Below are 142,289 nucleotides of genomic sequence, written 5' to 3'. Positions count from 1 at the left end.
TGGAAGGGCAGCTGGAGAAGGCTTCTGAAGCTTTAGGATTGACTGTCTCTGGAGCATGCTTTTTTGGTTGGGCAACTTAACTTCCCTGTGCCTCAGTTACCTCATCTGTAAAAGACTGAGCCCCATGTGGGACAACCTGATTACCTTGTATCTACCCCAGTGCTTAGAACAGTGCTTGGCGCATAGTAAGCACTTAACAAATACCATCATTATTATTATTAAGAGGAGGAGGCCACAGTGCCCCTGCCCCCATTGGCCCCTGTGAAATTGGTAATGGAGAATTAGGCACAGTTAGGTTTTCAGATGAGAGAAGCTTTCACTGGAGATGAGGCCAGTGTGCTTAATAAATAAAATTAAGCTTTATAAATAAAATTCCAAAATAATGCAGGCCCCAAGAACTCTTTTAAAGACTCTTTATTGAGGAGGCCACACTGCCCCTGCCCCCATTGGCCCTGTGAAATTGGTAATGGAGAATTAGGTGCAGTTAGGTTTTCAGATGAGAGAAGCTTTCACTGGAGATGAAGCCAGAGTGCTTAATAAATAAAATTAAGCTTTATAAATAAAATTCCAAAATAAAGCAGGCCCCAAGAAACTCTTTTAAAGACTATTTATTGAGGAGGCCACACTGCCCCTACCCCCATTGACCCCTGTGAAATTGGTAATGGAGAATTAGCTGCAGTTAGGTTTTCAGATGAGAGAAGCTTCCACTGGAGATGAGGCCAGTGTGCTTAATAAATAAAATTAAGCTTTATAAATAAAATTCCAAAATAAAGCAGGCCCCAAGAACTCTTTTAAAGACTATTTATTGAGGAGGCCACACTGCCCCTGCCCCCATTGGCCCCTGTGAAATTGGTAATGGAGAATTAGGCGCAGTTAGGTTTTCAGATGAGAGAAGCTTCCACTGGAGATGAAGCCAGTGTGCTTAATAAATAAAATTAAGCTTTATAAATAAAATTCCAAAATAATGCAGGCCCCAAGAACTCTTTTAAAGACTATTTATTGAGGAGGCCACACTGCCCCTACCCCCATTGGCCCCTGTGAAATTGGTAATGGAGAATTAGCTGCAGTTAGGTTTTCAGATGAGTGAAGCTTTCACTGGAGATGAAGCCAGAGTGCTTAATAAATAAAATTAAGCTTTATAAATAAAATTCCAAAATAAAGCAGGCCCCAAGAACTCTTTTAAAGACTATTTATTGAGGAGGCCACACTGCCCCTGCCCCCATTGGCCCCTGTGAAATTGGTAATGGAGAATTAGGTGCAGTTAGGTTTTCAGATGAGAGAAGCTTTCACTGGAGATGAGGCCAGTGTGCTTAATAAATGAAATTAAGCTTTATAAATAAAATTCCAAAATAATGCAGGCCCCAAGAACTCTTTTAAAGACTATTTATTGAGGAGGCCACACTGCCCCTACCCCCATTGGCCCCTGTGAAATTGGTAATGGAGAATTAGCTGCAGTTAGGTTTTCAGATGAGTGAAGCTTTCACTGGAGATGAAGCCAGAGTGCTTAATAAATAAAATTAAGCTTTATAAATAAAATTCCAAAATAAAGCAGGCCCCAAGAAACTCTTTTAAAGACTATTTATTGAGGAGGCCACACTGCCCCTACCCCCATTGACCCCTGTGAAATTGGTAATGGAGAATTAGCTGCAGTTAGGTTTTCAGATGAGAGAAGCTTCCACTGGAGATGAAGCCAGTGTGCTTAATAAATAAAATTAAGCTTTATAAATAAAATTCCAAAATAATGCAGGCCCCAAGAACTCTTTTAAAGACTATTTTTTGAGGAGGCCACGCTGCCCCTACCCCCATTGGCCCCTGTGAAATTGGTAATGGAGAATTAGCTGCAGTTAGGTTTTCAGATGAGAGAAGCTTCCACTGGAGATGAAGCCAGTGTGCTTAATAAATAAAATTAAGCTTTATAAATAAAATTCCAAAATAAAGCAGGCCCCAAGAAACTCTTTTAAAGACTATTTATTGAGGAGGCCACACTGCCCCTACTCCCATTGGCCCCTGTGAAATTGGTAATGGAGAATTGCTGCAGTTAGGTTTTCAGATGAGAGAAGCTTCCACTGGAGATGAAGCCAGTGTGCTTAAATAAATAAAATTAAGCTTTATAAATAAAATTCCAAAATAATGCAGGCCCCAAGAACTCTTTTGAAGACTATTTATTGAGGAGTAACCAATAGGACGGGTGTCCTCAAACTTGGTCGTGCATTTTAGTGCACTAATATAGGGTTTTCTTTTTGCTTTCTTTCTTTTGTCTCTTGACTTTGGGCCCTCAGCTGGTGCCACATTGGCAACTGCTGGGCTCCCAGTCACTTGTATTTTTTTTGAACACTGACTATGAGCATGGTGCCAAGTGCTTGACAACAGAATTAGCGGGTATGTTCTCTGCTCATAATGAGCTTACAGTCTAGAAGGGGAGGTAGACATTAATATGAATAAATAAGTAATTTATAGTATATATGTACATAAGTTCTGTGGGGTTGGGGGCGGGCCAGAGGTCACAGTCTCACTCATGTTTCAATTTCTGTGCTTGGAGCAGACCCCCTTCTGCACCTGAGAATTGCAGGTTTTCTGTACCTTTCCTTTTTCATAGTTTTAACTGGAAGGACATTACCCGAAAGCGGCCCTGTCTGCCTCTGATGACCATATAGCCCAGGCACGCTCTGACCTGCCTTTTCCATAAAATACGCACACCCAGCTGGTCCCTGGGGACAACTTGGGGGAGAGTCAGGGGGAGAGGGTTTGAAGGAATGGGTGAAACAGGTGGAGGTGGGGAAGGAGGGAAGGAGTAGTGACAACTTTTCTTAACTTCTGCAGTGCCAGAACAACTTTGGCCAGAAACTTGTGAGTGGATTATCACCTTTGCGAATTAGTCATCCAGGAATTTTAAGGTATAGGCAGCCATTGGTGCCACTAGCTGTTGTAGCTGTTGCAGAGACCACCGAACCATTGGAATAGCTGGGGGGAGACCAGCAATCATCCTCTGTCTGTGACCCTGGTGCTGGAGGGAAACGACATTTGCTCTCCGCTTACCATTTCCACGTTGGAAATGTAATCTGAGAGCCTTCTTTGTCCTTAGTGTAAAGTTGCTTGATGCTTAGTTTAATGATGGCAGTGACATACTCCCAATTAAAAACCTCTGTTGGAATGGCTTGGGGAGAAGTTACATGGACTTTTGGAGGTGGGAGTGATAATTTAAATGAGTTTTAAGAGGAGAATGTGAAAGACATTGCAAAGCTCATTAAACGCAATTAAGACCTTACAGAGATGGCTCTGTGGATGAGCTTTTGAGCTTGAACTTGTATGTACCCCAGCACTTAGAACAGTGCTCGACCCATAGTGAGCGTTAGACTATTTTAGAGGGAAGTTCTTGTGCTCTTCCTAAATTCATCGCCTGCAGTAGGAACTAACATCATTACTACTGTTACTAATATAGTTGGTTTAGATTGATTCTTTAAGAACTTCTTAATGACCATTTTAAGATTAAAGATGGTAACCACAGTGCTTTAAAGCCCTCTTCGGTGGTAGCAAGGGTGATTTTATTTTCCTCGAGAGCAGGAGTTAGTTCTTTTACTTTGGTTGTATGTTCCCCAGGTCTCCTCCTGGACCTTCCTCTGCACTTCTTCCCTCCCAGCCTCTGAAAATCTGCAAAGATGCCAAAAGGGAAGCAAACTGGCTTTGTTTGGTAGCCCATAGAGGGTGAAGAAGTGATTGAAGGGAAAGAGGCAGGGGGATGGGAAAAGCCAGTGAGGGTTAATTATGGATTACTCCAGATTGGTTTCCTTATCCGGAATAGATCAGATTTTCACACTTACCATTTAAGTGTGATTTCAGAATAGTTGTCCGCTCTGTCTTTTGACCTACTGTTTCTCAAAGCAGTATCCATAATGATCTTTGAGATGGCAACTGAAAGCTAATTCTGGATTACTCCAAATTGGTTTCCTCATCCGGAAAAGATCAGAAGAGACTTTACCATTCAAATGTGATTTCAGAGTAGTTGTCCACTCCTCTTTTGACCTACTGTTTCTCAAAGCAGTATCTGCAGAGATCCTTGAGATGGCAACCAGCCCCAAGCAGTAGCACCTCTGATCTTGGACTCTAGGTCAATCTGGCTCTTAGATCGCACCCTCAGTTGGCTTGGGGAAATCTCTGAAATTGTTTTAAATAAGAAAGAGTAACTCAAGTTACTCCGCTCTTTTCTGTGTCCGGAACAAAACTGAAAAGATTTACCATCCCTACTAGTGTGGGTATAGTGAGGAAACTTATTAAATAATCTCACTGTGATGATACCAGCTTTCTCTGTTAGCTCTAGTATAATAATAATAATAATGATAATGGCATTTGTTAAGTGCTTACTATGTGCAAAGCACTGTTCTAAGCACTGGGGGGGATACAAGGTGATCAGGTTATCCCCCACATGGGACAGGAACTGTGTCCAACCTGATTATCTTATATAATAATAATAATAATGATGGCATTTGTTAAGCGCTTAATATGTGCAAAGCACTGTTCTGAGCACTGGGGGGATACAAGGTGATCAGGTTATCCCCCACATGGGACAGGAACTGTGTCCAACCTGATTATCTTATATAATAATAATAATAATGATGGCATTTGTTAAGCGCTTACTATGTGCAAAGCACTGTTCTAAGCCCTGGGGGGGATACAAGGTGATCAGGTTGTCCCATGGGGGGCTCACAGTCTTAATCCCCATTTTACAGATGAGAGAACTGAGGCTCAGAGAAGTGAAGTGACTTGCCCAGAGTCACCCAGCTGACAAGTGGCGGAGCAGGGATTAGAACCCATGACCTCTGGCTCCCAAGCCTGGGCTCTTTCCACTGAGCCATGCTGCTTCTCTGTATCTGGAGGCAAAAACAGGTTAGAGGTGTGAAGAATTACACGGAATCGTTATTCAGTCTTGAAATGAAGGCACATTCTGGCTTTAAACAAACTGACTAATTTCAGGAAACCGTGCAGGTATGAAATGGAGGTTCAGTTGTGACTTCTGGCTCCTGTGTCATTTCTAATTTTGACTATCATATCGTTATTTGACCTTGAGCCACAGAACCCTCCATCTCGGAGTCCTTTGGGTATATGAGATTGTTGTGGTTTAGATGGGGAGGGTGGAAAAGGTGAAGTCCCTGGCCTCAGAGAGATTCTCACCTAGAGGAAAAGCGTTGTGTTTGTGATTAACAGAAAGTCTACGATGGTGGTAGTGATGATGACAAAGGCATCACCTCATAAACAGTAGCCAAGCCCCAGCCCAGTTGTAAAGTCTTTAGGCCCCAAAGCCCGCAGGAAAGAATTGGTTCTTGTACCATTGCATAGTGCAACTTACCTTGCCTGTCAGTGGGTGTAGTAAATGGGCACAATCCACTTATATGGCCAGTTGTGGCTCATGACCAGAAGGCGGTTGTCAGTATAGCCAGTGCGGCCTTATTTAAACATCCACTGTCCAGAGATCAATTTAGAAAATCGAAAGAAAAGTGCATATAATGAAAAACAAGACAAAATGGGCAAGTGACTACCAAAGAGAAGTAAAACCCATTTCGTTTGATTGTTACCTCAACTAGCCTCAGGCTCAGTTAGATTGGATAATTGGGTGAATGGTAAATGGGAAAGGCATCAACATAAGTAGAGCACAGATAGGTAGGTGTGGAGGTGAAGAGATTAAAAAGAGTAGATTGAAGTTTATTCTAGAACCCAATAAATGTCCTTGGGCCCTGAAAATAGAGCATGGGAATAACCAAAGGACTGCAAGAGTCAAGGGCCCTAGTGTGTCTTCTGGAAAGAAAGCACAGTTAAATACTTAGTGATTCAGGAGAGAGATGCTAAAGGTTCCAGGGTCATTTTGGCCCTCAGTGTGGGGTCAGGAGACTTTTTCTCTTCCCCCACCTTTGAACAACAAAAGCTCCCCCATCTTCAAGTTTGAAGAGGCTGCAGTACATAAGTACGTATATGTAATTTAATGTCTGTGCCCCCCTCTAGACTGTAAGCTTGTTGTGGGCAGGGCATGTGCCAGTTTATTGTTACATTATACTCTCCTAAGCTCTTAGTGCAGTGTTCTGCACACAGTAAATGCTCAGTAAATATGGTTGAATATTTGTTGAATGCTTACTATGTGCAGAGAACTGTACTAAGCGCTTGGAAGAGTACAATACAACAGAATTAGTGGACCCAATCAAGAAGCTAAATGTGATATCCGTGGCAGGCCAAAGTCTTGCCGCCTAGGAGAATTTTGGACGTTACCCTAATGTTATGGTTTGGTTAAGAATATGATGCCATGTTCCCCACTAAATGCCAGGATGGCCAGGGAGCTCTTACGAGTCACTTAACTTCAATGTGAGAAACACACCTTTAGGTGTTTCTAGTGACAGAATAAAATTGCCCCTCATAACAGAGCTACTAGGCCTGGCTGTTCCAGGATCTCAGAAAGGAAATTGGTTTGGCAGGCACGGTTGTGAGGATCTGAGGCAGAGAGGGCCCTTTGAGGGAAAGCAGCATAAGGGGAAAGACTAAGTCTCTGCTCTGTAAACTCATTGGCTTGGCTCTCACACATGCTGTTGGTATTTCCTTCTAAAATGGGCTCATTTGTTATGGAGAAATAGAGACTCCCCAGAGGGCTGCTTAGCCAGGATTAATCAGACATGGCTGAGAGCTACCTGCCCTTTTTAGTGCCCCGTAAATGCTCAGAAAAATCTAGCCTTCATTGCATTTTACTTCCATTTCAATGCCCCTAGGCAGTTCTCTGCCCCAAAACACATAGCTTGGACCACCAGATTGGGAGTTGGGGGTTCCCCACTTAGTCTTACTGTGTCACACATTTGGCTAGGTCGTGACTCTTGGCTCAATTCCCTTTCTATAAAATGGAGATGTTCAGTTCTGTCACTGCCTTTCTCCCAGGAATCCTGTGAGGAAAAGATGCGATAGTTCTTCTATTTCGTTACAGGGTTTTGCCATCTTTTAAGAAACAGAGGTCTCTGGGTTTCCACTTAAGTTGCTCCCTTCTTGGGGCCCGCTCCCTTCTCTCCCACCCTCCAGATGCTCCTCAATCAACACAGCCAGGTTCTGGAGCAGAAACTGAGGGGCAGAGCATCAATAGCCAAACACGTAGGAAGAGAAACTGCTGCTGCAGCCACCATGTCCCCGGATTCGTGCTTCTAAGGTCAATTTTAGCACTTGTGCCCATGGATTCTGTTTAATGCAGTGAGGACTGTGCATGTGCACCAGGAGTTTTTAGCCAGTCTGCATCCGCTAGTAGTAGTATTATTTATTAAGCACTTACTGTGTGCACAGCACTGTACTAAGCTCTGGAAGAGCATAAACAGGTAGATGTAGTCCTTATCCCTCGGTGGTGGTGGTGGTGGGGGTACTCACAATCTAAAAGTTTAAGTGGGGAGAGGGGATTGGAGACAGATACATCAGGAGTGATGAAACATTAAAACACAACCCAAACAAACACACAAAAGAGGCTCAAAGTCTCAGTGGGTACGTAGGGTCCCAGGACCTGAGGGCCCCAGGACCGAAAGGGTTGGAAGAGAGTGAGTTTGGGGTAGGGGGTTATCTGTGAATTCATCTTAGAGTTCATGGTAGAGGTCATCGAAGCATTTATTGAGCATTAACTTCATTCATTCACTCATTCAATTGTATTTATTGAGCACTGACTGTGTGCAGAGCACTGTACTAAGCGCTTGGGAAGTCCAAGTTGACAGCATATAGAGACGGTCCCTACCCAACAACGGGCTCACAGTCTAGAAGGGGGAGACAGACAACAAAACATGTGGACAGGTGTCAGGTCATCAGAATAAATAAAAATAAAGCTAGGTGCACATTATTAACAAAATAAATAGAATAGTATTAACTATGAGCAGAACATTGTGCACTATGCACTGGGATGTATAGTAGGAGGCAAATGGGTGCAAATTGCCGTACTAGGCAAAATAGTTAAAGCTTCGTACAAATGATAAAAATTTAGACATGCTTGCTGCAAGGGTTTGAGGGTTGAGGGGCTTATGAGATAGAAAGCCCAGGAAGTGGGCAATTAATTGGGGAAGGCCTCTTGCTTAAGGGGGCTTTTGGAGGGAGGGAGGGAGGGAGGGAAATGGTTTGGCGGAGTAGAGTGAGAAGGGAGTAGAGTGAGAAGGGAATTCTGCATGGTGGGGGGGAAACAGTAGTAGGGTCAGAACAGGGAGAGTCACAAGCAAGGTAAAGTGAGGCAATAAACGAGGAAGGAGCAAAGAGGGTGAGCTGGGGGTAGTGAGAGAAGAGAGTGTGTGTGTGTGTGTTTATAGATAGATATATTTAGAGAGAGAGAGTGAGGACGCTGAAGCAACAAGGTGTAATGGATAGAGTCAGGAGCTGAGAGTCAGAAGGTCATAGGTTCTAAATCTGGCTCCCCCGCTTGTCTGCGCTTTGTGACCTTGGACTAGTCACTTCACTCCTCTCTGCGTCAGGCACCTCATCTGTAAAATAGGGATTAATCAATCAATAATATTTATTTAGCAGCGTGAGAAGCAACGTGGCTCAGTGGAAAGAGCACGGGCTTTGGAGTCAGAGGTCATGGGTTCAAATCCCGGCTCTGCCAGTTGTCACCTGTGTGACTTTGGGCAAGTCATTTAACTTCTCTGTGCCTCGGTTACCTCGTCTGTAAAATGGGGATTAAGACTGTGAGCCCCACGTGGGACAACCTGATCACCTTGTAACCTCTCTAGCACTTAGAACAGTGCTTTGCACAAAGTAAATAAATGTCATTATTATTATTATTATTATTATTATTATTATTATTAGCACTTACTATTTGCAGAGCACTGTGCTGAGTGCTCGGGAGAGTACAGTACAAGAGGATTAACAGGCACGTTCCCCACCCATAATGAAATCACAGTCTAGAGGATTAAGAACATATGTTGCCAATTTGTACTTCCCAAGCGCTTAGTACAGTGCTGTGCACTTAGTAAGCGCTCAATAAATACAATTGATTGATTGATTGATGAGTCCCAAGTGGGACATGGACCCTCTCCAACCTGATTGTCTTGAATCTACCCCAGCGCGTAAAACAGTGCCTGGCACATAATAAACGCTTAACAAATACCATTGTAAAAAAAGGTAGCTACGGTCATTCAAGAGCATGACCCACGAGTCACTCGTTTGTGGGTTGTTGTGTAGTCCTTGTTGCTGGAAGGTGGCTTTTGGGAGTGTAATAATAATAATGATAGCATTTATTAAGCGCTTACTATGTGCAAAGCACTGTTCTACGCGCTGGAGTGTAGGCCAAAGCCCTTCCTCTATGTGGCTACCACCTAGGTATTTGGGTCTTACTGTCCATCCATGGCCACCTTAAGCTGTGAACCTTAAGGCCGTAAAGAGATAGTCTTGGGAAAGGTGAGTTAAATCCCCTATCTGGCCTCTGTGGGCACGGTTGACTCCTGGCATTGCCACCGTTTTGTCTCCCCGATGTCCAAATGTGTCATTTGCTGGCTGGCCCCTTTCCAAAGCTAGGTTCAGAACAGTTGGCAAACAGTGAAAAGATCGATTTTCAAGGGAGAACTCCCTTTTCCTCAATTCTCATTGCTTAACCAAAGCTGATTCCGAAAGTCCGAAGGCTTGGACCGCCTATTCTGCCCCTTCCCTCTTCAGCGTTATCCCTGTGGTTATCTAATTTCGGTATCCAAGTTTCTGGGAAAATTTAAGCCAGTCGATCAGGAGTGTGTCTGTGGTTAGAGTGTACTGGGTTCAGCAACTCTTTATTGGACTCTGGGGGAGTCAGGAAGATCGGAACCGTGCTCCCAAAGGGGAGGTAGAACAAATATGTGATTAGCTATAAAATGCAGTGACGGAGGCACTCGCGTGGGCGTGAGTTGGTGCGAAGTAGTTTAGAGCCGTTGGATTTGGACTTGAGTTGGTCGGTTGGTGAGTGTTCATGGGGCAATTTCCTTTTCACATTAAGCAAGCCTGATGGCGTGCGGACGGAGTCTCAACTTCCCTACCCTCTCCAGGCTTCCCTCCGGGTAATGGGCTTAGCCAGCTACAGCCAGGCTGCAGGGTCGAATTGGCCAAAGAGAAGCAGGCAGATCCTGTAGGGTGGGGGGACTTGAGGAGAAAAGTGTTGGTTACTGAAGAGAGCAGTCAATCAGTGGTATGTAATCAATCAATCAATCAATCGTATTTATTGAGCGCTTACTGTGTGCAGAGCACTGTACTAAGCGCTTGGGAAGTACAAGTTGGCAACATATAGAGACGGTCCCTACCCAACAGTGGGCTCACAGTCTAGAAGGGGGAGACAGAGAACGAAACCAAACATATTAACAAAGTTCTGGGTGCTTACTGTGTACAGGCAGTACCCTAATCTTCTGAGAGAATACAGTACTATAGGTAGGCAGGATCCCTGCTCTCGAGGAGTTTACAGTCTCGTGGGGGAGTAAATGACAGATAGGAGAAGCAAAAGACTATAAGGATATTAATTCAGCTGTATTTAGTGAGTGCTTACTGTGTGCAGAGCCCTGTACTAAGTGCTTGGGAGAGTACAATACTACAGTAAAGACACATTCCCTACCCACAGTGAGCTTTCAGTCTTTTTTCAGTCTTTATTTATTTATTTATTTATTTATTTTATTTGTACATATCTATTCTATTTATTTTATTTTGTTAGTATGGTTGGTTTTGTTCTTTGTCTCCCCCTTTTAGACTGTGAGCCCACTGTTGGGTAGGGACTGTCTCTATATGTTGCCAATTTGTACTTCCCAAGCACTTAGTACAGTGCTCTGCACATAGTAAGCGCTCAATAAATACGATTGATGATGATGGAGGGTGGGGAGACAGACATCAGTATAAATAAATTACAGATGTGTACGTGAGTTTTATGGGGCTGGGAGAGGGGAAGAACAAAGGGAGCAAATCAGGGTGATGCAGAAGGGAGTGGGAGAAGAGGAAAGGGGGGCTTGGGGAAGGCCTCTTGGAGGAGATGTGTCTTCAGTAAGGCTTTGAAGAGGGGGAGAGTAATTGTCTGTTGGATTTGAGGAGGGAGGGCGTTCCAGGCCAGAGGCAGGATGTAGGCGAGGGGTCAGCGGCAAGAGAGACGACGAGACCGAGACACAGTGAGAAGGTTGGCATTAGAGGAGCAAAGCGTGGGCTGGGTTGTAGTAGAAGAATAGTGAAGTGAGGTAGGCGGGGGCAAGGTGGTGGCTTTAAAGCCAATGGTGAGGAGTTTTTGTTTGATGCAGAGGTGGATGGGCAACCACTGGAGTTTTTGAGAAGCAGGGTGACGTGTCCTGAACATTTTCAAAGAAAAATGATCTGGGCAGCAGAGCCAAGTATGAACTGGAGTGGAGAGGGACAGGAGTCTGGGAGGTCAGCAAGGCTGATGCAGTACTCCAGGTGGGATAGGATGAGTGATTGTATTAAGGACATATATATATAAGAAGGGTATATATATATATATATATATATATAGATGATTCAATGACCTCTACTCCATCCTAATCCTCCTTGACCTCTCAGCTGCCTTTGACACTGTGGACCATCTCCTCCTCCTGGAAGCATTATCCAACCTTGGCTTCACTGACACTGTTTTCTGCTGGTTCTCCTATCCCTCTGACCACACAGTCTCCTCCTCTGCCTCCCACTCCCAAACTGTGGGTGTCCCTCAAGGTTCAGTTCTGGACCACCCTTCTATTTCTATGTACACCCACTCCTTTCACTCACATAGCTTCAACTGCCTCCTCTTTGCGGGCGATACCCAAATCTACATCTCCGGCCCTCATCTCTCTCTCCCTCTCTGCAGTCTGGCATTTCCTCCTGGCTTTCAAGACATCTCTACTTGGACGTCCTGCCGTCACTTCAAATTTAACATGTCTAAAACAGAACTCCTTATCTTCCCACCCAAACCCTGTCCTCCCACTGCCGTTCCCATCACTGTAGACAGCACCACCATCCTTCCTGACTCACAAGCCTGTAATCTTGGCGTTACCCTTGACTCTTCTGTCTCATTCAACCCACGTATTCAGAATCCTGTCAGTTCCACCTGTGCAACACTGCTAAAATCCACCCTTTCCTCGCCATCCAAACTGCTACCATGTTAATCCAGTCACTTATCCTATTCCATCTTGATGACTGTATCATCCTCCCTGCTGACCTCCCAGTTTCCTGTCTCTAGTCTGTACTTCACTCTGCTGCCCGGATCATTTTTCTACAGAAAAGTTCAGGCCACATTTCTCCACTCCTCAGGAACGTCCAGTGGTTGCCCATACACCTCTGCATCAAACAGAAACTTCTGACCATTGGCTTTAAAGCACTCAATCACCTTGCCCCCTCCTACTTCAGCTTGCTGTCACTGTACCTCGATCTCATCTATCTCAGTGCTGACTTCTCACCCATGTCCCGCTTCTAGACCGTAACAACCTCCCTCCTCATATCTGTCAATTATTAATAATAATAATATTATAATGGCATTTATTAAGTGCTTACTATGTGCAAAGCTCTGGGGAGGTTACAAGGTGATCAGGGGGGCTCACAGCCTTAATCCCCATTTTACAGATGAGGGAACTGAGGCACAGAGAAGTGAAGTGACTTGCCCAAAGTCACACAGCTGACAATTGGCAGAGTTGGGATTTGAACCATGACCTCCGACTCCAAAGTCTGGGCTCTTTCCACGGAGCCACGCTGCTTCTCTAATTACTCTCCCCGCTTCAGAGCCTTATTGAAGGCACATCATCATCATCAATCGTATTTATTGAGCGCTTACTGTGTGCAGAGCACTGTACCAAGCGCTTGGGAAGTACAAGTTGGCAACATATAGAGACAGTCCCTACCCAACAGTGGGCTCACAGTCTAAGAAGGCTTCCCGGATGAAGCCTTCTTTTTGTTTTCTTAACCTCCTTTGTGCACTGCCCCGACTTGCTCCCTTTAGTCATCCCCCCTTCCCGCCCCCACAGCACTTATGTTCAGATCTGGAATTTATTTATATTAATGTCCGTCTCCCCCTCTAGACTGTAAGCTCATTGTGGGCAGGGAATGTGTACTCTCCCAAGCACCTAGTACCCAGTAAGTGCTCAATAAATACGATTGACTGGCTGATGAAGGGGGGAGGGAGTTGCAAACAGGAGGGAGGGTGTGAACAAGAAGAGGCTGAGGGCGAGGGCGAGAGAGATGAGATTGAGGCACAGTCAGTAGGTTGGTGTTAGAGAAGCAAAGTGTCAGGGTGGGTTGTGGTGGGAGAGAGCACTGGGCTGAGCGCCAGGGCTTTCTGTCATTGCTTCTATAAATGACTAGGGACAGGCAGTTTCCCCTCTGCCTCAGTTACCTCATGGTGATAACGCTCCCCAACCCCCTCGCCCAAACAGTCAGCAAACCGAGTAATGAAACAGCGTGGCCTGCTGTTTGACCTTGGGCAAGCCGATCACTTCTCTGTTACCGCATCTGTAAAATGGGGAAGAAGACTGTGAGTCTCGTGTGTCTCACCTGATTAGCTTGTATGTACAGCAGTGCCTCGCACATAGTCATCATCATCATCATCAATCGTATTTATTGAGCGCTTGGGAAGTACAAATTGGCAACATATAGAGACAGTCCCTACCCAACAGTGGGCTCACAGTCTAAAAGGGGGAGACAGAGAACAAAACCAAACATACGAACAAAACCAAACATACTAACAAAATAAAATAAATAGAATAGATATGTACAAATAAAATAAATAAATAAATAGAGTAAAAAATATGTACAAACATATATACATATATACAGGTGCTGTGGGGAAGGGAAGGAGGTAAGATGGGGGGGATGGAGAGGGGGACGAGGGGGAGAGGAAGGAAGGGGCTCAGTCTGGGAAGGCCTCCTGGAGGAGGTGAGCTCTCAGTCCGCACTTGACAAATACCATTTAAAAAAAAAAAAGCACCTCGTGTCCAGAGTACTGTACTAGTGCTTGGGAGAGTACAGTAGAATTAGTAGACTTGATTCCTGCCCTCAGGGAGCTTACGGTGTAGCAGAGAAAGCAAACCTGAAAATGCTCAGGGCTAGCAGTAACGTGAAATCTTTTTTGGAACAAAACGGAAGTGATAAAGAGGGTTAGTGAAAATATAAAATGTAAAAGAAAAGAGCGTGACCGTTTTGGAAATTAAGACTGTGTTATTTACAAAGGAGAGAAGGGAAATGGGCAAAACAAGGACAATAAAGTGAAAGTACGTTTTAAGACGAGTGTAAATTTGTAAAAAAAAAAATCTAAATGTGATCCATCTTGCATTGAAAGAAGGGTTGCTTTTTATTTAGAAAATGATCTTGCCCTATCCTGCCTATGATAGGTTGACCAGGTGAGATATGCAGTGTAAAAAAAGTGTGGAAGAATGAAATAATTTTAATGTGCAAGGAAAATGAAAGCACTTCAGAAATTCAAAGAATTAATTATTGAATTAGCTGGGAAAGTTGCACATTCTGGTTTCTCAGTCTCTCCCAATGATCTTTGCTCCTGTAGGCACTGCAGTTCTTTTCTCCTTTATATACTATCAAATATGGTGAGTATTGTTGACTGTACAAACAGTAGGCTGGAGGATGGGGACATAGAAAACAACCTTGAGTACTCTCTTCACTCACCATTTTCCAACTCACACTCTTTGCTCCTTTGTTCCTTGCTGCCCCTTCTTGTCAACTTGCCCTTTGCTGACATCTTTCCCCCCACACTGCGTGGAACTTCCACCCCATCACATCCACCAGACCATAACTTTCCTCATCTTTAGAGCTTCAGACTGTCAGCCACATCGCCCCAGCCTCCTTTGAAGGCTGACCTTCATCTCCTTCAGGAGTCGTCTGCCTCCCAATCTGGGAGGAGACTACATGTTTCATTTAAAACTCGGTTGTGTGCCGTGCCCTGAGTAGGGTGGTTGTAGATTTATAGCTGTAGAGTTGGAAGGGACTTCGAGGGAACTCATCACCTGGCTAACTCTCCAACCTCCTGGCGAAGGAGGAACTAAACCATCAGGGCAGAGGGTTGATTGAAAGACTTAATCTTATATACTTGGAGATGGGCTCTCTTTGCTTTGACACGTTCCTTTGGGCAAAAAAGCTTGCAAAGGTGGGACGTTGTAGTAAGGCAGAGGACTAAAACTTTGTATGTCTGCTTTGGTGTTTTGCATTTGAACAGCCGAGTTGGGGGCTTGGGGGAAATAAGAGGGCAAGAAGGGTGTCCCCTTGACGCCTCTCGCTGTGTCACTTGGTGTCTCTTTGCTGTTGTGGGTTTCGGCCTGACCTTTAGCGTTGTTCTGACATCATCGCTTGTGGTTGGATGCATTTCCTATTTAAGAAAAATGACCATTGCTGTTCCTGTTCTGAGACTTCTAAAAAAAAAAAATTCAGCCGTGGCTTCCTCTGCCGTACATATTCTCTGTCAGTCGGGATTGTTGTGGGCAGGGACCGTCTCTACCCACACTTGTTATATTGCGCTCTCCCAAGCGCTTCGTACAGCGCTCTTCATACAGTAAGTGCTCAATAAGTACGATTGATCGTTTCAGTCCATCTCCTCCAGTGCCCATTCTCTAGTCTGTCTGCACAATCCTGGAGCCCTGCTGTTGTATAATCATTCTCGTATTTATTATATCTACATATGTGGACTATCTTCTGTGGTTGTCCTGTCTTGCAACAGAAATCTCCTTTAATGTGGACCCCTTTTCCAAGAATGGGGGTGTACCCCCTCGGGGTGCTTGTAAAGACTTGTTTGGCAATGGGAGGCACACCCAGGAGAGATCTTGGCTGACGCTTCAGCAGGCACCTCTGACAGTGCTGGAGGAAGGCACATGTAGGAGCACGCCCTGCCTGAACTCTAGCAGAAATCCTGCGGGCAATTCCCAATCTGCCTCCAAGCAGAACTTGTGCCAGTGGTTGGCCATTGGCTCTGGTAGTTTTCCCCCTTGGGCTTCTATCTCCCCCCTTTAGACTGTAAGCTTGTTGTGGGCAGGGAGCTTGTCTACCAACTCGGTTGTTCTGTACTCTCCCAAGTGCTCAGTACAGTGTTCTGCACACAACAGACGTTCAGTAAATACCAGTGATTGATTCCCTGACTCTTCCTGAGGAGCTGAGATGGGACGGGGAATCGTGCCAGATGGAGAAGATACCCACTGTGGCTTGCCCGTTGGCACCTGAGTATTTGATTTCCATGGCAGTCCAGTGCTGGGCTTGTGGATTGTGGGTTGCATTTGTGTTCAGTCCACCACCGGTTCTATAAGCCACTTTGGCTCACAGATTTCATGGATGGCTAGGACCTGAGCCCACTGTTGGGTAGAGACTGTCTCTATATGTTGCCAACTTGTACTTCCCAAGCGCTTAGTACAGTGCTCTGCACACAGTAAGTGCTCATTAAATACGATTGATTGATTGACCTGGGAAGGTCATCTAGTGTACCAGGCTCAGATCAACCCCCCCCACCCTCCCGATCAGTCAATCAGTGGTATTTATTGAGCACCTACAGCCTGAAGAGCACTCTGCTAAGCATTTGGGAGAGTAGAATGCAACAGTGTTGGTAGACACACTGTCTGCCCATGAGGAGCTTCCAGTCTAGAAGGGGATGCAGACAGTAATGTAAATGAAGAAATTACGTACCGAAATTAAGCAAAAAGTTAATGGCTTACAGAGAGAGTGCCTAACTTTTCTGGGTAAAGTGTCTTAAAACAGCTTTAAGGAGAGAGTTAGGAACCTTTATCACAGCAATTCATGACCATTGAAAGTGAGTCATTTAACCTGACACTTATTGGAAAAGGAGACCGGCCCCTTGTCACCACACAGCATCCAGTCACGCACCCGAAGGATGACCTTGAGGAGGCCTGATTTTAAGTCCATTCTCTTCTCTTCTGCCTCTGTCCTTCTCCTCCTCCTCCTCCTCTCTCTCTCTCTCTCCCCCTCACCATCTCTTTTTCTCTTTCCCTTTCATCCTCCCTGTCATTACTCCCACTCCCTTCTTTTCAAACTGAGAGTTGATGGATTTACGGGAGACCTAGAGGGAAGGGGATCCTGTTGGTTGTCTGGCCCTGTGTTTGGAGAGAGGGTGAGGCCCTGCGGGTGGTGGGGGAGCGGGGGGTTCCCTGTGGATCAGGAGGTGATCTGCTGCTGATGTCCCATCCAATTATGTGAGGGGGCTTTGCGGGGGCTTGATTCCCTTATCTAGGTTTCCCTTCCCTTTGTGGGACACGTAAACTGCACGGGGAGGCTGGGAGGCCTTGCCTTTCCCAGGATCTCTGAGCTTCCCTGACCTCATCATTTCCCTCTTCCCTGCTTTGAGATGGGGGAGGAGATGGGGACAGGTGAGCAATCCTTGCCAGAGGGAACTCCTGGGCGTTGGGTGGTGCTTGGGGTTTAAGTCACTAAATGATCATGACATCTCCCCTGCTCCTGTTGGGTTGCACTCAGCCCTTGAAATTCCTTCAAAAGAGAAACAAGTTGGTGCTTGAATTCCTGTTTTGCTGCTCTGCTGTTGGGGTTTTGCCTAACGACCACCTTGAGGCCTATTGGAGAGGAAGAGCTCCCTTTATGAATCAGCGTTGGATTGAAGGCTTGGAGTTGGGTGACTTTGGCACCCATCTGGAAACTGGTTTCCTATGGCAAGAAGGCTTTTGAATATCTTTGCCGTCTGCCTGTCCGTCTTTCCCTGTCTGTGGGTGTCTTTTATTTTTTTTTTCCTCGCCTGCCTTCCAGCTTTTTGAGTGCCACTGACTGATTCTAGCCCCCTTTTTGATTTGGAGGTTCAGGTCTGGAAGCATTTGCTTTCAATCGATGGCTGTAAAATGAAATTCCTTTGGATCGAAAATAATTTTTCTGTGTCGTTCAAAATCCCAGCTGAGCCCCTATTCGCGTTGGCACTCTATCATTTATTAAGCATTTACTTCATGCAACAGCACTGGGCAGAGTCTGGGAAAAGGCGGGGTCTACAGGGAACTGACTACAAAGGAACCCAAAATTGGTCTCTTCATCAATCGTATTTATTGAGCGCTTACTGTGTGCAGAGCACTGTACTAAGCGCTTGGGAAGTACAAGTTGGCAACATTCTGAGTCTCTTGAGTTTATTATAAATGTATAAGCTCAAGGGTTTTCCGTTTTTTTTTTAAAGTCACGCAAAACTGAACATGACTATCCCCCCGGTAGAATGTAAGTTCCTGAGGGCGGGGATCATGTCAACTTACTCTTGTACTCTCCCAAGTGTTTGTAGAGTGTTCTGAGCACAGTAAACAACTTCTTAAATACTTTTGAGTGAAAAATGAAATCATCAAGTATTTAGCTTGGCTGCAGGAAAAGGGAAAACTGCAACTTAGAGGATTGATGAGCAAGAGGGGAATCCCGAGGAGCTGGATGCTGAGGGGAAAGGAATGCCCTGAGTGCGGAATGCGGCCTGAAAGAGGACAGGACACGGGCCAGACTGGATAAGCAGCGTGGCTTAGCGGAGAAGAGCCCGGGCTTTGGAGTCAGAGGTCATGGGTTCAAATCCCGGCTCCGCCACCTGTCAGCTGTGTGACTTTGGGCGAGTCACTTCACTTCTCTGGGCCTCAGTTCCGTCATCTGTAAAATGAGGATGAAGACTGTGAGCCCCCTGTGGGACGACCTGATCACCTTGTAACCTCCCCAGCGCTTAGAACAGTGCTTTGCACATAGTAAGCTCTTAATAAATGCCATTATTATTATTATATAAGCTGGAAGAACAGAAGGAGAGCCTGGCTTAAGGGGAAGTTAGCACAGTTTGCTTGTAAGGAATGGAAGTGGTGGGAGGAACAGAGAAGGGGAGCAAGGTGTAGCCCAGAGTGATCAAGTGAAAGACTTTTGAATTTGAGCAGCTAAAACTTTGGTCCCTTGCGACTGCGTGATGTGGGAGAACGCCAACCACGTCAACGTCCTCGCTTCCAGTAAGCTCACTGCCAAAGCCTCAGCCAGCCAAAGATTACGAGAAAGTGACAGAGGAAAAACCTTACACACAGTGGCCAACGAGTCAGCCATCGGTTTCACACTGAGGAAACCAGGTGTTACTGATAGCTTGCCTTTTGGAATTGTTTAACTTTCCCTCCATTCATTGTTCTCTTTATTCCTTCCAGTTTTTAAGTAGAGTCTCTGCGATTCATAGACCCTATTAATCCTTATGGAAGACAGTTGGCTTCTGGAATCAACTGCTTCATATGTGTTGGGCAGAATGGACCAACAGAGCAGAAACCATCCATCCCTTCCTTCAAAACCAGACTAAAACCCACCTCCTCCAACCAATCATATTTATTGAGGGCTTACGGTGCACTGTACTAAGCGTTCGGGAGAGTACAGTACCACAGAGTTGGCAGACATGTACCCTGCCCACAGTGAGACTACAGTCTAGAGGGGGAGGCAGACATTAATATAAATCATTTCTAGATCATTCTTCCTTTTATTCATTCATTCAGTTGTATTTATTGAGCACTTAATGTGTGCAGAGCGCTGTACTAAGTGCTTGAGAAGTAACTCCCTGCTACCGCTGCTGCTGTTGCTGAAATGGTTTTTTGTAGGAAAAAGCCAAATGATAATTGTATCTAAGCGCTTGCTATGTATGCCAGTCACTGTACTAAGCACTTACAAGAAAATCAGGTTGGACACAGTCCCTATCCCACATGGGGCTTACAGTCTCCATCCCCATTTTCCAGATGAGGAAACAGAGGCGCAGAGAAGTTAAGTGATTTGCCCAAGACACACAGCAGAAAAGTGGAAGAGTTGGGATTGGAAACCAGATCCTTCCGACTCCCAGCCCTGTGCTCTATCCACTAGGCCACGCTCCTTCTCGTGGCAATTTACTGCCACGAGAAGGAGAAGCAGCGTGGCTCAGTGGAAAGAGCGTGGGCTTTCGAGTCAGAGGTCATGGGTTCGAATTCTGCCTCCGCCACTTTTCAGCTGGGTAACTTTGGGCAAGTCGCTTAACTTCTCTGGGCCTCAGTTCCCTCATCTGTAAAATGGGGATTAAGACTGTAAGCCCCGTGTGGGACAACCTGATCACCTTGTAAACTCCCCAGCGCTTAGAACAGTGCTTTGCACATAGTAAGCGCTTAATAAATGCCATCATCATTATTAAGTTACTGGCATGTACCCCTGAAGCACTTTGATACCCAGCCCAGCCCCACAGCACTTATATAAAAGGCCTCATTCTCTCTGCTTTCCCCTGCTGTAATTTATTTTAATGTCTGTCTCTCCTAGAAGGCTATAAGATCCCAGAGGGCAGGGTTCGGGTCTCCCAAGTCGGTTGCGTTGTCCTCTCCCAATCCCTTAGTGCAGTGCTCTGTATACAGTAAGCACTCAATAAATACCGACATTGGTTGATTGATTGGCATCCCTTTGCTACCTGCGCCCATCTTGCTGCCTATGGAGCAGCAGGTTTCTGGAAACCCATTTTCTTGGAAGAGCAGGAAAGGTGGGGCCCTTGGGCTTCAGGGCTGATCAAGTCCTGCCGGGCAGGGCAGGGAGGGATGGGGTGGGGACCTAAAGGGCGTAGCAGGCATGGCTCACCTCCCGGTCCTGCACCATGTCGGTCAGGGGTGGAGAGAGATTTAAGGGAGGAATTTGGACTCGTTAAGCCTCTCTTCCCTCATCCCCGGCCCAACAGGGTCCCTCACTGGGCTAGGAAAGCCATGCCTGTGGACTCTTGCAGCATCATAATAATAATAATAATGATGATGATGGCATTTGTTAAGCACTTATTACGTGCCAAGCAGTGTTCGAAGCACTGGGGAGATACAAGGTAATCGGGTTGTCCCACATGGGGCTCACAGTCTCAATCCCCATTTTGCAGATGAACTGAGGCATAGAGAAGTTGTGACTTTTCATTCATTCATTCAGTTGTATTTATTGAGCGCTTACTGTGTGCAGAGCACTGTACTAAGCACTTGGGAAGTACAAGTTGGCAAGAGAGACGGTCCCTACCCAACAGCGGGCTCACAGTCTCGAAGGGGGAGACAGAGAACAAAACAAAACATATTAACAAAATAAATTAAATAGCATATGTACAAATAAGAGTAATAAATATTAAGGGCTTACTATGAGCCAAGCACTACGGTGGATACAAGCAAATCAGGTTGGACACAGGCTGTCATTCATTCAGTCGTATTTATTGAGCACTTACTGGGTGCAGAGCACCGGACTAAGCGCTTGGGAAGTACAAGTCGGCAACATATAGGGATGGTCCCTACCCTACAAGTCACACAGCTGACAATTAGCAGAGCCGGGATGCAAACCCATGACTAGTTCTGACTCTCAAGCCCAGGATCTTTCCACTGAACCACACTGCTTCTCTTAGCACAGTGAGGGACTGAGAAAACTTGCTTCGGGGCTAATGTCTTCCACCCCAATCCGTTGCCCAGTCGTTCAGAACCCAGGAGCGGAACTCAAAGCCCATCTCCCCAATCCCCATCAATCTCACGATTGATGATGATGATGATGATCTCCCCCTCTCTGCCAGTTGCCTTCTCGTTTTCTCACTATCCTTCTGCGAAGTCAGTGTGTCCGATTCCATAATCTGGCCTTGCTGTCATTCATCATCATCATCATCATCAATCGTATTTATTGAGCGCTTACTATGTGCAGAGCACTGTACCAAGCGCTTGGGAAGTACAAATTGGCAACATATAGAGACAGTCCCTACCCAACAGTGGGCTCACAGTCTAAAAGGGGGAGACAGAGAACAAAACCAAACATACTAACAAAATAAAATAAATAGGATAGATATGTACAAGTAAAATAAATAAATAAATAAATAGAGTAATAAATATGTACAAACATATATAGATATACAGGTGCTGTGGGGAAGGGAAGGAGGTAAGATGGGGGGGATGGAGAGGGAGATGAGGGGGAGAGGAAGGAAGGGGCTCAGTCTGGGAAGGCCTCCTGGAGGAGGTGAGCTCTCAGCAGGGCCTTGAAGGGAGGAAGAGAGCTAGCTTGGCGGATGGGCAGAGGGAGGGCATTCCAAGCCCGGGGGATGACGTGGGCCGGGGGTCGATGGCGGGACAGGTGAGAACGAGGTACGGTGAGGAGATTAGCGGCGGAGGAGCGGAGGGTGCGGGCTGGGCTGGAGAAGGACAGAAGGGAGGTGAGGTAGGAGGGGGTGAGGTGATGGACAGCCTTGAAGCCCAGGGTGAGGAGTTTCTGCCTGATGCACAGATTGATTGGTAGCCACTGGAGATTTTTGAGGAGGGGAGTAATATGCCCAGAGCATTTCTGGACAAAGATAATCCGGGCAGCAGCATGAAGTATGGATTGAAGTGGAGATTCCAAAAGAATTGTCAGCTAGTGCCGTTCATTTTCTTTTTTTTTTGTTCGTTCATTTGACTTTTTGTGTATCTAAGTGGGGGCCGTTTCCCTGCCAGAAGGGAATTTTCATAAAATAATGTAGATCATCATCAGTCGTATTTATTGAGCGCTTACTATGTGCAGAGCACTGTACTAAGATCGAGAGAAGGGCAGTGAGACCAGTGAATAGAGCTGAGCTGGAAGTCTGGAAACTTGGAAACTTGGAAACTTGGCTCTGCTGCAGCCTTGCACTGAGTCCTGGGGCAAGTGAAAGAGCAGAAAATCCTGTGGGATGCAGGTCTGTTGGGTAGGGACTGCCTCTATATGATGCCAACTTGTACTTCCCAAGCGCTTAGTACAGTGCTCTGCACACAGTAAGCGCTCAATAAATACGATTGAAGGAAGGAAGGAGAGTTGGATGGACTGGGGGTTCAAAGACTTGAGCCCTAATCATAGCTCTGTCACTGACCTGCTTTGTGGCCTTGATCCAATTGCTTCATCATCATGGGCCTCACTTGCTTCATATGTAAAATAGGGATTAATTATCTCAGTCCTGTCTGATCTCCCTGAAATATGAAAGTCAATGAGATAATGATTTAAAAGCGCTGTAGAAATTCAATGTATTTTATCACTGTTATGACATTTTGTTGGGCTGGCGTTTGAATACTTTTTCTCAGGGCATTGAACAAATCCGAGTAATTATAGTCCAATTTAATTCTCTCTTCAGTCCATTCTTCTTCAGTAAATATCTACTGTTCGGTGTCTTTGAGTGCGACTTGCTGTAGAGTAGTTGTATTCACCCATTTGGGGTATGTGTGTGTACGACGGAGAGGGGACAGAATAATTTGGAGGGGAGGAGGGGGTGTTGTGTTATTTTTGTTTCATTTTGCAGCATAGATTACTAAAATGATGTGTAAAAGATAGCAGTTGACATTTATATAGGAGCCCCCCATACACACACACGCGTGTGCACACACACACACATACACACACACACAAAAGCAGTATTTTGTTTTCATTCTTATCCCTGTATGGTTAATTAACAGCATGTCGGTGATAACAGATGATGGTGGTACTCAGGGGAAGCAAACCGAAAACCCTTGAAATCGCCAGCAGTGAGATCAATATGGGAACAAATTCATATGGGAAAAAGTCTCTCTTTTTTTTTTTTTGAATCCCTGCAATAGGGTACCAAAGCTTGAAATGAATACGAGCAAAATGTTTGACGTTTTCCTTCTCATTACGCCATCCTGTCACTTTTCATCACTGTCAGTCTGTTTCCTTTGTAGAATTTGTTCTGTGAGGTGCAATCAGCCCAACATGCGAAGAGCAAGGGCATTTGCTGAATTTCAAGTGATTGTAGGTGATGGGTTTGTAGGTAAATACCAGAGCAGAGATGGTGTCAAGCCAGTGGTCTCTCTGAACAGGTGTATGTTGTGATCTCATTCATTCATTCATATTCATTGAGTGCTTACTGTGTGCAGAGCACTGTACTAAGCGCTTGGAGAGTACCAACTTGTAATTCCCAAGCGCTTAATACAGTGCTCTGCACACAGTAAGTGCTCAATAAATACGATTGAATGAATGAATGAATGAGAGTACAACTCGGCAACAGAGACAGTCCCTACCAACAACGGGCTCACAGCCTAGAAGGGGGGAGGCAGACAACAAAACAAAAGAAGTAGACGGCGGGCATCAATAGCATCAATATAAATAAATGGAATTGTAGATGTATAAACATCATTAATAAAATCAATAGATACATAAGTGCTGTGGGGTGGGGAGCGGGTAGAGCAAGGGGAGGGAGTCGGGGCGATGGGGAGGGGAGGAGGAGCAGAGGAAAAGGGGGGCTCAGTCTGGGAAGGCCTCCTGGAGAAGGTGAGCTTTCAGTAGGGCTTTGTGCCAACACACACTCGCCTGAGTGAACCTCAAGGAAAATTAACCCCTCCCTCCCTAAAACTCACCACAAAGGGCATCCATTTTTGTGTTTCAAATGTGGCCAGAACTGAGGGTCCCACATTGGCCTTTTCAGCCACGCTCGCCCTCAGACGAATTTTGCCGTCAGTGATATTGCCTTCGAATACGAAGGGCAACTGGATATGTGAGTAACACAGTGAGTGGTCAGGTGAGTTTCCTTCATTTATCCCTGGTACCTCTTGAGAGGAAGTCAGCAGGAGGAAAAAATGATGACGATTGGTAAACTTTGGGGAATTATTATTAACAGTAATGATCCTGGTATTTATTAAGTGCTTGCTGTGTGTTAAGCACTGGTCTAAGTGCTGGGGTAGATCCAAGTTAATCAGGTTGGACACGGTTCCTGTCCCACATCGAACTTGCAGTCTAAATAGGAGGGAGAACAGGTATTAAACCCCCGTTATTATTATTCTCCGAGTCTCAGTTACCTCATCTGGAAAATGGGGATGAAGACTGGGAGTTCATAGACTTGAGCCCTAATCATAGCTCTGTCACTGATCTGCTTTGTGGCCTTGATCCAATTGCTTCATCCTCATGGGCCTCACTTGCTTCATATGTAAAATAGGGATTAATGATCTCAGTCCTGTCTGATCTCCCTGAAGTATGAAAATCAATGAGATAATGATTTAAAAGCGCTGTAGAAATTCAATGTATTTTATCATTGTTATGACATTTTGTTGGGCTGGGGTTTGAATACTTTTTCTCAAGGCATTGAACAAATCCAAGTAATTATAGTCCCCCCGTGGGACAACGTGATCACCTGGTATCCCCCCATCCCCAGCGCTTAGAACAGTGCTTCGCACATAGTAAGCGCTCAACAAATGCCATCATCATTATGTAGTTGAGGAAACTGAGGCACAGAGAAGTTAAGTGACTGGCTCAAGGCCATACAGGAGGGAAGTGGTGGAGCTGGGAGTAGAACCCAGTTCCTTTGATCCCCAGGCTCGTGCTCATTCTCTCCCCACTCCAGTCCATCCTCCACTCTGCTGCCTGGTCATTTTTCTCAAAAAAAAGTTTAGTCCACAGCTCCCCATGCCTCAAGGACGTCCAGTGGTTGCCCATTCCCTTCCACGTCGGACAGAAAGCCCTCACCTCAGTCAGTCAGTCGTATTTATTGAGCATTTATTTTATGCAGAGCACTGTACTCAGCACTTGGGAGAGTACACTAGCGTGGCTCAGAGGAAGGAGCACGGGCTTTGGAGTCAGAAGTCATGGGTTCAAATTCCGGCTCCGCCAATCGTCAGCTGTGTGACTTGGGGAAATCACTTGACTTCTCTGTGCCTCAGTTCCCTCATCTGTAAAATGGGGGTTAAAAGTGTGAACCCCGCGGGGGACAATCTGATCACCTTGTAACCTCCCCAGTGCTTAGAACAGTGCTTTGCACATAGTAAGCACTTAATAAGTGCCATCATCATTATTATTATTATAACAGTATAACAATAAACAGACACATTCCCTGGTCACAGCAAGCTCACAGTGTCGACTTCAAAGCGTTAATCAGCTCGCTCCCCTTATATCTTGCTGATTTCATACAACAAAACTCCAGCCTATTCACCGTACCTCAATCTCATCTATCATCATCATCATCATCAATCGTATTTATTGAGCGCTTACTATGTGCAGAGCACTGTACTAAGCGCTTGGGAAGTACAAATTGGCAACACATAGAGACAGTCCCTACCCAACAGTGGGCTCACAGTGTAAAAGGGGGAGACAGAGAACAAAACCAAACATACTAACAAAATAAAATAAATAGAATAGATATGTACTATCCCACCACTGCCCACATCTTCCCTTTGGCCTGGAACTCTCCCATCCCCTCCCTAAATGACAGACCCTCTCCACTCTTCCCACCTCTAGCAAGAAATTTATAAAGCAAGTACGTAGAGTCAACCAGAAAGCTTACAGCTTTAAATGAAAAATGTGCGTCTCTGCTTTTAAAGGCTTTAGCGTGTTTGTGAATGTGAGCGCGTACGTGTGTGTCCTCACTGATCCAAAAGCATGTACTCAAGTAGTTGGGAAAGGCCGCTGAAACCATCTCCAAATAAAGAGGCTTTCTCTCGATTTTTGCGAGTTTGCTACAGAGGAATTTTTATTGCTTTTTGCTTATCAGTGAGAAGTATGTCTAAACGCTTTGCCCGCTGGGGCGATTACAGTTCCATTGGAATTATAGAATTCCTAGACGGGACAAAAAAAAAGAAGACACTCCATAATGTTGGTACAGTGCGGATGGATTTTTGTTGAGAGTTGCTTCTGCCCATATTTGGCACCCGGTTGGCACATTGAGGGGTGCTAGGCTTGTTGATGCTGTACTAGCTGAGCATTCATCATCATCAATCGTATTTATTGAGCGCTTACTATGTGCAGAGCACTGTACTAAGCGCTTGGGAAGTACAAGTTGGCAACATATAGAGACAGTCCCTACCCAACAGCGGGCTCACAGTCTAAAAGGGGGAGACAGAGAACAAAACCAACCATACTAACAAAATAAAATAAATAGAATAGATATGTCCAAGTAAAATAAATAGAGTTATAAATATGTACATTCATTCATTCGTTCATTCAATCGTATTTATTGAGCGCTTACTGTGTGCAGAGCACTGTACTAAGCGATTGGGAAGTACAGTTTGGCAACATATAGAGACGGTCCCTACCCAACAGTGGGCTCACAGTCAGTCTAGAAGGCAGTCAGAACTGCCTAAACAAAGCCAGTGACCCCATTTAAAGCTCAATTGCGCGGATGGATTATTAGGAGAAGCAGCATGGCTCAGTGGAAAGAGCGCGGGCTTTGGAGTCAGAGGTCATGGGTTCAAATCACGGCTCCGCCAGTTGTCAGCTGTGTGACTTTGGGCAAGTCACTTCACTTCTCTGGGCCTCAGTTCCCTCATCTGTAAAATGGGGCTTAAGACCGTGAGCCCCCAGTGGGACAACTGGATCACTTTGTAACCTCCCCAGCGCTTAGAACAGTGCTTCGCACATAGTAAGCGCTTAAAAACCCACTATGATTATTATTCTTTTAGACTGTGAGCCCACTCTTTTAGACTGTGAGCCCACTGTTGGGTAGGGACTGTCTCTATATGTTGCCAATTTGTACTTCCCAAGCGCTTAGTCCAGTGCTCTGCACATCGTAAGTGCTCAATAAATACGATTGATTGATTGATTGATGGGAGCAGACTGCAGAGGAGCCATTCCAGGGGAATTTTCAAGTGGGAGTAGAAATTCTGCAAATTTCAGCCAAAGATTTCCAGATTGCTTTCCCTTTTCACCTCTCCATAGTTTGAGCCTGGCGGTTCAGTATTCTCTTTCCACTCCCTCCCCCCGGCAACGGTTCCCTGAGCAAACTGTGTTTTCTCTCCACTGTGATACCTCCGTGTCGACCTTGAACTGTAGACAGCCAAGCTTATCAGCCTCTAGTGTCCCCTTTGCTATGCATGACTTATATAAACAGTATGTATGGACTTATGCTTCTGAGCATTGTTTGTTCTTTCAGGGCGAGGGGCTGGTGGAAGGTGGAGCCACAAAAGACATTCTATGATTCTTAAATCTCCCTACCGTATTATCATCATCATCAATCATATTTATTGAGTGCTTACTATGTGCAGAGCACTGTACTAAGCGCTTAAAATCCCACCTCCTCCAAGTGGCCTTCCCTGCCCAAGCTTTCATCTCCCCTACTCCCTCTCCCTTCTGCATCGCCCTTGTACTTGGGTTTGTGTGCCCGTTATCCACCCCACCAACAGCATTTTATGTATGTCTCATGATTTATTTTAATGTCTGTCTCCCTCCCCGTTGTGGGCAGGGATTGTGTCTACCAACTCTTTATAGTACTCTCCCAAACACTTAGTACGGTGCTCTGCATGTGCAAATACTGTTGATTGATTCTGTCACACCACTACCTACCCCCTGCGTTTCCTCTCCATTTCCATATCCAGATCACTGAGCCAGGACCCGATGGATTCAGTCCTTGGTTATTGCAGCCTCTGGCCTCCAGCGCCGATGCTTTATAAACTAGTCTGTACGCTCTTGGAAGGGTTCCCGTTCCCAGCCACTGCTCTGACCTCATCACCGTGCTTCTGGGCCTCTCACTGGCTTCCAGGGCTCCTCCATTTGAAAACCAGGCTCTTCCGTATCCTCATCCAAAAGACGGTTCCAATCTACCTAGCGCCCGTGATCTCCTCCTCCTCCCCTATCTGAACCGTCTACTCTCCCCGACAACCAACTGACCAAATGCACCGACCATTCGGCCCTTCCCAGTTGTTGCCACAGCTTCACGTAGATACGGCTTCCTGGACTCAGTCTCCCTTCCCCGGCTTCCCCCCAAGCCATCCCTCTTTCCCTCTTTCCAACCTGCCAACCAGAAACCTTCCCGACTGGGACATGACAACTCTTCCCCCTCACTCCTTTTCCCAACTCAGCCGAGGACCTGCTCGCTCAGCTCTCAGCCCAGAAACCAGGAATGTTAAACTGTAGGCGTAATGTAAATAGCCAATTGTTTATCCTCGACCTTGGCTTTTCACCGTTATATAATAATGATGCTATTCGTTAAGCGCTTACTATATGCCAAGCACTGTTCTACTCCCAGTTTGGGATACAATTCTATGGGGTAGATTCTTTTTTCTGCATACCTCTATTGTTGTGGTCCAGGGCTAGACAGTTCAAAGGCAGGGCCTGTGGCTTAGTGGAAAGAGCCCGGGCTTGGGAGTCAGAGGTCGTGGGTTCTAATCCCCGCTCTGCCACTTATCAGCTGTGTGACTTGGGGCGAGTTACTTAACATCTCTGTGCCTCAGTTACCTCATCTGTAAAATGAGGATTAAGACTGTGAGCCCCACGTGGGACAACCTGATTACCTTGTATCTCTCCCGGTGCTTAGAACAGTGCTTGGCACGTAGTAAGTGCTTTACAAAGACTATTATTATTATTATTATTATTATTATTATCATCATTATTATTATTATTATTCTTTGGGACCTGGCACTTGAAGATGATTTTGGCCCAAGAATAGAGGTTCCAGCAAGTGCTGTATTGCTGGGGCCATGAACTGCAACTCCTCTATCTTACGTTATTTTGCTTTATATTGTGTGAAGAGGCCACTCGGGATAATTGGATATTTTTTTTTATGGCATTTGTTAAGCACTTACTGTGTGCCGGGCACTGTAATAGTAATAATAATAATAATTGTGGTATTTATTAAGCACTTACTTTGTGCCAGGCACTGTACTAAGTGCTGGGGCAGGTACAAGCAAATCAGGTTTGGACACAGTCCCTGCCCCACCTGGAGCGCTCGGGTTTCAATCCCCATTTTACAGAGGAGGTAACTGAGGCCCAGAGAAGTGAAGTGACTTGTCCAACGTCACACAGCAGACAAGTGGCAGAGGCGGAATTAGAACCCGTGACTTTCTGAACCCCAGGCCCATGTGCTGTGCAGTACGCTGTGCTTCTTCGTACTAACTCCTGGGGTAGGTACAAGATAATTGGGTTGGACACATTCCCTATCCTGCACAGAGCTCACATTCTTAATCCCGAATGACACCATTTCCTTGTGAGTTCATAGAGGAATATTTGAAACAACACTTTCAGCCCAGTTTGGACCCCCGAACCTGCGCACCCCAGATTATATAACAACTCCTATTAGAGCGGCTCACTGCCTGCCACCTGAAGCTGGAAGATTGGCTCGTGCTCGTCATTTGAAGAGAAATGATATGAGAGACACTTCCCTCCTCTGCTTCCTGCTTTCTTTTTTGTTCTTTGTAATATGAATAATGTGAATACCCTAGCCTCTTATTCAAAGTTATTTTTGCCGTACCGAATCTCGGCTTCAAATCTGACTCAGACCTAATGCTGTCTCTTCGAGGCTTCTTCAAGACACGCATTTAATTCAAATTCAGCTGCAAAGTGCCCAGCGGCTTTGGAAGGTAGACATATTATTGGCCAGGAACAGTGTCTCTGTGGGCTGGGTGATATATTTCCAAATACGTTTCACAGGGATTGTCATATTTTAAAATTCCAAAAGAGGGGAGTAAGAAAGCGGGGAGATGTTTTAATATATATAAATTATGCTGTGGCTATAATTAAATTCAAGGATAGAAGTGCAGTGCAGCCGTACGTATTTATTACTCTATTTTACTTGTACATATCCTATTTATTTTATTTTGTTAATATGATTTGTTTTGTTCTCTGTCTCCCCCTTCTAGACTGTGAGCCCGCTGTTGGGTAGGGACCGTCTCTATATGTTGCCAACTTGGACTTCCCAAGCGCTTAGTACAGTGCTCTGCACACAGTAAGCACTCAATAAATGTGATTGATTGATTGATGTACAACAGAAAATCTGGTCTTCACCTGGTCAGTTGGTTGGTATATCTTCTGCTAGTCCCAAGGGAGGTGTGTGCTCACTGTAACTGCAGCGTGTGACACATGTGAAACAACTTATGAAATCGGCCCCTTTTCTCGAATCATGCAGCCCAGACTTTTGCCTCAGGTGAGAGGACAGATGAGAATCCAGCTGGTTTTTGTGCGGACCTATTCGTATTTATTTAGCATCCACTGGATGCAGTGCATTGTATGTTGGCTGCTCACAATGAGTTTACAGGCTAATGGGAACTACAGACAAGGAAATAATCAGTGGTCTTTAATCAGTCTATCTCATTTATTGAGGGCTTACTGGGAGCACCTTACTAAGTGCTTGGGAGAGTGCTATACAATGATTTTGGTAGACCTGTTCCTTGGTAACAAAAAGCTTAAAGTCTAGAGGGGGAGACGGTCATTGAAATAAATTACAGATAGGGGAAGTGGCCGGGTAGAAAGATTTGTACATAACTGCTGTGGGGCTGAGGCTGGGTTGAATATCAAGTGCTAAAAGGGTACATTGCCAACTGCGTAGGCTTAGTTGGGGGGGCATTATAGTTTTATTTAATTGCTTGCTTTTATTTTTTAATCATTTGTGCCCATTCTCTTATCTCTTTTGGCTATTTAGAGTAACAGTTATAATTATTCAGCATTTACTATGTGCCAAGCACTGAACATAGCATTAGAGTAGATGCAAATGGGTTGGAAGCAGCCCCTTGTCCCACACAAGGCTCACGGTTGAAATAGAAATGAGAACAGATATTGAATCCCCATTTTATAAATGAGGAACCTGAAGCTCAGAGAAGTTGTCGTACACACAGCAGGCAAAGTAGTGGGGCCGAGATTGGAACCCATCGCCTCTGACTCTAAGGCCTGAGCTTTCCACTAAGCTGCATCAGAGTTGTGTTTGCTCATGCCTGCAGTCGAGCTGTATGATCTTTGAAGGCGGGGACTCTGTCTTCAAGCCCCGGTAGAAGACTGGGCACAGCAGGTGCTCAATAAATATCATCGGGGATGATGTTGATGGCGGTGGCCTTTCACGTACATGAGCGCTCTTGTTCAAGTTGTCCTCAGCTTTCCTTTATACGTTAGGATGAGGAAATGATCCCATTCTTCAGGCTTTTCATTTCATGTGCCCTTTATGCCACCTCTGCAGTCATCATTTTCTGAGGTAGAAGAGCCTCTATTTCCCCACGAAGTGTCTCTTGCACTGAGTGAGGAGAGGTGTGAAGGTGGAAGTTGTGGCCTTCCTCCAGTTAAGATTATTCCCCCTTATGAGTGGGGGTTCTAGCTGTCCAAGAGCCCCCGGACCCCACTCCAACCTAGACCATATGCAAGACTGATCATTCACAGCTGCCACGATCCCTCCGAGACCACTAAGGGCCCTAACCGGTGAAAAGAGATGGGCTAGTTTCTGGAATGCCGAGATTTTAGAGAGGGTTATTCATCCTAATTGCATAAGAGTGACCTGCCTGCCCACTATTCCTTTAGTGTGATTTTAGCATCTGCAGACTTTAGGACCAGTGCTAATTGCAGTGTCTTACAGCAATCCTCACCAACTTTTTGAAGTCATGTAGAAACTGTAAGGAATCATGTCTTCCCCCTCTTTGGAAATGACTCTGCATGACCTCTGCCTTTTCTTTTGGTTATTAACTCCTTTCAGGTCACCTTTTTAGCACATATCGGAAGGTTTCTTATAAATTTGATGCCACTCTTTACTGCCTCTTAGCTGGACTTCTCAGGTCAGTTTCCTTTGTTTGGTAATAATAATTTGTTTAGGTGCCCGTTCCCATTTATTACTTTTCGCGGGTGGGAGCTTTCAGGGATTAATTATCACGGGTGGGAGCTTTCGGGGATTAATTACATTTTATTCTGTTCCCTTGTACAGTAGTTGGAAAATTTAACTTTCAACCCATCCCTGCCCGCGACTTTCCCCTCTCTTCCCTCTGCTCCTGGGGAAAAAACTTCTCTCACCGTCCCACCACCCAGTCAGCATGCCTGCAGCTAGCTTCACAGAGCTGACTGAGATTTTACTTTGCTTCTCAGAGAATGGTAGCTTGGCCTAGTAAATAGAGCAAGAACCAGGGAGGACCTGGGTTCTAATTCCGCTCCACCACTTGTCTGTTGTGCGACCTGGGGCGAGTCATTTCAAGTGCCCCAGTTGCCTTGTTTGTAAAATGGGCATTCACGCTGTGGGACATGGACTGTGTCTAACCTGATTAGCATGTATCTACCCCAGTGCTCAATACAGTTCCTGGCACGTAGTGAGCCCTTAACAAATACCACAAAAAACAAAATTGGCACGGAGTGCATGAAATTGGATGGATTGCCCAGCCAAGAGAGACTCCTTGGGCTGGGACCTTGAGAAGCATGAAACAAAATCTCCCTGGGCTGGGGGCTGAAGCTTCAGTGACATGTTTATGGGGAAAGTCAGACTCCAGCCACCCAGTTCATGTCTTAATTAGGAAGAAGCAGCAAGTTTCTGATTTAAAACAGGGCTGGGATGTGGGCTTCCTCCCCCCCCCATGCTTCTCTGAGGAAAGCACCAGTTGGTTTTGATGGAGGACTGAATTTGAACACTTGAAATCAGAACACTTTCCGCATGGAGGACTTATTTTGGATTCTAGATTGGAGTTGATTGACTCTCATCTGCCAACATCAGGCTAGGCACTTTCAAGACAGGCTAGAAACTGAGGCTGGAGCCACGTGACCCAGGGTCCAGCAGTCAGCATGTCCCTACCAGGCCTACAAGGGTGGGATGGGCAGAAGCACAATACAGCTACCCTGCTGGTTCAGTCTCTCATCCTATCCCGACTGGATTACTGCGTCAGCCTCCTCTCTGATCTCCCATCCTCCTGTCTCTCCCCACTTCAGTCTATACTTCACGCTGCTGCCCGGATCATCTTTGTGCAGAAACGCTCTGGGCATGTTACTCCCCTCCTCAAAAATCTCCAGTGGCTACCAGTCAACTTACGCATCAGGCAAAAACTCCTCACTCTCGGCTTCAAGGCTGTCCATCACCTCGCCCCCTCCTACCTCACCTCCTTTCTTTCCTTCTCCAGCCCAGCCCGCACCCTCCGCTCCTCTGCCGCTAACCTCCTCACCGTGCCTCGTTCTCACCTGTCCCGCCGTCGACCCCCAGCCCACATCTTCCCCCTGGCCTGGAATGCCCTCCCTCCCAACATCCGCCAAGTTAGCTCTCTTCCTCCCTTCAAAGCCCGACTGAGAGCTCACCTCCTCCAGGAGGCCTTCCCAGACTGAGCCCCGTAGTGAGGCATAACAAGTGTGATAATAGTCTGATCTTGGAACAGCAGTTGATGTTGTGTGGCTTAGTGACGTTCTTCAAGGTTCAGGGAGTCCCAGGTGGGAGCTCAGGTTGGGGCTGGAAGGGGAGAGTTGGGGGTGAAAGCAGGCATTTTGAAATTTTCACAAGTAGCATGCATACTATATACAAATTAGAATTAGGGTTTTTGTCATGATCAACATCTGTAGAAATAATAATAATAATAATAATAATAATGGCATTTATTAAGCACTTACTACGTGCAAAGCACTGTTCTAAGCGCTGGGGAGGTTACAAGGTGATCAGGTTGTCCCACGGGGGGCTCAGAGTCTTAATCCCCATTTTACAGATGAGGGAACTGAGGCCCAGAGAAGCGAAGTGACTTGCCCAAAGTCACACAGCTGACAATTGGCGGAGCCGGGATTTGAACCCATGACCTCTGACTCCAAAGCCCAGGCTCTTTCCATTGAGCCATGCTGCTTCATGCTGCTTCACCACAAGTAGAAAGCTCATGGCGTGCTCAAAACCATCTTTCAGACTTAATTATTACTTTGTAACCTAAAAATCTGCAAAGGATGTCAGGCTTTTCCCTAGCGTTCTGCCTTGGATAGCGTTTGAAATTCAGATAACCAATTACTCTATTGATTTATTTGTACATAAGCAGAGTTACTCCTCATAACCTTTTCTACTTGCAGAGATCATGGTACACAATCTGGTTAGTATTTCGGGCATTGCTTCAGAAGGATTACTTCATTTTAGGAATGTTTATGATGTTCTTATCTCAACATTCCTTGAGCAACAAACTTCCAAATTGCAGATGATTTGGAGTTTGGGGTGGGTTTTTTTTTTTTTGTATGTGTGTGTGTGTGTGCACATTCATGTGTATTTGTCATCCTGCAACCAAAGGCAGTTATGAATATCTGCATTACCTGAAACACTAAGCTTTTTGAAGATGTTTCCATCCTTTAGGTTTTTCAAAGCTCAAGAGCAGTTGTAAAGGGGGGACATTTAGGTGGAATTATGTATCAGTCAAACTTTCGATTGAGCAAAAGTTCCTTGACTTTCCTTCCTCGGGTATTAAAACAAGAGGCATGTTCTTGATTGGGGTAACTGCTTGCTCCGGCCTCTGATAATTCCTGAGTTCTTCAAGCATTTTTTTTTTTTTTGACCAGTCTTATGCCTTAGAGCATGTTGTATGATTCACCTGTCGTCTGTGAGAACCATCAGAAAAAGGTCTCTGAATTTTTCACCGTGCTGTTTGGTAAAAGTGGGGAAACTTGTTTTGACCGATGTTGAATGGGCAGGACCTCTTTGTCTCTGAAGCTCTTAGTCGGTGCTCGAGCGCTTAGTACAGTGTTCAAGCTCTTAGTACAGTGCCCTGCGCACAGTAAGCGCTCCACAAATTTCATTAAAAAGTGACGGCAGCGGAGTGCCAGCCTTGGTAGCTGCTATGGTTGGTCTTTGCACGCACCAGCCAGCTATTTTTCAGGATTCCTGCTGGCCCAGTCCACATTCAGGTGATTTCCTGCGTGGTTCTTCCATCAGAAACCATCCCCACTCCCGGCTTCTGAAAAGGCCTCACCTTGACTTGTCACCCGCTCCCTCGGCACCTTTGGAAGGATCTTAATTTACAGTAATGCCTAGAAGGGACCTCAAGATGTCATAGGGTCTGACCCCCTGACTCCAGGAGCATGCCACATAAGCGTTAATCCCAATTTCAGTGATTTCCACACATGAGGACCCTGTGGCCTTCCTTGGCTACCTGTTGTAGTGTTTATTTGCTCCGACACACAGGAAGTTCCCCCTTTGCATTCACAACGATCGCACTGTGATTTAGGCCCATTTCCTCTCGCTTAGTCATTTGTGGACATAGAGAACAACTGTTCAGCATCCTCTTCTCATATAAACCCTTATAAATATTTGAAGAGATATTCAGTGTCCTCCCCACCTTCAATCATTAGCTTTCTCTTATCCTGGAAAAAACTCCCGAATTTCTTTATCTTTTCTTTATTAAGGACCTGTTTTGGGGAGCCATTTTTTTTTTCCCTTTAGAGACACATCTACTACTAGTAACTAGTTGTACATATTTATTACTCTATTTATTTATTTATTTATTTATGTTACTTGTACATTTCTATCCTATTTATTTTATTTTGTTGGTATGTTTGGTTCTGTTCTCTGTCTCCCCCTTTTAGACTGTGAGCCCACTGTTGGGTAGGGACTGTCTCTATGTGTTGCCAATTTGTACTTCCCAAGCGCTTAGTACAGTGCTCTGCACATAGTAAGAGCTCAATAAATACGATTGATTGATTGATTGATAGTAACATTTGGTGTACTGTTTGGGGTCGAATTTGGGGCTGGAGACCTTGTATGGTGTATGGTCTCAGAGAAGCAGCGGGGCTCAGTGGAAAGAGCCCGGGCTTTGGAGTTCAGAGGTCATGGGTTCAAATCCCGGCTCCGCCAATTGTCAGCTGTGTGACTTTGGGCAAGTCACTTAGCTTCTCTGTGCCTCAGTTACCTCATCTGTAAAAGGGGGATTAAGACTGTGAGCCCCACGTAGGACAACCTGATCACCCTGTATCCCCCCAGTGCTTAGAACAGTGCTTTGCACATAGTAAGCGCTTAACAAATGCCATCATTATTATTAACGTTCAGACTCCCCAGACAAAGATCAGTACAGCTGGTACACTGGACCTCTCTTAGTGGGCAGAGCCAGACTATGAAATAATAACAATAATAATAACGATTGTATTTTATTAAACGCTTTCTTTGTGTGAGGCACTGTGCTAAGCGCTGGGTTGGATACAAGCTAATTGGGTTGGGCACAGTCCCTGTCCCGTTTGGGGTTCACACTGTCAATTTCCATTTGACAAATGAGGTAACTGAGGCACAGAGAAGTGAAGTGACTTGCCCAAAGTCACACAGCAGACAAGTGGCAGAGCTGGGATTAGAACCCATGGCTCAGTGGAAAGAGCCCGGGCTTTGGAGTCAGAGGTCGTGGGTTCAAATCCCAGCCAGAAGGCCATTCATTCATTCATTCAAGCGCTCAATAAATACGATTGAATGAATGAATGGCCTTCTGACTCCCAGGGCCGTATTCTATCTGCTATGCCAGGGTGGAGACGCTGTCTTGGGTTCAAATCCGCATCCTTTGTCTGACTCAGGAGCAGGAATATGGAAGGCCTACTTATAGGAAAAGTGAAACTAGAGATGAGATTCTGTGGTCTCAGTCCTATGGCAGAGATAGGTAGTGACAGGGCTTGGCCACGGAAATCAATCTGCAAAAACAAGTTTCGTACCCACCATTTATTTTTGGACTCAGGATAGACATTCACAGGAGGCAAAAGTAACACATTTCAATCAGTGGCACTTTACTAAGTGCTTGGGAGAGTACAGTGTAGTTGGTAAGATTAGATCCCTGCTCCGAAGGAGCCTGCGGTCTAAGAGGAGCTTGCAGAAAGGAAGTAGACTGTAGTCACTACCCAAGATGAAAAGGGAGAACCCTCAAAACAGTCAAAACTTGATAATCATTCATTCATTGTCGTATTTATTGAGCGCTTACTGTGTGCACGGCACTGTACTAAGCACTTGGAAAGTACAGTTCAGCAACAAATAGAGCCAATCTCTACCCAACAACGGGCTCACAGTCTAGAAGGGGGAAGGCAGACATCGAAACGAGGCGTGACATGTCTCCAGACAATCTCTCCAAAGTAGTAATTAATTTAATTTAGTACATGCTTACATAATTGATTTCTGTTTGAAGAAGAGTCCACTGAGAGAAAGCCATTGTGTGTGTGCGTGTGTGAGAGAGAGAGAGAGAAAGAGAGACCAAAATGGCCAACGTGGGACCCACAGTCCCAGCCACACTGTTTGCACCAAAAGTCGGTCCCTTGTTATGTTGTCACGTTTGACGGTGCTATTTTCGCCTTGTTTCGCTTGTGGGCTGGGAAAGTTTTTGAACTTGTTCGCCACCTGCATTTTTGTTTAGTCAACTCAATTATCCGAGTGTGGATCGTCCAAGTCCCGTTGCTTCTCTGTCTCATAATCCAGAGCCTGATTATGCAGTCTGCAGATAAACCAGGCCCTTTGCTCTGATTTAAAAAAAAAAAATGGGATGGGGGAATCTTAGCTAAATTTTTGCTATTAAAAAAGCAGCATAGCCTAGTGGAAAGAACGTAAGCCTGGGAGTCAGGAGATCTGGGTTCTAGTCCTAGCTGTGTCACTTTTCTGCTGGGTGACTTTGGGCAAGTCACTTAACTTCTGGATGCTTCAGTTTCCTCATTTATATAAATAGGGATAAGATACATCTTCCCACTCCTTTTCCCTTAGGCTCTGAGCCGCAAACTACTTATCATATCTGTCTCAGTGCTTAGTTAGGTTCTTTGCAACAGTAAGCACTTAAATATTATTACTATTATTGTTATTATCTCTGTCCTAAGTTAGCAGGAGTAGTAGAAAGCTTACCTTTATGGTCAGGAGCTCTTTTACGGCTATTTTGTCTCCGTGCATGTGCCCAGAACTGCTTTAATCACCGGACAGATGCCCAGGCGGAGGGGACCTCTCATCCCCCACTCCACTTCTCATTGCGACTACTAATAACAGTTGTGGCATTTAAGTGCTTACGATGTGCCATACACTGTACTAAGCACTAAAGTAGATATAGGGCAATCAGATGGGATGCAAATCCTGTATAATAAAGTCCTCAAGGAAGGCCAATCCAAAGCATAGCCACCTCTCTTATGGTCACTGCTCCAAATGAAAACTAGGCCCCATTGGTAAAGAGCTGTGGGCATCTCTATCCTGAGGGAAGGTGAGGAGGGGCGGACTTTGGTCCAAAAGCTTTCCTGGGCTTCCCCTGTCCCAGCCCCCCAGGAATCTAAACCCGGCCCCGCGGAGCCTGTGCATGTGAAAACACTGGAGGCGTTGACTTTTCTTTGCTTTTTCCTTTAGCTGGCAACAGACTTGACTCCCTTTCAAAGAACAACCAGTATGAAGAGAGCCGGAGAAATAAGCAGAACCAGTCGGCCTCGTCACCCGCTTCCCGTATCCCTTAAGGTAAGGCCGATGCAGCCCAGTCTTCAAATTTCACAACAGATCGGGCAGTTTTGCTAAAAACCAAAAACCCGAAATCAAAACACTCGCAAACCATCCCTCGACGCTAGCTGGAAGAACAAGCATGTTTTCGGAAGCTGACAGGAGTCCTTGTCAGTTGAACATCCCTAGACAAAGGGGATTCATTGTGGTTATCATCACCATCATCAATCGTATTTATTGAGCGCTTACTATGTGCAGAGCACTGTACTAAGCGCTTGGGAAGTACAAATTGGCAACATATAGAGACAGTCCCTACCCAACAGTGGGCTCACAGTCTAAAAGGGGGAGACAGAGAACAAAACCAAACATACTAACAAAATAAAATAAATAGAATAGATATGTACAAGTAAAATAAATAAATAAATAGAGTAATACATAATAAATATATGCAAATATATATACATATATACAGGTGCTGTGGGGAAGGGAAGGAGGTAAGATGGGGGGATGGAGAGGGGGACAGGAAAGAAGGGGCTCAGTCTGGGAAGGCCTCCTGGAGGAGGTGAGCTCTCAGTAAGGCCTTGAAGGAAGAGAAAATATAAAAGAAAGTGGTTGCCTTTACTAACCAGAATGGAACTTGTCCCACGTTCTCTAGCCTAGGGCAACAAATTTTGGAAGGATAGCAAGTTTCTGAGAAACAAATGACCAAAAAGACCTAAAACCTTCTATATTATAATACAAAGTATCTGGACGCTCTTTGTTTGCTGTTGGGTTCTTATAAAATCTGTGAACAATGTGATGAAAAATATCCCTGAATGTCCACGGGACCCTGGGAGCGAGTGTGCCTCAGGAGTGGTGTTTTTGCGTCGGGAGACCAAAGAGAAAGATGGATGGGATCTCTGTTTAAAAAAAAAAAATTAAAGGGGAAAGGATTAGCGCGAAAGACGTATTGAGACAGAAACATTTCCATCAACCTCAAGTGACATTATGTGACATTACCCATTCCTTTACTGAAAGGCGTTGTGCTGCGTAAATTTTAAAGTCAGTAATGTAATAAACCAGAATATACAGCTGTTTAAATATGGATTTCTATAATAATTCTGTAATTATTCTAGAGGTTCCTCCCCTTCTGTTCAGAGATTACCCTGCTGACATTAAGATTCTGTCCTGGAGTGTGAGTGTGTCAGATTGAGAATCACTTACTTAGTTTTTCTGGCTCCTTGACTTTTGGGATTAGCATTGCTCGGACACCAATGATTAATCAGTCAGTCAGTTAGTGGTATTAAGCGCTTACTGTTTGGAACACTGTACTAGGCCCTTGGGCGAGCACAGTACAACTTCTTACTGCCAGCAGAACTTGTGCTGGAGTTGATTCTGCAGTAGTAGTGATGGTTTTCACTGAGCGATCAGTCAGAATTTATCACGCATTTATTGTGGGCAGAACGCTGACCGAAGAAATTGTCTTGCCCACAGCCGTATAGCGGACAGGTAGCATCCTAGGGTTAGAACCCAGCTGAGTACCAAGCTCGTGCTCTTTCTCTTATGGTTGCCCATTCCACTCCTCATAAAGAAAAAACTCCCTGCCATTGGCTTTAAGGTGCTTATTTAACTCTCTCTTACTTATCCTCGCCCCCCTCCTAGTCCACCCCAGCGGGCCTGCTTTCTTCCACTCAAGTCAACCTACTCACTGTGCCTCCTTCTGTTCTCTCTCTCTCTCACTGCTGACCACATCCCCTCCTTTCTACCTGCAACTGCCCGTATATATCTGGCAGGCTACTGCCCTCGCCGTCTTCAAGGCCCTTCTGAAATTACATCTCTTCCAGGAGGCCTCCCCTGAATAATCGCTCATCTCCCCATTCCATTCCACAGCCCCAGAGCATTTGGGTATTCACCCTCCTTCATTGCCCTTACATACATATCTTTTTGTTGTATCGCTTCCCTCTATCTGTAATTTACTTTAGTGTGTGTCTCTCCCTTCCAAGAGAGTGCAAACTTCTGGAGGGCAGGGATCATATCTACTACTATCTGCTTAGTCTTTTATCCACCATCTCTCCCGTCAGGGAGCTTCCTATCTAGCAGAGAAGAGAGACCCTGAAATTGCAGATAGGAGGAAGTAATAGAACGTGTAAGAGTGGTACGTAAGCGCTTCAGTTAGAGGGATCGTGAGCACTTGAGGTGCTTATGTGAGCGGGAGTGTTGAAGTGGCGGTTGGAGGAGGTAAAGTAGGGAGATTCAAGCTTAATCAGGGAGGACTTCCTGGAGAACATGTGAATTCAGGAGGGTTTTTGAAGATGGAAAGAGCTGTGATCTGTCGGCCATTCAGGGGGACGGGGCGGTGGAGGAGTGAGGGGGCGTTCCAGGTCTGGGGGTGGGGGGGATTGATGCCCGTCCAGATCATTTTTCTAAAACAACAATCAATCCGTGTCTCCCCACACCTCAAGAACCTTACTTAAGTGGTTGCCCCTCCGCCTCTGCCTCAAACAGAAGCTCCTTATCGTGGACTTTAGAACACTCAATCACCTTGCCCCCGCCGACCTTACCCCACTGATTTCCAACTACAATCTAGAATATTCACTTCACTCCTTTAGCATCAGTGAGATCTCATGTTGGCTGCCACTTGGTTCAAGCAGCTGTTTGAATGCCATCCTGTATATATGTATATACCTGTATATATGTATATATGTTTGTGCATATTTATTACTCTATTTATTTATTTATTTTACTTGTACATATCTATTCTATTTTATTTTGTTAATACGTTTTGTTTTGTTCTCTGTCTCCCCCTTCTAGACTGTGAGCCCACTGTTGGGTAGGGACTGTCTCTATATGTTGCCAACTTGGGCTTCCCAAGCGCTTAGTACAGTGCTCTGCACACAGTAAGCGCTCAATAAATACTATTGATTGATTGATTGATTGATCTCATCTATCTCACCTCCGGCCCTTTGCCCATGTCCTGCCTCTTACTTGGAACTTCCTTCCCTTTCATAGCCAAAAGATGATCATTTTCCCACCTTCAAAGCCTTACGAAGATCACATTTCCTCCAAGAGGCCTTCCCCCACTCAGCCCTCATTTCCCCTACTACCTTTCCCTTCTGCACCACCCTTGCACTTGGATTTGCACAGCACAGCATGGACCAATGGTTAGAGCTCCGCCCTGGGAGTCAGAAGGACCTGAGTTCTAATCCCAGCTCTGCCACTTGTTCGCTTGACCCTGGGCAAATCACTTCACTTCTCTGTGCTTCAGCCACCTCATCTGTCAAATGGGGATTAAGTCCGTCCAACCTGATTTGCTTGTATCCACCCCAGCACTTAGTACAGGGCCTGGCACATGATAAGCGCTTAACAGATGCCACCCCACCCTCAACCCCGCTGCACTTATGCAATTTATTTTAATGTCTTTCTCCCCCTCTAGACCGTAAGCTCCTTGTGGCCAGGGAACGTGTCTACCAACTCTATTATATCGTAGTCTTCCAAATGCTTAATACAGTGCTCTGCACACGGTAAGTGCTTAGTAAATAAGATTGACTGAAGTAAGAGGTGGCAATGGGAGAGATGAGACAGGCTTGGGGTAGGTTAGCTTTTAAAGGACATATAAACAGTTGGAGTACATGGCCACCCGGTTTATAATCTAAAAATTAGACCAAAATGTGAGGAGCTTAAAAAACACACCCCAAGCTGTCAAATGGCTTGGCTTGAGCAAATAAAAACTGACGTTCTGGCTATAGGTTTTTGTGGTAAACATATCCCACTCCCTCTTCAGTCTTGTGTTTTTAAAAAGCAGCATCTACAGGAGTTTGAGGCCCAGGACACATTGGGAGACAGACAGACAGACACACAATCAATCTCTCTCTTTCTCTTTCGGGTTCAACTACCCTCAGTGGCAGTCTACTCTTGTGCCTCACAGGAATCCTTCATGCCATAGCTCATACCTGTTTTGTCTTATGTTACTCTCTGTAGAGGTAGGTCCAGTGTCACAGACGGGAAGGAGCAAAAACAGTTAAGTTTGGCAGATTGGTCTAGGCTGTGGCAGGGTCCGGGATCAATCATTGTGAAACCTGCCCGCTTCCTTTGTTCACTTCTCCCCCCCCTGAAGTCACTTCCGTACAGCGTCGTGGGACGGAGGTGGGAGGTACTGAAAATGGGAGTAGTGTAATGGATAGGAGTGTTTTTTCTCTTCCAGTTCTTTTTCTGCAGTAATACTATGACAGAGAGACTTCCACATGGTTAATTCCACGAATAACCTGAAACCTCACTGCAGCAGTAGCAGGAAGAGCCAGTACTATCATCATCATCATCATCATCAATCGTATTTATTGAGCGCTTACTATGTGCAGAGCACTGTACTAAGCGCTTGGGAAGTACAAATTGGCAACATATAGAGACAGTCCCTACCCAACAGTGGGCTCACAGTCTAAAAGCCGAGGAGGTTTTTCACTAGCGGCCTTGTCATTATCCAAAGTCCACGGCTACCTTTGGAATCTCTGCCTCTTCCTCTCTGATGAGATAACTCCCCTGTTTTGCACCGAATCCATTTCTCTGCAGGTGGCTTGATTCTCCTCAGAATTTATGTTCTTTGCAAGAAGTTTTACATAGCTGGTTGGCTTTGATTTGTGTGTGAGGATACTGTTTATCTCCCCCAGAGAGGAAATTGTTTCCACATATTTGTATACTGCAGCTTTCGCCAGCAGCTTTTCAATTTTATCTCTATTACTTAAAAGACATTTTTGGGATCAACTCCGTTATCCAAATCCAAGGCGTGCCCTGCTTCTCCTATTTTTCTCCGCCTCCTCCTTCCTTCTCTCTCCCCCTATGGCCATTTTTATTTTTAATCGACTTTTTATTCATATGGTGCTAAACAAAGTGTCCACTTTAACCAAGAGATGTGAAAGCAATTCCCCTCATCCCCCCCTAAGTAAAGCACATTCCTTCAGGGGTTATTCCCAAGGGTCCTGAAGCCCGATAAGTGTGTGGTCATCTGAACCCAGCTCTTGATGCTAGTAGCCTCCAGTGACATAGCCCGGATTGATTTCCTCCTTTGATATTCTTATTACTTTGCTCCGCTCTCACCCCACACTCCTAACCTGGGCCAACTTCTAAACCCGCCAGGGTCATCAGGTAGAGAAGCATCACGGCTCAGTGAAAAGAGCCCGGGCTTTGGAGTCAGAGGTCATGGGTTCAAATCCCGGCTCCGCCACTTGTCAGCTGTGTGACTTTGGGCAAGTCACTTAACTTCTCTGGGCCTCCGTTCCCTCGTCTGTAAAATGGGGATGAAGACTGTGAGCCCCACGTGGGACAACCTGTAACCTCCCCTGCGCATAGAACAGTGCTTTGCATATAGTAAGCGCTTAATAAATGCCATCATTATTATTATTATTATTATCAGGCCTTTCTCACTCACACGTGGACCATTTCTTAAGAACAGTGCTTCGCACGTAGTAAGTGCTTAACAAATGCAATCATTATTATTATTATAATTAAGATCTACCTGTTTTAGTATAGTAGTCATTTCATAAAGTCCCACTTTGCAAACAGATGTGCATGCATTCTCCCTCTCTCTCTCACACACACACACAATACACACAAACACACACACCCAACCTTAAACTCAGTTGCTGGAGATCCCCCTTCCTCCTCCATGTCAAGTAGAGAGGCAATCAATCAATCAGTCGTATTTATTGAGCGCTTACTGTGTGCAGAGCACTGTACTAAGCACTTGGGAAATAAGCAACATATAGAGACAGTCCCCACCCAACAGCGGGCTCACAGTCTAGAAGGGGGAGACAGAGAACAAAACCAAACATACTAACAAAATAAAATAAATAGAATAGATATGTACAAGTAATATAAATAAATAAACAAATAAATAAATAAATAAATAGAGTAATAAATAAATAGAGGCAATGTGACCTAATGGATAGAGCATGGGCCTGGGAATCAGAAGGACCTGTGTTCTAATTCCGGTTCTTCCACTTGTCTGCTGGGTGACCTTGGGCAAGTCACTTCACATCTCTGGGTCTCAATTAGCTCATCTAGAAAATGGGGATTGAGATTGTGGAACCCCATGTGGAACTTGGATTGTGTCCACCCTGATTAGCTTGTGTCTACCCCAGCGCTTAGCACAGCGCTTATTAGGTACGTAGTAAGCACTTAACAAATACCATTAAAAAATAGGATCTGGCTCCTTATTTGCATGCAGTTAGCTTGATATTTAAATGTGGTGGAGTAGATGCCGTTGGCTTTGACAAGAAAGTCATTGGCGACCTTCGAGAGGGCAGTTTCGGTGGAGTGACTTCGTAGTCGGTTTTAAGTTCTGCCTAGCCGAGGCAAGGGGATACTCGTCTGACTTTATTCATTCAGTTGTATTTATTTAGCACTTACCTTTGTGCTGAGCACTGTACAAGTGCTTGGAAAGAACAATTCAACAACAAAGAGATACAGTCCCTTCCCACAGCGGGCTCACAGTCTAGAAGGGGGTACTTGAGTTGTAGGTGCTGCCTTTGGGGAGGGACTGTGCCTTTATAATGATGGTATTTATTAATCGCTTACTATGTGCAAAGCACTGTTCTAAGCGCTGGGGAGGTTACAAGGTGATCAGGTTGTCCCACAGGGGGCTCACAGTTTTAATCCCCATTTTACAGATGAGGGAACTGAGGCACAGGGAAGTGAAGTGACTTACCCAGAGTCACACAGCTGACAATTGGCAGAGCCGGGGTTTGAACTCATGACCTCTGACTCCAAAGCCCAGGCTCTTTCCATTGAGCCATGCCGCTTTGGGATTGACCCTGCAGTTGGCTACCAATATGCTGCTCTCGGCTGTGATGTCAAGGACTCATTTAGCCATTTGGCCCATTTGCAAATCCCGACAGGAATAAAATGAACAAAGAAACCCCGGCCCCGCAGGCGCTGATAGCAGTGTCCCTTAAAAATAAACACTGAGACAAGACCTGAACATTTTGAGTATTTTAAAATTTAAACCAGATTTTTACTCGAAAGTGTCTGTTAAATACTAAATCTACTAATTACCGCAAGGATATCTAGTCTTCAAACCTGAAAAATCCTGTACTCCTGCTAGATTTTGCGCACACGCCCACGGTCTGCGGTCAAGCAAACACAAATAATGGACCATTAATCGAGAGGAGGAGGAGGATTTATCTTCCAGGGCCCGGTCCCACTTGTGAAAGTAGATTTTTTTTTTTTTTGTATCCTTACCAGAATGCCCAGACACCGGGAAGGCCACTGACCAAAAGACACTCATGACATCACATTCACTACGCCAGGCATGCAGTGTAACATGATAATGCCATGAGTGCCATCTTTCTGGGAGAATTCAGACTTCCAGTGATCCTGGAACATTTCCCAGTGGGAGGGGTGTGGGGAGACGGACTTTTGAACCCCAAACCTGCCCTTCTCCTCCCAGTGAGGGTGATGTCTGACACAGCATTTGACTATGGAACTCATCATCATCATCAATCGTATTTATTGAGCGCTTACTATGTGGAGAGCACTGTACTAAGCGCTTGGGAAGTACAAATTGGCAGCATATAGAGACAGTCCCTACCCAACAGTGGGCTCACAGTCTAGGAGTGGTGACAAAGGGAGGATCGATGACGAAAAGTGAAAGAAAGCAGACACGATAGCCTCTGGTTCTGTCTCAGTACCGGACAAGGGACGAGCCGGGCCGAAAACAGACTGTCCAATGTAATACCAGGTCTCTGGTCTCCCGACCAGGCGCTGACCAGCTGGACCTATTTCCACATCTCATTTCCCAAGTCTGTGTGGGCACCTAGCGTATGTCACACCGCCTACTCGTAATCGGAAAAGGCCACTGGTGCGCCTTGAAATCATAAATCATCTTGAGTACGTGGCAGAATAATCTAAGCAGAGAAACTGAAGATTTATGTTAGATGTCACAATGGAAGTTGCTATAATTGAAAATATTCTTCGAGTCCCAATAATTCAGACTGGTCGGCTGTACTGCTTGCCTTCTTTCATATTTATTACTCTATTTATTTATTTTACTTGTACATATCTATCCTATTTATTTTATTTTGTTAGTATGTTTGGTTTTGTTCTCTGTCTCCCACTTTTAGACTGTGAGCCCACTGTTGGGTAGGGACTGTCTCTATATGTTGCCAATTTGTACTTCCCAAGCGCTTAGTACAGTGCTCTGCACATAGTAAGCGCTCAATAAATCCGATTGATTGATTGATTGATTGATTTTATCAGCGTATTGCACACTGGCCAGGAATAATCTGCTTTTCACCCCTGCCCGGCCTCCCTACCTCTTCCTTCGTCCCTCCCTTGATACAGCTGGACTCCTCTCTCACAAGAGAGGAGTCCATAAGTTTCTATGTTGGCAGGGATCATGTCTACCAACTCTGATGTATTGTACTTTCCCAAGTGCTTAGTACAGTGCTCTACATCCAGTAGGTACTTAATCAATATCATTGATTGATTGCTTGATCTTTCATCAGTACCTGACTCAGGGTCATCAGAATCCTGTCCGACGGGCCTTTCTGGGAAATGCATCAGGCTCTGGTTTGGGAGCTGCTTTTAATGGGACCAAATGCTCCCTCCTCCTCTTCTGCTTCTTGGGAAAGCAGTGTGCACCTGGTGGAAGGAGCACGGGGAGTCAGAGGACCTGGGTTCCAATCCTGGCTCTGCCGCTTGTCTACCGTGTGACCTTGGGCAAGTCGTCTCACTTCTCTGTGCTGCAGTTTCCTCATCTGTAAAATGGGGATTAACAATAATAATGATAATGGTATCTGTTAAGCGCTTACTACGTGCCAAGCACTATTCTAGGCACTGGGGTGGATACAAGGTAATTAGGTTGTCCCATGTGGGGTTCACAGTCTTAATCCCCATTTTACAGATGAGGTAACTGAGGCACAGAGAGGTTAATTGACTTGCCCCAAATCACACAGCTGACAAATGGCAGAGCCGGGATTAGAACCCACGACCTCTGACTCCCAAACCTGGGCTCTTTCCACTAAGCCACGCTGGTTGGAATCAGACCGAGTCCCATCAGGGACATGGACTGTGTCCAACCCGATTATCTTGTATCTACCCCAGTGCTTTAGTGCAGCTCCTGGTACATATTATGCACTTGACAGATACCACGATTATTATTGTTATTATTACTGGGTGCCTCCTCTCCAAACCCCTTGGACGAACTGGCAATTGGTTGGTCAGACCCCATGGCTCCACAGTGAATTTCATTCAACAATTTCTGGTTGCTTCCAGCCAGGGATGGTTAAGTGACTCATTTTACCCTGTGTGGAGGAGACGCCACTGGCATAGCTGGCATCTATGGAATCAGAGTTCTTGCCCTTTTACCCAGGACTGGCTCTGCTTCTCAGGGGCTGATGAAATGGAGTCTTTACCCCCTGCAGTGATGCATCAGGGATTTTTCTCTTTGAACCTAAAGGACCACTCAAGCTAAAATCAATCAATCAATCGTATTTATTGAGCGCTTACTATGTGCAGAGCACTGTACTAAGTGCTTGGGAAGTATAAATTGGCAACATATAGAGATAGTCCCTACCCAACAGTGGGCTCACAGTCTAAAAGGGGGAGACAGAGAACAAAACCAAACATACTAACAAAATAAAATAAATAGAAATAGAATAGATATGTACAAGTAAAATAAATAGAGTAATAAATATGTACAAACATATATACATATATACAGGTGCTGTGGGGAAGGGAAGGAGGTAAAATGGGGGGGATGGAGAGGGGGACGAGGGGGAGAGGAAGGAAGGGGCTCAGTCTGGGAAGGCCTCTTGGAGGAGGTGAGCTCTCAGCAGGGCCTTGAAGGGAGGAAGAGAGCTAGCTTGGCGGATGGGCAGAGGGAGGGCATTCCAGGCCCGGGGGATGACGTGGGCCGGGGGTTGATGGCGGGACAGGCGAGAACGAGGCTAAAACTCATGTGAATAATAGGAGAGAGAACATCAGCCAGGATTTATCTATTTTATTGCCTCAGAAGAGCTCACAGTGCTTCTGTCAGGGATTTCAGTCATCCTTGTAGTCAGCCAATTAATCAGTGGTATTTATTGAGCACTTTCTGTGTGCAGAGTATTCATTCATTCAATCGTATTTATTAAACGATTACTCTGTGCAGGGCACTGTACCAAGGGGAAAGTACAATTGAACATTGAAAAGTGACAGTCCCTGCCCACAACGAGCTCACAATCTAGAACTGGAGAGACAGGTATCAATACAAATAAACAGACATCAATACAAATAAAAAGCATTACATATGTATATATATATATGTGTGTGTGCTGTGGGAGAGGGGGAAAGAGCAAAGACAGCAAGTCAGGGTGATGCAGAAGGAAGTGGGAGATGAGGAAAAATGGGGCTTAGTCTGGGAACTCCTCTTGGCGGAGATGTGCCTTCAGTAAGGCTTTGAATTGGGGGAGAGTCATTGTCTGGCAGATCTGAGGAGGGAGGATGTTCCAGGCCAGAGGCAGGTCGTGAGAAGGTGAGCACCAGAGGAGCGAATTGTATGGGATGGGTTGTAGAAGGAGAGAAGCAAGCCCCTTCCTCTTGAGCAGTGTCCTCTCCTTGTCCCCTGCCTAGTCTAGTCTGAAAGCAAGGGGCCCCACATTTTTCAGTCCTCTAACAATCCACTCTGATACCCCAAGGTTTCCGATCCGAGGCCTGGAGGTAATAATAATTCTAATAATTGTGATATTCAGCATTCAGTGTGTGTCAAGCACAGACCTAAGTGCTGGGGTACATAATCATGTCGGACACAGTCTAAGTAGGATTGAATCTCCATTTTTACAGGTAAGGAAACTGAGTCACAGAGAAGTAATTTGCCAGTGGTCACCCAGCAGACAGATGACGAAGCCAGGATTAGCACCAGGTCATCTAATTCAGAGTGAGTTCCTTTGCCTTTCAGAAGAAAGTTGGTTTTAGAATGAGTTCTAGGTTGTATTTTTCACAGTAAAAAGGTTTCCTAGCAAACTGGTCTAGCAAGACCAGCGCTCTTTCCACCAAGGCACATGACTCTTCTAAGCAGCTCTCAGGTGCCCTAACAATAATAATAATTGTGGTATTGTTAGGCGCTTACTATTTGCCAGACACTGTTCTAAGTGCTGGGGTTGATGCAAGATAATTGGGTTGGACACAGTCCCTGTCCCGCAAAGGGCTTACAATTTAGCGGAATGCGTAGGAGACCAGCTGTTTAATGACAGAAAGTGGATTTGATTTGAACTGTGGTAATCAACTAAGAGTTACCCCGGATCCTCATAAGACTGTAACTCTTTAAAAAAAAGTTGTGTGTGGTGTGTGTGTGTGGGTGTGTATTTGTGTTGAGGGGTGGGAGTTAAGGGAAGGAGCAGGAAAGATTCAAACTTCAGGAATGCATAGCAGCCTGAACCCAAATGTGATTAGTCTGTGGAGAGGCTGGAAGATTCTTAAATTAAAACCACCCTTAAGTCTCAGAGTTTTGGGGCAGTTTTGCCATTTTGGCAGTTTAAGGACCTTGGAGCTCTTTACTATCCTGTGGGAGAAAAAGAAAAACCAAAACTAATTGGAGCTTTTGCCCTTTTTTTTTTAACCTGTGACTGGGTTTCTTCCCCAGCTCCTGATGGCTGTGAAGTCGCGGCCCGCTAATCGTTTTTAATTAAATTGCATTTGGGCATTTGCTCAGAACATTTGGACATGTTGAGTTGACAAGTGATGGGTGTGATGATAATGATAATTGTGGTATTTGTTAAATGCTTATTCTGTGCCAAGCACTGAATTCGGCCCTGTGGCTAATCGGTTTGGACACAGTCCCTTCCCGTAGTGGGGCTCACAGTCTAAGTAGGATGAGGAAACTGAGGAACAGAGACATGAAGAAAGTTGTCCAGTGTCACTTTGCAAACAAGTGGCGGCGTCACTGTGAGAACTTAGGTCCTCTGACTTCCAGGCATGGGCTGTTTCCACTGCTCTGAAGAGTTTTCTGGAGTTTATTCTGAAATGTAAAATGTGGGGTGGTTGCAGATTGAGCGATACTAATGGGCTGGAATGAATGGGGCTAGTCTCAAAGGGTCATCTTTCACACTTAACCCCTCCTGAGGTTTCAACATGAGACTCCAATTGCCTCACATTTCTCCAGAGCTCTTAAATGATGGGTCTCTTTTGATGTTACCCCAGATTCCTCATCCACTGCTTGTCTGTGTGTGTATGTGTTCAGGCCTGTTGTATTTTCCCCCTTCAGATAATCAGCCCCTCGAGGGCAAGGACTGGGTCTTCTCTGTGCTTCTTCCCCAAAGGGCCCTAAATCTAAGCCTCTTTTACCTGTTGGGTGACTGACTGACACCCTGTTTTTTTCAGTGACTTAAGCTGTTGGTTTCCCTTTTGAAATGAGGGGCCTGCCTAATGATCTAACCCACCGTGGAAACCTTTTTACTGTGAAAAATTCAACCTAGAACTCATTCTAAAACCAACTTTCTTCTGAAAGGCAAAGGAACTCACTCTGAATGTGTTGGAGTGGATGAGCCGACTTGTAGGTGCTGATACTGTTTCCTTTATGACCACAAAGCCTCCCTATCATTCACTGTCGAACCCTTAATCTACTATTTTCAGTAGTTTGCCCCAGTATCGATTTAACTCTCTTCAGGCTTCTGAAATAAGAGACTCTGCCCAAGCGGGGTTTTGAAAGGTGTGCTGTTTGGTTCAAGTCGACCGAGAGCCGCAGATCAAAACAGCGGGGCGGCATTCTTGGGGCAGGAGGTGGGGGAGAGCAGACTTTCAGGGAGGGGAGGTGGGCGTGAAGGGTGGCAAGTGAGGGAGAGAGCTTTTGGGGGGTGCTTGGGGCTGCACCCTTCTCCAAAGGGTTGGATAAGTGGAACCAAAGTAATAATAATAATAATGGTACCTGTTAAACGCTTACTTAGTGCCAAGCACGGTTTGTAGCGCTGGGGAACATGTCTCTATATGTTGCCAATTTGTACTTCCCAAGTGCTTAATACAGTGCTCTGCACATAGTAAGCGCTCAATAAATACGATTGATGATGATGATGATGATGATCAGGTTGGACATAGTCCCAGTCCCATATGGGGCTCACAGTCTTAATCTCCATTTTCCAGATGAGGGAACTGAGGCCCAGAGAAGTGAAGTGACTTGCCCAAGCTTACACAGCAGGCATCCGGCAGATTTGGGATTAGAACCCAGGACCTGTTCCTCCCAGGCCCATTCTTTCTCCACTAAGCCACACTGCTTCCAAAACAGATACCAAGTCGGAGCCGCGCAGCAGGTGAAGAACTGCCCCGAGACTCGTGAGCTACAATTTGCCCATCCCTCAACTAGACAGTCACTGGGGCGAAAAGAAAGCTAAATGCCGAGTTAATAGAGAAAGATGGATGGAGAAAAATCAGTCAATCGGTGGTTTTTCTTGAGCGCTTACTGTGTACAGAGTACTCAGTGTTTGGGAGAGGGCAAAACAACAGAGTCGGTATACATGTACCCCATCCTCAAGGAGCATACAGTCCAGAGGGGAAAACTCCTTAAAATAAATTAAGGATATGGCTGAGGCTGATGGTGGGGTGAATATCAAGTGCCTAAAGGGTACAGATTCAAGGCCAAGCAAGAGGGAGTAGGGAAAATGAAGGATTAATCAGGGAAGGCATCTTGGAGGAGATGTGATCTTAGTAAAGCTCTGAAGATGGGGAAAAGTGATTCAGTCCTTTTGTTGTGGTCCCGCTTTCCCTCAAAGGGTTGGAAGTAGGATGCAGTTTCCCTTAAAGGTCCTGGGCCCACATAAACACAGAGCTTATTGTATGCTCCCAAGTGCTTAGTACAGTGCTCTGCCCACAGGAAGTGCTCAGTATGTACCAGTTATTGATTGACTCCCTGTCTAAACCTACTGTTTTGGTGTGACAGTAGCCACCCCACTAATCACCCTCCTCCCGCCCCCAACCCCTTGCATAAGGACTTGAAGTCTTTAGCAACTTATATCCAGTGTACTTGTTGCTGGTGGTTTTATCGCAGGGTATTAACAAGGTGTGGCCAGACTTTAGATTTGGCAGCAGATGACGTTTTTTCATCACTTCATGTTCACTTTAACTCATAGTAGAAGCCCAGGTGGGCTTGTGTCTGAGTTTCTGGGCCTTGGGGTGAGGTGGGCTGGCTTCCAAAATTCACAGAGGCAGCATGCATGTGTTGGACCAGATATGGGCTCCAGACTCATTCAGCCCCTGCATGGCCCTCACTTGGAAGTCATTCTTTTAACTGGCCAAAAGACTGCTTTCTTGGGAATCCCTCCAGGAAGGGAAAAACTGTCCGTAAGACTTGATTTCATTCACTTTTTCTCTCTTCCTCCCTCCCTCTCCCCCATCCAGAGATTACGTTGCCCATTTGTACTTCCCAAGCGCTTAGTACAGTGCTCTAAACACAGTAAGCACTCAATAAATATGATTGAATGAATGAGTGAATGATCTCTTGGAGACTGCACCTTCTTCTGTTGAATTTTTGTGCTCCTAAATTTCATAGGTACCGTGGCAGAGTCCCTGTCCTTATGAACTATGTATACTGGAGAAAGCTGTAGTGTTAGGCTTTGAACATGATCCATGGTCCAAATTTTGCTCAGGGTGACGTGTAGGCCTTTTGGGATCAGACTAGGGAGAGAAATGTTGTGGGGTGGAGGGAGGGGGAGAGACCTTCATTATTGGGTAAACATTTTTGTGTTTTGGGGGTTACCAGTCTCTGAGCTCAGAAGCCTTTTTCTTTGTCGGTGATAATATACTTTCCCCCATCATGCTGATGCTGGGCTCTGGCTGCATTGGCTGTTATGGTGTTAAATTTCAGGACTACGTAAGTTGAGACTCATTATCTCGCCACCCACTGCCTCAAGGCTGCCAGGGAAGTAGGTTTGGCAAGATAGCAGGGGAATGAAATAGTGGGGGCTAGCGACCAAACAGGAAATCCGTTCCTGGGTGGCTCTCGGCAAGTCCGGTGACTTACTGGGGAGGAGGAGGCGGTGTGGGCTGTAAGGTGGAGGGGGGTGACAGGATGAATGGACCTGACGCGCCTTGCTTTTCGGAACCCTCAAGCCACCATGTTATCACACTGCGTTTTTCCACCACTGTTGGGTTTCATTCCTTTATTAAGCCACTCGGCAATCTCAGCCGTGAAACCAGTTCATCGAGCCTGAGTGCACTTTACAGTCTAAAACGGGAAGCCTGACCGACGTAAACAGTGAATATCCTTTTGAAAGCAAAAGTGTCAGAATTACTGGAATGAGTTGGAGGGATGGGTCTTCAAGAGAGGTTGGGGAGAGAGTCATAGGATAGTAAGGTTGCTGGAAGAGGTGGTCTTGAGCATTACCCTAAAGGAAGAGTGTTGTCGGACAGGGCTAAAGAGGCTGGGGCCTAGTTAGCTGTGTGTAACGGGATGGGGCCACGGTGACAACTTTCTACTCCTTCTTCCCATCCAGGATGGGAAGGCAGGCGAAAGGAATATGACTTCTAATTTTAATTTCAGTACCTTAAAGTTGGCAGGTCCATAGCCCACCCACCGTGCTTGCCCTGGCAACCAGCTCCAGTTGCTGCTCAGAAGCTGACTGATTATCCAGGAAAAAGGGCATGAAAGAGCTGGGCCCCCATCTGTGGGGTAGGGAGAAAGGGTATTGAATCCCCATTTTACAGATGAGGAAACCGTGGCACAGAGAAGTTGTCACTTGCCCCGAATCACACGGCGGGCAGGTGGTGAAGCCAGAAGTAGAACCCGGGTCTCTTGACTCCGTCTTGTGCTCTTTCCACTTGACCCTGCCAAGAGGATTGGGTGGCAGACTGCAACCCATTTCCTTTCTAGCAATTACTCCGCGAGAAAGGGATTCCTGGCTTCAGCACTGTAATCATTTAATCCTCTGGATGCAGACTATCGGATGCAGGAAGGACGGGTCTCCTCTTGTGTCCGGAGATGGCACTGCTGTTGTCCAGATAGGGCACCATCAGGAAGGAGATAAAAATCCCACCAAAAGGCCCAGTTCTCGTTGCCACCTCTCAGGACAGGTGTAATAGAGCTGGATTGGGGAAGCAGTGTGGCCCAGTGGAAAGAGTCCAGGCCAGGGAGTTGGGTTGTCCAAGTCTGCCACTTGTGTTCTGTGTGACCTTTGGCAAGTCACTTAACAGCTCTGTGCCTCAGTTATCTCATCTGTAAAATGGGGATTAAGCCTGTGAGCCTTGTGTAGGACAGGGACTGTGTCCAACCTGATTATTTTGTGTGTACTCCAATGCTTAGTTAAGTGCCCAGCAAATAAGTACTTGACAGGTGCCATTAAATAATAATAATAGTAATGCGCAGAGAACAGCAGTGAGGAAAAGCAGCGTGGCAGTGCTTGGGAGGATGCAGAAAAAAAAAAAGCAGCGTCCCTGCCCTCCAGAAGCCTAAACTCTAGGCAGACACAGATCTTATACATACGTGAGGAATAGATGTCACTGGCATCAATAAAAGTAAACAAAGAATGAATAAGTAAGTAGAAGAAATAAACTGAAATATTCCTAAATTCCAAGGCTGACAAAAGCGACTTTCTGGATGGGCGGGGTGGGGATTAGTCAGAGAGTATCGCGTCCCATGCAAGAAGTAGGTCTGGGACAGTGAATCTGAGATAGAAGAGTTGAAACCCTGCTAGAGCTCGCATAGCTTTACTCCTCCCAAACCCACCTCCTAACTGTTCTCATCTCCCCTGTCTCTGACGACTGTTTCGGAGTGTCACTGCTATTATCCAGGTAGGGCACCATCAGGAAGGAGATAAAAATCCCAACAAAAGGCCCAGTTCTCGTTGCCACCTCTTAGGACGTGTGTAATAGAGCTGGACTGGGGAAGCAGGGTGGCCCAGAGGCCTGGAACTGTGGCGAGATGGGTGAGATCGAGGTACAGTGAGAAGGTTGGCATTAGGGGAGCCAAGTGTGCGAGCTGGGTTGTAGTCGGAGAGTAATGAGGGGAGGTAGGAGGGGGCAAGGTGATTGAGGGCTTTAAAGCCAAAGGTAAGGAGTTTCTGTTCGATACGGAGGTGGATGGGCAACCACTGAAGTTCGTTGAGGAGGGGGAAACATGGACTGAAAGTTTTTGTAGAAAAATGATCTGGGCAGCAGAATGAGGTATGGACTGGAGTGGGGAGAGACAGGAGGCAGGGAGGTCAGCAAGGAGGCTGAAATAGTAATCAAGGCAGGGTAGAGTAAGTGCTTGGACTAATGTGGCAGCAGTTTGGATGGAGAGCAGAGGGCAAATTCTAGGGATGTCGTGAAGGTCGAAATCACAGGATTTAGTGAAGGGTTGAATGAGAGAGAAGTCAAGGATAATGCCAATGTTACCGGCTTGTGAGACAGGAAGATATTCCTAGCAGGAGAGTCTTGAGGTACCCCAGATTTCAGTACCCTGCGAATGAGCTGTCTTTTCAGTTCCAAGATGCAAACCATTTCCCCTGCATGATTTAGGCATTCATCTGAGTAGAGGCAGGGGCCTGGACCAGTTGAACTCTTTTGAGACTACATATAGGACTCTCAATTATGGGCAGATTTTTGTCCAAAGGTTCCCCCTGCCTCAGTGTGTCCAACCGAAGACTGTTTTTTAAATAAGTGTCTCTCTGGTTCCCCAGCTCTGAACACTGACCTTGGGAATGCCACGCTTCTGAGCATCCACAATCCTTAAGCCAAGCATGCCTCGCTCCCAGATTTTGGTGTTCTGAGAGAGGTTCATCAAGAAGATCATACGTGGAGGAAGGGAGCACCCTTCCAGAGAAAAGGTGAGTATAAAAAAAATTAAGGAAAGGGGCTCTGATTAAAAACTTTAGAGAAAGAGAGCCTGGAGGACAGCAGAGGTGGTTCAAGACAGCGTAATGTGGGCTTTCTGCCCTCAGATTCTGAAAATCTCTAAAGAACTCCAACTGGGGGAAAAAAAAAGGGCAGGGGGGATTGGAATGAGATGGTTGCGAGGGTCAGGAAAGAGAGGTAAAATGCAGGTCATTGTCAGTGAAAACAAACATAAACTTGGAGATCCATCACAAAAGCTCCATCAGAGCTCTTTCAGTGTCTGTGCTCAGAGGATTTGGAGTGGGCAGAAGGGACCCTGACAGTAAGCCCTGAAAGACGATTTGTGTTTCAAATCATTTGTATTGGCAGCACTTGTTTATGTTAATGAAGTTACAGTATTGTAAAGTGCCAGTGCTAGATTTTTATTAGAGAAACATTCAGAAAACATTTAAGACATTTGTATGATAGAGAGAGTGTCCCATCTGCCCAGGATTACAATTGTTTGAGTTGAGTTGGAACCCTGTCTTTTAGCCAGGAGAGGGATTGAGCTCAGTTTGGCTCAGGGGCCCAGGGGACATGCTGGCCTGGACCTTGTCATCTGTCGAATTCTCATTCATTCAGTAGTATTTATTGAGCACTGCACTAAGCTCTTTGGAGAGTACAATACAACACTAAACAGACACATTCCCTGCCCACAATGAGTTTACAGTCTAGAGGAATTTGACTCTAATCGATGGGAATTGATCCACCCCCTGCCCAGACTCCACCCCCAGGTTCCCTGGAAGGGATTCCCGAATAAACCCATGGTGAAATGTTGTTGATTCAAGCCAAATTCAGAACATCAAGCAGTATTGGACTTGGCTTTATGCCCAGACTTGCCCCTACTTTTGTTTGGTTAGCCGGATTGATAAAACTGTTTGGATAACTGCCCTTCCACCGTATCGGGAACTGAAATTTCATACAGAGAAGTTTGGCCTGAGCCATGCCTGGATTGGGGTAAAATGGGTTTTTAATCTCCATTTTACAGATGAGAAAATTGAGGCAAAGCAAAGTTAAGTGACTTACCCAAGGTCACACAGCAGGTAGGAGGTGGAGCCGATATTAGAATCCAGGTCCCCTGAGTCCCAGGCCCATGATCTTTCCACTAAGCTATGCTGCTTCTCAAGGATTTGTAGGTGGCATGCTGCTGGGGTCCCTGGGTCACTGAGGGAGGAAAGGAAGGAGCAGAAAATGGAGGAAAAAAAAAGAAGAAATTGGAATGTGAACTTCCGGGGAACTTTAATCCAATTTGGCTTGAGAAGTGCTGTAAAAAAAACCAAACAAACCAAAAAACCCATGCAGTTGCAGTAAACACCTCCTTAAAGTTTCCCTTCAGCGTGGCCTAGTGGATAGAGCACAGGCCTCGGAATCAGAAGGACCTGGGTTCCGATCCTGGCTTTTCTGCTTGTCTGTTCTGTGACCTTGGGTAAGTCACTTAACTTCGGTGGGCCTCAGTTATCTCATCTGCAAAATGGGGAATTAAGACTGTGAGACCTTTGTGGGACAGGGATTGTATCCAACCTAAGTAATTTGTATCTACCCCGGCACTTAGTACAGTGCCTGGCACATAGTAAGCGTTTAAGAAATACCATCATTTTTACTGTTATTATTCTCGTTATTCTCAAGGCCCTGCTGAGAGCTCACCTCCTCCAGGAGGCCTTCCCAGACTGAGCCCCTTCCTTCCTCTCCCCCTCGTCCCCCTCTCCATCCCCCCATCTTACCTCCTTCCCTTCCCCACAGCACCTGTATATATGTTATATGTTTGTACATATTTATTACTCTATTTATTTATTTATTTTATTTGTACATTTCTATCCTATTTATTTTATTTTGTTGGTATGTTTGGTTTTGTTCTCTGTCTCCCCCTTTTAGACTGTGAGCCCACTGTTGGGTAGGGACTGTATATGTTGCCAATTTGTACTTCCCAAGCGCTTAGTACAGTGCTCTGCACATAGTAAGCGCTCAATAAATACGATTGATGATGATGATGATATTATGTTCCACATAACACATTTTCTATAGGGCCCAGCAACCCACCTGCACAGACTACTACCATACGAGCACCTAAACATTCAGGCAAACGTGCACAAGGTTTAAGGAATCATTGGACTGTGTGCACGTGGGGGATAATCTGGAAAAGCTCCACGAAGGAAGCCAATTTTCAGCAATTTTTTTTTTTTCTGGGGGGGAACAGGGCCTGCTTGGTAAAGAGCATTACTCGCTGGTGGTTTGAGAAATGCAGCCTGGTTTTACCAGTGTGACTTTTTGGAGGTGGGTTTTGGAAGAGATAAACCAGGTGTTGCACATGGGAGGGTCCTAGCTTCTCTTTTTGTACCATAGGAAGTGTGTTTAGAGGCTAATGGACCCCTTCCCCTCCCCTTCCTTATCTTTCAGGTGCTCAGTGAGCCTGCTTGGTCATTTTGCTGGCGGTCTGGCCTGGGGCCCGTTCGAAGATGTGAAGCAGGCTCAGCCTGAGGTCAGGCCCCCGCCCCCCCCATCCCCTGCCGCCCCACCCGCCCCCCACCTTCGGCCAGCACGAGTTGCTGGGTCCCATGACGTGCACTGAACATACAGGCCATTGAATGGGTCGAGCACTCTCTCTCTCTCTCGGGCCATCTCAGGGTTTAAACCACTTTGTCTGGTTTTTGTGCCTCTCAGCCTGGGACCACGGTGTAAACCATGGGGGACCAGCAGCAGCTGTACAAAGCCAACCACACGGCCAACAGCAACGAGAACTTGTACTACCAGCCGCCGTCGCTGAATCCCCTCTCCGCTCTGGGAGGCAACTTGAACCACAACTATGGGACATCAGGGGTGGATGCCTCCCAGGCATCTCCCCTCTCCCCTCATTTTCCCCAGGACTCAAGGGACAACACGGCCCTGGCGGCCAAGAACCTCGGCTCAGTGGACGCTTCCCGACAGGCGGGCTGGACTCACGTCGGGCCAGGAAACCACGTCCCGGTCCGGAACAGCCTCCCCAACCAGAACGTCCTGTGGAGCCCCGGAGGCCAGCCGGACGCCAGCGACGGCTACCAGTACTCCTACTCCCAGGCCAACGAGATCCGCTCGCAGAAAATCACCAGCGGGGTCCTGCACAAGCTGGACTCCTTCACCCAGGTGTTCGCCAACCAGAACTTGAGGATTCAGGTCAACAACATGGCCCAGGTCTTGCACACGCAGACCTCGGTGATGGACGGAGTCAGCGACAGCGCCCTCCGCCAGCTGTTGTCCCAGAAGCCCGTGGAGGCCCAGGCAGCCCCCCCGGGCCTGCCGAGGTACCAGCCGGCGGCCCAGCCCGTCCACCTGGGCTTCGCCGGCAGTCAGCAGAAGCACCCGGCGCAGGCGATGCCGCCGCATTCCCAGCCGCACGTGTACTATGACTACCAGCAGCACCTGGCCCAGATGCAGGTTCAGTCGGTCCTGCAGCCTGGGCAGCCGCAGCAGATGCAGTCGCAGCAGATGCTCCCGCAGCAGATGCAGCAGGCTCAGTACTATATACAGCAGCAGCAGCAGCAGCAGCAACCGGGGCAGCAGCGCCTGTCCGTGCAAGACATGCAGCAACAGCAAGCCAGACAGCAGCAGCAGCAGCAGCAGCAGCAGCCACGACAGTGCCCGGTACAATTACCTCAGTATTATCAAACACAACCCATTATGCAGCAGCAGCAGCAGCAGCCGCAGTCGCAACCAATGCCACTCCAACCTCCGTCCTATCACAGGGATCCCAACCAAAAGACTGTGCACGACACCCACCCGTTCCCCCAGGACCAGGCTCACTCTGTGCAGCTGATCCAGCTGGGAGCCATGCCTCAGTATTTCTATCAGGACCCCCAGCAGCAGCAGTACAGTCGGCATTTGTATCAGCAGAGCCTCCTGCAGCAGCAGCAGCAGCAGCAGCAGCAGCAACAACCCCAAGACGAAGCCCAGCAGAAGCCATACCACAGCGACGGCAGGACTCAGGCCGTGATGAACTCACATCTAGGTGTCGGATCCTCCGAGTCCATGGAAGACCACATGGGCCAGGAGCTGACCCCGGTGGGGGCCGCCGTTCCCCAGAGACCCCTCCTGTCACAGTCCGGTGTCCATCTCAATAACAGAGGGGCTCAGCAGCAGTCCCCATCTGCCTTGTGGCCCCAGGTAACTAATATTTTCGCTTCCTAAACTCTTCGGGTTCCTGGGAGCCTGCGCGAGACAGGTAGTTGAAGAATCGCTCGCCTTTGTATGCACAGCGTGAAAGGACCTTGTGGGCAGGGAATGTGTCTTTTCATTGTAATATTATACTGTGTGCTTTGCACACAGTAAGCACTCAGTTAGTACGACTGAGTGAATGAATGAGTGACTGGAGGGCAAGCCCAAAAGCGTAGCATCATAATAGGCAGAAGTGAATTATTTGAACTAATTCTGGGGCCAGTTCTGATACTGGACCTTTCAGATACCTCAGCATAATTGGGCTAGCCATCTCGGAGAAGATGTGCCCAGTGCCCGGTTGGGTTCCGGGAGCTGGCTTTTTTAAGGGGTGGGAGATTTTGGGAACCACCTTCATTCTGAATTTTTTCCACTTGGGTTCCCGGCTTTCTTCAGACCGTTTATTTTCCCAGATGTCCTGCGTTTCTGCCTGTGGTCCTTAGCCTGGCGCAGTTCAGTGGAGATTCTGTTTCAGGCCCTTTCTCGGGTCCATAACAAAGGTGAGGGAGATGCGGGGTGCAGGCGAAAGAGGAAGCAAGAAGGAGTTAAGGGAGGTAGGAGTCCCTGGGACCCTGACTTCCAGAGATCTAGTGTGAGCATTGGGAGCTGGAGCTCATGCTCAGAACCTCCCGCGAACATGTCCAGGTTTTTTTGGATTCCCTCCTTTGTCATCATCATCAATCGTATTTATTGAGCGCTTACTATGTGCAGAGCACTGTACTAAGCACTTGGGAAGTACAAATTGGCAACATATAGAGACAGTCCCTGCCCAACAGTGGGTTCACAGTCTAAAAGGGGGAGACAGAGAACAAAACCAAACATACTAACATGTCCACCTGCGGCTTTTGGAGAGGTCTGGACCGCACCTGTGTCCCCTCCCCACTCCCTCCGCCCATCCTCCAGGGTTCTGGCCTGTGGTGCTGGCGGCCCTAACGATAGTTCCACCCCTTGAGGTGGCAAACGACAGGTATTACTATCTTCACTTTGCCAGTGGAGCGACCCAAGGCCCCGGGGAGATTAAAGAGACTTCCCCAAGGTCACATAGCAGGTCATTGGCAGTGGAACAGGAACTCATTTTCTGTCAAACCATGCTCCTCCTCCTTCGGGTTCTGTGTGTGAGGAAGTGAGCTTGCAGAAGGGAGAAATTTGTGTTTGCCTCGTTTAATGTAGATGCCCAATAAAAGCAAAAGGCATTGACTTTGAGGTAATCCTAGGCATTATAGGCGAGACCAATACCTAGTTCGTAATCCCCGGGGTGTTGGAAAGCAGTTTACAAGCTTGCTGTAAAATCGAGACAGGCCAAGATCCGTGAAACCCTTCAGTTGCAGCCTGTCCAGTTGCCTCCTCTTCTCACACCATTTGCTGTTTCTCTCTTCCTCTGTTTGGTAGCAGATGCACTTCCCGGATGGCCGAGCCCAACCCATCTCCCCTGAGCCAAGGTACCGTGAGTGCTGGAGGGATTGCGCGGGGCGAATGAAATAAAGATAAGAGTCTGGTCGTTAGTAGCGTCTGTAGCCTTATCTTGGATGCTGTCCGGTGGGACAGGTCATTCGGGCTTTGGAAGCAGGGGGATGCAGATGAAAAACGACTCAACTTCCTCAGCAGTAGGCCACGATTGCCTTTGAGGGCCCTTATCTTTTAAAATTTCAGCCCAGGAGCCAGCCTGCGGCTCAGTCGTCCTAGCGCTAATCGGGGCTTGCTCCATTGTTGGCGTGAAGTTGCATCAGCAGCCGAAGGAACTGTCTGTTTTGGTTTGCCTAGTGTTGCTTGTGAGACCTGCTCACGTGGTCCAGAGTGATGGCTTTCCAGTGAGTAGAGCTGGAGTTTCTCCTTCTTCCCTTGGTTGCCAGGCTAGAGAACAGGGTCTCAGGGAGACTGAATAGGGGCAGAGACAATCCATGTCGTTTTGCCGATGCATCGGCATCCTGAAATTAAAGGAATTATGTGCGGAGGAGAAGGGATCCCAGAGCGTGCTGGTGAGGAGAGAGCGAAGAGAAGGGCAGGTGGCTTGGGGTGGCATGGAGCTGAGATTTGAAGAAGGCTGTCCCCACCCCCAGTAGCCATCATCTCCACCAGCTGCTCCGGATAACTTTAGTGAGCCCTTGGAGGTGGGACTTGGCCAGGTCTTTAGGCAACCAGGTTGGCCCAAAAGGTGACCTCTCACCTACTGCCCCTGGGGACCTCTTGGTCTCCCTTCTTGCTGAAAGTCCAGTGGCTTTGCTGTGTTTCATTTTGGGCCTAAAACAATGGGTGTTTCTGAGGCAGAAGTTAACTTCTTGAAGGAAATTTGGCAAGTAAATTCGCTCATCAATATATTTGGAAAAGGACCCCCAAAACGACAGACTCCAGGAAAATAAATCTGAGAAGGAACGACAGCTCTCTGACTGAACTGTCTTTGTTTTTTTTTTTTTTCCTCCCTCTCTCTCCCTGGGCTTCCTGGCTCACTTCCTCCCCACACAGCAGACAGTCCAAGGGAATGTTTTTGGAAAGGCCCGACGCAAAGAACAGGTTAACGTGTTCGATCTGCTTCAAGGAGTTCAAGAGCCTGCCCGCCCTGAACGGCCACATGCGGTCTCACGGAGGGATGAGAGCCTCGCCCGGCTTCCGACAGGTAGCACGCGGGGCAGGGGTCCCCTGCTGCTCGCCCCTCCTCCCCCGCGGGACGATGTTGCCGCTTGCTTTGCTTAACTGCCTTACCTACCCAGAGCACAGTGTGGATGGAGTCCGCTCGGCCCACGGCTGCTTGTTCCTCCCCACCCCACCCTGGAGAAAAGATTCAGCGAGGGTCTTGTGGGGGCTAGTTGAGTGAAGTTTGTTACCAGGTCGACCCAACTTGTACACCAGGGCAGAAACGCTTACCTGCCCACCCCTGACGAGGGCTACATAAATGATGTCAGTGTCTTTACTAACCTTCACCCGGCTCTCGGCATCAGTGTTGGTTTCTTTTTTTTTCCTTAATGGTATTTGTTCAGCACTTACTCTGTGCCGGGCATTGTCCTAAGCACTGGGGTAGATACCAAGTTAAAAGTTGGACACAGTTTATGTCCCACGTGGGGCTTACATCTTTAATCCCCATTTAACAAATGAGGTAACTGAGGCGCAGAGAAGCTAAGTGACCTACCCAAGGCAAGCCAGCAGAGCCAGGATTAGAACCCAGGTCTTCTGCCACCCTGCCCCGTGCTCTTTCCACTAGGCCACACTGCTTCTCACCTGGGCCTGGGGTATAGGGAGAGGCTCTCTCCAAGGCTGATCTGGATGGCTTTTCCCCAGCATCGAGGGTGAACGGTAGGGCCAGAGTTTGATTTCTCCCCAGACTCCGAGACAATGAGAAAGCGTCTCCCTCTCCCCCGTTCCATCCTCTTGCCCCTTCCCCTTCCCTTCCAAACCCCTCCGCCCCTGGTCTAGCTGTTCGGTAACTGAGGCTGAAAGCCTGTAATTGTCTGTGTAGGAGGAAGGAGAGAAGGCCCCGCCACAGCCGCCGCTGCCTCCACCACCACCCCAGCAACCCCCCAAAGAGGTGGAAAGCCTCACTCCCATCGTCATGCCTGTGTCTGTCCCTGTCAAGCTTCTCTCGCCCGAGCCCGGCCCGCAGGTCACCGCCAACAATGCCGCCACGGCCCCCAGCAGAGACAAGCCGGCCGGCTCAGTGTCAGATGACGAGATGCCGGTGCTCGTGAGGATGACCTACTCCCCGCCCTGCTCTCCCAAAGCAGCCAACCCCTGCTCGTCTTCTGTGAGTTGCCGCTGCCTTCAGGCTGGAGGAACTCCTTTGCTTTCTAGGACAGCGACCGGAGATGGGAGGAGGAGGAGGAGGAGGAGGCAGAGGAGACATTCTCCTGAGGTCGGGAGCGGGAAGGGTTCTGGAAAGCGTGGAGGGGCCCCAACTGAAATGGCCCCCTCTGTCTGATTTGGACCAGATTCAACTAAATTCAAACAGAGCTCCAGGCTCCCATCTGGTTAGGACAGACTCTGGGTTGGATGTGAAATCTCTGAGTTGCCTTTTCCTGCCGTGCTTGTCCGGTATTCTGTCCGTCTGCACAGTACGCTAGCTTGCAGCAGCCTCGTGGATGTGCAGCCCACGCCCGCCGCCCTTCCACGCCGTTTTCCGCTCCCCGGCCCTCACACGAGCCGGGGCTGCGGCGGTCGCGACCTTAGACGGACCCCGGCTGGCAGTCCCCGGGTGCCTTCGGCAGATGCCTCCCCTCCTCAGGGATGCCCCCGTCCTCGGAGAACAAACTGAGCCAGCCCAGAGCTTCATTTCCTATCTCCCGGGAATACCTCCTCCCATCCCGGGAAAGCAAAGAGATTTATCACTGCCTAGTGTGTTGTTGTTCTCGTTTTCCTATTCTGTGTGCTTGTTTGTTGTAGCGTAGATGGTGACAACAAAGCAATGTAGTTCTCGGTGGGAAGTTTCCACTAGGTGGGTGGAAAATGAATCCTTGGGGAGGAGGGGAGGGTGAGGTATCTGGGCAGAGGAAACCTCCGGGGGTTCTGAGCCCTGTGCTCAGTAACTCCCAACAAGTACTTCTCCGCTCCCTGCTCCCTTGCAGTTCAGCCAGTGCAGAGCAGGAAATGGGGCACGCCCTCATCCATGCATCCTGTCGTCCCAAGGGTAAGGGATCTGGGAGGGGAAGAGAGAACCCGATTCAGAGAAACCCACGCTTCCAGGAGGAAGCGCTTCTCTCTGAAAAGTGTAAAAACATCAGCAGGACGTGGACCCATCTAGGATGGCTTTAGGATTGAAGGGCCGGGGGACCCTGGCTGAAAAGCAGCGAATCCCCGATAAAGGGGTTGCATGCCGGTGGGGACCGGACTTTAACCAGGCCTGGGCTTTCTTACTTACTGTTTAGCTCTCCTAGTGGCACGGGTCTCCCTATAATTTTTGTTTCGACCTCCTGGCAGTTCGGGAAACCAGGAGGAGAGGCAGTTGCACCGGGTTGCTTTTTTTATTTTCCATATGCAGTGTAAAGCAGAATTCTCTGGCCCGTTTTGCCTCATTTAATTCAGCTTGACTAACCCTGGCCCTGCTTGACCACAAGAATTCACCCTCCCCCTCCCCAGGAAGCCACAGGACCAGTGACTTCTGTCTTCAGTTTCCATTCTTGCCTAGCGGATAAGGTTTCGGAGGGAGGGAGGCGTGCTGGTCACTCTGGCGAGGACCAGAAATGGCCAACCTGCCTCTGCCCCGTGTACCCCTTGCCTTCCTTCTGGGATGCCAGACTGCTCAGAGGAGAGGATTCGGATTTGGGTGCAGCCTGTCTCCAGAAAACCTCCCTCCTGTGAAAATCAGAGGTCGCATCAACCCCTAGGGAAAAAGAGGAGACCGCTGGTGGAGGGTTTTCTGACTCCTGTGAGTGAGGAGGAGTTTGGAGGGTAGGGAAGGAGTCTCAGGAGCGGGGCTGTGAAAGGAAGGAAAGAGCTACTAAATTGGCTCTGCCTTTTTGTAGGGCCTCTTCATTGTGCCCAACCCAGCTAGCTGGGCAACAGTCAACATCAACCCATACTCCCAGTACAGTTTGTCAACTGGAAAAGAACCCTGCATGGCCAGGGAGAGAAGGCGGCTCCTTTTGGGGGGCTAATCAGCCCCCAAAGTATTTTCTTCGTTGACCCTAAGTGCAGGAGGCCTTCAGCTGACGGCTATCATCTCAGAAGTTCCCAGAACTCCGGCTTTGCCTTTCCTCTTTTACTGTTTTCTAGTCCCATTTCCCACCCTCCCTAAATACACAGTGCCTCAAAAGAATAAACGGCCTTGCAGATAGCCCTTGGCAAGTGATATTTGCCAGGCAAGTCCACCCCGCTGATGTCACCGTTTGTACTCCCAGCCAGGAACAGCGTGTTGGTGGGTTGAAAAAATGTGCTTGTTGGCAAGCTGCAGTCAAATTTTTCAGACTTTGGAGCTGGGCCAGCACTGATCTGGGGTGTTAGGAGGAGGAGAGAGCTCCGAAGTGGGAGATAAAGCCCACAGCCCCGCAACTAGAACGTTAGTCTGAGTGGGCAAGCGAGGGCCAAAGCGAAGCAGCTGTAATGGTCACTTCGTCTCTTTTCTTGGTGACGGCAGTTTTCAGGAGCAGTCCATGCTGGGAGGATGAAGTATCTAAACCTGTCCCGAACAGTGATTTGCTTACTTGGAGCAGGATGCCGAGGGACGGAGGAATCCCGGTGCATTTTCCTTGCTACTCTTTCCCAGAGGATTCAAGAGTAAAACTAGGAATCCAGCACTGGAAAAGAATCCACCCGGAAAGTAGCTTGTTCCGGATGCTGTGAAAACTTGCTCAATAAGAAGTTTGCATCCCAAAGCCCCAACCAAGACTTGAAAGTTGTCTTGGTCCCGACCCAGCCTCTTTCCGTGCATTATGGGGTTGTCATCGGCTTTACTCCCTCTGTTGGGACTGCATCAGATTCTTGTTGTTATCAGTCAGCGTTATCCTTCTCCCAAGAGAGATGGAGAATTCTTGCAGCTGGAGTGCACTTGGCAGATGGGAGTGCAGCGATAAGCAGTGAAGAATTTGAATTTATGACTTCTCCCCGCCACCCACTCCCCACCGTGCTCCCAGCGGTAATTTCAGAGATTCGAGCACGCTCTTCTCAGGAAGATCAAGAAACTGCTCTGGGCGAATGGGAGCCGAACAACTCGGTGGGGAGTGGCAGGGCAGGACAAGGAGTGGGAGATAAGGGAAAGGAAGATGTTCTTGCTGACCTGCCCTAGAGGAAGCTCCTAAATGCTGTGGCCTCCGGGAGGTGGAACTAAACCTTTGAAATTTATCCCATTTGCATTTAGGAAGTTGCCAGGAAGCACCAGCCCAGCGTCCCCAAAACAGAAGAGCAGACGAAGCCCCTGCAGGATAAGAAAAAGTATCGCCACCGACCTGAGCCTCTCTTCATTCCTCCTCCCACCTACAACCTCAACACTTCCCTCTCAGGTGCCACGTTGTATCAAAGCCAGCTTCGCTCCCCCCGAATCCTAGGGGACCACCTCCTCGACAGGACCCACGAGCTGCCCCCCTACACCCCCCCACCTATGCTGAGTCCCGTCCGTCAGGGATCCGGCCTCTTCAGCAGTGTCATTATCACAACGTCCCAGACTGGTACCCACCCACAGCTGCCGCTCACTCCTCTCACCCCGACGCCCCGGGTCCTCCTGTGTCGATCCAGTAAGTGTTTGGTCGGTCTCCGGCCCTTCCTGTCACACCTCACACCCAATGGGCACCTGGAGAAAGAGTCGTTGATTCTGGGAAGCAGCACGGCCTCAGCGGGGATACTGAGACCCAGAGACTCCACCACAAACCTGCTGTGTGACACCTCGGTCAAGGCAGTTCACTTCTCTGTGCCCTCATCTATAACATGGGGATTCAATACTTGCTCTCCCCCTTACTTAGACTGTGAGCCACATATGGGACTTGGTTTTTTCCCATGTACCCCAGCACTTAGTACAGTGATTGGCACCTAGTAAGCGCTTAGCAGATGCTACTGTTATTATTATGAGGATAGGCTGTTGTCAGTGCCGAGGTCGACGTGTTTGATTTATGGTGAAATTTAAAAAAAAAATCTAAGCAGAAAATATTTTGGAGGTGCCATCTCATTACCACCGAACTGGCAAGGGGAATATGCAAGGAGAGTTAGGATCTGATGAGACCTTTAAGGTTAGGCCACTTTAACCCAGAATTGCAGGTAGAATTGAGGAGAATTTTGTAGACCAAGCGCTTAGTGCAGTGCTCTGCCCACAGTAAGCGCTCAATAAATACGGTTGACTGCACGAATGAATATTTTGAGGCTACTGCAGTCAGTCGTATTTAGGGAGTTCTTACTGTTTGAAGATCACTGTACTAAGTGCTTGGGAGAGTACAGTATAACAGTACAACATTCACATTCCCTGCCCACAATAAGCTTACAGACTTAGAGGGGGAAACTGCCAGGCCAAGGTTAGGTTTTTGGAAAAGAAAATGGCCCTCTCTGTGTGACTAATGGCATTTTTGCTTGCGCTTCAGACAGTATTGATGGAGGCAGTGTGCCAGTAACACCAGGACCTGGAGAACAGACAGTGGACATAGAACCGTAAGGATGCCTCGATTTACTGTATGGGGAGAATTTTTCTCATGTGTCCTTTGTCAGCTGGTGGAGACGCTGTTTTTTGGGCGGGTTGGGATATGTTGACCTTTCTTGGTCAAATTAGCACCTACTGTTCTTGATTGACGTTCTCCAAAGTACCGAAGGGGTATGGTGTTCCTTACTCCAGTAGCTTTCTCTGTGATGGCTCACCCCCAATTCAGTTTTCTCCAGCTCTTAGAATTCAGTCTCACTTTTCTATGTCCTTATGGTGTTGACATGGTTTGGGTTTACCCTCTAAAGAAACCCTTTATAGTCTCTGAAAAACTGTAGAGCTAGAGGTTTCCTTAAATTTGAAATGATTACTCTCTGCCAGACGCGCTGCCACTTAAATGTATTTTGTTGTTTTGATTCAAGACGGATCAACATTGGGTCAAGATTCCAAGCTGAGATCCCTGAACTCCAGGACTTCACCACTGTGGATCAAGACCCGCACAGAGCAACGTTGGTGTGGAAACCCTGGCCAGAACTGGAAAACAGAGACGTTCAGGAAAGAGGTATTGAGAGTTGCCCCTCGTTTGGAATTAGGTGTCCAAGACATCCTGGATTTCTGGCTCCAAGAATTCAGATTATAATCCTTTTTGTTAACCCTAACTGGCTGACGTGTTCCAAATCTGACACGGTGACATTTCTTTGTTTCTCACAGTGGAGAATCTCTTAAATTTGTGTTGCTCCAGTGCCTTGCCAGGTGGAGGGACCAATTCCGAATTTGCTTTGCATTCTCTCTTTGAAGCCAAAGGTGATATTATGGTAAGGACAAAAAGAAATGGATCCTATGGTTTGCTATATTTATAGAAAAGGAAGTATTTCCAGAACTTGAAGCGTTGCTGCTCAGCAGATCACAGCGGCTCTCAGCATGACAGGTGGTGATGCCAAACCCCCAAAATGTTTCTCCCACTCGCAGTTGTTTGTGTTTCCCCTTCCAGGGAGTAGCTCTCAAAACTCATTTACTTCTCACTGAGACTCTTAACTGTTCATCAGTATCCCCGCTGAGTCAGGATCGTTGGTCCAGCGCCCTTTGAACCCTACCTTTGAACCCTGCCTCTAGACTGGAAGCTCCTTGTGGACAGGGAACGTGTCTCCCAACTCTCCCAAGCGCTTAGTATGGTGCTGTGCTCCCAGTAAGCGCTCAGTGAATACCATTAATTGGTTGATTGATTGCCAAAGCTGTGATCTGCTGCCAACCTATTAATCAGAGCAGGGGTGGATGCGCTTACGGAGTCCAGGCGGCCCTGAGCCCTGTCACCTGGCGCTCAGCCCGCACTTGCCCTGCTCCCGGGTTACTAATCGTCTCCTTTGCTTTCCATGTTTTTCTAGACTGCCGTCGAAAGGCTGCTGCTGAAGAAGCCCGCCAGACTTAAATGTCATCCTTTAGCAAACTACCACTATGCTGGTAGGTTCTTCCCACTCCCCCTGCCCCCTCTTCCCTCAATCATGGTTTCCAGCAGGCAGTTCTTCTTAGCGATAAAGTTGCCTGGGGCCCATTTCCTCCATTAGAGTCCTTTTTGTGCTACCAGCCCCATTTGTGAAAGTGGGCCGCGCTATCCGGGCGATCGGTGACTGTGCTCCTTTATCTTGTCACTACGAGGAGCGCCGAGAGGCTGTGGGCAGTTGGAAGATAATTATCTGGCAGGGTGATCGTGCTGGCTGAGATGAGAGCTAATCTGAAAGGTTATAGGATTCTCGTGGGTGGGTAATTTGCTTGTTGCCCTGCGGGTTTGGGCAGCAGGTCCAGCCTGTTACGTCAGCTTCTTCCGGCCCATCCGACTCTCCATTTGAGTGGGCTCCAGCTCCTCCCTGAGGGAAGCCTTGCCCACGTAGCCAGCCCCACCTGCTTGGTGGGCAAGCCATCGGAGCAGGGCCCAGGGGAGGCACGGTTGTGGGTCTTATAAAGGTCTGAACCCCGCGTTCGCTTGCGACAGATGATGACGATGACCACGATAATCCCAACAACACTGATAGTAATAATATTAGGTGCTTGCAAATTGCCAAGCACCGGGGTACTTAAAGGACAATCAGTCAGACACGTGGGACTCCCAGTCTAAGGGGGAGTGAGAACCTTTACCGAACCCTCATCTTACAGATGAGGATCTGAGACATCGAAAACTTCAGGAACTTGTCCAAGATCGTGAAGCAGGCAAGGAGCAACACTGGGATTAGAACCCAGGTCTCCTAACTCCCAGTCCCAGGCTCTTTCCACAAAGCCATCCTGTTTCTCTGCAGTACAATATTCGGGTGTACAGAGTACAGATGTTATACAAACACAGGGTATCAGGGGCCCTAAGATAAGAAGGCCCCATTTGTTGCTGAAGCAATGAGCGTGAGTTTAAACTAGGGTAAACCAGTTTGGACAAGCCTAGGAAGTTTTCCTGTTTGGTGAAGACATTTGCGTTGGGCGTGCCGTGGGGTTAAGGGATGAAGTTGCATTGGTCAGCTGACAACCGAGTAACACCAGACTGAACAAGGTCTCTTTATCTTGCGCCTCCCTGTCGATCATCCGGCCTTAGAAGTAATTCCACTCTTCAGGGATTCCCCAAGCTGCCGATCCTTCTTTGTTAAGTCCTGGCAGCACATTCAGCATTTTGAGCTGGGGCTGGAGCAGCGTTCCAGAGGTTTGAGCTGGGTCTGAAGCTTGTCAGTAGAGAAGGTATTGATGGTATATCCCTTGCTTGGGGCCGTTGCTTGGGACCCTTGCCCTCCTCCCCCAGCTCGTCTCCACCCTGATGCCCGTTATTGAAGTTGACGTGCCGGGCACTGAATGGCTGACTGAAAGGAAGTGGTCTCTTGGGGCTTTTCAGCTTTTTCTACATGAGTGGAAGCTGAAAATGATCTGGTCTCTTTAGCGTTTATGCGCTGCAAACGCCGAGCCATCTGTTTTGAATCATTTTGGTCTTCCTAGCCAAGTGGTACAGAATGGAGAAACAGTGCCAGTACACTGAGAAAGGAGTCCAAGCCTGTCTGCTTCAGAAAAGGAAGCCACCACCACATACAGTTGATTCTTATTTTCCCTAAGTGTGGTCTTCAGGTGTCCAGCAACTTTTCATCCACATTCCTCAGAAACATGGTTCCCCTGGGCTCCTCTTAGTCCATTAGGGCTGGAATCCCCTTGCATCTTCCCTGGGGGCTTGAAACATGTCTACCGACTCTGTTGCCATGTTCTGCACACAGGAAGCGCTCAGTAAATACCATTGATTGATGGATTATGCTGCTTTTCAGAGCGCTTAATGAATACGGTTGAGGGTGATGGGTAGAGCCCCTGCTATGCACAGCTGCAGCAGGGATTGAAGGCTTCCTGCCAATAGATTCTCTCCTCGCTGCAGGAAGAATCCTCGTCCAGGTGCTTTCATTCTTCCCCTCAGTGACTTCCAAGACCTGGACCTCCTGGCAGTGGGGGAGCCCCACTCCGGCCCCGCTAATCTAGAGACCCCCCTGCCGGAAAACTGGCCCCGGTGTTCGCTGCGGGGGTACGTGGTAGCAGTTGCATAGGAGGGCTGAAGGGAGGGCCATTCTGTTGGGAAAGTTGCAGCCTCTTTGGGTTTTATTCCTGGGTTTTCTCTGCACTCTGTAGATTTGTTCTCTGCATATGTCTCCGTCAGAAAGACGTGAGGGTTGGGAACAGTCCCGCCCTGATTTCTGAATTTTCTGAAGTACCGGTCATTTCCATTCCCTGTAGCACTCACATAGAGTTCTTAAATTTTCACGTTGTATTTGTCTATTTTATGGTGCTTCTGTTTATTTTATTTGTTTACTGCCTCATTCCTGACAACCTCTCATGTCACTCCCTCTTCCTCCCCCCCCCCCCCTTTCCCCACCTTCCTTCATATTCCCCACTTAATCCTTTTTCTTTTCCTGTCCCTAGATGGCTGTGGTTTCTCTCCCCTCACCCCTCCAGTTCCCCGGGGCGGCCTTGACCTTATTCCATGACTCTTTACTGCTTGGCCTCTCTCCCTGTGGTCTCCACGCCACCAAGGACCCTCTCCTCACTATCCCTGACTGACCTCTCGGCTACCCCTGGGCAACCTTACCTTCTCTCTCCCCGAAGCCCACAGGTGTCCTCTGTCTCCCTCCCTGCTGAATTCCCCTGTACGCCACCCTGGCTTGAAGATATGACATCCAAAGAGGCAGCCTCCGCTTCTCACTCCTAATTTAAGTAGCAGAAAGCGAGGCCAAGGGTAGCGTTGGATGGCGAGAGGTTAGGTCTTTATTTCTATCTTGTCTCCAGTAGATTTTCCAAAATTGCGTCTCCTCCTTCCTCTGTCACTTCCCATTATGCTCCGAGCAAGGCTCTGCCCAAGTACATTTAGTGACCGGCTGACCTCTCCAAAACCATTCCAGTAGTGAAGGCCCAGGACCCGTCTCATCCCCCATAACCAAATGGGGTTTTGTGGTTCTTTAATTAAAGCATCAGTGTCCTCAGCCCTGGCCTGGCCTAGAACGACTGGCATTCGGAAGCAACGAAGCATAAAGACCATTTAAAAACAGACCCACAGTCCAAGATCCCACAGCCAGTCAATCTCCCCTTCTTCCTTGCCTCCCCTCCGCCTGGAGCTCAGTATCTCCCCCGAAATCAGCCACAGCAGATTCTGTCTCTCAGCAACCGGCGCTCAAAACATTTCCACCCATGATGCTTTTCCAACACCAATTTCAGCCAGTTAATTGGAACCCTTCTAATTAGCCCTAATCATCTTATTAGGGCTCCCCTGCTGATAACACCAGAATAGCCAGGAATCCCCAGGTAGTCCAGATGACTCTGAATGGTGACTTCTCAGAGGAGCCGGAAATTAACTCTTAGTTCACGCCAGTGCCTCATTAGATGAGGGTGAGGTGGTGGGGGGCAAATCAGGAAGCAGGTGTGGGACCCCTGCAGAGGAGGCGGACTGCTAATCTAAGTGCTTAAAATGGTCTAGAAAAGGACTCAGAAAAGAAAAGGAATAACAGTAGAGGCACACTATAAGTACACCTCAAGACAGGGAAAGAAATCGTCTTAAATTGGGAGACAATTCTCAGAGCTCAGATGAAGAAGCCCTGAACTGCTGCTAGGTTCTTAGAGGTTCTTAAGGATTGGGAAAGCAGAGAATTTCTAACACAAGATATTCTGAGCAAGTAAAAGGAAGCTAAAGGATAAAATAATAATAGAGGAATGTGAATAATTGGAAAAATTGAAATATTAATGATTTTCTTTTAATAGGCCCACTATGAATTATCTGACCCTCAGGTACTGGTCAGTCAGTTCATCATCATCATCATCATCAATCGTATTTATTGAGCGCTTACTATGTGCAGAGCACTGTACTAAGCGCTTGGGAAGTACAAATTGGCAACATACAGAGACAGTCCCTACCCAACAGTGGGCTCACAGTCTAAAAGGGGGGGGAGGGGGGGGTTTAGTGAAAATAACTTCAGGGATTGTGGGATTGTGGAGCCTAGGTATGGGCTCCCTAGGTTATCTGTCTCACTGGGTATAGAAGACAAGACAATCCTTCAGTCAGTAGCGTTTATTTCGCACCACCTTTAGACTCCTGAGAGAGGTAAATAGAGGTAAAAGCCACAAACCCCTTTCTCAAAGAGCTTACAATCTTAATAGGGGAGGTAGCCACAAAGGAATTGACAAATAGAAAGGGGGAAAAAAGGGAAAAAGAGAACGCATTTATGAGTAGGAAAAAAATAAGTGCTTAAAGAGAAAAGTGTAAAATGTGAGTATGTGTGAGAGAGAGCTGAGGGATTGTTGAATGAGGTGCACTGAAAATTAGCATAGGAGGAACAAAGAGTGTGAGCTGGGGTTTAGTGGGAGAAGAGAGCAGATAAGTGATAGGCGGAGAACTGATGGAATGCTTTAAAGCCAAGGGCCTCAAGTTTTTGCTTGATGTGGCAAGGAATTGGTAACCAGTAGAGGTATCTGAGGGGTGGGAAGATACGTTCAAAGTATCGTTGAAGGAAAATTATCCGTTTACAGCATTGGTTGTGGGGCTGGAGAGGTGGGGCAGGAAAAAACAGTGGGATCTGGGTGGACAGCAGAGTGGCAGCTGAGAGGCCCGGGCTAGACTATACCAGACCAGTCCAGGCTAGACCAGACCGGGCTGGAGAGGTGCCACACATCTCAACCCCTTACTCCTTAGCATTTCAGCCATGGAGTGTAACCCACCTCCCCCTGCAGTGTTCACTCACTCACTCTTTCCCCTCTTCGCTCCCAATCCCAGCAGAACAGTTGCCCCCTCAGGTTGTCCGTCTGCGCCCTCCACCCCGCTGCCGCCCCAAGGGCAGACAGCATTACTGGCACACGGCAGCATCTGCCCCACATGAGGCTGCCATCCCGTGCTGGAGATTTTTGCAGCTGGGCGCTTTGTCGGACTGAAATGTGGCGCAGTCACAACAGAGAAGCAGCATGACCTAGTGGAAAGAGCACAGACCTGAACTCAAAGACCTGGGTTCTAATTCTGACTCCATCACTTACTTGCTGTGTGACTTGGGGCAAGTCGCTGAGCTTCTCCGTGCCTTCGTTCCCTCATCTGTAAAAAGGGGATTCAATACCTGTTCTCCCTTCTACTTTGACTGTGAGCCTCATGAGGGACCCGATAATCTTGCATCTACCCCGGCCCTTAGTACAATGCTTGGCACATAGTAAGCGCTTAGCAAAAGCCACAATTTTCATTAATTATTGGGGGCACTTAGCCACTCAGTCCCACCAGGAATTGAAGTTTTAGGAAGCCTTTTTTTGGATAATTTTCCGGGAGAGTAAAAATATCCATTATAAAGAGTAACAGATTTAATTACATAGACCTGTATATCTGTTTTAAGGGTCGGGAACATTGCATACTTCTTTTGCTCAGAACCCAACACAGCACTTCCTCCTCCAGACAGGCACAAACACGACTGTGGTGGTGACGCTGATGATTCTGACAGTGGGTCGCGTTTGTCTGGCCATCCCCGAGTGCCTGGGTTCTGTGGTCTCCCAGGTGTCCTTTAACCTCAATTTAAAAAGGAATATCGAGATACCTGGTGGGCTGAAGATACCCAGGTTGTTCATCTACGGTTTGTGTTTCGTTTTAGGATCGGACAAATGGACGTCCTTAGAAAGAAAGCTGTTCAGCAAAGCACTAGCCACTTACAGCAAGGACTTTATTTTTGTACAAAAGATGGTAAGAAGTTCTTTCTGGTTCTCTCCCATATTTGGAAGATGTTTTTCAAAATACTGAATGGTGCACGGTTATACTCACCCTGATTTCTCCCTGATTTCTGGATATTTGCAGGTGGGCAATATTTGAATCTGTGGAGAGATGGGGTTCGAACTTTTTACGAGGGAACCGGCCCTAGGTTTCCTTGTGCAGTGGAGAAATTCGAGCTTCCAGGGGCCTGGGACCATCTGTCCTGACTCCTCTTGTACTTTCATTTTGGTCAAGCATAAGGTTAGGGGAGAAGCAGCCCATGCTCTTGTCACCATGATAACCGTCATTCCCTGTACAGGTGGAAAACCTTCATCCGGGGCCAGCCCGGCTGGAGCAGGATTTGCTGGGATAAGAGAGGGTCTCTGCCTCACGTTCCCGGGGAGCTGCCGTACACGTGTGCTCTGTTGTTGCGGACTTCTGGGACTTCATCCCACACTGTATATGTGGGAGTAGTTTGGGTGGGCACAGCAGAAACGCAGACCCTGGGCCACAGCCTCCACCCCCAAACACTTGGCACTCTGGGCTCTAAAGGGTTGGAAGGGAGAAGGGAAAGAAAGGGAGATGTCTAAATCCAGCTCCCATCTGGCACTGAGGTTTTTTGGCCCCCTGCCATAGGCCTACTGGGTTTGGGACTAAAAGATTAGCTTCTATAAAGGCCAGCTTTGAAGCCTTTGACTGTCCTTGTTACCTGGTAGACACTGACTTCCTCCAAGTCCTTGAAGGCCGACAGCCTGGGGATATCCATGGATTTTGGTAAAGGTCAAGTTGCTTCTTTGGAACTTTCCCCATGGATCCATTACCCCAGGGAAAAATCTCTGAAAAGCCAATTAAGTTTACCAAAAAGCATGTCCACCACATCCCGCGCCCCACGCTTCTCTCCCTCTCACCCACAACCGCCTCCTAAGTTCCCGCAGTCCACAGACAGTAGAGTACAAGTCACTGCTCTCTATTTATTCACATAGTTGCCTCCACCACATAATCGTCACCCTCTGATTTTTGAGGAGGAAATGGAAGTTATGTTTTTTTAATTAGTGATAGTGGTGCGCATCAGGGTAGAAATAAAATCAAGGTCAGTACACCATGGATATGGGCTCAGGCCACCTCAGGAGAGTACAAGGGAAGTAAGTGCTCTCTTACTTCCCTCTTCCCTTCTCCCCTGCTTTACTTTTCCGTTTTTTTCCTTCTCCCCCTTTTCTCATCCTCCAGTTATTTTCTCGCATTTTGGGGTCACAACAATTATGCAGAAACGTGGGGAACAATTATGGATATGTGGGGAACAACAGTATTTGCAAATAATTTCTCGTCTAAAGCGACTGTCCTTTACCTAGAGCAGGAATTTCATTGTTGAGGCTGATTTCCATCATATTGCCTCCTATGTATTTTCAAGACAGAGTTAGAGCCAGCGTCCATATTGTTAGGCGTATACATTTTTGCAAGTCGATTTTAAGTGTACTTTTTTCCAGCTATTAGCACAGATTCTGTCCAGAAATTTTCTCCTGACCCATTTTGACTTCCCATAATCACTTCCTGTACTCAAAAGAGGAATGTGTGACATGAACTCTACTTAACTGCTCCCCTGAGCTTGTGATTATTAGTGTCGTTGGAGGGCAGGGTTAACCCTCACAAGGATTTGTTATGCTTCTTGGAGTCAGATTCTCTGTTTGTGCGTTAATAACCGTATTGTTATGAGCATAAAGAGCATTAACTCTGGGTGCTTCTGGGAGATGATGGTCAAAGCTGGTCTTTATGAAAGTCAGTTTTATAGTCCCAAACCCGGTAGGTTTGTGGCAGGGGGCCAGAAAACCTGAAAGCCAGATGGGAGTTGGATTTAGACATCCTCCTTCCTTTCCCCTCTTCCTTCCAATCCTTTAGAGCCCAAAGTGCCAAGTGTCGGGGGGGTGGGAGCTGGGACCCAGGGTCTGGGTTTCTGCCGTGCCCACCCACAGTACTCCCACATATACGGTGTGGGCTGAAGTCCCCGAAATCCACTGGGTTCCCCTAAATCACCAAGCCTGAATAGAGGGAACCTGCAGAGGATAAAAGACGACTCAAGGGAGGTGCTGAAGAGGTAAACATCCTTTATAGCCAGACCCCTTATTTTAATAACTGGGGGTTCAGCTCTGGGATGGATCTGAGGCGGTGAATAGAAGATCTGATCTGAGCAGCCTGCCTAGTGGGTAGGCCTGCCAGTCAGAAGGACCTGGGTTCTAATGCAAACTCCACCACTAGTCAGCTGTGTGACCTTGGGCAAATCGCTTAACTTCTCTCTGCCAGTTACCTCATCTGCAGAATGGGGATTAAAGACTGTAAGCTCTGTGTGGGACATGGACCTGATTAGTTTTTATCTACCCTGGTGCTTCTTACAGTGCCTGGCACATAGTAAGCGCTTCACAAGTACCGTTTAAGAAAAAGCTATCTTGGGGTGATACAGTGTAATCAAGCGGTACACCCCATTCCACGGAGCGGTTATGTCTGCTTAGATGTGGGGGCCGGGTTCTGTACATGCAGGTCGCCTGCATTGGCCAGGGCTAAAAAAGGTGAGCAGGGTGTCCCGCCCCGAGAAAGCTGTGGGACCCACACTGCACCACTCCTTCTCCTTGAAGTTCTGGGCCATTTCTTTTCCCCTCTAAATGCAGAGGTTTCCCTTTGGTCTTCCTAGAACCTTTTCTCACTGTCAGCCCTTAGTATAGTACCTCGGCGCTTAGTACAGTGCCTGGCACATAGTGAGTATTTAAAACAAATACCATTTTAAAAAAAGCAACTCCCGAGAGCAAGTGCTCAATAGGAGAAGTGGCCAGCCTGAGACCGCTGTTTTGTGCTCCTCAATCTCAGGTGAAGTCTAAGACGGTGGCCCAGTGTGTGGAGTATTACTACACGTGGAAGAAGATTATGCGCTTGGGACGGAAGCACCGGACACGCCTGGCAGAAATCAGAGATGACTGCGTGGTGAGTGCAACCACAGACTTTTTCCAGGAGTAAGGCTGGGCCACTGGAGATACTAGAAAGCTTGTATTTCCCAGACCTAGCATGACAGGGATCTCTCCACCACGACTTGGAACACCCTTTCTCCCGTGGGGTCAGCTGATCAACGGAACTGATGGATTGCCCGCTGTGGGCAGAGCCTTGGGCTCGACACCCTTGGTAGGGAGCAGAAAGGGGAGAAAACCCAACTCCTCCCCAAAGGTATTCCCCAGCTGATGGCCTTTAATTAAGCTGGTGGTTCTTCATTAATATTTTGCAGATCTGCCTCTCCCTCTCCTACTTCAGCCACCACCTGGTTCCTCCCCTTTGTCATCTCCCAGTTACGCTAATATGACAGCCACTATACCGAGCTCCCTGCATCTAGCCTTTTCCCTCGTCTGTCTTACGTACAGTTGCCCTTTTTATCTTTCCAAAATTTCGGTCAGAGCACATCATGCCCATCATCAAAAGTTCCCAGTGGTTCCCCCTTACTTCTCATATAAAACATAGACTCCTAACCATTACTTCGGAGGTGCTCCGTTAGCTGGCTCCTTTGCACTTTTCTGCTCTCCTCTTGGGCTCGTCATTTCTCCCAAGCAAATCTGCCAGCTGTCCCTTGCTCTTGACCAGCACTTACTTTCTATTGGGAGAAGCGCCACTGCTAATTAGACTGTCTAATTCCCACCTGTGTATTGTTTCCCAGCATTTAGTACAGTGCTCTACACCCAGTACTACTGAAACCAGAGAAGCAGCATGGCTCAGTGGAGAGAGCATGTGCTTGGGAGTCAGAGGTCATGGGTTCTAATCCCGGCTCCCCCACATGTCTGCTGTGTGACCCTGGGCAAGTCAGGGACTCATGTTTCATAATTATCCGTCGGTCTGCTAAGAGATTTGTTCGGGGGAAAGGTCGGTAGTGTGGGTAGTGTACGGATTCTCTGGGTAGTGAAGGTGTACTGTGTCTTAAAATAGGTCTGCATTTCAGTGTATTACACATAAATCGGCCAAACCGCAGGTCTGCGTTTATGGTAATTGCTGTCATTTTCCATTTTCTGTTTGCCTCTCTTTACCCTTTATTTGTCAGTGAAAGTCCCCTTTTCATGCTTTTTGTAAAACAGTATATTGGTTTTGTACATGAATGAAACGAGGGAGGGAGAGTGAATTGCTGTTTTTTTATGGTACTTATTGAGCACTTACCGTGTGTCAGATACAGTTCTAAGCGCTGTTAGGTCAGAAACAGTCCCGAATGGGGCTCAGTCTAAGTAGGAGGGAGAACAGTATTTAAACCCCATTTTGTGGTTGAGGGAATTGAGACACAGTGACTTGTACATTTCTATTCTATTTATTTTATTTTGTTAGTATGTTTGGTTTTGTTCTCTGTCTCCCCCTTTTAGACTATGAGCCCACTGTTGGATAGGGACTGTCTCTATATGTTGACAACTTGTACTTCCCAAGCGCTTAGTACAGTGCTCTGCACACAGTAAGCGCTCAATAAAAACGATTGATTGATTGATTTCCCCAAGGTCACACAGCAAGCAGTCGGCAGAGCCGGGATTAGAACCCAAGTCCTTTGACTCCCCAGCGCATGCTCTTTCCACTAGGCCACACAGCTCCCAGCTGTTGACATTCAGTGCCGGGAATATCAGTCTCCATTCTGGACTTTCTACCAACGGGATGTGTGCTTTAACTTGTTTATGGGGATGATGACTCACACCAGCTTCACGCTCTGATCCGTAACCTGGTAGCCCAAGTAAGATGACTGACGGGACCATGGAGGGGATGAGGCGAGTTCTGGGCTAAGGCTCCTCCTGGAGTGCACCCCTCCCCGATCCAAGTCTCCCAGAAGCTGGGGCTCAGTTCGGGAAGGAGCTGAAGAGAGAAGATGCTAGGGACGGAAGAGCGGAGTGGGGGGAGAACAGGTAGGGAGGGAATTTCCTGAGCCCCTGCAGACTCGTGGGAAAGGGGCCCGGAACGGAGAGAGCAAACCCGGAGCACGTGTGTAACCATTTTGGCCCATATGCAAAGTGAACTTGGTGCGGGGCTGGGCCGGAAGTGTCAACACCCTAAAAGTAATGGCCTGTGAGTTTGGGAATAATAAAAAGCTTATGTGGAAAGATGACTCAAACCTGCAAAAACAAGAAAATCTTGATTGAAGGCCAAGGTGGTAACTCAAGTCACCTTTCAGGGCCCCTGGAAATAGCAACATGTACGGTAATCATTTAAACACCCCCGAAGCCAGTTGCTCGTCAGGAAATGGAAGCTGCATAGCCTGATGGAATGAGCATGAGCTTGGGAGTCTATCCTGGGTTCTAATCTCGGCTCCGGCACGCACTTGTCTGTGTGACCTGAACTTCTCTGTTCTCCCTTCTACTCACTGAGAGCCCCATGTGGGACAGGGACTGTGTGTGACTCGGTTAACTTGTGTCTACCCAGTGCTTAGAAGAGTGCTCGACACGCAGTAAGTGCTTAACAAATACCTTAAGGAAAAAGTGGGCAAAGCGAGGAAAAATGTGATGGTCGTTTCTTCGCCAATAAGCCATCGCCTCCAATGGTGTTGCCATTTAGGGTGCTGCTGATGGTGGAGGAGCAGTCTAGAGAATTGGCACTTAAAAACTAAAATGAAAGGGGCTGACCCGCTTGGCCTGAAATTTCTTGACCCAGTATTGCCCTACGGTTTAGTGGCTGCACAGAGAGATGGTTGACAGAGGTGGGGGACGCCGGGGACTGCACAGTTGGGGAGGTGGTAGGGGAGAGAGTGGGAGACAGTGAGAGAGAGAGAGAGAGAAAAGAAAAGCAAGGCAAGTAAATCAATATGATTCGAAAGAATGAAAGACCTTGCTCATAGTATCCAGGCCCTACAACAAATTAGTGCTGTCAATCAGTGGGATTTATTACTCAATAAATACAGTGCTTATTCTGCAGAGCACTGTACTAAGCACTTGGGAGACTGCAAAGAGTTAGTAGACACAGTCCCTGTCCTCAAGGACCTGCCAGTCTAGTGAGAGTGGCAGACACAAAGATAAATTACAAATGGAGGGAAGCCACAGAGTTTAAAGATATGTTCAAAGGGGCAGGGGTGGAGTTGGTGAGTCCCTAAGCGCTCAGGAGAGACGGAAGTTCTGAATTAGCAGTTTGGCAGGGAAATAGCGTGGGAGCATGAGAGATTAATTAGGGAAGGCCTTCTGGGGGAGATGGGATTTCTCAAGGGCCTCAAAAATGGGGAGAGCAGTGCGTCTGTTGGATGTGAAAGGGGAGAGTAGAAGGGAGGGTATCAGCGGCAAGAGAGATGAGAATGAGGCGCAGTGAGTACGTTGGCTTTGGAGGGGCCAAGTGTGTGAGTTGAGGTGTTGGAGAAGAAGAACCAGGGTAAATAGTAGGGAGATAGCTGATTGAGGGCCTTAAAGCCAGCTGTCGATGGGCAACCATTGGCAGCTCTTGTGGAATGGGGAGATGTATGCAAAACAATGCTTTAGAACAAATCATCTGGGCAGCAGAGTATAGTTTGGTGTGGACGGGAGAATTGAGAAGGGCTGGAGGCGGGATGATCTGTGAGGAGGCAGATGCAGTAGTCGAGTCGGGATATGACAGCGGTTTGCACCAACATTGTGGCGGTTGGGCAAGAAGAGTCAAGGATAACACGAAGGTGGCGGGCTGGAGAACCCAGAAGGGTTATGGTGTTTGTCAGTGGTAATGGGAAACTTAGGAGAAGGGGAGGATTTGGGAAGGAAGATGACGAGTTCAGTTGTGGAGAGGTTGAGTTTGAGGTGCAAGTGAAACATCCATGTAGGGATGTGCTAGAGGCAGGAGGACATAGAGGACTGCAGAGAAGGAAAGAGGTCAGGGCCAATGAAGTCGATTTAAGATTCCTCCACCTCAAGGTGGTTGTTAAATTTGTGGGTGTGAATGAGCCCCCCAAGGGAGTAAATGCAGATTAAAAAGAGAAGGGATCCAGAACTGACGCTTGAGGCCACCCCCACATTTAGAGATTGGGAGGCAGAGGAAGAGCCAGAAAAGGTGACCAAGAAAGTCTCTTTTTAAGTGACTGTTTTTTCAAATTAAAGTAGGTGTGGGTTAAAACTCACCAACGATTCAGATTACAGCAAGAAAGGAGCCTTCCTCCCGAGAGAGCCTTGCCCGCGCCTTTCAGCAAATGCCTACTCACGGCCACACCCCTTCCCCCGAGTCAGGCAGGAATAGGCTGTGCTTCCCAGAAGTCAGGAGGTCAGGGGAATCTCCCTCTGGCCTGGAGAGAACCGAGACTGCACCGTACACTTTCACATTCCCACCGCTCCACAGTGGCATTTGGGCTCCAGAAATTGGCCCCCCACCCAAACCCCGACACGACTCGGGCTCGGCACAGAGTAAGGGCTAAACAAGTGCCGTAATCATCGTAGTAACAACTCTGCCTAACATCACCCCCGCGAAATGCAGTCTTCGGGCAGTGGGGAATCAGCCTTTGAATATTTTGGGGTGGGAGGGAAGCGGCGGCAGAGGGCACAGCGAAGTCCGACAGGGTGGCAGGATGTTGGTAAAAACCTGTTTTCAGACTCCCTCCTTAGTCACACTCTTAGCCCAGTGGTCAGATCACACTGATCACACTGCCTCTTGGCTTTCACAGCCCAGAGGAAATGGTTTGAGGGACTTTGGTCCGCAGACAACTGTTTCTCAGTCCTGTCCCGCCCTCTACACCAACACAACCCTTTCACGCTTCTCCCTCAAACTCGTGTTTATTACCTTATCATGTATTTTTCCCACTTAAACTGATTTCAGCTCAATAATGTAGAAGGAGCACCCTATGTGCAGTCCACTGTATGTGATAATAATAATAATTATGGTATTTGTTAAGCGCTTACTGTGCGCCAGGCACTGATCTAAGCGCTGGGGCAGTTAGAAGATAATCGGGTTGGTCACAGTCCCTGTCCCACGTGGGGTTCACAGTCTTAACCCTCGGTTTACAGAGGAGGGAACTGAGGCCCAGAGAAGTGAAGTGACTTGTCCAAAGTCACACAGCAGACAAGTGGCTAGAGCCGGGATTAGAACCAATGGCCTTCTGACTTCCACCACCGTGCTCTATCCACTAGGCCATGCTGCTTCTCATAATCTCTGCCGCCTTTATCTCTGCCATCAAGGAGTTTTAATCGTAGTGGGAGACAGATGGTAAAAATATACAGACAGGAGGAAGAAGAAAAAGTGGATATGTATGTGAATTTCCGTTTAAATAACAGGCTAGGTAGGCTACATATGGAAGTTTGGGATACACACAGGCTTGTGAGTCAGAGGACCTGGGTTTTCTAAACCTGGCTCTGCCAATTGTTTGTTATGTGACTTGGGACAAAGTCACTTAACTTCTCAGTGCCTCAGTGACCTCATCTGTAAAATAGGAACGAAATCCTCCTCCCTCCAGTTTAGATTGCGAGCCCCATATGGGGCGGGGGCTGTGAGACCTGGTTAAGATATCTGATCACCTTGTATCTAACCCAGCTCTTAGAATAGTGCATGACACATAGGAAGCATTTTACAAATACCATTAAACAGAAAAAAAGTATTAGTGGCTCCGTGAGCGTATCCGTGGTGCGGTGCATCGGTGGTGCAGTGTCAGAGTGCCAGTTAGGTGGGTGTAACCTGGGAAGATCACAGACGAAATGGGAAGGCTTCTTGGAAACGCGATTTCAGAAAGACTTTAAAGATAGAGAGAGCAGTGGTATGTCAGATAAGAAATGGGAAGGAGCTCCAGGTTTAGGGAATGGCGTGATGACAATATCGATGACTCTTTCTAATGTCTGTGTCGCACATTAGAGTGTAAGCTTCCTGGGGGCAGGGAACATGTCACTGTAATAATAATGATGCCAGTAATAGTAATAATAATGGAGTTATTTGTGTTTACTCTGTGCCAGGCATTGGACTAAGTCTGGGTAGATTACAAGATAATCAGGTCAGAGCCAATCCTTGTCCCTCATGGGACAATCTAAGTAGAGGGGAGAGCAGGTATTTCATCCCTGTTTTACAGATGAGAAAGTATGCCTTGGGAGATGTTAAGTGACTTGCCTAAAGTTACACAGCAGTCAAGTTGGGGGTGTTGGAATTAGAACCCAGGTCCTCCAGTGCCTTGGCTTGTGCTCTTTTCACGAAGTGACACTGATTCTCAAGCATTTGAATGGTGCACTGCACTTGGGGTTGAGGGGGCGGAGAGGGGGAGTTTCAGTAAATGCTATTACCACTACCCTAGTCCCCGCCCTGAAGAGTGCACAGTCATCGGAGGGAAAAACGTTCTGCCCTTCTTTTCAGCAAAGGAATTTTAATTATTTCTATGCGGAACACGCCCTGAAATGAGGAACTTTGCGAGACCGCTATACAGAGCAGGACTGATCAAATGAATAATCCGTGGCAAGGTGAGCTGGTCACCCTCTGTACCTAACCAGCACCTGCTTTCTGGGGTTTCTGTGTGCTTTGCCTTGAAGGCAGGAAATAGAAATGGAAATCACAGACTACAGGAGAGGGGGAGGAAAGGTAAAGTGATTGTAAGCTCCTCACGTGCAGATCCATGTCTTCTACTTTTATTGAATACAGGCATACCCACGAGGCATAAAATCCGGCACTAATTGCTGACGTAGTCCAGGAATCCGAAAGGCCCGTGAAACCTTATGTCCATTTGCTACAGGGAACTCAATTCCCTCCCCAGCCCCTCCCCTCGTGTTGCTCAGTTCCTGCTCTGCCTTGCTCTTGGCCCCTCCCTCACCAGTCCCCCCACAATCATCAATCATATTTATTGAGCGCTTACTATGTGCAGAGCACTGTACTAAGCGCTTAAGTCCACAATCCTCTTCATTTAAACAAAACAAAAAAGCCCGAGGTCCTTAGGACTTTCTAATAAACGAACCTCACTCCCAACTCCTGTTGGTCTGTAGCAGCAGGCCCGGAGCTGCATGGGGGGTTGGGGTGGTGCGGAGGAGTTGTTAATCCTTGCAGCCTCGGGAGGGTAGGGAAGGGAGAGGGATTGAAGGTGGTTACAGTAGGGGGTTGGGGAATTTCTGTGCAAGTGGGGGGATCCACCGGCCAAGCAGGGACCCAGGGGAGCGACTGCCGAGTCTGTGGAACCTGGGCCCTGGGGGAGAGAGATCGGAGCCTGACTGAGGGCAGCGGGGCAGTCCAGTCGTACAGAACTCAAGGCCACGACCCAGTGCCCGACCACCAGGGTGGGGACCCCGGTAGCAGGTGACAGTACCTGGGGAGACAGGAGCAGGAGGGGATCAAATCAGGGTGCCTGGGGGTCAGCAAGGTCTCTAGGAATAACTGAAGGGGGAGGGGTAAGGTGGGAGAGGGACGGAATCCCCAGGGTATTTTTTACATACCTGTCGGGATTGACCATCAGGTCAGGATCAGGAGATTGACAGTCAGCCAGTGATATTCATTGAGTGCACACTATGTGCAGAGCATTGCACTGGGCACTCAGAAGAGTACACTGCAACAGAGTTGATAGGCATGTTCCCTGCCCATAAATCTACAATCCAATCTTTTGGAAATATATCCCACGATGCAATGGCTTCTGCCTACATTTTCCAGGAACATGTGAAATACGATTCGTGGGGTTCACCTGTAGTTCCCAAATGCCTAGTATACTACCCTGCACACAGTAATTGCTCAGCGCATACCACTGAGGGTCTGCTGCTTCTCCTTCAGACCCGGTGTCCCAAGGCAGCTAGTAACTGAAGAGCATTTCCGGGAATGCCTACTAAACTAGCGAGAGGATTTCTGCGTCTTGTCAGCAGTCACTCTGTAAAATGCCAGTTTTAGACACGTTCTTGTAATCCTTTGAGAGTTGAGGTAGGCCCAAGTACGGAGACTTGTGCGGGCACTGGATTTAGTATCCGTACTCAGTCGGCACCCGTAGACCAAGCAACCTTAGCTGCAGGTACCCCAGGTTGGCTAAACTTGGGGTACTGCAGTACTCTCAGGCTGGGTGGACGACGTGAGTATTTGTTTCCTTCCCTCCTCTCGGGACACAGGTGGCCATCCTGCCTCCTCACCCGCCTTCCCCACCTTGGGGATATTGTGTTTGCAACTTGGGCCGTACCTGACACCGTTTGGCTCTGCCTCTTGGGATGTCTCCGAAGTCTGTGCACAAATAGAGCCATCCTCTTCCCAGCTACTTTAGATCAGTCACTCCTGACAGTTCTTCTCCGGGTGGTTTATGAGAGCATCTGAGTTTTTCCAGACTGATAGCTTTCTCTTTCTGGTTCGCATCCCCATTTTTCTTCACCCTCCTGGCTCTCCTGGCTCCTGGGTGGATGTTGAGCAGCACCTGCCCTCAACTAGAAATTGTTGTCTTAGGAAGTGTTCTTCGGATCTTTCTTCATCCTGCTCGGAGTGTGAAAGTCAGATGCTAAAAGGAGCAGGACTCCTCAGCGGTGTTCTTGGCTGGGTATTCCGGGCCAGGCGGGAAAATCAGTTCCTGGGTGCTCAGCGGACCAGCCAGCGGCGCAAAATCCCAAGGGAAAGAAAGACTTAGACCGTAGGCTATCCAGGACCCAGGTTTCTCCTGCTCTGGAACCAGTGTGGAGGAGACGGAGGAGGCGGAGACGGATCCATTTCCCCCAAAAGGCCTATGGCAAAATCTCCTAAAGCTTAATGTTACCTTGGATGGGAAAACCAATTTGTGTGTCCTCGTCTCTTCTCATTCCTCCCATTGTATCTCCTAAAGCTTAATGTTACCTTGGATGGGAGAACCAATTTGTGTGACTTGGTCTCTTCTCATTCCTCCCATTGTCGCTCTTCTGTCTTTTCTCCCCCCAGCCCGCCCTCCTCACCGTTGTCCTGCTTTGCTTGGTCAGTAACAGTTTTCATCTTCAGTGAAAAATAACAGTTTCGCTCCCTGTCTTTTTTGTTATTTCCCCTTCCAGACTAGTGGAGAAGAGGAGGATTTAGAGGAAGAGGATGACCTGGAAGAAGAGAGAAAATCGACAAAAGATGAGAGTGAGATGCAGAAATCTCCCGAGCCACCTCCCATACCCCTCGTTGCCCCCATGGAACTGCCTCCACTTCAGAGCCTCATGCATCCTTCAGTTTCATTTATCTGTGAAATGCCCAACTGCGGTGCGGTACGTGGCTTCCCTGGGGGAACAGTGGGCTGGAAGGAGTCTCCCCTTGGCCCTGTTTCTGCCCGGGCCCTAGAAAGCTGGGCTACCTGGGACTCAGATGGGGCTGGTCCTCCCCTTCGGCCAGGTGAGTCCGGGAGAAGGCAGGCAGGCCAAACCAGGGAGAGTTGGAAGCTCCTGACCAACACCGAAACTGTGGATTTTTCCTGGTTCCCGCCCCCAGAGCTGTTCCCGTGCGGTCCCAGGAAGAGAGTGGGGAAAGAGCGAGGGGGCCAAGTGGGGCTGGGTTCAGGTCCGTCGGTTTTCAGTGGTATTTAAGTGTTTGCTGTGGGTCAAGCACTGTTTTAAGGGCTGGGGTAGATGCAAGTTAATCAGGTCAGACACAGTCCCTGTCTCATAAGGGGCCCAAGTACTGACCCCCCATTTCGCAGGTGAATAATCACCCGTTGTTGGTGATGGCGCCTGCAGACTGGTACCATTCTGGACTGTGCATCTTTTTTGCCCTCACATAGGCACTCCGTGCCGCCCAAACAGTTACTCTGCAGTCCCTTGTTCAAGTCCTCCTAGACTGTGAGCCCACTGTTGGGTAAGGACCGTCTCTATATGTTGCCAGCTTGTACTTCCCAAGCGCTTAGGACAGTGCTCTGCACACAGTAAGCACTCAATAAATACGATTGAGTGAAATGAATAAAGTCCTCACAGGTGGGGCTCGGGGCTAGGAGCCACAGCTGTACTGAGGCCTCTGGTACCCGATCGGCACCCCAGCTCTTTCCTGAACTCCCCATAACGCAGGCTTAATAACAGTAATGATAATAGCTGTGGTATTTGTTAAGTACTTACTGTGTGCCAAGCGGCAGATTAAGTGCCGGGACAGCAGAAGTGAATCAGGTTGGACGTCGTCTCTGCCCCACAAGGTGCTCATGGATTAAGTAGAACAGGTATGGAATTCCCATTTTGCAGATGAGGAAACGGAGGCACGGAGAGGTTCAGTGCCTTGCCCACAGTCACGCAACGGGCAGGTGGTGGATCCGGGAGTAGATTCCGGGTCCTCTGCTTCCCAGGCTCGTGCTGTTGCCGTACCAACGGGGAAGGGTTGCCACAGCTTGCCGCGGGGGAACCCAGCTGGCAATGGCACTCTGGGACTGAGCAGACGGCTGCTCCGGAGACCGGGCGCTTCCATTTTGTACAGCGCACGGCATTTTACTGTTCCTGTGGAACAAGAGAAAATGCACGTGAGCGGCAACAGGGGTGAGCTCAGTTGGACACGAGGAGGAACGTTTGACTGTCAGGCCCATTTGGGGAGATACAATATTGAACCAGGCTGCTGAAGGTCATTGTGGTATCTCTATTCCTGAAGTTATTTAGTAAGAATGAAAGTAGCAATCGCACTTCAATTGGATGGAGTACTTTTCATTTTTGCACAGTGCGTTCCCAACAGCTATCTCATTTAAGCCCTGCAACACCCCCGAAAGGTACAGAGGTGCTGGTTTTGTTGTCCCCATAATAATAATAATTTATTAAGCGCTTACTATGTGCAAAGCACTGTTCTAAGCACTGGGGAGGTTACAAGGCGATCAGGTTGTCCCATGGGGGGCTCACGGTCTTCATTCCCCATTTTACAGATAAGGTAACTGAGGCACAGAGAAGTTAAGTGACTTGCCCAAAGTCACACAGCGGACAGTTGGCGGAGCCGGGGTTTGAACCCATGACCTCTGACTCGAAAGCCCGTGCTCGTTCCATTGAGCCACATTGGAAATTGAGGCACAGAGAGGTTAAGCGGTGCCCCCCAAATCACACAGCAGGCCAATGACACAGTTGGGGTTGGTTTTTCTAACCTTCATTTATTCGTTCAGTCGTATGTATTGAGCGCTTACCATGTGCACCGTACTAAGGACTTGGGAGAGTACAGTACAACAGTAAACAGACACACTGCCTGTCCACAATGAGCTTACAGTTTAGAGGTGGGAAGACAGACATCAATACAGATAAATAAATTACAGATATGTACAGAAGTGCTGCGGGGCGGGGAGAGGGGAAGAACAAAGGGAGCAAGTCAGGGCGATGCAGAAGGAAGTAGGAGAAGAGGAAAGGAGGGGATGCACCCTCAGTAAGGCTCTGAAGTGGGGGAGAGTAATTGTCTGTCGGATTTGAGGAGGGAGAGCGTTCCTGGCCAGAGGCAGGACATGGGCAAGGGGTCCCAGATCCATGCTCCTTCCACTAAATCACAGTGCCCTAATCAAAGAGAAGGGACCTATATGTTTTGATTAGCTTAATCCTTCACCTTTTTTGGCCCTGTCCAGTTCTGAATTCCTATGATTCTGCACAATGCATGTGAGTAAGATTCTTTTGGGTTGGCAAGGGTTCTGCTTGGGGGAATTGTACACCAGAATTAGAAAAGAAACAAATGCCAGTTTCAGGCTGGCAAATCTGAAATGAAAAACTCACTGGATTTGCATTCAGACGAGAGTTTTGTTTTGAAAGATGGAGATGCAGAAAGTGCCGGGAAAGCCCCGTATGCTTGTTTCTGTTTTTGTAAGTTGCGGTGCTTCAGACTCAGCCACTGGGGTTCATGTTGTGTGACACAGTGGCAATGTAGGAATAAGTAGGATGTGGTTTACAATCATTTTTCTGCTGGTGGAATTTGCTTAGCAATCAGATGCTTTCAGAAAGTTGTTCTCAATTATATTATCCACTTGCTGTCAACTTATTACTAAGTGCAGTTTTTTCGCAGGAGTCAGTTCACTAAGGTGATAGTTTTTAGTGACTCAAAGAGTAGCAGGAAAGGGACACCGTCTTGGTTTTTTTCTTTTTTTTTTTGCCTCTTGCAAGTGGTCAGCGTTACCCAAAGGCATTATATGCAGACTGATTTTGTTCTAATTCAGTTTGCAGTATCCAACGGCAGTTGCCCTCGACTTCATCAGTACCATAGTCTTGCCTTGGTAGTACACCTTGGTAGGATGGTTGAGGCACACCATCCTCTGAGCAGGACATAATCTAAAGGTCATACATGAAACCTCTTTCCAAATGAAAGGAAAAGGCTCACTGTTGAGGCTTTTGTTTACAATACCAGTTGTATTTATTAAGCACGTACTATGTGGTAAGCACAGTACTAAGTGCTGGGGCAGCAATCTTTCAATTGTAGGTTACCTTATAGAGCGAGTTGTCAAAACAACAGAAAAGTATCAACTGGAGGTGTTTTTTTCAATACGTATTTATCTTAAAGAGGTTTTGCATAGAGCTCTGTACACTCTAGCGTTACTAACTAGCAAATATTACAGCGCTTCTACTGAGTCATTAATAAGCCCAGTTTCCTATCCCAGATTATCGATGTGACATCCCTGCCTCTCTTCCCCAGGTGTTCAGCTCCCGGCAGGCCCTAAATGGACACGCCCGCATTCACGGCGGCACCAACCAGGTGACCAAAACTCGCTGTGCCGTCCTTCCCGCCAAGCAGAAATCAGGGAGTCAGAGTGGGTACTGTTCAGTGAAGAGCTCCCCGGCTCACAGTACAACTAGCGGGGAGACGGATCCTACCAACATCTTCCCCTGTAAGGAATGTGGCAGGTAAGTAAATGGGCTCTGATACTGGCAGAATGGATTTTTCTTCCAAAGGCACTCTGCGGGCATCCAAACCTTACTTGCCAGGGTCTTTGTGCCCACCGAGGACGGGGGTTAGTGAGAACTGCATTTCTCCTTTCCCAAAGCCCAATCTCTACTCACCTAGAGTATGCCCTCCGGGTGCTTAGTGAAAACACATGGAGTGAACGGCTGGCACTGCCACATTTTCTCCTCCGCACATGATCAGAAAGGACATTTTCCACTGTCCTGCTGATCATTCGATCAGGTGCTCCACTATGAGTGAAACAACCACAGCTAGCCAGTATGGATCTAGCCCTATAAAGGAGAGCGTCGAGGCCTCATTTTTTCTCCCTCCGGCCAGCCGAGGGGCTTTAGTCGTTGTATGATCTTTCTCCATCAGCCTATCTATTGTTTAATGATTCCCAGAAAACGTAAAAAGACTTCTAAAGTTGGTTTTAAGCAGTCCAAATAGTCTCCCCCTTTCTCTGATACTTCTGACACACTCATCAGGTCGGACAACTGCTTAAAGTCTGTCTCCGGGAATCAGTAAGTACAGTAGCTGCCGTAGATTCCCTTTGCAAAACTAATGAGTTACTGATAGCAGTACTGGCCTGGAAGCCTGTCAACTGCTTAAAACGAACTTAAAGTATTCTTAGCAGAACTGTGTTGTGCTACACCCACTTCACACCTATGTTTTGGTCATCATGTCCCCCTATTTTTCCATCACATTGTATTCAAATTGTACTATAAAATTTCACAGGTCTAACAGAGATGCCTGTATTTACAAGTGGTGATTTCAGTGTTGTAGCTGTCATTACTTCCACTTGTTGCAATTAAGTCTTATTTCCCTGGGTTGAAACTGCCAGTCGTCGTCCTTTACGATAATCCTCCTATTTGAACATAAAGTGTCTCTCAATGAAAATGTTTCTTTTGCCCCCAGTTAGAACAGAGGTTTTTAAAATCAGAGCTGGTGGATCTAGTCCCATTAATGTTATCTTTTATTGTTTTCCCTTCACTGGAAACAGGAGAGTTGTTTTTGAGAAAAGAGAATGCAATATAGTCAGCACCTTTACCTGTTATAAAAGGCAGCCTGGGGGGCCTGAAGTAATCATTTAATCCACAGGTGTTTATTAAGCTCCTCCTGAGTAAGGGGTATTGAAGTAAGCACTTGAGAGAATACAATAGAGTTAGAAAACATGCTTCTTTGCCCTTAAGCTTGCAGTCATCTGATTTTACTTTTGACTGTTGGCTTGTTTATTCCTGGTAGTCTTGCCCATCCGATTTTACTTCATTGTTTTCCTTTAATCAGCCTAGACAAATTTAGAGAGTTTGAATCTAGCAGGTGGAGACAAAGGTCATTTTGACTTAAGGCCTAAAAAGGAAAGCTTGGTTATGTTCTGCCTCATTTTCAGCACTTGAAAAACTCCCATTGAAATGTTTGATTTTTAATCATTCGTGTTTCCTCTCAAGTTCCCTGTGGTATAGTTTATGTTATGTTAGGATTTTTGATTTAATCACTCTGCCTTTTTGCTTGGTTTTAAAGACCTTTATCACGTGGAATCTAAAATGAAATGTGTGAGATGGGGGCAAAAATACTTATGTTTTTTAACCTTAGGGAGAAACTGAAACAGAGAAGTGTTACATTTGCCCAAGATCACTTAGTATGTGACATTTGCAGTCAGAAATGGGATTCAGAGTTCCAGATGCCTTTGGAAGTGCTAAAGAATGAGATATTTTGCCCGCGTTGTTGTGTTTTGCACAGTGGAATGCTGTTGGGCAAATAAGATAAATGGCCTCTAGCTTCTCAAAGGGTTTTAACTTGGTTTTACATGGAATGCTTTGGGTTTAGTGATTGAGAGCTTCGACTTTGTCGATTCCAGCTGTAGGGGTGGAGGGGAGGGGATTTGCTTTCCTCCAACAACAGTTAACGGTGCAGTGCCTCCCAGCACTTAGAACAGTGCTTTACACATAGTAAGTGCTTAACAAATGCCATCATTATTATTATTATTATTATTATTCAGCATCGGCAAGATTTTGCAATCCGATGGTATGCTTTGACCATAAACTGGAATTTGGAAAATGTGATGAAAGAAGTGTCGGTCAGGCCCCGACTCCAAAGTGATGAGGCTGTTTCCTCTGTCACTTCAGGGTGTTCTTCAAGATCAAAAGCCGCAACGCTCACATGAAAACTCACAGGCAGCAGGAAGAACAGCAAAGGCAAAAAGCGCAGAAAGCTGCCGTTGCAGCCCAGATGGCAGCCACCATTGCCAGGACTACTGGGCCCGTTGGCCATGGGCTCATTCCCCTGGATCACTTGAGTCTAATTAAACACGTGGAGGATGTCGATATCCTCGACGATGATGTCGTTCAAGAGTTAGGAGGGGTTATGGGAGAGACCGAAGTCGGGGAAACCGATCTCCTCCTGGACGACGAAGACACAGATTTACTTCCAGGTGACACTGAATTGTAAATACACAGCTGTCTCACACAGACAATGCGGGCATACCGCGTTACACCCCTGATTGATCAGGAAACCTGGACTGCCAGTTTCTAGTGCAGCGATTTTAAACGCTCTGTTTAAGAAGTGGTCGTTCTCTATTCAGGTCTAGACGAGAAAAGTCTTTTATCTTTTTGGATTCGTTTGTGTTTGGGGGAAATAATAAATAATTGGCACAAGTTTTGTTAAGAGGTGTTTCATCTGGGTTACGTCTTACGTGGTCTTTCCTGGCAGTTAGTGAAGGAGAACCTCGAGGTCACGTTTTCATTTTGCTTCCGAATGTTTCATGAAAACACCTTGTGGCTCAGTCTTCAGAATCGTCCTTTGTCCCAAAGCTTTCCCTGTCCTAGAATGTGGTTGATTTTTAGGCTTGGACTTGGATGACATTTAGCCAGGCAAGTGCTGTTTTTCTTAGGAACGCGTGACCTCATTTCTTAGTTCCCATCGCACAGAGTGTCTTTGCTTGCAAACAACCCCTTAGTTGGAAATCCTGGATTCTCCTTCGGCCTGGATTGAGCCCTTGTATTTTTCTTCTTATCCATCTTTTGGAAAATTGACCAAATGCGAAAAAAAAAGTTTTCACTTTGGCCTGCAGACTAAAGCCATCAATCCAGTTGCAGAGGCAAATCCTGTCTATTTTCAAGAATTCGAGGATGAGGGCTCTGAACAAGGTACCAGTTTACACACTGGCCCCTTGGCAGAACACTGCTGATGATCTTTGATGTTGCTTGCTTCAATCCCCAGGTAGCAGATTTCAGATCCCGCTCAGTGGATTTATGGATTAGACACTATGCAGGTAGAGTCCTACCTCTGTTCATGCATGCACTGTCGTTATTCAACATATAAATAAACCAAGCTTTAGAATTGCCAGCCCTGATTTGTATCGGGGAGATTTCTTTCACTGGTAACTGGAGCTAGAATAGCACATTTCCCAAGGGTGAAGTGTTTGTGTCCTCGAGTGAGGTTCTTCAAATAAAGGGGCCGCAGACAGGAAAGCATTATTCCTTAAGTGTCAAAGGAGGCTTGAAATAGGAAATGGCATTTTGCTGTGTTGAAGTGGTCCCAGGAGCAGCTCTAGTAGGAGACCTCTTGTTTCAAATTTCTACTTTAAAATAGATCCCTGTTACTTCCCGTTCAAGTTTGCGCAGTTAGAAATGAAAGGACACTCCTCACCATCTTCTTGACGGGCAGATTTTGAAGACCACCTTGGTTTGGTGGAGTTCAGGTAGTTGAGCTGTTTAATTTTACAGTTCCTAAAACGGTGAATCGTTTTTTCATGGATTTTTCTGACTGCTGCATATTGAAGGCAGTCTATCTCTGAGGAATTGGGGTGCTTTTCCTGCTCAAGGGGATTGTAACCTCAGGCAGAATTAGAGCAGGACACCTGGGTTGGATGGGCAGGCCAGCAGTACGGAAACCCTCACGGTGAATTGTCACCTCACAGCCCAGCAGCATACAAGCAACCCGCACTGCAAGCTGAGAAAGTCAGGGAACGATAATGTAGTTTATTTCGGTTAATCCACTCGCAAGAAATATTTTTCAAGTCATCTTTCCTCTCCCCTTCCATCCCCACTTGCGTTTGAAAAATAAAAGGGTAGAAAGCCAATGATCAAAATGTCCGTTATTCAAACCAAGGCCAGTTTAATCACCACAAAGGTGGCTTAGCCCAACAAAACTGGGCAAACGCCTGCCCAAACTATTGTTCTTCAGTTATCTTAAGGTTAAGATATCTGAACGGGGAATGGTCCGAATTGATTCAGAGTACTTGGAGTTGAATTTCATTTCCTGGCGTTTTTAGATAGGACTTGTGGGTCACCAGCTTTGTCTTTAACCAGAATTTTGTTCATTCAAGACATTCTGTCTTTGGAAAGGGAAGGATATCTAACACTTGAAAATTGACTATTCACGTATTTCTTCAATTTAGAAATGTTCCAGGTGCCTCCATTTTATGATTTTGAGCTGGCTCTCTGAGGTAAAATAAGGCCGTAGAGTACTGGTAGAGACTGTGATTTGAAGTAGCCAAAGAATTCCACTTAAATGAGAGGGTTCAAATCCCAGAATTGGTATTTAATTATAATTTAGACCTAAAGCATTGACTCCATATTAAAATATTGCACTTAACTTTCTACTTCTTTTTTTCTTTTTTTTTTTTTCCCTTTAACCGAAGCAGTTCTGCCTTGCATGTATGCCATGTTCTGGTTTTGGATATTTTTCTTTTGTTTTCAGAATTACTTTTCTAATATTGGATGTCCTCAACAATGGTTGATGTTTACTTTCAAATGTTCTCACTCGTGAAATTAGTCCTCTTTGAAAAGCCTGTATATACAAAGTTATCAAATATATTTTATGGGAAAACGCATTCCTATTTTCAAGTTATATTTAACTGCTGTTATATTTTATTAGAGGAAAGGTGTAAATATTTTCTAGGAGTTCTATTGTAAAGAAGAGTATTTTTGAAGAGAATTAATGTAATAAATATGAGACCTACATTTTTGAAAGTAGTAGTTGTGATTGGTTCATGTTATACCTTCATTATATTCTGTCTTTAGCATCAAACCTGCATGGCTTTTAATTTCAGGATGTAATTTATTCTGGTTTGCACTGTAGTGGTCTGACTTCATAATCTCTAATATGTTTGTCTGTATTTTCCTAGAATGCAGTATACCTGGTACATATCAGAAAGCAATATGTATAGCATATTCAAAAAGGTTTCTTTTGTTACAAGAAAGTGTTCTATGTATATAAACAAAGGATCTTATGTAACAAGTTGGATAAAGAGGACAGTATTTTCTAGTGAATTTTATACTCAAGTTTTGCTAAAACTGTTCTTTAACTTGTCAGTTTTTGTTAAGATAAAAATATTTTAAATTAATATGGTTTTAAGAGGATTCAGGTTTTGAAAGTATATATATATATCTATATAGATAAACATTTATATGGAACAAATATACTTTATAGATGTTCTTAAAAAGTGTATTCCTCAATGGGAACTCTGGGAGTTCCCTTTTCCCCATTGATATTAGCATTTTTAGCACAAGTATTATCTTTTTAAAAATGACCATTGCTTTTTCAGAAAGAGAACAAAGATAATTGCACCTCGACGGTCAGTAGCTTTCCCGAAAGTCACAGGATTTGCAACGTTTTTGCACACGTGTGTCAGTCAGGTATTACCAATCCAAATATTCCCTCTGTAGGATGGTGTCTTTGCTTTAAGGGGTTCACTCAGATTTTGCCAATGCAAATATCTGTTATTTTGAAAAATAAATCGGTCTTTCCCTATTTGTCTTTAATCAAATTTAATTTTGTGCATTTAAGGGTGATAACCACAGCAAGCTCTGGTTTCATTAAAACATGTTTGCTTTTATGAACAGCACATTTTTTATCATTTATATGTTACCAAGCGTACAGGTTCCCTATACTGCATCCTGTTTGCTTATTTTAAAGAGCCTGATCCTACAGGGCTTAACTGAGGTTTGAAACTGCACACTGTTTCTGTTTCAGCCAATATCTTCCACTAAGCCTGTGGTGGGCAGGGAATGTGTCTACCAACGCCGTTGTACTGTACTTTCCCAAGCATTTAGTACTGTGTACTGTACACAGTAGGCATTCAGTAAATATCATTGGTGATGCATTGCTGACAGCCTGACTCCTCATAATAATAATAATAATAATAATGATGACGATGGCATTTATTAAGCATTTACTATGTGCAAAGCCCTGTTCTAGAATGAAGAGTAATGTATTTGCCATAATGTGTTACATGTTGGCATCACTAACTTTAGAAAAGAGGTTACACGAAACCATATAAACGAAAACTGTAAAATCTTATTCCTTTTTCACATAAGGTCTGTCTCTCTTTCTCTCTCTCCCTCAAGGGCTGAGAAATTTTACTCCCCAAAGTTCAAGGGGGAATAAATCTACCAACTCTGTTATATTGTACTCTCCCAAGCACTTACAGTGCTCTGCGCCCAGTTAAACGCTCAGTAAATATGATTGATTTTTGAACTGGAAAGTGCTCAGAATAGTACAGTTAATTATCGATGTGTTATGGGACTAGTTTGGTTAGAATAAATCCACAAGTAATATAAAAGTTGCATTTTAACCACTAGCTCCAACCTCTGCCTCCTAACTATAAACCTTTTATCAAAGCTGCTAACAGATGAGAAAGGTGACTGCTTGACTGTCATCATTTTTCCTCGGCCCTTCCAGAACCAAGTGGCAGTTAATGGACGCAGGAGGAAGCGAAAGCTTGGATAATTTAAAAATTGTATTATCAGTCCCCTTGCTGAGACTAGATAAAGCTGAAATGAAGGCAACCTATTGGACATTAAGACCGAAATGCTTTGTACAACGCTCAGAGACTCGTGCTGTATGAGCGCACACAGAATGTGATTTCTTGAGGACCTTGAAGACTTCTGCTAGAACAGAAGGGCCTTCAGTGCGCTGCGATAGTCTAATCGAGAGGTAAGTAAAGCTGTTGATTGTAATCAAATGCACCATGGAACAGTGCCATTTTAAGGTATGTGGGGCGAGAAAGACCTGGGTTCTAATCCCGCCTCTGCCACTTGTCTACTGTATAACCTTGGGCAAGGCACTTCTCTGTGTCTGTTACCTCATCTGTAAAATGGGGATTAAGACTGTGAGCCCCACGAGGGCTCATGGTGTCCAACCTGATTATTTTGTATCTACCTCAGTGCTTAGTACAGTGCCTGGCACATAGACACCCCAGCCTCTTTTCTACCCCTGCTCCTACCCTGTCCAAAACACCAATTAAGGGGGAAAATGAGGCTGGATGTCTTGGATACGGAGGATCCGCACAACTCCTGGGCGTTGTTCCTTCCACCAGTGGCCACTGGAAGCCGGATGGGACCAGGACGAGGCACAGGTCAAAGATAAGTGCCGGCGCACCCGTTCTGCCATGAATTAGTTCAAAGCAGAAGCTCTGTTCAGTTTGCTTTTGTTTTTTATTTGAGCTGCAGGGCCCAGGCTGCCCGTCTCTGGCACGTGCACTGATTAGTGGATTTCCTCCCAAGGTGTTGCCAGTTCAGGGCCAAGAGTTGGAACCCGGGCCGCAGGGGGAGGGAGGTGGCCATGTGGGGAGGGAAACTGAGGCCACCGAGTGCTGTGTGTGCATTCACTCCCGTGACTTCAACTACCACCTGTGTGCGGATGATGCCCAAATCTACAACTCCAGCTCTGACCTCTCTCCCTCTGTGCAGTCTCACATTTCTTCCTGCCTTGAAGACGTCTCTACCTGGATGTCCTGCTGTCACCTCAAACTTAACATGTCCAAAACTGACCTCCTTATCCTCCCATCCCAACCATGCCCTCCCCAAGACCTTCCTACAGCACCACCATCCTTCTTATCTAACAAGTCCGTAACAACGTTATTCTTGACTCTCTCAATCAGTCCACATATTCAGTCTGTTACTAATCCTGTTGGTTCAACCTTAACTTCACTAAAATCCACCCTTTCATTCATTCATTCATTCAATCGTATTTATTGAGCTTACTGTGTGCAGAGCACTGTGCTACGCTCACGGGGGAGGACAACCCAACAACAGACAGGGCACGGGCCTAGGACTCAGAAGGTCGTGGGTGGTCATGGGTTCAAAGTTCAAGCAGCAGCGTGGCTCAGCGGAAAGAGCCCGGGCTTGGGAGTCAGAGGTCATGGGTTCAAGTCCCGGCTCCGCCAACTGTCAGCTGCGTGACTTTGGGCAAGTCACTTCACTTCTCTGGGCCTCTGTTCCCTCATCTGTAAAATGGGGATTAAAACTGTGAGGCCCGCCCCCGGGCCAACCTGATCACCTTGTAACCTCCCCAGCGCTTGGAACAGTGCTTGTCACATAGTAAGCGCTTAACAAATACCGTCATTATTATTAGAAGGGGGTGACAGACAACAAAACAAAACATGTGGTCAGGTGATGTCTGCATGGCTCAGTGGAAAGAGCCCGGGCTTTGGAGTCGGAGGTCATGGGTTCAGATGCCGCTCCGCCAATTGTCAGCTGTGTGACTTTGGGTAAGTCACTTAACTTCTCTGGGCCTCAGTTACCTTGTCTGTAAAATGGGGATTAAGACGGAGCCCCCCTTGGGACAACCTGATCACCTTGTAACCTTCCCAGCACTTAGAACAGTGCCTCGTTCTCGCCTGTCCCACTGTCGACCCCCAGCCCACATCCTCCCCCTGGCCCGGAATGCCCTCCCTCCGCCCGTCCGCCAAGCTAGCTCTCTTCCTCCCTTCCAAGCCCTACTGAGAGCTCACCTCCTCCAGGAGGCCTTCCCACACTGAGCCCCCTCCTTCCTCTCCCCCTCCTCCCCCCATCCCCCCCACCTTGCCTCCTTCCCCTCCCCACAGCACCCATATATATGTATATATGTTTGTACATATTTATTACTCTATTTTATTTGTACATATTCTATTTATTTTATTTTGTTAATATGTTTTGTTTTGCTGTGTCTCCCCTTTCTAGACTGTGAGCCCACTCTTGGGTAGGGACCGTCTCTAGATGTTCTCCCCCTCCCCACCCCCCCCCCGCCTTACCTCCTTCCCTTCCCCACAGCACCTGTATATATGTATATATGTTTGTACGTATTTATTACTCTATTTATTTATTTATTTTACTTGTATATTTTCTGTTTATTTTATTCTGTTAATATGTTTGGTTTTGTTCTCTGTCTCCCCCTTCTAGACTGTGAGCCCACTGTTGGGTAGGGACCGTCTCTATATGTTGCCAACTTGGACTTCCCAAGCGCTTAGTACAGTGCTCTGCACATAGTAAGCGCTCTGCACACAGTAAGCGCTCAATAAATATGATTGAATGAATGAATGTTGCCAACTTGTACTTCCCAAGCGCTTAGCACAGTGCTCTGCCCACAGTAAGCGCTCAATAAATACGATTGAATGAATGAATATTGCCAGCTTGGACTTCCCAAGCGCTTCGTCCGGAGCTCTGCACACAGTAAGTGCTCAATAAATACGATTGAATGAATGAATGTTGCCAACTTGGACTTCCCAAGCGCTTTGTCCAGAGCTCTGCACACAGTAAGCGCTCAATAAATACGATTGAATGAATGAATGTTGCCAACTTGGACTTCCCAAGCACTTAGCACAGTGCTGTGCACACAGTAAGCACTCAATAAATACGATTGAATGAATGAATGTTGCCAACTTGGACTTCCCAAGCGCTTAGCACAGTGCTCTGCCCACAGTAAGCGCTCAATAAATACGATTGAATGAATGAATGTTGCCAGCTTGGACTTCCCAAGCGCTTAGCACAGTGCTCTGCCCACAGTAAGCGCTCAATAAATACGATTGAATGAGTGAATGAATGTTGCCAACTTGGACTCCCCAAGCACTTAGTCCAGTGCTCTGCACACAGTTAGCGCTCAATAAATATGATTGAATGAATGAATGCTGCCAACTTGGACTTCCCAAGCGCTTAGCACAGTGCTCTGCACACAGTAAGGGCTCAATAAATACGATTGAATGAATGAATGAATGTTGCCAACTTGGACTTCCCAAGCGCTTAGCACAGTGCTCTGCACACAGTAAGGGCTCAATAAATACGATTGAATGAGTGAATGAACATTGCCAACTTGGACTTCCCAAGCGCTTAGCACAGTGCTCCGCCCACAGTAAGGGCTCAATAAATACGATTGAATGAGTGAATGAATGTTGCCAACTTGGACTTCCCAAGCGCTTAGCACAGTGCTCTGCACACAGTAAGGGCTCAATAAATACGATTGAATGAGTGAATGAACATTGCCAACTTGGACGTCCCAAGCGCTTAGCACAGTGCTCTGCACACAGTAAGCGCTCAATACGATTGAATGAATGAATGAATGTTGCCCACTTGGCCTTCCCAAGCGCTTAGCACAGTGTTCTGCCCACAGTAAGCGCTCAATAAATACGATTGAATGAATGAATGAATGTTGCCCACTTGGCCTTCCCAAGCGCTTAGCACAGTGCTCTGCACACAGTAAGCGCTCAATAAATACGATTGAACGCACATAGTAAGCAACTAATAAATGTTATTGTTATTATTATTATTTTTATTTTTATTATTATTGTCGGCCCCGCCCCCGTCCTCCTCAGGATTGAGCGGCCGGATTGCGGCCCTGAGCGGCCGGATTGCGGCCCTCAACCACAGCAGGCCGAGCTTCCGGGCTGAAGTGGACCGGAAGTTCAGCTCTATGGCCACTCCGAGGGGACGGGCCGCCCTTCTAGCCGGCCCGGAGGCCTCGCGGCTCTATGGTCTCGGCGGAAGTGGGCGTCCCGGAAGTGATGGGGGCGGGGCGGGAGCAATGGCGGCCAGAGGGGCGCTCGGCTGCGTGTGGCGACGGTTGCTTGAGGTAAAAGGCGGCGCCGACGGCCCCGGGACCCCTACCCTAGGGAGGGAATAATAATAATAATAATAATAATAATAATAATAATAATAATCATAATGGCATTTATTAAGCGCTTATTATGCGCAAAGCACTGGCTAGCACTGGCTTCATCCCCATTTTCCAGATGAGGGAACTGAGGCCCAGAGAACTAATAATAATGATGGCATTTATTAAGTGCTTACTATGTGCAAAGCACCTTTCAGGTTACAAGGTGATCAGGTTGTCCCACGGGGGGGCTCGCAGTCTTCATCCCCATTTTACAGATGAGGGAACTGAGGCCCAGAGAAATAATAATAATGATGGCATTTATTAAGCGCTTACTATGTGCGAAGCACTGGGGAGGTTCCAAGGTGATCAGGTTCTCCCACGTGGGGGCTCACAGTCTTCATCCCCATTTTACAGATGAGGGAACTGAGGCCCAGAGAAATAATAATAATAATGATGATGGTATTTATTAAGCGCTTACTATGTGCAAAGCACTGTTCTAAGCGCTGGGGAGGTTACAAGGTGATCAGGTTGTCCCACGGGGGGCCTCACAGTCTTCATCCCCATTTTACAGATGAGGGAACTGAGGCCCAGAGAAATAATAATAATAATGGCATTTATTAAGCGCTTACTATGTGCAAAGCACCGTTCTAAGCGCTGGGGAGGTTACAAGGTGATCAGGTTGTCCCACGGGGGGGCTCGCAGTCTTCATCCCCATTTTACAGATGAGGGAACTGAGGCCCAGAGAAATAATAATAATAATGGCATTTATTAAGCGCTTACTATGTGTAAAGCACTGTTCTAAGCGCTGGGGAGGTTACAAGGTGATCAGGTTGTCCCACGTGGGGGCTCACAGTCTTCATCCCCATTTTCCAGATGAGAGAACTGAGGCCGAGAGAAATAATAATAATGATGGCATTTATTAAGCGCTTACTATGTGTAAAGCACTGTTCTAAGCACTGGGGAGGTTACAAGGTGATCAGGTTGTCCCACGGGGGGCTCACAGTCTTCATCCCCATTTTCCAGATGAGGGAACTGAGGCCCAGAGAAATAATAATAATAATAATAATGATGGCATTTATTAAGCGCTTACTATGCGCAAAGCACTGTTCTAAGCGCTGGGGAGGTTCCAAGGTGATCAGGTTGGCCCAAATGGGGCTCACGGTCTTCACCCCCATTTTCCAGATGAGGGAACTGAGGCCCAGAGAAGCGAAGTGACTCGCCCAAAGTCACCCAGCTGACAATGGGCAGAGCCGGGATTTGAACCACCACCTCTGACTCCAAAGCCCGGGCCCTTTCCACTGAGCCACGCTGCTTCTCATCAAATGCCTCGGACTTCCCAAGCATCTAGTACAGTGCCCTGCACACAGTAAGCGCTCAATAAATACCATCGAATGAACGCCTCTTTAACCCCTGGTTTACGGAGGGGGAAACTGAGGCCCGGAGAAGCCTGCCCTGGCATTTATACAGCACGTTAGAGAAGCAGCGTGGCTCAGTGGAAAGAGCCCGGGCTTTGGGGTCAGGGGTAGTGGGTTTGAATTCCGCCTCCGCCAATTATCGGGTGACTTTGGGGAAGTCACTTCACTTCTCTGGGCCTCAGCTACCTCATCTGTAAAATGGGGATTAAGACTGTGAGCCCCCCGTGGGACAACCTGATCACCTTGTAACCTCCCCAGTGCTTAGAACAGTGCTTTACACATAGTAAGCACTTAATAAATGCCATCATTATTATTATTTCTCTGGGCCTCAGTTCTCTCATCTGGAAAATGGGGATGAAGACTGTGAGCCCCCACGTGGGACAACCTGATCACCTTGTATCCTTCCCCAGCGCTTAGAACAGTGCTTTACACATAGTAAGCACTTAATAAATGCCATCATTATTATTATTTCTCTGGGCCTCAGTTCTCTCATCTGGGAAATGGGGATGAAGACTGTGAGCCCCCACGTGGGACAACCTGATCACACTGTAACCTCCCCAGTGCTTAGAACCGTGCTTTACACATAGTAAGCGCTTAATAAATGCCATTATTATTATTATTATTATTATTATTATTATTATTATTTCTCTGGGCCTCAGTTCCCTCATCTAGAAAATGGGGATGAAGACTGTGAGCCCCCACGTGGGACAACCTGATCACCTTGGAACCTCCGCAGCGCTTAGAACGGTGCTTTGCACATAGTAAGCGCCTAATAAATGCCATCATCATTATTATTATTATTGTCAGGTCAGGCCGTGGGAATCCAGCACGGTTCTTAGTGATATTTGGTAAGCACTCGGTTACGAGGTGTGTCCAAGCTAATCAGGTTTTGTTTTTTTTTTTAAATCAATCAATCGTATTTATTGAGCGCTTACTGTGTGCAGAGCACTGTACTAAGCGTTTGGGAAGTACAAGTTGGCAAATGGTGTTTGGTAATAATAATGATGGTATTCGTTAAGCGCCTACTATGTGCAAAGCACAGTTCTAAGCGCTGGGGAGGTTACAAGAGAAGCAGCGTGGCTCAGTGGAAAGAGCCCGGGCTTTGGAGTCCGAGGTCATGGGTTCAAATCCTGGCTCTGCCAATTGTCAGCTGTGTGACTTTGGGCAAGTCACTCCACTTCTCTGTGCCTCAGTTTCCTCATCTGTAAAAGGGGGATGAAGACTGAGCCCCTCATGAGACAACCTGATCACCTTGTAACCTCCCAGCGCTTAGAACAGTGCTTTGCACATAGTAAGCGCTTAACAAATGCCATCATCATCATCATCAGGTTGTCCCACGGGGGGCTCACAGGCTTCATCCCCATTTGACAGATGAGGTCACTGAGGCCCAGAGAAGTGAAGCGACTTGCCCAAAGTCACACAGCTGACAAGTGGCGGAATCAGGATTTGAATGCATGACCTCCGACTCCAAAGCCTGGGCTCTTTCCACTGAGCCACTCTGCTGCTCATAAGCATTTGGTATATGCTTAGTATGTGCCAGACACTGTAATAAGCGTTCGGGTTGGTATTTTATTTTGTTAATATGTTTTGTTTTCCATCTCCCCCCTTCTAGACTGTGAGCCCGCTGTTGGGTAGGGACCGTCTCTATATGTTGCCAACCTGTACTTCCCAAGCGCTTAGTACAGTGCTCTGCACACAGGAAGTGCTCAATAAATACAATTGAATGAATGAATGAATGAGAAGCATCGTGGCTTAGTGGAAAGAGCTCGGGCTTGGGAGTCAGAGGTCGTGGGTTCTAATCCCGGCTCCGCCGCTTGTCAGCTGTGTGACCTTGGGCAAGTCACTTCACTTCTCTGGGCCTCAGTTCCCCTCATCCGTAAAATGGGGTTAACAATAATAATAATGGCATTTATTAAGCTCTTACTAGGTGCAAAGCACTGTTCTAAGCGCTGGGGAGGTTACAAGGTGATCAGGTTGTCCCACGGGGGGCTCACAGGCTTCATCCCCATCTTAGTCCCCATGAAGACTGTGAGCCCCCCGTGGGACAACCTGATCACCTTGTAACCTCCGCAGCGCTTAGAACAGTGCTTTGCACATAGTAAGCGCTTAACAAATGCTGTTATTAGTATTATAATACAAGCTAATCAGTTTTCTGGGGGAGTGTTTTAATGGTGTTTGGTATACGCTTACTCTGTGCCAGTTACTGTACTAAGTGCCGGGGTAGATGCAAACTAATCAGGTTTTTGGCGGGGGTTTTTAATGGTATTTGGTATACACTTACTCTGTGCCAGACACTGTACTAAGCGCTTCGGTAGATACAAGCTAATCAGGTTTTGGCGGGTTTTTTAAAATGGCATTTGGTATACGCTTACTCTGTGCTAGACACTGTACTAAGCGCGGGGGTAGATACAAGCTAATCAGGTTTTTGGCGGAGTTTTTAAAATGGTATTTGGTATACGCTTTCTCTGTGCCAGACACTGTACTAAGCGCTGAGGTAGATACAAGCTAATCAGGTGTTTTGGGTGGGTTTTAATGGTATTTGGTAAAACGCTTACTCTGTGCCAGACACTGTACTAAGTGCTGAGGTAGATACAATAAATACAATCGTATTTATTGAGCGCTTACTGTGTGCAGAGCACTGTACTAAGTGCTAGGGAAGTACAAATTGGCAATATATAGAGACGGTCCCTACCCAACAGCAGGCTTAGCTCTTAGGATGTAGGTGGGGTTTTTTTTTAATCAATCGTATTTATTGAGCGCTTACTGTGTGCAGAGCACTGTACTAAGCGCTTGGGAAGTACAAGTTGGCAACATATAGAGACAGTCCCTACCCAACAGTGGGCTCACAGTCTAAAAGTGGATTGCTTTTTTCAACATAGTTTTTAATGGTTAACAGGAAAGCAGTATGTCCAAGGAAAAAATGTTAGTTCAAGAAAGCAAATTTTTAAGTTGCTAATGTAGCACCACATGAGGGAGCTGGGAATGAGCGATTTAGAGCGAAACCTGGACATTGACTCTTAACATTTTAAAATCTGAGTAAAATAATTACCTGAGTAGACAACTCAAAGCACTTAAAGAGAATTCCTAGAGATTAAGAGAAATTATTTTCAAAGCTGCCCTGCCTAAGATGTGAGGGTGGGGGTGAATAATCATGATTATGTTAATAGTGAATGAAAATCCAACTTGATGTTCTGAGACAGAAATACACATAAACCTACAGACCCTAAGTTTCTCTTTTTGGGCCACAGAAATTGTGTTTAAAAGGCCGTAGTCAGGAAGGTTAATGGGATTTGAGCAGCACTGAGTGAAACTGAGGCTCCTGAGCAGGGGATTGAGGTGATCAGATGAATGCTGAAGGTAATATCATCAACATCATCATCAATCGTATTTATTGAGCGCTTACTGTGTGCAGAGCACTGGACTAAGCGCTTGGGAAGTCCAAGTTGGCAACATATAGAGACAGTCCCTACCCAACAGTGGGCTCACAGTCTAAAAGACTGATCACTAATATGTGATTCTTGCAGCTCTAGAAAAGGTAGAATGTAAGGGATGAGTGTAGAAGCAGGGAAGTGATCACCATCAGGATTTACTCGGCACTACTGTGGGATCAGGAGTAGTCAGGAATCAATCAATGAAGGCTATTTATTGAATGCTTCTGATCACCATCAGGATTTACTCGGCACTACTGTGGGATCAGGAGTAGTCAGGAATCAATCAATGAATGCTATTTATTGAATGCTTCTTATGTGTAGTTCATTGTACTAAGCACTTGGGAGGGTCCAGTTCAGTAGATAGGATATAGAATTCCTGCCAGTCAAGCAGTGGTATTTATTGAGCACTTAACTGTAGTAACCACTTGGGAGAAGACATTAACGATAGAGTTGGTAGACCCGATCCCTGCCCTCAAAGAGCATACAGCCTAGATGGGGAGTCAGACGAAAATACAAGAAGTGCAGTTATCCAAGTGCAGAGTAGTTATAGAGAGTAGAGAAGCAGTGTGGCTCAGTGGAAAGAGCCCGGGCTTTGGAGTCAGAGGTCACGGGTTCAAATTCCGGCTCTGCCAATTGTCAGCTGTGTGACTTTGGGCAAGTCACTTAACTTCTCTGTGCCTCCGTTCCCTCATCTGTAAAATGGGGATGAAGACTGAGCGCCCCCTGTGGGACAACCTGATCACCTTGTAACCTTCCCAGCGCTTAGAACAGTGCTTTGCACATAGTAAGCGCTTAATAAATGCCATCATTATTACCATTATAACCTGCACTGTGGCTGAGACTGGGGCGGGGGACAAAGGGGAAGAAACGTTTTAATGAAAGCAGCAGGCAGATGAAGTGGGGGTGAATGAGAGGGAGATGTCTGAGATTATGAGGGAGGGAGCCAACAAGGCTCATTTCACCCTTGGACATATTAGGCATTTGCCCACAGGCCACTGCCTTTAAGGGGCTCCTTATGACCCCCCACCCTCCCGTTTCTGGTGCTGCTCCATTTTTAAGGCAGCCCTAGAAATGCTGGGGAAAATAGACCCATCACATTTCTGATGCCCTGGGCCTAGTGGGGCCTTTGAGGGTGATGGGCAGGTTGGAAAAGTGAAGGTTTGGGGAGTAAAATGATAAACTCCATTTACATAGTTTTGGTTGCTGTGAGAATTAAAAAAAAAAAAAGCCCCAAACGCCCAAAGCAACTCTTCCTTTCCCCTCTTTCCTGGACGATGAGATATCAGGGACCTTTCGATTCTTAAATTTGCATTTGTGCTCCGTGTACTCTAACGTAAGTATCTGACCTGCTAGTGGGCAGGGCAAACTGAAATTTCCTTCTGGATCGTCGGTGTCGGAGCCTTGCCCACCCCGAGAGTAAGGTGGATCCCGCTGTCCATGAGATTCTCTCTGAAGATGCTCACACCCGTGGGGAGCTACTACACCTGCATACTGATGAACAACTCTGCCACCGTTCTCATCCCTCCAGTAGAGAGAAAACTAGAGTGCCAGGAAAAACGCCTGGGCTCTACCTCCAGCGAGGGTCACTAATTAACCGCCTGATCTTGGACAGCTCACTTAAATGCTGCGGACCTCAGTTCCAATATCTGTAAAAGCCGTGACGATCCTTTGCTTTTTAGATTCTGCCTGCCCTTAGCAAGCCGGGCGGCCAGATGAGAGAAGTGTGAATTGGTTTGAAGCCTTCAGAAGAAAACTCTCTTGGTTCTTTGTGAATAAAATATTGCACGTTGCCCAGTGCTTAAGTGGAAATGGGCAGGCATAACGTTATAAATGTTATTTCATGCAGAAATAGAAAAATGGAGGCCATGCAGTGAACACTGGGTTTATCTCCTCGAGTGGGTAAGAAAACTGCATTCCCTTTAGGAGTGGATTTGCAGTAGATTTGTTCATTCTTTTAAAAATGAGGATTTGTGATTTTTTAGAGTCTGAGTTCTTTATATTGAAGCCTGGTATGTGCTCAACAAAGTCCCTCATTCTGTAGTAAAACAAACCTTACCATTTCAAGGTTTGGAAACCAAAATCTTTTTATAGAATTGACCTTTTCTGAAAGGGAGAAGGGCAAGTCTTTTGGGTCAAGGGGTTTAGAATTTTTTTCCCGTTTCTTTCTTTTAAAAATTTTGCCAACATCTTTTTCAGAGTCCTTTAGTCACTGTTCCAAGGGTGCGTGTGTTTCTAGCGTTACCTTTTCTGAAGTATTTCTTGCATGTAAACTAATTTTAACAAATAATTTGAGAAGTAGCATGGCGTAGGGATAGAGCATTGGCCTGCGAGTCAAAAGGACCTGGGTTCTAATCCGAGTTCCGCTATTTATCTGCTGTGAGACCTTGGGCAAGTTACTTAGAACAGAGCTCGGCACGTAGTAAGCGTTTAACAAATGCCATCGTCATTATTATTATTATGACTTCACTTCTGTGCCTCAGTTCCTTTCTCTGTAAAATGGAGATTCAGACTTTGAGCCGCATGTGGGACATGGGCTGCGTCCAACCCGATTAGCTTGTATCTGTTTCACACTTAGTACAGTGCCTGGCACGTAGTAAGTGCTTTAATGCTCCCCCACCCCCCTCAAAAAAAGTATTCATTGTTAACTTTATTTGAAACAAGCTGGTGATTCTGTCTCTACAGGTACCGAACAGTTCGGGTGTCATTACTGTGAAGACAGATGGTTTTCTTCTGTAAGTAAATTGGAATGGGGGATACCAAATTGAAAAACAAAACTAAGAATCTTAATGGGATTAATGTCAGCTTTTTGCCTTTTGTTTTTTTACATGCAGAAGAAAGAATTTGAAACGGTTGCCGTTTTCAAGCGTGCACGTTGATGTCGCCAAGGATGTGGCTAAAGCTGTGGTAGGTTTTGACTATTACGCCGAACTGTTTGCCCTTTTGAGATAGTGGCGACACAGGCAAAGTCAGCTCTTTCCTCATAGTTTCATCAGGGTTTCTTCTCCAGTTTTGTCACTCTTCACAGGTAAGGAATGTGGGAGCCGTGTCCATGGTAAATAGTCTCTGGAAGTCAGATGCTTTGCCCATGAATCCTTGGGGAGAACTAGGATGTGTCACCAAGTTGACAGTAAGCAATGAAGAATGTGTTCTTCTTTTTCAAGGAAGTGTTTCTCCCCTTTGTTGTCTCCCGCCTCTGCCCCATTTCCTTGGCTTTGGGTCTGGGGACTATTACTTTGTGAGAACAGTGGAGAATCAGTCAATCAATCAATGAATCGCATTTATTGAGCGCTTACTGTGTGCAGAGCACTGTACTAAGCGCTTGGGAAGTACAAGTTGGCATCGTCTAGGGACAGTCCCTACCCAACAGTGGGTTCACAGTCTAAAAGGGGGAGACAGAGAACAAAACCAAACATACTAACAAAATAAAATAAATAGAATAGATATGTACAAGTAAAATAAATAAATAAATAGAGTAATAATATACATATATACGGGTGCTGTGGGGAAGGGAAGGAGGTAAGATGGGGCCTAATGACCTTTCTCCCAGGTGAACTCACGTTAAGGACACCAACGGTTTTTCAGTTAAAGAAGAAAAACGAAAGCTGTACTTCATTGTCTTTCTCTCCTTTTTTAACCAACGTGCAGATTTCCATTTCTGACGAACCGGACGCCCTGTACAAGAACCTGTCGGTTGTAGTGAAAGGCCACGATAGGGCAGTATTGGACAGTTATGAGTATTTTGCTGTGCTTGCTGCAAATGAACTTGGACTCTCCATCAAAAGAGTGTAAGTACGGGGGCAGCCGGGGTTGACTCTGCAGGACCGGGCCAAGTTAGCGTGTCGTAGGATTTCGTATGACCTAATATGTCCACTTGAGAGAGAAACCAGGCCCCAGGAGTAGGTATGTCACCCCACGAAGCTGCCGTGGGCCACGGGGATAAACTGTAAGTGATTGCCTTGTTATCTTGATGTTTGTCTGACTGACCTGTATATATGTATATGTGTTTGTACATATTTATTACTCTATTTATTTATTTATTTATCTTACTTGTACATATCTATTCTATTTATTTTATTTTGTTAGTATGTTTGGTTTTGTTCTCTGTCTCCCCCTTTTAGACTGTGAGCCCACTGTTGGGTAGGGACTGTCTCTAGATGTTGCCAATTTGTACTTCCCAAGCGCTTAGTACAGTGCTCTGCACATAGTAAGCGCTCAATAAATACGATTGATGATTGATGATCCAGCCCACCAGGCAGAGGGAAAACCGGGTCCGGAGTTTTGGTTTTCTCCGAACCACTATCACCGAGGGTTCTCGCGTTGCAGTACTTGTACCTCAACCACTTATTTTCAAAAACGTTTAACAGAACGTCTTAGAATTCAGTTTTTTTACCAAAAAAAAAAGCCAACCAGAAATGAGCATGGGTTTTATTTAGTTAACTTACAGCTCTACCAAAGGCAGTTACAAAGGCGGTGAAAACAGTTTGGGCAGCCACCTAGGTGTCTCCGCACACACCCCGAGAGGGAGGTTTTTGAAGCCAGTAAAAGAGGTGCGCCTTGAGTTTGCTGCTCCCTTTTATTAAGCTTCCGTTGTTGTCCCGCCAGCCTCACGCGTGGTTCTCCAGGATGATGGTAAGCGGTCTGTAGGAAAGCTAACTGTGAAGAGAGCAGGGGAAACTGACCCTAAACTGGGGCCAGGAGCAGTTCCTCAAGCAACAGTCCTTCTGCGATGCGCCCATGGGGACGCACAGACACTCACTCGGTCCTACCTATGTAATGATGCCAGTACCACAGCTTGGCAGAGCACATTCATTTGGCAGGGTCCTTTAACAGTTATTACCTCATTCTGTCCTCAAACGCCCAACGCGGCAGAGATAGCTGGCATTATCATTTCCATTTTACAGATGGGGAAACAGGCCTAAAGAGGTTAAACTATTAGTCCTAGGCGAGAGGAAAGGCAGAATCAGGACTAGAGAACAGGCTCACACAAACCTAGTCTTGATTTGGACACCACAGTCGCTGAGGGGGAGGGCTTGCCCCACCCCTCAGAGGCCAGGAAATCATTTTCAAACCAGTGTACTGTTATAACTGGTCTGTGTAATTATTTTTATTCCCAGCTACGAGCCTCCAAGGAAAATAGAACGGCTAACCCTTCTCAAATCAGTACACATCTTCAAGAAGCACAGAGTGCAGTACGAAATGAGAACGCTCTACAGGTGCCTCGAGGTGAGTCCGTTTGCATTCCGGGACAGCTCCCCATTCTATTTGTTTTGTTTTGTTGGTATGTTTGGTTTTGTTCTCTGTCTCCCCCTTTTAGACTGTGAGCCCACTGCTGGGTAGGGACTGTCTCTAGATGTTGCCAATTTGTACTTCCCAAGCGCTTAGTACAGTGCTCTGCACATAGTAAGCGCTCAATAAATACGATTGATGATGATGATGATGATGAGGTCCGGGGAGGGAGGCCTCTGCCTCCGCGGGATTAACAGTGAGGGAGTGAAGCCACGTAGCCAAGCCTGTCTCCCCCTTTTAGGCTGTGAGCCCACTGCTGGGTAGGGACTGTCTCTATATGTTACCAACTTGTGCTTCCCAAGCGCTTAGTACGGTGCTCTGCACACAGTAAGCGCTCAATAAATACGATTGATGATGATGATGCTCCGGGGCGCTTTAAACCATCTGCAGGCCCGGTGAAGATTTCTGCTTGCGGTCCCCGGCCCAGCCCTCGGCGCCTCAAGAGGTTCTGGGGCCGGGGCCGAAAATCCTGATGTTCTAGCTCCTACTGTTCCCTTCAGGGCCCTGCTGAGAGCTCACCTCCTCCAAGAGGCCTTCCCAGACTGAGCCCCTTCCTTCCTCTCCCCCTCGTCCCCCTCTCCATCCCCCCCATCTTACCTCCTTCCCTTCCCCACAGCACCTGTATATATGTATATATGTTTGTACATATTTTTCACTCTATTTATTTGTACATATCTATTCTATTTATTTTATTTTGTTAGTATGTTTGGTTTTGTTCTCCGTTTCCCCCTTTTAGACTGTGAGCCCACTGTTGGGTAGGGACTGTCTCTAGATGTTGCCAATTTGTACTTCCCAAGCGCTTAGTCCAGTGCTCTGCACACAGTAAGCGCTCAATAAATACGATTGATGATGACGATACTGTTGTTCCGGTTCGAACAAAGCCATAGGGAGAACGTATTACGGCCGAACTGAGCGGAACCGAAAGAAGAACAGGTGCCTTCAAAGAGGTGCTTCTTCAGTGTTTCTCTGCTAACCCGGGAACCCTATCATCATCATCATCATCAATCGTATTTATTGAGCGCTTACTACGTGCAGAGCACTGGACTAAGCGCTTGGGAAGTACAAATATATACAAACCCTATAACCTTCTGTGTGGGGTTCGCCCTCGCTGCCCCTTCAGACAGGGCTGGGAGATGGGATGGAAGAAACAGGCCGAGGCTCTCACATTGAACCTTCCGCTCTGTCGGCGACTCGAGGCTGAGTTGGTCACATAATAATACCTCCCGAGGATAATTTTGGTTTTGAAAATAACAGGAATTCTGGGAAGTTTACCAGAGCGAGGCTGGAGATACAGCTGCCCAGCGGGACCAGTGCCTTCCAATCCCTCCACTTTTCAAGCCATGTTGGGCAGCCAAGAAATATAAATGTTCAGGTTGCATCATAAGGGGAAGAACGTGGCTCAGTAGAAAGAGCCCGGGCTTTGGAGTCAGAGGTCATGGGTTCAAATCCCGGCTCCGCCACTTGTCAGCTGTGTGACTTTGGGCAAGTCGCTTCACTTCTCTGGGCCTCAGTTCCCTCATCTGGAAAATGGGGATGAAGTCTGTGAGCCCCCCGTGGGACAACTTGATTACCTTGTATCTACCCCAGCGCTTAGAACAGTGCTCCGCACATAGTAAGCACTTAATAAATGCCATCATTATTATTATAGAGAAGCAGCGGAAAGAGTGGAAAGAGCCCGGGCTTTGGAGTCAGAGGTCATGGGTTCGAATCCCGACTCCACCACATGTCTGCTGTGTGACCTTGGGCAAGTCACTTCACTTCTCTGCGCCTCAGTTCCCTCATCTGTAAAATGGGGATTGAGACTGTGAGCCCCACGTGGGGCAACTTGATCACCTTGTATCCTCCCCAGCGCTTAGAACAGTGCTCTGCACATAGTAAGCGCTTAATAAATGCCATCATTATTATTATAGAGAAGCAGCGTGGCTCAGTGGAAAGAGCCCGGGCTTTGGAGTCAGAGGTCATGGGTTCGAATCCCGACTCCACCACATGTCTGCTGTGTGACCTTGGGCAAGTCACTTCACTTCTCTGCGCCTCAGTTCCCTCATCTGTAAAATGGGGATTGAGACTGTGAGCCCCACGTGGGGCAACTTGATCACCTTGTATCCTCCCCAGCGCTTAGAACAGTGCTCTGCACATAGTAAGCGCTTAATAAATGCCATCATTACTATTATAGAGAAGCAGCGTGGCTCAGTGGAAAGAGCCCGGGCTTTGGAGTCAGAGGTCATGGGTTCGAATCCCGACTCCACCACATGTCTGCTGTGTGACCTTGGGCAAGTCACTTCACTTCTCTGCACCTCAGTTCCCTCATCTGTAAAATGGGGATTGAGACTGTGAGCCCCACGTGGGACAACTTGATCACCTTGTATCCCCCCCAGCGCTTAGAACAGTGCTCTGCACATAGTAAGTGCTTCATAAATGCCATCATCATCAAGAACCATCCACCAGTTGTAGCTTTCGGTTCCTTAGAAATGTCTGCCTGTTTCCAGGTTTATTCAGTTGTTGGGGGTGGAATCTACAAAATAACAAAGTCTGGTCGTGTTGTTTTTCTCCTCCTTGTACAGCAGTGCTTTCATATTATTCTACTCTGCTGCTTCCCCTGTTTTAATTTGTCTCCCCCACTATACCATAAACTCCTCGAGGGGAGAGAGGGATCATGTCCACCCAGTCGGTTGTACTCTCTCAGGTACTTAGTACAGTGCTCAAATAACATTGATTAATAGATTCACTTACCTGTGGTGTGGCACCCTGGAAGAAGAGAGTATGCATGGGTTGATATTTCTTTTTTCTTTCTTCACCTTAGTTGCAGCATCTAACTGGCAGCACAGCTAATGTCTATTTGGAATACATCCAACGAAATTTACCTGAAGGGGTTGCCATGGAAGTAACCAAGGTACGGTCTAAATAATAATAATAATAATGCCATTTATTAAGTGCTTACTATGTGCAAAGCACTGTTCTAAGCGCTGGGGAGGTTACAAGTTGATCAGGTTGTCCCATGGAGGGCTTACAGTCTTATTCCCCATTTTATAGAGGAGGTAACAGGCACAGAGAAGTTAAGTGAGTTGCCCAAAGTCACACAGCTGACAGTTGGCAGAGCTGGGATTTAAGATGAGGCAAAAACTATAAAATAAGAAAACAGAGAGAGAAAAGGCAAACCATGTTACTAAATGTTTCCTCGGGTCTAGATTAAAGTCTCTCTATATTGTAAAACTGTTTTGAAGCGCTCTCTATATTGTAAAACTGTTTTGAAGCGGTGTGGTCCAGTGGATGGAGTCAGGGCCTGGGTTCTAATCCCAGCTCCGCCGCTTGTCTGCTGTGTGACTTTGGGCCAGTCACTTCACTTCTCTGGGCCTTAGGTACCTCATCTGTAAAATGGGGATTCAGACTGTGAGCCCCACGTGGGACAGGGATGGTGTCCAACCTGATTAGCCTGCGTCTTCCCCAGCACTTAATACTGCGCCCGGCACGTAGTAAGCGCTTAACAAATACTGATAATTTTAAAAACGACAACAAACAACAACAAAAAAACACCCCATGGTTTTCCAGGCTAGTAAGGAAATGGGAGTGGTGCGTGGTGGGGTGAAACGGTAGACAGCAGAAAAAGGAGCGTGCTTGCTCCCTGCCTCCCCCGGCATGGCTTCCCCAGAAGCAGTGGGAAATCAATCAATCAATCAGTCAATCGTATTTATTGAGCGCTTACTGTGTGCAGAGCACTGTACTAAGCGCTTGGGAAGTACAAGTTGGCAACATATAGAGACAGTCCCTACCCAACTGTGGGCTCACAGTCTAAAAGGAAATGCCGTTCTTGCTACGGCCTGTTTGAGCCCTCCCTCCCTACTCACCCTTGCCCGAGCGCTTCAGAAGAGAGAAGGATGGGGAACGAGGCTGGAAAAGGGAACCAGAAGAAAGGGATAGCGGGATCAAAGAGGATAAAAATCCAAAGCTTAAAGCCACAGCCGTAGACCTTCATTGCGAGAATGTCCTGTATTTCTTTTTTTTTTTTTTTAGACCAGATTAGAAAAACTACCAGAACATATCAAGACTCCCATTTGGGACACGGAGCCACAGGAAGAAGAAAAGGCAAAACCTGAAGTGTGAAAACGTTCCCCCCAACTGTGTCTGGGTAAGCCTCAAAGATGGGACCTTGCACCGAGAAGGCAAGACTCCATCGCTGGAAAAAATACAAGCGGAAAGAAAGAGATCACCTCACTTACACCCTTTACAATCTCATAGCCTCACAGTTAAAAAAAAAACTTCAGCTGTTGGGAATGAACAGTTGATTTTATACTTTATTTACCTTTGTGCTAAATACATCATTACCGTACAAAGAAAAGGCTATGTTAAATTTGCTTGCATCAAATAAGATTAACTTAGAATCTGTCATCCCCTAGATTTCAATTAATTTGATTATTTTTTTAACATGCTTTGTTGACCGCTCACTCCACAGAGCAGTTGTACAATGTTTACGGTATTTAGACTGTGAGCCCACTGTTGGGTAGGGACTGTCTCTATATGTTGCCCAAGCGCTTAGTACAGTGCTCTGCACACAGGAAGCGCTCAATAAATACGATTGATTGATTTAAGCACTTATTGTGTGCTGAGTGCCAGGGCAGATGCAGTAAATCAGCTCCGACACAGTCCTTGTCCCCCATGGGGCCCACGTCTAGAGCGGAGAGGGAGCAGGTATTAAGTCCGCATTTTATAGGTTGAGGTAACTGAGGCCTAGAGAAGTCAAGTGATTTGTCTAAGCCCACAGGTCATGGGTTCAAATCCGGGCTCCGCCAATTGTCAGCTGACTTTGGGCAAGTCACTTAACTTCTCTGGGCCTCAGTGACCTCATCTGGAAAATGGGGATTAAGACCGTGTGCCTCCCGTGATCACCTTGTAACCTCCTCAGCGCTTAGAACAGTGCTTCGCACATAGTAAGCGCTTAATAAATGCCATCATCATCATCACCCCACAAAAGGCAAGTGGCACAGGTAGGATTAGAACCCAGGCCCCCTGCCTCGCAGTTCTGTGCTTTCATTAAACCATACTGCTTGCCGTGGACAATTTCCTGTTTCTCTGGACAGGTGATAAAGTTAAATATGCCGGTGTTTTGCAGTTCCAACCTCTAAGCCATGAGGTAGAGAAAAGCTAGTCGAGTTGGACACAGTTTGTGCCCCACATAGGGCTCACAGGCTAAATCCCTGCCTACGTACGTGGTGACTGAGGCACAGAGAAGTTAAGGGACTTGCCCCAGGTCACACAGCGGACAAATAGTGGAGTCAGGATTCGAACACAAGTCCTGGCTCCCGGGCCCATGCTCCAGACCCCGGGCTGTGCTGCTTCTCTAGCATTTAAGCTTGGAGAAGCAGCGTGGCTCAGTGGAAAGAGCACGGGCTTTGGAGTCCATAGGTCATGGATTCAAATCCCGGCTCCGCCAATTTTCGGCTGTGTGACTTTGGGCAAAGTCACTTCTCTGTGCCTCAGTTACCTCATCTGTAAAATGGGGATGAAGACTGTGAGCCCTCCGTGGGACAACCTGATCACCTTGGAACCTTCCCAGCGCTTAGAACAGTGCTTTGCACATAGTAAGCGCCTAATAAATGCCATTTAAAAAAAAAAGCTTTAAATTAAAGCCATTTACTTGGATTGGAGGTGACAGGGAAATTAGTTCAAATACGGCATTCTAATAAGCGCTCGGAAAATCAACCTCGTACATTTCCACCGGTGCTCAGAAATCATTTTTCCACATTGAACTCAGTCAGAAGGAAAATGAGTTCACAAGGAAGAACAAAAAAACAACTTTAATACCTCAGTCTTGACACCCTAAGGAATGAATTATAGAGTCAGCTACTCTGGATGGAATCCACTGTTAGGAAATGCCTTTTTGATCTCTGGCCGCAGCACTGAAGAGAATACCATTTCTCATTTGCTAGAAGGGAGAGAGTATTCAAGCCAAGTTTCAAGATGCAACACCCAAAGGAAAGTAACCCGTTCCCCAAATTACCAATTGCTGTGCCTGAATTCTGGGAAGTTAATCATAAAACAGTCATGACAAAATTGGCAAGACCAATGTACCAATAAAAACGTTTTAAAAAATAAGTCCTTACACCTTCGGCCAAAGGAACCACGTTGCATAATTTCAGAGGAAATAGATTAATGACACTTGAAAACTTGGTTAGCCGCTACGGAGCCATAATGGGAACTTTATGAATACTTCATTCATTCAATCGTATTTATGGAGCGCTTACTGTGTGCAGAGCGCTGTACTAAGCGCTTGGGAAGTACAAGTCGGCAGCAGACAGAGACGGTCCCCTACCCAACAGCGGGCTCACAGTCTAGAAGGGGGAGATGGACAACAAAACAAAACATATTAAAATAAAATAAATAGAATAGTAAATATGTATAAGTAAAATAAATGGAGTAATAAATCTGTACAAACATATATACAGGTGCTGTGGGGAGGGGAAGGAGGTAAGGCAGGGAGATGGGGAGGGGGAGAGGAAGGAGGGGGCTCAGTCTGGGAATAATAATGATGGCTTTTGTTCATTCATTCACTCATTCAATCGTATTTATTGAGCGCTTACTGTGTGCAGAGCACTGTACTAAGCGCTTGGGAAGTACAAGTTGGCAACATAGAGGCGGTCCCTACCAAAAACTTACTATGTGCCAAGCACTGTTCTAAGCACCGGGCGGGGGTGGGGGGTGAGGGGGGATACTAGGTAATCAGGTTGTCCCACATGGGGTTCACAGTCTTAATCCCCATTTTACAGATGAGGGAACTGAGGCCCAGAGAAGTGAAGTGACTTGCCCAAAGTCACCCAGCTGACAAGTGGCGGAGCCGGGATTAGAACCTACGACCTCTGACTCCCAAACCCAGGCTCTTTCCACTGAGCCACACTGTATACGTTTGTACAGATTTATTTCTCTATTTTACTTGTACATATTTACTATGTTGCCAGCTTGTACTTCCCAAGCGCTTAGTACAGTGCTCTGTACACAGTAAGTGCTCAATAAATACGATTGAATGAATGAATTTACTATTCTATTTATTTTCTTAATGATGCGCATCTAGCTTTACTTCTGTTAAGTCTGACGACTTACCTGGCCACATGTTTTGTTTTGTTGTCCATCTCCCCCTTCTTGACTGCGAGCCCGTTGGTGGGTAGGGACCGTCCCTATATGTGGCCGGCTTGTCCTTCCCAAGCGCTTAGTACAGTGCTCCGCACACAGTAAGCGCTCAATAAATGCGATTGAGTGAAATGCCATCCAGACTCCCTAATGGAGCCGGTTCCCTTCCTGCTGGGGCTGCGGGTTCAGAGCCCGGGCTTTGGAGTCCGAGGTCATGGGTTCCAATCCCGGCTCTGCCCACTGTCAGCTGGGTGACTTTGGGCAAGTCACTTCACTTCTCTGGGCCTCAGTTACCTCGTCTGTAAAATGGGGGTGAAGACTGTGAGCCCCCTGTGGGACAACCTGATCACCTTGGAACCTCCCTAGCGCTTAGAACAGTGCTTTGCACATAGTAACCAATTAATCCATCAATCAATCGTATTTATTGAGCACTTACTGTGTGCAGAGCACTGTACTAAGCGCTTGGGAAGTCCAAGTTGGCAACATCTAGAGACAGTCCCCACACAACAGTGGGCTCACAGTCTAAAAGGGGGTGACAGAGAACAAAACCAAACATACTAACGAAATAAAATAAATAGATATGTACAAGTAAAATAAATAAATAGAGTAATAAATATGTACAAACATATATACAGGTGCTGTGGGGAAGGGAAGGAGGTAAGATGGGGGGGATGGAGAGGAAGGGGCTCAGTCTGGGAAGGCCTCCTGGAGGAGGTGAGCTCTCAGTAGGGCCTTAATAAATATTATTATTATTATTGTGTTGGGGGTGAGCACGAGGATAAAGGGCGGGCGCAGGCGCAGATTAACCCACCTGGAGACTGCTGATGGGTGGGGGGGGGCGTTTGCGGCGTCGCGCGTCGGCGCCTGCTTTACGGCAGCACGTTCGTCCGTCAAGCGCCGCCGTGCGACGCCGCCGGGCCGCCCTTCTCCGGGCAGCGAGGAAAAGGGCGGGCGCAGGCGCAGATTAACCCACCCGGAGACCGCTGACGTGGGCGGGGGGGCTGCTTTGCGTCATCACGTTCGTCCGTCGAGCGCCGGCGTGCGAAGCCGCCGGGCCGCCCTTCTCCGGGCAGCGAGGCCGGGGCCGCCATGGGCAAGCGGCGGGGCCGCAGCCTGCAGCTCGTCAGCGGCCTGAGCAAGAAGCAGAAGAAGCACTTGAGGGATTTCGGAGAGGAGCATCCTTTCCATGACAGGTCTGTGTGTGTTTGTGTGTGTGTGTGCTTTGTCTCACCAGGCTGGTCCCCCCACACCTTACCCGCGTGCTGGCAAGTTGGTAGCTACTTTAGTGCGGGGAGAGGAGAGGAGAGGGCGCCCGTCTTTGGGATTCAGTTGAACAATAATACTAATTAATTCATTCATTCAATCGTGTTAATAATAATGGTGGTGTTGGTTAAGCGCTTACTACGTGTCAAGCACTGTTCTAAGCGCTGGGGTAGATACAAGGTCATCAGGCTGTGCCACGTGGGGCTCACAGTCCTAATCCTCATCATCATCAATCGTATTTATTGAGCGCTTACTGTGTGCAGAGCACTGTACTAAGCGCTTGGGAAGTACAAATTGGCAACATATAGAGACAGGCCCGACCCAACAATCAATCAATCAATCAATCAATCATATTTATTGAACGCTTACTATGTGCAGAGCACTGTACTAAGCGCTTGGGAAGTCCAAGTTGGCAACATCTAGAGACAGTCCCTACCCAGCAGCGGGCTCACGGTCTAAAAGGGGGAGACAGAGAACAAAACCAAACTTACTAACAAAATAAAATAAATAGAAGAGATATGTACAAGTAAAATAAATAGAGTAATAAATATGTACAAACATATATACAGGTGCTGTGGGGAAGGGAAGGAGGTAAGATAGGGGGATGGAGTGGGGGACGAGGGGGAGAGGAAGGATTTTTTTTTCCTCATTTTCCTCATTTTTCAGGTGAGGGAACTGAGGCACAGAGAACTTAAGTGACTTGCCCAAGGTTACACAGCTGACAAGGGGCGGAGCCGGGATTAGAACCCACGACCTCTGACTCCAAAGCCCAAGCTCTTTTTTATAATGGGATTTATAATGGGATTTATTAAGCGCTTACTATGTGCAAAGCACTGTTCTAAGCGCTGGGGAGGTTACAAGTTGATCAGGTTGGCCCACGGGGGGCGCACAGTCTTAATCCCCATTTTCCAGATGAGGGAACTGAGGCCCAGAGAAGTGAAGTGACTTGCCCAAAGTCCCACAGCTGACAAGGGGCGGAGCCGGTATTAGAACCTATGACCTCTGACTCCAAAGCCCAAGCTCTTTTTTATAATGGGATTTATTAAGCGCTTACTATGTGCAAAGCACTGTTCTAAGCGCCGGGGAGGTTACAAGTTGATCAGGTTGTCCCACGGGGGGGCTCACAGTCTTAATCCCCATTTTCCAGATGAGGGAACTGAGGCCCAGAGAAGTGAAGTGACTTGCCCAAAGTCACTCAGCTGACAATTGGTGGAGCCGGGATTCGAACCCTTGACTCTGACTCCAAAGCCCAGGCTCTTGCCACTTAGCCACGCTGCGTATTTATTGAGCGCTTACTGTGTGCCGAGCACTGTACTAAGCGCTTGGGAAGTCCAAGTTGGCAACATATAGAGACGGTCCCTACCCAGCAGTGGGCTCCCAATTTATTATTATGGTATGTGCAAGGCGCTGGACTGAGCGCCGGGGGAGATCCAAGCAAATTGGGTTGGCCCCACGTGGGGCTCTCTCAGTGGCAGCCCCCACTTTACGGGTGAGGGGACTGACGCACAGAGAATAATAATAATAATAATGGCATTTGTTAAGCACTTACAATGTGCAAAGCACTGTATTAAGCGCTGGGGAGGTTATAAAGTAATCAGGTTGTTCCACGGGGGGCTTACAGTCTTAATCCCCATTTTACAGAGGAGGGAACTGAGGCACAGAGAATCAATCAATCATTTATTGAGCACTTACTGTGTGCAGAGCACTGTACTAAGCGCTTGGGAAGGACAAGTCGGCAACATATAGAGACGGTCCCTACCCAACAGTGGGCTCACAGCCCTTGCTCTCTGCCCGTGCCCGACCTCCGGGCCTTTTACTGGGTAGACGAAGTCCGCAGAAAAGTAAATTACAATTAGTTTCGACTCTGAAATGATGATGATGGCATTTGTTAAGCGCTTACTATGTGCGAAGCACTGCTCTAAGCGCTGGGGGGAAATACAAGGTGATCAGGTTGTCCCACGTGGGGCTCACAGCCTTAATCCCCGTTTTACAAATGGGTAACTGAGGCCCAGAGAAGTGAAGTAACTTGCCCAAAGTCACCCAGCTGACAAGTGGTGGAGCCGGGATTAGAACCCGTGACCTCCGACTCCCAAGCCCGGGTTCTTGCCACTGAGCCACGCTGCTGAAACCTGGGTTAGCGGGCCTGAGTTTTGTGGAATCCGTTCCCTTGGGTGCGCACAGTGGGCTCTGCACACAGTAAGCGCTCAATAAATACGATTGATCGATTGATTGGGTGGGCCTGAAACCGGGATTTCGAAAGCCCAGAGAGACGAGTTTCAGATGTGATCTCCGAGGGAAAGGGTTTCTAAATCTAAGTCCCTCAGAGACAGTGCAATCAATTATTGAAGCAAGAGTATTTTTTGAGCGTCACCCGTACGCAGAACCCGGGGAGGGTTCTTGAAAAAAAAAAATCCATCGCTTGGGTGGCCTGCCCGAGACGCCGCATGCCCCCTTTAGTACTCACTCTGCTGTAAAGTAATAAAGGTATTTATGGAACGGCCACAGAATCAGTCGTATTTATTGAGTGCTTACTGTGTGCAGTGCACTGTGCTAAGCGCACAGGAGGGAGCCAAGGGAGGAAGACACGTTTGCTGCCCTTAAAAATGGCCCACCAACGGGGACCCTGGAAAGGCATAAAAGCGTGTTCGGTTAATGGAATCAGAATAAAAATTTTCATGTTCAGCCGAAAATATGTAAGTGTTAAGAATGCATATGAGTTCATCTGTAAGGGCTAGAGGTTCCTGTTGGATTGATATGACTTTGGGTGTTGGAATTAATTGGGGAAGGCTTTTGGAGGAGGTGAGTGACTCTTACCGCCAAGCTGAGGTCCCAGGACTCTGCCAAGATTTCTCCAAAGACTCCAGGCTCTGGTGAAACGGGTGATTCAGTTCCAGTAGATGGCTCCCCTCGCTGCAGATCTGGATTTATTTTATTTTGTTAGTATGTTTGGTTTTGTTCTCTGTCTCCCCCTTTTAGACTGTGAGCCCACTGTTGGGTAGGGACTGTCTCTAGATGTTGCCAATTTGTACTTCCCAAGCGCTTAGTCCAGTGCTCTGCACGTAGTAAGCGCTCAATAAATACGATTGATGATGATGATGATGGACCAAACCAATGTCCATCCTTGATGCTGAATCTGGATTCTTGTAATGCCGGGCTTTCGGTGCTGATGACTTACCTGTATTAATTAGTCCGAGAGGTAGAATCTGAAGATACTGTGGCTTTTCCGGCAAAAGAGTCTCGTATCGTTAGGTATAACTAGTAACGATTCATCTCTAGACTGAAAGCCCTTTGTGAGCAGGGACCGTTTCTACCAACCCAGTTGCATCGAACTCTCCCAAGCACTTAATACAGTGCTCTACACACAATAATACCATTATTGATGATGCTGAAGATGATGATTGCTTAAAATTGGCCCTCCAGTCTACTACCAAAGCTCAACATTCGTTCCTTTGGTTGTTGCCTATTTTTTTACTTCCAGGTGGTGTTTAAATCATTGCCCCCTTTCAATGCAATGCAACAAATCCCAGGGTGAAGTGATACCAGGCTCTACCAATTTAAACTGGTCAGCAAGTCTAAAAGACTATGGGTTCCAAAGAAAAGCTTTCTAGGTGGGATGTTGGAGATAGAAAAGGGTTTTGCACATGATGATCTGAGGGCTTCTATATTTTAGTTCTTAAGGGGATGATTCATTTTTTAAATTTGTTTTTAATTTGCCTGACTTGAGAACTCAAGAAGAAACTTCTCTCCACAGAGTTTCTGGAAAGCAAGAAAAACCTCAGCTCTGCAAATTGGTGAGATTCGTTTCCTCCTTATAATTTGTCTTCTTTGCAAGTGCAGTTAACACTGATACCTCATTCAACAGTTCATCACTATCCTCCCTGTCTCACAAGCCCATTTTCTTCCTGCATACATGAAAAAGAGAAGTTACATCTGGGTTTGGAATCAGCTGTGGGCTGATAGATAATAAATACTAGTAATTTTAAAAATGAGGTAGCTTCCAAAAACAAATTTCCCTTCTCTCATATAGCCCGAGTGTTCAGATCACTCAAGTTCAGAAAGTGATGCAGAAAGTGAATCGGAACAAGTCTCGGGGTACCACAAGCTACTAGCAACTCTAAAGAATGTCCCTGAGGAGGAAGACGAGGAAGAAGATGATGATGACGAGGAGGAGGAAGAAGAAGAGGAAAGTGTTCTAGAGGAAGAAGCAGAAGCGAACAATGAAGGAGACCTGGGGGATGGTGACATGGAAGAGGAGGATCCTGAGGAGCAGGACCAGGAAGACGGTAGGGATCTCTGAGGCCTAGGAGTTGTTAGTCACTTCAGGCCCATAACACACTTTTTTTTTCCCTATGTGGATAATATTTCTGTAACATTTCCCTCCCATTTTAATAATCTAGAGCATCTTGCACTTTGAGTTTCAGATTAAGTAATGGTTTTGCTTTTTCCAATTACTAAGTGTTGTGGTTTGAGGAAAGAAGTGATTCTTTGCAACCGGGAGTGCAGATGCCAGCTGGGATGAAATTCTGGCTTTTCCCCCTCTACATTTGGAAATGAAGTTAGCGTTAGAAGTTTTGAATCCTTCCCTTTGGCACCAGGTCATCCTTAAAATAAACACTAAGCATAATTCAGTTCAAGGAGAGAGTGCTATCCACCTGATGAATCGTAATCCTGTTGTCAACAATTACCCATAGTTCTTTAGTTTTTGGTATTATTATTATTCTTTTAACAAAATACACAGCAAATGTTGGATCAGAGGCCCTATCTGGCCCCGAGGAAGAGGATGAGGGAGATCCACAATCCGAAGCTGAGGAGGACTTCACGGATGTGAAACATGAGTCTGCGTTCAATCTGGAAACCAATTTCATGGAAGAGAAGAATGAGGATCGTAATAAAAGTGAAAAAGAAAGTGGTTCCTCCCTGCAGCCCGCAGAAGGTACGGCAGAGTACGCGCTGACTAATTTAGCTGGTGGATGGAGAGTGGAGCTGGTTTTTACTATTGAATCTTTTGTGCCTATTAAATAATGGATTCGAACTGCCCATGTTCACTTACCTCCCCAGGGTACCACCGCTTCCTGGAGAGTGGATTGAGCCAGTTGCTTAGTTACAGGCAGCTTTGGTTAAATGAAGCGAAGCTCGATGGGGTCGTTTTTCTCAGTGTTCTTTCTCTTTTCCGTGGGTACCTACGGCAAGCTACATTTGAGCATCCTATATTGGGGATTGCGTTCATCTCCCCTGCCTGATTGTGTGCTGCCGAGAGTTCAGAGGAGTAGCAGGGAATTTGGTGTCTTCCATGGGACCTCCTTCCTCACGGTCCTTGGGATTCAGAGTGGTGTTTTTCCCCAGCGGCTGGACTGGCCCATCAGAGGCCGAGGGCGCACATCTTTAAAGCAGAAAAATGTGAAAACAGCTCAGGAACCACTGAGCTTAGGACAGAGCAACACCCAGGGCTCGCTGTAGTGTTTCTGGATGAGAGAGAGTCCCGACAGTCCTAGGAGCAGGTGGAGGTTATAAAGTAGAGGGAGCAAAAGAAAGGAGTTTTTCTTAGTAATCACCTTAGCCTTAGCAGCAGTGGCTCACGTTGGTTTGTGGAGGATGTGGCTTTTCTATAATAATAATGATGGTATCTGTTCATCATCATCATCATCAATCGTATTTATTGAGTGCTTACTATGTGCAGAGCACTGTACTAAGCGCTTGGGAAGTACAAATTGGCAACATACAGAGACAGTCCCTACCCAACAGTGGGCTCACAGTCTAAAAGATGGTATCTGTTAAGCGCTTACTATGTGCAAAGCACTGTTCTAAGCACTGGGTAGGTACAAGGTGATCAGGTTGTCCCACGTGGGGCTCACAGTCTTAATCCCCATTTTACAGATGAGGTAACTGAGGTCCAGAGAAGTGACTTGCCCCAAGTCACACAGCTGACAAGTGGTGGAGCCGGGATTAGAACCTGTGACCTCTGACTCCCAAGCCCGGGCTCTTTCCACTGAGCCACACCTCGTCTCTATCTAATGGATCTATTTACATCTATTTATCTATTTACAACTGGCTTCACCCCTCCAGTCTGTTACTTAGCCATCTAAGTATTCATTGAGTATAATCCCTATCCATTATAATCCAAATAATCTTAGTGTAGCAGATTTGAAACTGGAGTCGGCCGGGTCTTAATTAGGAACTTGCTAAACTTACCAGGAGATTGACTCTCAAGCATGGTAACAATCGATATTTCTGAATTAGACCCATTCCTACAGCACTTCAACCGAGACCTGTTGGAAAAAGAAGTTCAGTCCATGCTGACCAACCCCAAATGCACGGACCAGCTGAAGGTACGTACTGCTTTGCCGTAACTTGATTGTGAGTTTAGGAGAGAGTTGAATGAAAAGGTGTTTTTTGCTGAAATTCAAACTCCCTTTGACTGGGAGCCAAAATTCTTGGAAGCCCAATGTGGGGTGATAAAAAAGGGCAAGTTGGTTTCGGGCCTGGCCGATCATCCCACTTTGCAGGGGGATGCTTGGGGCTCCTGGGGACCCTGGAGATCATCTGGGAAGAACCTTGGAGTATAGTCCAAGGTTTAGCTGTCCTGATCCTGGTGATCCCTTGGGCAAGTGGAAGATTGCAGTGGCTTTTTTTGCTGTTTCTGGGGCCACTCTTTGTTTGTACATCAACAGGTGGGAGACCTCTAAGCTCTCACCTGCTTCACTGGGTAGGGGCGGGAGGAGGGAAGGGAAAAGCCTGGCCTACTTTTTATTTTGTGCTTTGGGTTTAATTCCACTGTGTTTGAGTTTTGTTTTTGTTTTTTTTCTCTGACTTGTTTATTGGTACAGAGGCCTGGGGGTTGGGGGATCTTGGCTTCACGTTACCTGTGGCAAACAGCCACGGCTCCTTACCTCAGTTTCAGTGCCTAGTAAACCAGGATTGAAGAATGTGGAAAAGGTTTGAGATCCTGGGTGGAAGCAAGAAACTTGGGGTGAAGAAATAAAAACTGGATACCAGTGTCTGGGTCAAGTAGAGATGTGATATTGCAGTAAATAGTAGGCCCCCGATTGTCCGGGCATTGATCATGCAACAGTGTGGTGTACTGAAATGAGGCTACTTCAGATCATTGGGGAAAAAAGTCCATATAGCCAAACCAAACTGGGCGGGCACTTATCCAAGAAATCAGAATTCATTCCGCTGCTTGCCTGAATTAATCTGATCCCAATTAGTTGGGGTCCTCAGTACCTAACTTTTTCTCTCCTTTCTCTCCCTTTTTAGTGGCAGACCATGGGCCAGCTTTTCTTCTCATCCACATTTCGGAAAGTGGAAACCTTTAAACCCCCGAAGGAAGTCGACGTGAAAGCGCTCACTCTCCAGAAGCCTCTGGAAACCACCTGGCCCCCAACAAACCGCCAGTTCCTCTCAGCGGCTGGCAAGCAGAGGGGCTTCTTCACTCCTCTGCAGAAGGAGCTCTTCTGCCTCATGAACTCATACCGGGACGTATTTTACCCTGAAAGGACGGCATTAGAAAATGGGGAAGAGATCAGACACGTGTACTGCCTGCACGTGCTGAATCACGTCCTCAAGGCGAACTCGCAAGTGCTCAGCAATAATAGCAAACGGCGAGATCAGAAATCTGGAGCTGATAGCGATGACTTCAGGGACCAGGGACTCACTAGGCCAAAGGTGACCCGGGATGTGGCGTGGCACTTTTGGGAGGGTGATGGGGCCAACTGGACCCAGTGACACAGGAAATATTGGCTTTTAGTAGCCTGGAATAGTAGGAATGATCATGGTTCCTGGCTGGCTGGGGCCCGTTCGTCACGGGGCCTTTTAGCTCAGTGAGGGAGGATGCTCACCTGACGGTAAAGAACTTGGATCATACAAAATCACTGAGTGTTTTTGTTTACTTCACTTGTGAGTGTTGAGTGTTTAAAAACTGATTTGGCACCCAGTGGGTGTGAGGTCCAGAGTCTGGGGGACGTTTTGAAGGAAGAACAAAGCACAGTTCCTACCCTTGGCAGGTTTACAGTCTGAAAGAGAAGATCATATTAACCGAAATAGACAACATATACATGGAACAAAGTCATCAGGGGTAGAAAGTAGAACACAAAAGATGTGTTAATTTGTTGATAAACAAGAGTTGAGAGCTGGGGAGAATAGAATGTAGTCAGGCAGAGGGAATCTTAGATTTCCCCCTCACCAAGGAAGTGGGCCTGTAGTAGAATACTGAAGGAAGGGAGGGGTGATTTGATGGAGAGAAATAACGGGAGCTCCTGGGTTAACAGGACAGCCAGTGGTGGGTCTCCCTATTGCCCCCGGCCTGGAGGTGCAAATATTCAGGGGGCTGTGGAGGGGGCGTGGCAGTTGTTCAGGAGGTTTTTTACTAGGCATTTTGGCTAGAACGTGGCTAGGGAATTGGGACCCCTCGTCCAACAGTGCAAGCCTGTTTGGATGCAGGGTGATGTGGTGGTGGAAGAAATGGTTGCATTCGTGTTTGTGGCTTTGGGAGGGATGAATTCTGCAGCTTGAGCTTTCCAAAACTGTCACCCTCACATGGTAGGAGAACTGGGGGTACAATACTCTGGGTTCTGATGGGGACTGCAAAGAAATTCTAAGAAATGTCCCTGCCCTGAAGCTAGAGGAGATGGACAGCTAGGTACGAGAGCCAAAATAAAGAACCATAAATGCGTAGATAAGTAGAAATAATTATAGGTACACGTTCGTATGATTGTGCAGGATTCACTAGCGTGATTTGGGTGACTGGAACCAGGGAGTTTGGAAAGGCTTCCTGAAGAAGAGGGAATTTTTTGTGATTTTGCTGGAGTTTTCATCCAGTTTGGAGAGAGGGCAGGAGGAGGAGTGGAATGTGCAGAGGACAGGAAGTGCTCAGCACAGGGTCTTGTGCCTGCAGGAGCTGAGCAAAGCCTTTTCAATATGACGGGTCTGGTATCTCTCCCTTCAGCTTCCATATTTCTGGCCGACAAACTGGCAGTGAGGGGCAGGTTTTTAGTGGCTTGGTAAGGAATATTTGCTCAGGTGGCAATGTAATAGGGTCTGAGGTTTATCCCTGTTGCTCCTGCCCTCCAGGACCACGGGTTGAAACTGGACTCGGATGAAATTCTTCCCTGGCTCAACACTTGAGCGTTCTTTGGCTCTTGCTTACAGAAAGGGAGGGGAGGATTTTTCAAGACTCGGCCAATGGCCACCTCATTTGGGCTCCTAGCTCATGTAACGTGCAGGGGTGGCTGGGGATTGTAGGCTGCGTGTTGGTTTCCCTACTGCTGTGGGTGAGAATATTCGTGGGCACGGGAAAGGTCCTAAACTGTGAAAGGCCCAACTGAAGTCCAAAGGTATAATAATAACCATTGTGATACGTGTTAAACTATGTGCAAACACCGCACTAAACGTTGGGGTGGGTGCAATACAATCAGATCAAAGTCCCTGCCCCACATGGGGCTCGCTCAGCCAAATCAGGGAGGGGAGAGCGGGTATTTTATCCCCATTTTACAAGAAACCGACACAAGTAAAATGACATACCTGAGTTCTCTGAGCAGGGATTAGAACCCAGGTTTCGTGACTCTCAGCCCTTTGCTGTATCCCCTGAGCTGTCACAGGCCGCCGCCAGACAGGGCTCCGAGTCTGTACATCTGGTGGGGTGGCGGGGGGCATTCTGTGCTTGTTCGGCCCCCCCTGATTCATCGTCTTCTTTCCAGGTGCTGATTGTAGTACCTTTCCGGGAAGCTGCTCTGCGGGTGGTGCACCTTCTAATCAGCTTGCTCGAAGCTGGAAGCAAGAAAAAGATCGACGTGAGCAACAAAAAGCGATTTAAGGGGGAATTTGGATCCGATCCAAAGGAGAGACCGCCCAACCTGAAGAGGCCTGAGGATTATGAAGCTGTGTTTGCTGGCAATATTGATGACCACTTCAGGATAGGTAAATCAACGGGGTAATTGTCAGCTCTTTACTCCACTGTGGGATGTGCCCAGAAAAACCAATCATAATAAGCAGCAACAAATAAAACCACCTTTCTGAGGACTGCCCCCAGCCTGTTTAGTATTGGCTGTTCAGGACATCTGTATCCCAGGTCCTCTGTCTCCCCCTTTCAGACTGTGAGCCCACTGTTGGGTAGGGACTGTCTCTATATGTTGCCAATTTGTACTTCCCAAGCACTTAGTACAGTGCTCTGCACATAGTAAGCGCTCAATAAATACGATTGATGATGATGATGGCAACGAGCTACCCATTACTCAAGGTGAAAACCCCTGAAAGGCACCGTTGAGCTGGATCAGTCCAGCTTTTTGTTGGAGGGAGGGCTTTACCTTCAGCACTGTCAGGGGGAACCTACCATTGAGGCCTCAGAAGTATTCTATTTTGTGACCACAGACTGCACCCCTTCTCCCTATCGGTTGCCTCACAAGGTATGCCACTGGGCAGAGGTGGCCCGGGCAAGAGAGTGTGGATGGCGCAGTACAAACCGTCAGCACTGCAGCAGAAACAATTTAGGCACATGTCTTGCTGGTGGTAGGATATATCTTTCCTCTCAACCATCGGTGCTTGGGCAATGCTCCCCCTGAATGATAACGGCCAGAAAAGGTGCACTGCTATATGTACGGGGACACAAAATGCAAGAGATTCTCTCCGAGGCCGTCACACTCGTGGATGCATTCTCACCCACAGTGGCTTCATTGTCCTTGAACCGAAGGACAACTCTCCTACTATTGCCGCTGAGCTTGGCTCTGCCCAAAGCAACTAAGACAGGTGTGTACCACTTGCCTTTGTGACTTGGATGATATCTCCATGAAACCCGGTGGCTGAGCTAAAATATAAATGTCAGGGAGTGGCAAGAAATCCCTGCCCCCGTTTGCCCCCCTGTGCCCAGGAAGTAGAGCTAATGGATTTGCCTGCCAGTGGGATGAGGTGGCAGCCACAGCTGGAGAGTCAGTGGAGAAGATCTCAACAGCCCTTTGAGCTTACAAGTGCCATCCTTTCTTGAGAACCGCTGTCAACTTGGTTTAACAAGTTTGGTAGATTTCCCATTTCCTTGTTCCTGTGGGTGAAACTATCTGGCGCTTACTTGCCCCCACTACCACCTGCCTAAACTCGCATCTTTCCCTAAATGTCCTGGTCAACCTGGGATGAGCCTGGCCCACCTGACCTCTCCCGTGGTTCTAAGAGTAAACCTGCCAGGCCTCTGAGCACCCGACTTCCACCCCAGGACTGGAAAAAGGCCTGACGGTTGCTTCTTGGGTGTCGCTCTGCTCGCACAGTGGTCCACTTGGCATCTACAGGTTGAGAGCCCCACAATGTAATAGACAGGTCATGCAGACCAATCTCCCTAGTCCCTGCCTTCAGGGAGCTGATAACCCAATGAGGTAGACAGGCACAAATAGACCAATTCCACCCTCCCTCACATACAGAGAGGCTTGAAAGCAAATGGCCGAAACAAAGGACTGAAGGTCAACTTCAAATCCAAACTAAAATACACATATAAATCTCCAGAGGCCACCTGAATGCCAGGGGGGCATCTGGAGCCCACTGTTGGGTAGGGACTGTCTCTATATGTTGCCAATTTGTACTTCCCAAGTGCTTAGTACAGTGCTCTGCACATAGTAAGCGCTCAATAAATATGATTGATTGATTGATTGGAGTGACCACACTGACCAGGATCAGGGGAGTGAGTGCTGGCTCTGAAACCCCAGCCCGGAGCGGGAAACAGTTGAGGAAGCATTTGAGCTCCGGAGGGAAGACAGCTGCCCTGGAAAGCTCAGGCAGTAGAGTAATGGTTCTCGTTAAGATCATCCGTGCCCTTGACTCTGAGCGTGTCGTCTCACCTCCGTAATTTTCAGGTATTGCCGGTAAAGGAGAAAGCAGGACTAATAAGTCAGCTTTCTGAGAGGGGAGGGGGAGTGAATAATACAATACATTGCAGGAAGAAAAATGTGAAGTGGTTGGGTGCGTCTGTGACAGGTGCCGCACATGTGATCGATGGCATAGTCTGGTGCCAGTCCCTGGCCTGCAGGGTTTTGCCATCCTGATGGATAGGGCTGGGGGAAGAGGCTGGAAGTTAGTGATAGATGTGGGGCCATCTCATTGTCCTTTGAAATCACCTCAGTAACCAGTGACATTGGAGTTTCCAAGGCAAAGGGGGAGTGTTCGTGTGTGTCTGGGACTATTCCAGTCCCGTGAGCGGGTATGATGGAGAATTACTTCTCATGCAGGGCCCGTCTCCTGAGGGGTAATGTCTCTTTTGAAACGAGCCTGTCACCATAGGGTTTAGGTCAGGGGTGTGCACTCCCTGGCATGTGGTGACTGTGAGCCCACTGTTGGGTAGGGACTGTCTCTATGTCTTACCAACTTGTACTTCCCAAGTGCTTAGTACAGTGCTCTGCACACAGTAAGCGCTCAATAAATACGATTGATGATGATGTGGTCCAGCATGAGGTGTGTCGGGCTTTTCTGTGGGGCTGCCCAGCTTCCGGTTTGGGTGCCAGAGTTACCACTTGCCCCACAGTTCTGGGCTTCTTGGCTGCTTCAGCAGCCTCCCATTCCTCTCTCTGTGGGTCCAGGCCGCCATCCTGGCTCCCACCCTCTTCTTCCCCTTTTGCCTCTGCGCGGTTGGCCTTGGGACCCTGGGGCAGCAGCATGACAGGCTGGAGAGCCTAGCAGAAGTCAGGATCTTTCAGACTCCCCCTTTTAGACTGTGAGCCCACTGTTGGGTAGGGACTGTCTCTATATGTTGCCAATTTGTACTTCCCAAGCGCTTAGTACAGTGCTCTGCACATAGTAAGCGCTCAGTAAATACGATTGATGATGATGATGATCTGTGGGGCAACTGGCAGCTCCCAAGCCTCAGCCAGTGGCTGCCCTCTGAGCGGCAGTGGGACACTCTCCTAAAGTAGCGGGCAGCTCCCCTTCCAGTAGCACAGCAACAGCGCTGTCTGTGCCACGCCTAGATGGGGTCTCTGTTTGCTGGTAGCGTCTTTCTTTCATGCGCACCTCATGGGGCCTGTTTCAGTCCTTGCATTTTAGTGGGGAGGATCATCTGTATGAGGACAAGGACTTTGAACCAGAGTGCAGGAGAAAGGAACATTTTGAATCGATTCCTTGGCAGAGAGCTGGGTTTCATGATTCGTTGGTTGATGACTGTAGTTGACCCCAGAACTCCGTAAATATAGGCATAGGCAATTGGGAGATCTTTTGGAGTTGTTTCCAGCAGCTTCACACCTTAACCAGGAGGGTGTAATTTCCTGAGCAGTTTTCTGTTGACTTAGGAGCTAACGTTAACCGTTTGTTCCACAGGAGTGGCGATCCTTCGGAAAGGCATCCGACTGTATGCGCCATTCTACTCCTCAGACATCCTGATCGCCTCCCCTCTTGGCTTGAGGACCATTGTTGGAGGAGAGGGGGAGAAGAAGCGGGACTTTGATTTCTTGTCTTCCTTAGAGATCCTCATCATCGATCAAGCAGACATTTACCTCATGCAGAACTGGGAGCATGTCCTAGTAAGGCTTTTCCCTCCCCCGCCTCCACATGGGGGTCATTCGGCCCGTTTGGCCCGTTTTCTGATAGCCGACGTTAGGGAGCGGGTTTGAAGCATATTAATGCATCCAACCATCTTGAGAAAACCTTGGTTTGTAATTTATCATGACAAAACAGCCTGCCTTTCCCCATCCTTTAGTGAAGAAATCTGGTTCCCGTGGAAACCGCATAAAGAACGTTAACTAGTGTCAAACTGCTGCTCCTCTGCGGAGCAGAATCAAAGACTCCCTGGATTGGACACAACCGTGAGAAATCATTACCTCTCCACAGCCCCAACTCCCTTCAGGCCAGACCCATGGGAACCTGCCCCGAGCCCAAAGCCCTCAGGAGAAGATGCCACCACCTCCTTAAGAAACCCGTTAACAACACTCACTGAGAAGTAATCCTTCCTTATCCTAAACCTAAACACCTTATGCTGCAGGATAAGCTGTTTCCGTTTGCCCTCTTCTTAGGGGAGTTGGAAAAACATGATTTAGAGTTTGATCTGCCTTGCTCCCTTCCCAGGGAGGCAGGCTTTTTTCCATTTCCTCCCATAACTTTGAGGCAGCATCTTCTCAGCATCTCCTGAGCCCATCAGTAGGATGACAGGCCTTAGGGATTGCAAACTCAGGGTAGTCTTAGCTGCCGAAAGGACGCCTCCTTTCCGCCCTGTAAAATGAAAAGGTCTCCCCAGTGGGGCCTCCAGGACCTTGAGTATCTCTCCAACAGGGCCCCTTACACAGTTGAGCGCACCATTATGTTTATAAGGCCAGGCAGCTTCCCGGGGGCAGAGCAAGAGCTCGTGCTTGGAGCTTCAGACCTAAGAAAGCAGCTGCTGTTGAAGGAGGACTTTGGTCAAGCAGGACACACAGGTCCTGTAGGTCAGCCTCCAACGGGCTCCGACGTTCACACATGTCTTGATGCTGGCTGGCTTGATTTGATGGAAGGGGCCTGGCTAGAGCCATCCAGGGAAGGATATTGAGGGCCACATGCAGGAGTTAATTCCTGTTCCTTTCTGTCCAAAGCATTTGATGAACCACGTGAACCTGTTGCCCCTGGAGTCCCATGGGGTGGATTTCTCCAGAGTGCGCATGTGGAGCCTGAATAACTGGTCCAAGTACTACCGGCAGACCTTGCTGTTTGGGGCCCTGCAGGATCCCCAGGTCAACTCTATCTTCAACAAGTACTGTGTCAACTACAGGGGGCAGGTAGGTTCCTGAATGCAATCCTGGGAAGGGTCATCATCAGTCGTATTTATTGAGCGCTTACTATGTGCAGAGCACTGTACTAAGCGCTTGGGAAGTACAAATCGGCAACGTATAGAGACAGTCCCTACCCAACAGTGGGCTCACAGTCTAAAAGACTGAGAGGGTCGGGTCCTGGAAGTGTCCTCAGTGAGATGCTTGAGTTATATGTTTTATTTGCCCAACCATTTCTTGAGCGTTGGAAGAAAGCTTTCCTTTCCAGGGGCTTGGAAAACAAAATTCTTCCTCCCGGGCAGACGTTATTGTTTCAGTGGGAACAGGTAAACAATGGGAAAAGGTTAGGGTGATAGTAACCAAGCAGATGAGTGCCCACTTTATTTATCTGAGCTAGTATTGATATGGTCCAGCCCTGATAGCCTGCTACTGAGTCTGTTTCAGACAAGGCCTTAAGCCTTGACCCCTCTCACCCTGAGGAAGTCATTTAACCTTGCACAATGAATTGAGCCACTTAACTTTTCCTTTTGTTAAACAGACCTCATAGGCTGTTGTGGCTTTGGCCTGTTTAAGACTTACCAGGCCTGACCTCTGGCTGGTGGCCCGTGCACACACTTGGGCTCCCGATGTAATGTCTGGCTAATCTGGCCCTGAAGACAGGCAGGGAGAGAAGGTGGTGGAGGTTCCTCGTGTTGGAGGAGAGAACTGAAGAGAGGTGCCGTGGCTGGGCTTTCATTTAGCCTGAGGACCTTCCACCTGGCTGCTGGCTGACTTCCCAGATGCTTGGCTTCCTTTGTGTCATACCTCCAGTGCTTTTTTTCCTTCTACATTTAGGGAACTGAGTGGATTTTTTCAGTTTACCTTTAATTTCCTCAAACTCTGCATTGTACGAGCAAGTTAACAGCCTCAACCTCTCTTCTGCGGGAACTTATAGTCTGAAGCGGACAGCCTCAGCAGATCATCATCATCAATCGTATTTATTGAGCGCTTACTGTGTGCAGAGCACTGTACTAAGTGCTTGGGAAGTACAAATTGGCAACATATAGAGACAGTCCCTACCCAGCAGTGGGCTCACAGTCTAAAAGGGGGAGACAGAGAACAAGACCAAACATAGTAACAAAATAAAATAAATAGAATAGATATGTACAAGTAAAATAAATAAATAGAGTAATAAATATGTACAAACATATATACATATATACAGGTGCTGTGGGGAAGGGAAGGAAGTAAGATGGGGGGGATGGAGAGGGGGACGAGGGGGAGAGGAAGGAAGATCAGCTGTCGGAGCCAGAGCTGAGTGCTGTCCTCCATCTCTTCTTCCCTCCTCTCCTCTTCCTCATCCCTCCTTATTCTTCTTTTAATGGATTGTGAACCCCTTGCAGGTAGCAGTGAGGAATGCTCCGGTGACTGGCTCCATCAGCCATGTCTTAGTGCAGCTTCCTCATGTGTTCCAGAGGTTGGAAGTGGAAAGCCTCCTGTCAGTCATGGATGCCAGGTACTTCTTTTCCCAGTTCCCTGGGCCTGATGGGGAAGGCAGCTGGGGATTTGGGTTCCAGGATCCAAAGCCCTGGACTTGAATTCAAGGGCCCAGTGTTGTGGTTGTGGCTCTGTCTACCTACTCCAGATACAGGTGACCTCGGTGTGCCTGAAGAGATTTGTCAAATCAGTAGTTTTGTTTTTATTTTTTATATCTGCATACTATGCATTGACAGTGCACCACAGAGACAACCAACTCCATCACCACAGCCACGGGGTGGGGGGCCCATCCCTCCTCGCTCTTTAATAATAAGCATTTATTAAGTGCTTACTATGTGCAAAGCGCTGTTCTAAGCGCTGGGGAGGTTACAGAGTGATCAGGTTGTCCCACGGGGGGCTCCCAGTCTTCATCCCCATTTTACAGATGAGGGAACTGAGGCACAGAGAAGTTAAGTGACTTGCCCAAAGTCACACAGCTGACACCCAGCGGAGCCAGGATTTGAACCCATGACCTCTGACTCCAAAGCCCAGGCTCTTTCCCACTGAGCCACGCTGCTTCTCAGATGCTTCTCATCTCTTTCCCAGATGCTCTGGAAGCACAGGAGGCAAAAGGGAGGAGTCTGTGCCCAGCTGGGCCTATAGGTTTGGGCGCCATGGGCTGATGTAGGAGAGCTGCCTCTTGTATTTCCCTTTGGCCTTTCCATTCTGGACCCTCTAGTGTTTGGGTTTTATGTTCTTCTCTGGAAGGTCGTAGAGGCAGGAGGAGACCAAGTGTTATTGTGTGGAAAATTGATGGTTTCCCCTCCCCGCCCAGGTTTCACTTCTTTGTGGATAAGGTTCTGCCTCAGTACCGGGATGCTGTCATGTCCCATACGCTCATCTACATTCCCTCCTACTTTGACTTTGTGCGTCTCCGGAATTATTTCAAAAAGGAGGAGCTGAGCTTCACTCAGATCTGTGAATATTCCAAGCGATCGGACATTTCCAGGGCAAGACACTTCTTCCTGAAGGGAGAGAAGCAGTTTCTGCTCTTCACGGAACGCTTCCATTTTTATAAAAGGTAATAGTAATTGCGGTATTTGTAAATGCTTACTGTGTGGCAAGAACTGTACTAAGCACTGGGGTAGCTACGTGATAATCCGATCGGAAAACAGTCCATGACCCACATAGGACTCACAGGCTAAAAGGGATGAAGACCAGATATCTCACCCCATTTTACAGATGAGAAAGCTGAGGAAAAGAGAAGTTAAGTGACCTGCCCACGGTCACACAGCAGGCAAGTGGCAGAGCTGAGATTAGACCCCACATCCCCTGACTGCCAAGCCCATGTTCTTTCCATTAGGCCACGATGTACTATCTATTGCTTGACTGAACAAAAATGCCTGTTTAAGCCCAAAGGTATTTTTTAAAACCTTTTACTGCCCCCTTTTCTCACCTCTCTCCACAGATTTCTAGAGTCCCTGGGACAGATGTCTGGATTGAGGGGATTAGTGCATCGGGCTTTTAATTCCTCTTGCCCTCATTCATTTGAGGGATCTGAGGCAGGTGTGTGTTTACCCACAGAGTGTGGTGCCACATGGGGCGGGTGGCTTTAGGAGAAGAGAATAAGGGATTTCTGGATGATCTGGTAGGTGAAGGATACTTTATCTGCCAGGGTTAGGGCTATAAATTGGGCAGCAGGGAGTCTTCCCTGGCCCAGGTACCTTGTTCTTTAAATTTCCACCTACTATCTGGCTCTCTAGATTGATATGGGAGGGACAGGCCAAGTCCCTGGTTCTCCACAGCTACGGATGTGTTTGTCTATATAAGATGAAGAAATTGTTTTGGGGGAACTTGTCATGCTCTCCAGGAGACCAGCCCCTTGAAGATCCAGAAATTGGAATTCCATCTTATTCTTAACTGCTGGGCCAGAATGGCTTGGAGGAGTTCATTTTCCCTTTATTATCCTTTCCCATCCACTCTTCAAACTAGCCCCTGCTTGGAGGGAGGGAGGTGTGTGTGTGTGCACATGCATGCCTACATATTACGTCCTGCCTTGCCAAAAGGAAAACGGCTTAAGTGAAGCTGCTCGGTTGGAAAAATATCTGAGACTAGTTACCTGGAGGATATGTCCATAATGGGAGGTGGGGGCTATGCTAATAGGCCTGCCTGAAGCTCTCCCATTTTGTCTGGAGTGTTGTTGACGGAACTTGGGAATTCATGTGAATACACTGCTGCCATTTGGAATTACTCAGAAAGTGTGCGTTTTCTGCCGTTGAGCTACTTGTTTCAGTAAAAGCCATCCAGATAATTCTAGGTTAAATTAGATATGTTTGCAACAGTCATGTAGGTCATCATCATCATCAGTCGTATTTATTGAGAGCTTACTGTGTGCAGAGCACTGTACTAAGCGCTTGGGAAGTGCAAGTTGGCAACATATGGAGACAGTCCCTACCCAGCAGTGGGCTCACAGTCTAAAAGGATTGTAGCTGATTATTTGGCAGGCACTGAGTAAGGTAAATATGAGTTCAGTCAGTTTGATGACTTCTTCAAAGAGCTAAAACTAAACCCTGAGAGTGGATGTCTCTTTCGCTTTCATGATGTTCAGGTTAGTCACCCTTATGTCAGCTGTGCAGATTAACGTTGGCCTGCAGCCTTAAGGAAGTTAATCCGGGTTGCAAGAAGTTATACTGTGGGCAGATAAACAGGGTAAAGAAAGTAGAGCCCACAGAGTAAATAGAGTCCACAGTACCACGTGTATATTTGGTGGCGGGGGTGTTGGGGCACTGGGTTGACGGGAGATTTGCGAGGGGGTGCTGGGAACATATGGAAAGGTACGTGACTGGAGGGATGCTTCAAATGAAAGCATGAGACCACAGGGGTATAATTTTTAAGCAAGGTTCAAATTTCTAGGGTAGTGCTCTGCCACTAAGTAAATACTGCCAACCCTGAAAACCCCTGTCTAGACCATTGCTGCTCTTTCCCAGCACCTAAAGCATTTCTCACGCCGGAAAGGAGGGTGAGACTGAGGACAGTTTCATGGGCAAATGAAAATGTAGACCAAGAAACTTTCAGCAATACAAAGGTGGTGATCAAACCACCCAGCAGCTGAATGGATTGGTTATCTGAACTTAAGGGGCCTAGAATGGCCGAAAGAAAATTGGGTTCGTTTTCGAGCCCCTTGTTGGGTAGGGACCGTCTCTATATGTTGCCGACTTGTACTTCCCAAGTGCTTAGTACAGTGCTCTGCATCATCATCATCATCATCATCAATCGTATTTATTGAGCGCTTACTATGTGCAGAGCACTGTACTAAGCGCTTGGGAAGTACAAATTGGCAACATATAGAGACAGTCCCTACCCAACAGTGGGCTCACAGTCGAAAAGGGGGAGACAGAGAACAAAACCAAACATACTAACAAAATAAAATAAATAGAATAGATATGTACAAATAAAATAAATAAATAAATAGAGTAAAAAATATGTACAAACATATATACATATATACAGGTGCTGTGGGGAAGGGAAGGAGGTAAGATGGGGGGGATGGAGAGGGGGACGGAGGGAGAGGAAGGAAGGGGCTGAGTCTGGGAAGGCCTCCTGGAGGAGGTGAGCTCTCAGCAGGGCCTTGAAGGGAGGAAGAGAGCTAGCTTGGCGGATGGGCAGAGGGAGGGCATTCCAGGCCCGGGGGATGACGTGGGCCGGTAAGCGCTCAATAAATACGATTGAATGGATGGTCACCAAACCTAATGTGGCTTGGTTATCCAAACGTTTGATTGTTTGAAAGTGAGACCCTATTGGTTGAGGCAACTGGAATCCTACTGCTGTTCTCACTAGAGGTTTCTAAACTTAATAAGCAAAATCCCAGGCTCACTGGCTTTTTCTCTCCGGACACTAGGTATACAATCAAGGGCATCAGGAATCTGATTTTCTACGAACTGCCGACCTATCCCCATTTCTACAGTGAGGTGTGTAACATGCTGAAGGCCATGAGCGGAAGCGATGAGGCCACGTGGACCTGCACTGCTCTCTACTCCAAATTTGATGCGCAGAAATTGGCTGCTGTGGTTGGTGTGGACCGGGGGGCACAAATGCTCCACTCCAAGAAGAATGTCCATCTCTTCATTACTGGAGAAAAATGAGTGACGTGGTTGTGTGTGTGGACTGGGTGGGTATTTGCCTCTGCCAGCTGTAGGACTAGTAACTACTTTTGGACTGGGAACTTTGTGGCTCTGGAATGATAATGTTGGGGCAGTATCCCGGAAGACATTGGGCGTGGCCCTTTCCAATCAGGAATAAGCCGCAAATCACCTTTACTGTCTTTTGTTATGTTTTATTCATTCATGCTGCACTTGTTGTCTATAGTCTTTTGTGCCGGAAGAACTACCATTTGCACCAGCCCGATGGACGTAGAGGCAGGGCAGTCTAGTGAAAAGCATCTGGTACTGAGAGACTGAGGACTTGGGTTTTAATCCTGACTCTGCCACTGACAAGTTTGTGACCTTTGAGCACGTCACGTAATTTGTAAAATTGTATGGGGATAATACCCTGGGACTGCCCACTGTTGGACAGGGATGGGTCCATCCTGATTAGCTTGTACCTGGTCCAATGCTTAGTGCAATGTCTGCCTTGTAGTAAGTGCTTAACTAATACTATCATTATTATTATTATTATTATTATTATTATTAGTCATTTCCTGGTCACCTCTATGCATGTTGAAGGGGCTGACAACAGTTAGTGCGTTACTGTGTCGCTGAGCATGGGACAACCTACTGGGCTGCTTCCTCCTGGAGTCCCCTAAAACTCCACCTGATGGAATCTGCTCAACAGCTTGCCATTGTAAGTGCAGAGAGTTGATTTTAAACCTCTAAAATTAAAGACTCTGAGTCCGCTCTGCTGCTTCAGGATGGGGAGCCGCAGCCTGAATCCCTATTTCCCAGAGTGGATTTTGGCATCTGGGGCTGAAGAGGACTAATACCTTTGAAACATCACAGAAGCTGTTTGCT

The 142,289-nt window shown here is 47.1% G+C and overlaps 3 protein-coding genes and 1 long non-coding RNA gene across 6 annotated transcripts in view; all 4 read left to right on the top strand.

Annotated features, from left to right (window-relative positions):
* The window catches only part of LOC119940997, a 68,017-nt gene extending 11,408 nt beyond the window's left edge, over positions 1–56,609 (top strand). The window contains exons 2-3 of the long non-coding RNA XR_005455071.1: positions 38,804–38,908; positions 56,479–56,609. This is a non-coding gene — a long non-coding RNA (uncharacterized LOC119940997). The remainder of the gene's footprint in view (positions 1–38,803; positions 38,909–56,478) is intronic.
* Positions 56,610–59,065: 2,456 nt separating this feature from the next.
* On the top strand, positions 59,066–96,743 carry TRERF1 (transcriptional regulating factor 1). 2 transcript variants are annotated; one of them, XM_038761128.1, is made up of 15 exons: positions 59,066–59,147; positions 59,330–60,805; positions 62,246–62,292; positions 63,314–63,464; positions 64,302–64,586; positions 67,632–68,004; positions 68,839–68,905; positions 69,314–69,453; positions 69,603–69,706; positions 70,274–70,349; positions 76,004–76,092; positions 78,952–79,065; positions 87,975–88,172; positions 91,525–91,733; positions 93,897–96,743. In XM_038761128.1, the coding sequence occupies exons 2-15, from the start codon at positions 59,351–59,353 to the stop codon at positions 94,216–94,218; spliced, it is 3,630 nt and encodes a 1,209-aa protein (XP_038617056.1). In that variant the 5' UTR covers positions 59,066–59,147; positions 59,330–59,350; the 3' UTR covers positions 94,219–96,743. The 2 variants fall into 2 exon arrangements, with proteins under 2 accessions (XP_038617056.1, XP_038617055.1); XM_038761127.1 differs by having other exon boundaries at positions 62,243–62,292.
* Positions 96,744–102,517: 5,774 nt separating this feature from the next.
* MRPS10 (mitochondrial ribosomal protein S10) lies at positions 102,518–117,045 on the top strand. Of its 2 annotated transcripts, XM_038761169.1 has the most exons (7): positions 102,518–102,597; positions 110,150–110,199; positions 110,299–110,371; positions 111,113–111,252; positions 112,582–112,690; positions 115,554–115,643; positions 116,762–117,045. In XM_038761169.1, the coding sequence occupies exons 1-7, from the start codon at positions 102,550–102,552 to the stop codon at positions 116,849–116,851; spliced, it is 600 nt and encodes a 199-aa protein (XP_038617097.1). In that variant the 5' UTR covers positions 102,518–102,549; the 3' UTR covers positions 116,852–117,045. The 2 variants fall into 2 exon arrangements, with proteins under 2 accessions (XP_038617097.1, XP_038617098.1); XM_038761170.1 differs by lacking the exon at positions 115,554–115,643.
* A 3,872-nt stretch (positions 117,046–120,917) lies between these two features.
* On the top strand, positions 120,918–141,906 carry UTP25 (UTP25 small subunit processor component). The gene is made up of 12 exons (XM_038761400.1): positions 120,918–121,062; positions 124,884–124,923; positions 125,160–125,415; positions 125,871–126,065; positions 127,370–127,458; positions 128,387–128,794; positions 130,825–131,044; positions 134,411–134,613; positions 135,655–135,837; positions 137,211–137,323; positions 138,119–138,364; positions 141,182–141,906. Exons 1-12 carry the CDS (start codon positions 120,959–120,961, stop codon positions 141,423–141,425), a joined length of 2,301 nt encoding a protein of 766 aa, XP_038617328.1. The 5' UTR covers positions 120,918–120,958; the 3' UTR covers positions 141,426–141,906.
* The last annotated feature ends 383 nt before the right edge of the window (positions 141,907–142,289 follow it).

The sequence above is a fragment of the Tachyglossus aculeatus genome, chromosome 19 (genome assembly GCF_015852505.1).
Source record: "Tachyglossus aculeatus isolate mTacAcu1 chromosome 19, mTacAcu1.pri, whole genome shotgun sequence".
Lineage (NCBI taxonomy): Eukaryota > Metazoa > Chordata > Mammalia > Monotremata > Tachyglossidae > Tachyglossus > Tachyglossus aculeatus.
The sequence above is the reverse complement of the archived record's forward strand: the minus strand, read 5'-3'. Positions and strand labels throughout refer to the sequence as shown.

Coding starts and splice junctions, on each gene's coding strand:
- TRERF1 (XM_038761127.1), top strand. CDS start 59,351: ATGGGGGACCAGCAGCAGCTGTACAAAGCCAACCACACGGCCAACAGC. Junction 69,454..69,602: donor CAGAGACGTTCAGGAAAGAG/GTATTGAGAGTT, acceptor TGTTTCTCACAG/TGGAGAATCTCTTAAATTTG. Junction 76,093..78,951: donor TTATTTTTGTACAAAAGATG/GTAAGAAGTTCT, acceptor CCTCAATCTCAG/GTGAAGTCTAAGACGGTGGC.
- MRPS10 (XM_038761169.1), top strand. CDS start 102,550: ATGGCGGCCAGAGGGGCGCTCGGCTGCGTGTGGCGACGGTTGCTTGAG. Junction 102,598..110,149: donor TGTGGCGACGGTTGCTTGAG/GTAAAAGGCGGC, acceptor CTGTCTCTACAG/GTACCGAACAGTTCGGGTGT. Junction 110,372..111,112: donor AGGATGTGGCTAAAGCTGTG/GTAGGTTTTGAC, acceptor ACCAACGTGCAG/ATTTCCATTTCTGACGAACC.
- UTP25 (XM_038761400.1), top strand. CDS start 120,959: ATGGGCAAGCGGCGGGGCCGCAGCCTGCAGCTCGTCAGCGGCCTGAGC. Junction 125,416..125,870: donor GGAGCAGGACCAGGAAGACG/GTAGGGATCTCT, acceptor CAAAATACACAG/CAAATGTTGGATCAGAGGCC. Junction 137,324..138,118: donor CTGTCAGTCATGGATGCCAG/GTACTTCTTTTC, acceptor CTCCCCGCCCAG/GTTTCACTTCTTTGTGGATA.